This window comes from Lissotriton vulgaris, chromosome 2_1, assembly GCF_964263255.1.
Source record: "Lissotriton vulgaris chromosome 2_1, aLisVul1.2, whole genome shotgun sequence".
Taxonomy (NCBI): Eukaryota; Metazoa; Chordata; class Amphibia; order Caudata; family Salamandridae; genus Lissotriton; species Lissotriton vulgaris.
In genome coordinates, this window is record NC_141687.1 from 371,512,669 (window position 1) to 371,656,847 (window position 144,179).

Consider the following 144,179-nt stretch of genomic DNA (forward strand, 5'->3'; position numbering starts at 1 on the left):
TTTTAAGTTTCTTATGTTTAGGACCACATACCCTAATAAAAGTTTTTGTTTTATTGATTAAAAGTTTCCTGCGAGTGATAAAACTACTGAACTTGTCCATTAATCGTTGTAGACCAACCGGAGTTCTGGACAGAAGAACAGCGTCATCTGCATAAAGCAGAACCGGTATTGGCCTGCCTGCTATTTGGGGTGCATCCGCCTGTACCAACTGGAGTGCTTTATCAACCTCATTTATAAAAAATGTAAAAAGCAGTGCTGCTAAAACGCAGCCTTTGCAGATGCCTCGTTTGACCTCAAAATTTGGGGTACACTCGCCACGTTTCCCATACCGAACTTTGCATGACAAACTCTCGTACAACCTTGCATGGAAAAAATAATGGGTTGAGGGGCTCCAAGGTTAAGTAAAGTTGGCCACAGGACAGCATGGTCGACAAGATCAAAAGCACTACTGAAGTCTGCAAAGCATAAGTACAGACTCCCCTGCTTTTCACTCAAAAACCTACCTATTAAAAGCTCTAAATTAATACATTAGTTATAGAGCCTAAGTTATAATTAGCTCAGGTAACTATAACTGCTGAATTTCAAGGGTTTTGTACGAGTAAAATCTGAACCTAACTATAACGTCCCTGTAACCTTTGTTTTTTTCAGTCAGTATATATATATATTTATTTATATTTATATATATGTATTACCTACTGGCGGTAGTCATAGTTAGGATGTAGTTTCCATATGTGGTTTCCATAGGAAGAATGTTTTTTGTTTTGCCAATAACTTTGGCGTTGTTTGATAAATCGTCGCAAAATTTTCAGAACTAGCTCACTTCAGCTGCTGACTTGAAAGTTTCAGAGTGATTCGTCAAGTGGGGACCAAAAAAAAGAGGGGGCCCACAAACACATTTTTCCCATGTTCATTTCCATAGGAACTTTAGACAAGCCCCAGCCCAAACTGCAGAAATGTAGCGCAGAGACACCCTTGGGTATTTGTGCGCTCTATAAATCTAAAAAATAAATAAATAAATTATATCAAATTTGGCAGAAAGGTAGATGTTGCTTCTAGGAAGTGTCTTTTTTAAAATGGTGTAAATCAGATTAGTATTGCACTGAAACTACCATATGTGGCCAATAGTGAAGTGATCCAGGTAACAGAGCGAGTTTCCAGGGCGTGACCAAAACAGCAAAAGGAGTGACAAATGTAAACTAATCACCAACAAAAACAAAGACATTTAGAAAGGCCCATGAAGGAACAAAAGAGAACAGATGGGCTTGCTAAAAGCCCATACAGTAGATACAGCATGTCTCGAGAGACAGCGCATCCGTTGCCTAGACGAGACCTAATAGCCCTGGATAGAATCAGATAAACCAGAGGTAACCATGTAGCAAAACTACATTTAAGATGTAAGAGACATCCCTCCATAAATATAATTAAAAAATAAATAAGAGAATGATCAAAACTTTGGGGCAGGCCACAAAAGCCGATTGCAGTTTCATGAAGTTTTCATAGCCGATCCAATTTAAAAATAGTGATTGCACTGTCCTTACCCAAAGAAAACAAACAAAAGATCTCGAGAAGCATTGGCAAATCCAGTAGGTCTTGCCTAGGCCCAATCTCTCCTCTCCAGTTACCTGGGACCGGACCAGTTTAAGCCCCCTCGGACCCGATCTTGCCCCTCGAGGCCCCTCCTCACTCCTCCTGCAGCCTCCTCTGTATCGCCTTCTCTCTTGCTCCCCACGTCTGTCTCTTTCCTATCCGCTTTCCAATCTAGTGCCTTCTCTGATTTTTCCTCTTAAGTCTTTTCCCAACTTGTGTGCCTCTTTTTCTGACCATTCTGTGCTTTTTTCACATCTCTGTGTGTCTTTTCTGACCTTCGGTGCCTTTGCCCGAACTCTTTGTGCCGTTTTCTAAACTTTCTGTGCCATTTTCAGAACTCTTTGTGCCTTTTTCCAATTTCTTTTGCCTTGTTCTGAACTTTCACACTCTTGGGCTCTTTTCTTTTTTTTTCTTCTTTTTATTAATATAAACAAAGAAAATAAAAACATATCAGGTGCAATACATTCAGTCACAACAGTTAAATAATTAGTTCAAATATCAGGATAAATGTAGGACGACAAGAGAGGTTACTGAGACACCGACGCCTATAATCACTCGACAATATGCAGCTTAATACAATTTACGATACACCCTAAGCGTTACAGCCCTCAGACCCCGCCCACCCAAAGAATCAGGATAATAAAGCTTGTACTGCCCCCAGATACTAAAACTTAATCAGGATAAATGACGGATATCTATGTATACAATAAAACAAAAAAATAAACATCGCAAAACGCGCACACTCCATCCCCCCTCCCTGCACCCCTGCATGTAGCTTACGCTCTTCCCCAACTAGCAGTGTGCCTGTCGCCCCGAATCTATTCTACAATAACTAAAAATAGTAAATGGAGGAGGACCTTTGGTCAGGTCCCCAGCCCCTCCCCACCCAGCCACATCTCAGCTTCCCTTATGTTTATGAATTCACCGAGTTCAATATTTAAAAACACAAATCAGGGGAATCATTGTTCGCCTTTCCCGCCTCCCGCTACCGATGAAATAAAATTGAGTCCCGCACAGCCACCAAATTTACTAATGTCATCAAACAGTCATTTATTCTCAACCTTAGCCCGCCCGATCAGGCGCATGAATACTTCCCAGCCAGTCCACCGCCACCTCAGGAGAGTCAAAGAACCAGACTTTTGCATTAAGTTCCACCCGGAGGCGAGCCGGAAACACCAAAGCATATTGTATCCCGTTGTCTCCCAATTCCCTTTTCACCGGCAAGAATCTCTGATGTTGTTTTTGAACCCATTGCATAAAATTCAGATAGTAACGGATAAAATCTTCCACGAACTGAGCCGATGTTTGACACTCTGACTTCTCCGGGATTCCCAGTATTCGACCGTTGTTTCGCCGTGCCCGTCCTTCATATTCAGTTAACCTGCTATCCACAAGAGTTCTCGAGGCCTGAAGCTCCCGTATCTCCTGTTTCAAGGAATTAATGCCATCTATTAATTTAGCTGTTCTAAGTTCCAGGACTTTCACTTTTCCATTCGATTTTAAGACATCTGCTCTTATTTGCCCCATCTCAAGTGTAACGGCATCCAGTTTATGGTCTAAGGCTTGCATTCTCTGGCCCAGGGAGGAATGAACCCTACCGATAGCCGCCATTATATCTTCTAGTGTAGGTTCATTCCTGGTCAGCGCCATCTCTTCTCCCCCAGTGGTGTCAGTTTTCGTCTCCACCGGAGACCCTTTGAGCAGGATATATCGTTCCGAATTGTTCATTTGGGCCTTTCTAGTCCCTCTGAAGGAGCGGGTCTGGGTTGTACTCAGGTCGGTTTTGGGCGCCATTTCGTTCACTGTGTCCGCCTTCTGTGCCGACGTCTGTAAGCAAAATCCCGCTCGGATACTCTTTAACGGCCAGCGTACGATCCCACCGATTTTGCGGGACACACCAGGGCTGCCTCCGAGTTACGCCCGCATCAATCAGGCTGAGTTACAGTCAGCATCCGGGCCGTCAACTCTCCGGGTTCCGTCATTCAGGGCGCTCCGATTGCAGCCGCCGTGTTATTTTCATACACCACTGTTGCTGCTATTTGGAATCGAGGTTCACCGTTAAAATTGGGCGAATCTCAACTTCCATCCAGGCTGACCGGTTCTTCCCAACCCCTTGTGGCCGATATTGTTCAATTAGCTGCCGGCCGCTCCATCACTCGAGGCCCCGGCTCCAAAGCTGGTGCAGGCCACAACCTTAATGACAAAGTTTCTCCATTCTCAAAGCTGGTGGATCACTCGGGATCACACGGTCAGGCATCATTTCAACTCATCTATGCGGGGGCAGGGCATAGGCGCAGGATAAATAACAGGATCTTGTGGCAGGAGAAGGAGGTCGACGGAGCCGGGAGCCTAGGCGGCCATCTTGGTCGCCGGCTTGGCTCCTCTCTTGGGCTCTTTTCAATCTTTTATATTCCTTTCATTCTTCCTTCCCCATACTTCTTCAGGGTGGCAAGGTCCCCCTTCCCACACTTCTCCTCTCACCCACTGCTCTTTACCTGCTCACCGTATATTCTTTAGTCTTCCCATGTCTAATTCCTGCCCTTCTTAGCCCTGCCTACCGCACCCTGTGTCCTCCTCCCTTTTCGGACCTATTTAATGGCACCTACTGCATGACCCCATTGAGCAGGGGCCAAGGTCCAAGCTCCCCCTCCACTCTTACCTAAGATTGGTCATCCGACCAGTCTAGGCACTCTTGGACCCGGCCTTGCCCCTCGAGACCCGGCCTCGCTCCTCCTGCAGCCACCTCTCGCCAGGCTGTCTCCTTATCACACCTCTCTTGTGCCCCACTCCCGCCTCTTTCTTCTCCTCTTTGAAATCTTGTGCCTTCTCTGAACATTTTATGCATGTGTCTTTGCTGTACTTTTTGCCCCTTTTTGTCTAACCTTCTGTGTCTTTTTCTGAACTCTTTGTTCCTTTTTCCGATCTCTTTTGCCGCCTTCTGAACATTCACACTTTTGAGTTCTTTTCAATCTTTTTCTTTCTTCCTTTTCTGAGCTCCTTCCGGCCCCGACAGCCCCCTTGCCCATCGGCCTTTTCCTGCTCCCACCTCCCCCGCTACTCCCCCGCTGCTCTCCTGCATCTTTGTGCTTCTTCCCTCTCTTCCTAGCCCTGCCCATCAACCTCCTTTGCTCCTCCTTTCTTCCAAGAACTACTTAATGGCGGCCACTGCATGACTGCATGGTGAGCAATTGCAGCGAGCACCCTTCTGGTGCACAAAAAGCACACCAAAGGCAAGCCTGTCTGCAGCGCCATAACCTCTGGTCAGGTCACCCTCCGCTGCTACTCAGCAGCTTCCCTTTTCATTCTCAACCCCGGTCACCCATCCAGCCACTGCCACAGCACTGAACCACTCAGCACGGTAGGACCTTTCTCCTGCTTCCTTTGCTGCTTCACCTGCAGCAGCACCCCACCCACACTCACCCTATACTCCGACTCCCACGGCACCCGCTCACAACCTCCCCAAACACCACTCCAGACCTTCAACAAACACTCACATGCATGCTCATCAACACATACTCCCAGAAACCTCACAATCTAAATCTGGGATCTCCTTAGCAGCGGCCTACCAGACCTCTTTCTGACAGAAACCTGGATGAACCCCGCCTCATTTCATGACATCGTTGTGGCCATCCCCGCAGGATACAAGATTGCACACCATGATTGCCTTCACAAACCCAGAGGAGGACTCTCCATCACATACAAAGACACCCTCAATTGCTCTACTTCCATGGACCCAGACGTCAGGCTCACCCTTTAGGGCACTCTAGCATACAGACCACCTGGACCACAAAGCACTTTAGCAACCTTATCGCCAACGTCATCGCCTCCTTCACCATCGGCTCTAAAGACTCCTTACTTCTCAACGATTTCAATTTCCATCTGGAAAACCCCTCCAACCACTGCTCTACGAACCTCTTTGAGAGCCTGCACAACAAAGGACTTTCCCAGCTCATCTCAGACCCCACACACTGCACAGGACACACTGTAGTGGCAATCTTCGCCTCCAGGAACAGCATCAGCTAACACTCCACCTCACCGCTCACATGGGCTGACCGACCACTCCATAATTCACTTTAAAATCTCCACGCCACTAGCCAGAAAACTATCGGCACCACCCTCCCCAGCAGGAATTGGGTTAGAATAACAGAAACTGACCTGCGCAGTACACTCGAAACTGACTAACTCATCACGATTGACAACCTAGTTGAGGATATCACCAACTCAGTGGGTTTTCAACTGGGTGATGCTCTTGCACCCATCAAGAACTATAACCTCCACAGAACCAACTAGCAGGCCTTCTGGTACATTGAAGGACTCTGGGACTCCAAGAGGTACTGCAAGCCCCATTGACATGGACAGACCATTCCTTAATCAAGTTCGACTTATCAGTCCCCATTGTCCGGCAGGGTAGACAATAACCCATTCTCTCACCTACCCAGCCTGGAATAAAGTAGATAAAGGTACTCTCCAAACACATTTGGAGAGTACACAACCACTGCTGAATGTTCCCCCTGAGGTAGCTTACACTAAATACACAGACTGGCTCAACAAAGCGATTAAGGTCTCAGTGCCCATTAAGAAAACCTCAGGGAATTGGAGTTCTCCTTCGGCCCCCTGGTTCTCTGACGCTCTGCGTAAGGAAAAACAAAAGTGCCATTGACTGGAAAGACACTGGAGAGTGAACTACGACACAGCTGATCAAGAGGTCTATAAAATTGTGCTAACCCAATACAAAAAACTACTGATAGTTGAGTAAAAGTATTTTTTCACTAGGCAGATTGAGTAAGCTAAAAACTCCTCCAAATAATTATTTGGGGTAGTATACAAGTTGGCCTCTCTACCTAAGAACGTAGGTATTAAGGGCGATCAAAAGTTTTGTGATATGATCGCAGTAGCCTTCAAAACCAAAGTTATAGAGATCTATAACCAGGGACGGACTGGAAACGAAAACCGGCCCTGGCAAAGTGCTCGGCCGCCCCGCCCCTCCTCCCCTCCCCCCTGCCCCCAGGGGAGGGGGAGGGGGGGCTGTTGGGTGTGACAAGCTCTTTGCAGGGGCCGGTTTTTGGCCGATTTTGTTACAGGCCCGATTTTGCAGTCCTGTAACAAAAACGGCCCCCAGGAGCCCAAAACCGGCCCCCACCCTTGCGGCACACCGGGGGATTGCTCGGTGCCCGCAACGTCCAGTCCAGGCCTGTCTATAACGCTTTCGAAGACAAGTCAGCCCACTCCCCCACCAAAGCACTTAAAAGCCCCGAATCCAAGCGAAACACCCTTTATTGTTTCTCCCCCAACATCATCGGAGGCAGTGGAAAAATACATCAGAGAACTAAGTCAGTGTCTCCTTTCGACCCTTGTCCACCTGCTTTTTTGAAAGAGATAGCGGAAGTGGTGAGCTCTGAGCTCACAGAAATCTTCAACTCTATGTTCAGCTCATGTAACTTCCCATGTATATAGAAAGATTCCTCCATCCTCCCATTGTTAAAAAAAACAACCTGGATGTGTCTAACCCGAACAACTATTGTCCCATAGCGTGGCTGCCGCTCTCAGCCAAAATAGACAAAAAAATTATGAATAAACAGCTATTCCAATTCATCCAGGAACACAAATTGCTTGATCAATCTCAGTTTGGCTTCCGTCACGAGCACAGTACGTAAACAACACTCATTAAGGCCACTGAGGAGATCAGGGCTGTGATGGATAGAGGGGGCACAGCCGCCCTTGTCCTCCTCGACTTATCAGCCTCATTTGATACTGTTGATCACAATCTCCTGCAGCAGCGGCTGGAGATGTTGGGGGTTTCTGAATGATAGGAGACTAACAGTGACGTTAGATGGGTATCAATCGGAGCCATATGTCCTCCCTTGCGGAGTTCCTCAGGGATCCTCTCTGAGCCCATTTCTTTTTAATGTCTATCTCTCTGAACTTGTGCCTTTGATCCGAGAATTTGGGTTTAGCTTGACGTCTTATGCTGACGATACTCACATAGTAGTATCAGCATACAGACGTCATGCTTCTCCAGCTCAACAGTTTCAATACTGTATGAGAGAAACAAATAGATAGATGGGAACACATTGTCTTAAACTCAACTCAGAGAAGTCCGAAGTCATAATCTTCGGTAACCTGCAACCCAGTTGGGACAACCTCTGGTGGACGCCGGAGATGGGTGAACCACCAAAACCAGCGCAAAAGGCAACATATTTGGGAGTGTGGATTGATAACAAACTAGCACTCTCATACCAGACTAATGCCATCATCTCTGATTCCCACTTTCTCATAAAGAAATTAAAGAAGAACCTACCTTACATCCCTCTGGACACTAGAAATACGCTGGTAACAACACTAATCCAGTCAAAACTGGATTATTGCAATAGGCTCTACCTGAGCATACAGAAGCAATATCTAAAAAAGCTTCAGACTGTTCAAAACACACCTGCTCGATTGTTGGTAAACATCCCTAAGCACAAATCAGTTACTAAAGAGATCCATAGACTTCACTGGCTCCGGGTAGCACAACAAATTAAATTGAAGTCACTATGTTTAGCATATAAGGCACTGAGCAACACAGGACCTTCTTTTCTCAGAATGTTTTTGTCTGGTACGAACCGGCCAAACACCTACGCTCCACAGGTGCTAGACTCATGAAAGTACCAGGAATTCGATCTGCAGGTTGGGGCAAAACTCTGGAATATGCTGCCAATTGTGCCCAGAAGTGCAAGCTCCCTCACCATCTTCAGGAAAGGGCTACAAACCTGGCTATTCCCAGAATTAGACACCGGGCTGGGCTTGCTGCGTTCATAGCGCCAAGACACCTCCGGGTATTCATGTGCTCAATAAATCTCATTAACATAACATAACAAGCAGATGGAAAGTAAATGGAGAGCCAGCCACGATACCCTCACCAGATCAATCTGCAAAGCCAATCACAGACACTACCACATCCTTCTGAGAGACACCAAGAGAAGTTCCCTCAATGATCGGATCGAAGTCAGCTACAACAACAGCAAAGATGTCTTTGTCATCATCAAGAAATTCTCCACCCCAGAAGCCTCAGCCACCTCTATCACCACCTCTCAGAAACTCTGATACAAGCTCTCCAAGTTTTTTTAAAGCAGAATCAGAATGATCTGCAATAACCGACAAACAACCAAACCCCAAGGACATCATCAGCAACCTGCCCACTTCCCACATGGACACACACCTAACCAGCTGGACAACAGCCACAGAGGAAGATACTGCTTCAATCATAAAAAAACATCTTCTCCAGGGCCCCCACAGACCCCTATCCACATTATATCTACAACTTAGAAGGACCTCTGATCAACAAATTCCTCACCCAAATCATCAACTCCTCTAATGCATCTGCAACATTCCCCTAGGACTGGAAACATGCTGCAGTCTTGGCCCTCTTCAAGAAACAAATTGGCAATCCCCAAAGAGATGAGCAACTTCCACCCGATCTCTTTACTACTGTACCCACCTAAAGTTATAGAGAAGGCAATCAACCATCAACTCACCAACCACCTGAAACTCAGCAAACTTCTCGACCACACCCAATCCGGATTTCCCAGTAGCTATAGCACGGAGACAGCACTCATCACCACCATGGATGAGATCTGCACCTTTCTGGACCGAGGAGAAACAACTGCCCTCGTACTGCTGGTCCTCGCAACTGCATTCGACACCGTAGCACACTCCAGCCCCATCAGAAGACTTCCGGCAGCAGGCATACAAGGTCCAGCCGTTAAATGGATATGCTCCTTCCTCACAGGAAGAACTCAGACAATCAGACTCCACCCCTTCACATCAAAGCCCAAGGAGGTAGTCTGCGGAGTCCATCAATGATCATCTCTCAGCCCAACCCCGTTCAACATTTACATGGCACCACTTGCTGATGTCATCAGATCTCACAGCATTTCCATAATTTCCTATGCTGATGATACCCAGCTCATGCTCTCTATGTCCGACAAGTCCTTCACGACTAAATGCACCAAATGCGTAATCTGTGTAGAGGAATGGATGAACAACAACTGCCTGAAACTCAATTCGGACAAGACGGAAGTGCTGATTTCTGGGAAGAAGACCTCCTCCGAGGACTACGTCTGGTGGCCATCAGAGCCTGGTCCAACACCTATACTCTCTAACCACGCAACAAACCTGTGAATCATCTTAGACAACAGACTAAACATGGCCTCACAGGTAAACACAGTCAGCTCCTTTTGCTTCCACCTGCTCAGGAATGTTCAAATGGTTCCCCACGAACACCAGGCATACCATCACCCAAGCCCTAGTCACTAGCAAACTAGACTACAGCAATGCACTCTATGTCGGAATCTCCAGTCATTCCCTCCACAGACCATCCAGAATGCCACAGCTAAACTCGTCCTGGTCTGCCACTTAGCACATGCATCATGCCACACCTCAGAGAACTCCACTGGCTGCTGATACACAAATGCTACCAATTTCAAACTCATCATGCACGCATAAAAGGCACTGCATAACAAAGATTCAGCATACCTTAACTGCTGCCTTCACTTCCATCAACCCACCAGACTCCTACACTCAGCCTCACACACCCCCTGTATCACAAAAGCAGGAGTAGTCTCCTATCCTTCTCCTACATCGCACCCAGGACATGGAATTATCTGCCTCCATGCATCTGGGCCTCATCCTCGCTTCTTAAGTTCTGCAAGAGGCTGAAGATCTGGATTTTCAACTAACACAACTATCCCCAGAAGACAACCTTCACACCTGCTTTTGCGTCTGGATACCGTTCGGGTAATGAGTTGCGCTACACAGATCCATATAACATAACATTGGCTTTGCCAATGTCTTTTAGCCATTTTGTACAGCAGCGTGGCTGTAGTTCAGCATGGCTAAAGGTTAGGGGTGTGGGTTAAGTAGTATGATGTAGAGGAGAGTGGGGTGGTGTAGAGTGGCATGGAGTGGAGTGGCATAGAGAGGAGTGGCGTACAGTAAAGTTGCGTACAGTGGCATAGAGTAGAGTGGTGTAAAGTACAGTAGAGTGCTGTAGAGTGCTGTAAAGTAGAGTGGCATAGACTGGAGTAGCGTAGAGAGGAGTGTCGTAGAGTAGCATAGAGTGGAGTGGCTTAGAGTGGAGTGGCATACAGTAGAGTGGCATACAGTGCCATAGAGTAGAGTGGCATACATTAGAGTGGCATAGACTGGAGTAGTGTGGAGTGGCGTACAGTTGAGTGGTGTACAGCAGAGTGGCAGAGAGTAGAGTGGTGTACAGTGGAGTGGCATAGAGCGGCATTGTATGGAGTGGTATGGATTGGAGTGACGTGGCTTGGAGTGGCATACAGAAGCGTAGAGTGGTGTATATCGATTGGTATAGAGTCGAGTCGCTTAGAATGGCATAGAGTAGAGTTGCATGGAGTGGCGTAGAGTGGAGTGGCGTATAGTAGAGTGGCATAGTGTGGCTTGGAGTAGAGTACAGTGGCATACAGCAAGGTGGCGTAGAGTGGCAATGTGTGGGTTGGAGTGACTTAGAGTAGAGTGGAGTGGTGCAGAGAAGAGTTGCATAGAGTGCAATGGAGTGGCATAGAGTAGAGTGGCATACAGTGGAGTAAAGTGCTGTGGCAGAGAGTGGCATTGTGTGGAGTGGAGTGGCGTAGAAGAGTGGTGTGGATTGAAGTGACAGAGTAGCGTAGATTATATTGGTATGGAGTTGAGTGGTGTAGGTTAAAATGGTGTAGAGTGGCATAGGTTAGAATGGTGTTGAGTGGCGTAGAGTAGAATGGTGTTGAGTAGCATGGACTAGAGTGGCATAGACTGGTGTAGATTAGATTGGTATAGAGTTGAGTGGCATAGAGTAGAATGGAGTGCCGAGTGACATAGAATCAAGTGGCATAGAGTTGATTGGCGTGGAGTAGTGCGGAGTGGCATGGTGTGGAGTAGATTGGTGTAAAGTAGAGTAGCATTGAGTGGAGTGGCTTAGAGAATAGTGGAGTGGTATAGAGTTGAGTGACATACTGTTGCTTAGAATGGAGAGGTGTAGAGTTCCATAGAGTGGCACTGTGTGGAGGAGATAGGTAAAGAGTTGAGTGTAGAAGAGTGGCGTGTGGTGGATTAGAGTGAAGTAGAGTAGAGTAGAGTGGAGTATAGAAGAGTCAAGTGGCATAGAGTATAATGGCGTAAAGTGGAGTGGCGTAGAGTGGCATTGTGTGAAGTGGAGTGGCGTACAATAGAGTGGTATTGTGCGGAGTGGAATGACGTGGAGTGGCATAGAGTAGAGTGGCATGAACTGGAGTGGTATAGAATGGCGTAGATTAGATTTATTAGAGTCATGTGGCATAGAGTCGTGTAGGGGGGAGTTGTGTACAGAGGTGTAGAATAGATTAGAGTGGCCTAGAGTAGAGTAGCGTGTAGTCACATTGTTTGGAGTAGCTTAGAGTAAAATGGCTTAGAGTTGAATGGTGTGGAGTTGAGTAACATAGTGTACAGAAGAGTGGTGTGGAGTGACATTCTGTAGAGTGGAGTGGCTTACAGTAGAGTGGCATAGAATAGATGGGTGTACAGTAGAGTGGAGTGGGCTGGCGTAGTATAGAGTGGCATAGAGTAAAGTGGCATAGACTGGAGTGGCATACAGTGGCTTAGAAAGGAGAGGCGTACAGTGTAGTGGAGTGGCATAACGTGGTATGAAGAAATACCAAAGGAAATGATGGACGGAGCGTCGACAATACAAGCACTCACCCCCAGTCAACTGATCTGGGTTTAATCCATCACCGCTCTTTAGCCCACTCTGCCACCCCAGTTCAGACATGGAAATATGCAAATCAGTCTGACCCTGTGCCTCATGGGAACAGTCCAGCCCGAACTGCCAAGCCATGCCTTCCCTGGACCGGAAACAAGCTACCGAGGACCGGTTTCTGGCATTTCAGCCGTCTTCAGCCCGGCTTGCTTGAATCCAGTGGCAAAGTGAGCAAGGGACTCACATCTGAGCATACCCTGCCAACTTATGGCGAACAAAGAAAAACCAAAGGAAATGATGGACGGAGCGTTGGCAATACAAGCACTCAACCCCAGTCAACTGATCTGGGTTTAATCCATCACCGTTCTTTAGCCCACTCTGCCACCCCAGTTCAGACATGTAATGCCAGAAACCGGTCCTGGGAAGCTTGATTCCGGTCCAGGGAAGACATGGCTTGGCAGTTCGGACTGGACTGTTCCCATGAGGCACAGGGTCAGACTGATTTGCATATGGCCATGTCTGAACTGGGGTGGCGGAGTGAGCTAAAGAACGGTGATGGATTAAACCCAGATCAGTTGACTGGGGGTGCGTGTTTGTATTGTCAACGCTCCGTCCATCATCACCGTTGGTTTTTCTTTGTTCGCCCTAAGTTGGCAGGGTATGCTCAGACGTGAGTCCCTTGCTCACTTTGCCACTGGAGTCAAGCAAGCCCGGCTGAAGACGGCTGTAATGCCAGAAACCGGTCCTGGGAAGCTTGATTCCGGTCCAGGGAAGACATGGCTTGGCAGTTCGGGCTGGACTGTTCCCATGAGGCACAGGGTCAGACTGATTTGCATATGGCCATGTCTGAACTGGGGTGGCGGAGTGAGCTAAAGAACGGTGATGGATTAAACCCAGATCAGTTGACTGGGGGTGAGTGTTTGTATTGTCAACGCTCCGTCCATCATCACCTTTGGTTTTTCTTTGTTCGCCCTAAGTTGGTAGGGTATGCTCAGACGTGAGTCCCTTCCTTGCTCCCTTTGCCGCTGGAGTCAAGCAAGCCCGGTTGAAGACGGCTGTAATGGCAGAAACAGGTCCTGGGAAGCTTGATTCAGGTCCAGGGAAGACATGGCTTGGCAGTTCGGGCTGGACTGTTCCCACGAGGCACAGGGTCAGACTGATTTGCATATGGCCATGTCTTAACTGGGGTGGCGGAGTGAGCTAAAGAACGGTGATGGATTAAACCCAGATCAGTTGACTGGGGGTGAGTGTTTGTATTGTCAACGCTCCGTCCATCATCACCTTTGGTTTTTCTTTGTTCGCCCTAAGTTGGCAGGGTATGCTCATACGTAAGTCCCTTGCTCACTTTGCCACTGGAGTCAAGCAAGCCCGGCTGAAGACGGCTGTAATGCCAATAACCGGTTCTGGGAAGCCTGATTCCGGTCCAGGGAAGACATGGCTTGGTAGTTCGGGCTGGACTGTTCCCATGAGGCACAGGGTCAGACTGATTTGCATATGGCCATGTCTGAACTGGGGTGGCGGAGTGAGCTAAAGAATGGTGATGGATTAAACCCAGATCAGTTGACTGGGGGTGAGTGTTTGTATCGTCAACGCTCCGTCCATCATCACACTTTGGTTTTTCCATAAAGTGGTATGAAGCAGCGTGGAGGAGTGTGATATATAGCAGAGTGGCTTAGAGTGGAATAGCGGAGTAGAGTAGTGCAGAGTGCCACAGAGGGGCATTTTGTGAAGTGGAGTGGCATAGACTAAAGTGGAGTAAGGTGGATTAGAGTGCTGTGGAGTTGCGTGGCATAGAGTGGGGTGGAGTGGAGTAGAGCAGCATAGAATCAAATGGTGTACAGTAAAGTAGCATAGTGTAGAGCGGTGTGAAGTGGCATACAGTGAAGTAGCATAGATTAGTACAGGTGTGTGTATGGTAAGCATCAATAGAGACAGCAAATAGGGTAAAAGCAACATAAATAAGAAGCTGTATGCCTGTGTTAAAAGTAGGAGAGCACATTGCACATGCAGAAATAATAGTAAAACACTTATAAAATAAAAATATATTGTGTTGCAAAAAAGACGACGGAGAACAAAGACAAGGAAGAACACATGCTTGATCCATGCTCCAGGGATGAGCTAAAATAAAGGAAGGAAAGCCCAAGGGAATTAAGCAATCGAGAGGTCGCAAATGAGAGTGACTACAAAACAACTAATGATATGATGTGGGTGGATTAAAAGCCCACTGAATTGTAAACAATATGTCTCACAGCACATACGCAGAGTAGGCGAGACCTATAAAGGTGCACTGGGCAGGGGGTCAGGGAGACAACGGACCTTCAGTCAATCACCACGGAAACGTGTTTGATGTACCGAGTGTGTTCAGGATTTTACTGCAATGAGAAATCTTAGAACAGTTACAGATCAGCAGACTCTCACCAGAGTCTGTTAGACCCAGTTCCTTCTATCCCAACTGCCACCTAGAAACCTCCATTGAACATCATATTCCATTGCCTCACAAGAAGCACCAGTGAGAAAGCAGAGATGAATAACAAACAGAATATATCAATAAGAATAGAACAAACCAACACATAATAACAAGAATTCAAACTATTACAAACACCCAGCCACCGGATATGTAAACCTATGCACATGGGATGATGTAAAAAAAACTTCAATCAACAATCATGAAGGACCTCATAGTAGTGTGCACAAAGGCACAGCAATATGCACCTTTAACAACAAATAATGTAGACTGCCCTCTCTGCAAGTGTGTCACACTGTACAATATGTACCACATGCCCAATAAAACACTGAGTATGTCCGACAGCTTACAATGTTATTCCACACTTCAACATGTACTCACTTTTCCACTCCTAAAAACCAGACAATCATAACCCAGTCTCTTACACCAGACTCGCGTGCCACACACAGTAGACATTCTACATACTATACTGCCTGTATAAAGACAGAACACAACTAGTGCACACTGGCCAACAAAACAATGTATGCTTCCAACTACCCAGCACTCAGGATGTCGTGCTGGAAAGAGAATCCCCCTACAAAAGCCCCTGGAAACAGCTATATATACACAAAATTACAGTTTTCCTATGATATTGCACAATCTCTTCACCATTTTAGGTTGAAGTCTGCCAGACTGCCCAGCTGTCCGGGTTGTTAAAAACCAATTTGGGGATATTCGCAAAGTGTCCCTGGGAATTAATTTTGCCCATTGATTACCTTCGGCTTTGTGGTTTGTAACTCACATTTGCTTGCTTTCTGTTTGCTGGCTTTATTTGTTTTAGGCTGTCTAGCTTAAGCTCGTCCCTTCCATTGTCCATATTTTATTTACTGTATCCTTCCACCAGTGTTCTATTTCTGTAAATAGGTCTTTACATCTTGTTCTTATTTTGTCACATTTGCTGTGCATTCAAAGTAGAGGTTAAATGTCAGGCTCTGTCTTCCAGGGTGCTCTGTGTTTTCTATTATTTCTCTGACTTCAAATTGAGAGGATTTATATGACAGTCATGTTGGTTTCTGAGAGTGTTCTGGAGAAAGGCTGTGAAGTGTGGTGGAACCCAATATTGTAATATGATCAAAACAAATCAACACACTAGGTGATGACATTTCCACACATTATCGTTTGAGCGCTGTATACTTTTATCAGTGAAACTGTATGTCTTGAAATGTAATGGTCATTTCAATTGAGGATGTGTTGTCTGTAATGACAGTGCGCTACCACATCATACTACTGCACTTACCCCCATTCCACTCTCCTTTGTACAATTTGACTCCATTCCACTACACTCTTCTCAGCACCACTCCACTCTACGCCTCTTTACTCTACTATGCACCACTGCGCTCTTTGCTAATGCACTCTACTCTATAAAACCCCAAACTATGCCAGTGCACTACATGCCAATTCACTCTATGCCACTCTAATCTACTCTGCACTATACACCACTGCACTCCTTGCCATTTCACTCTGCGTGCACCACTGCACTCTGCGTCACTTCACTCTACTCTATACCACTGCAATCTACACTGCACCACTCTACTTTGCGCCCCTGCACTCTACTCTAACCACTGCACTCTAAGCAAATGCACTCTATACCACTTTATTCAAAACCAATACATTCAGCACCAATCTACTGTGCACCATTGCACCGTATGTCACTATACTCTAGGCCACTGCTCTCTACGCCATTATACTCAATGTCACTCTATTCTACTCTACACCACTGTACTCTAAGCCTCTGTTCTCTATGCCACTCTACTCGCAGAACTCTACACCACTTCACTCTACGCCACTTTACTATACACTACTGAACACTACGACAGTCTACTCTGCAACACTGCACTGTCTGCCACTACTCCATGCCGCTGCATTCTATGCCACTGCACTCTAAGCCACTGTGCCACTCTCCGCCACTCTACACCAATGCACTCTGTCACTGAACTCAATGCTACTCTAATCTACTCTGGACCACTGTACTCTGTGTAACTATTCTCTATGCCACTTTACCCTGCCCCACTCTAAGCCACTGCACTCTATGCTACTGCACTCTACTCCACACCACAGCAATCTACAACACTCTGCTCTGCAACACTGCACTCTCTGCCATTCTGCTCTTCATCTCTCTACTCTGCACCACTACTCTGCGTGAATGCATTCTACTCTGCACTCTATGCCATTGCACTTCACGCCACTGCACGTCACACTAATCTACTGTCCACATTTGCACTTTGACACGGTACTCTACTTCACTCTATGCCTCTTTACTCTACTTAGCACCATTCTACTGAATGCTAGTGCACTCTACCCCATTCTGCTATGCACCACTTAATCTTTGCCACTGCACTCTATAGCACTCCAGTCTGGGCCACTCCACTCTACTCTGGGCCACTCCACTCTACTCTGCACCACTCCACTCTATGCTGTTCCACTCTATGCCACTCTACTCTCCAACACTGCACTCTATTACACTCCACTCTATGCCACTACTCTGTGTCACTGCACTTTACCCTGTGCCATGCCACTTCACTCTACTTTGAAACAATCTACTCTATGCCACTGCACTCTGTACCATTGCACGCTACACCACTCCACTCTACACCACTTCAATATGTGCTGCACCACTATATTCTGCACCACTCTACTCGATGCCAGTATGCTCTATGCCACTCTCTTCTAAACCTAACACTTTATGCCAGTGCACATTACACTACTTTACTCTACACCAACTACTCTGCACCACTAAACTCTACACCACTATAATCTACAGTGCAACACTTTACGTCACTGCACGCTTCGCCACTCTACATCATTGCACTTTACGTCAATGCACTCTATGCCACTCTTTTCTAGTCTGTACCACTGTACTCTATGTCACTGCTTGTTGCACCAATCTATGCAAATCCAATCTTCTCTACACCACTGCACTTTAGAACTCTCTACTCTGCAAGGCTGCACTCTCCGCCACTGTACTCTAAACCACTCTACTCTTCACCACTGCACTCCATGCCACTGCACTCTACTCTGCATCACTCCACTCTTCGCCTCTCTACTCTACACCACTCTACTCTACTCTACTCTACACCTCTGCACTCTACCCTGCACCACACCACACCACTGTATTCTACTCTTAAACAATCTACTCTATGACACTGCACTCTACTCCACCCTGCTCTCCACCACTCCACTGTACGCTGTTGCACTCTATGTCACTGCAATGTATGCAGCGCCACTCCACTCTACTCTACTCTGCACCACTCCGCTCTAAGCCACTCTAATCTATGTCACTGCACTCTAGGCCAATGCATTCCACACCACTTTACTCAAAAGCAATGCACTGTAACCTACTGCATTCTATGCTAATCTACTCTGCACCACTGTACTTTATGCCACTTCACTCTAGGCCACTCTGCTCTACTCTACGACACTCCACTCTACGATACTCCACTCTATGATGCTCTACTCCGTTTAAATCCACTCCACTCTGAGACTCTACTCCACTCTACAATAATCTACTCCATTCTGTGCCACTGTACAACACTACTCCACTCTACGACGATTTATGTAACTCCCTCTATGCCACACCTTGCCACTTTACTCCACTCTATTCTACGACACACTACTCTACTGCACTGTTCCAGTGTACACCACTCCAATTCACGCTATGCCACTCCTCTTTACGACACTCTAATCCACGCCACAACACTCTACTCCACTCTATGCCATTCCACTCTACTACACTAATCCACTTGATGCCACTCCGCCCTACGACAATCTACTCCGCTCTACACCACTCTACTCTACAACTCTCTACTCCACACCACTTCATGACTATTCACTTCTCTCCTTCCACTCAACGTCACTCAATTCTTCTCTTCGTCACTCTACTCTACACCACTCCATAACACTCCAGTCTACTCCACGACACTTCACTTCACTCTACTCTGCTTTATGCCGCTGACTTTTAGTCATGCTGAGCACCACAACATGGCTGATATATATTGGCAAAGCCGATAGGTCTTGAGTAGGCGAGATCAATTGGCTCAAACAATGCTTTTATTATAAAGTTGTGTTTTTTTAGCGCCACTGCTTCTTCGGTGCATGCCTACTACGAGCAGTACATGCGGGGCTGTGAGAGGCTCCCTTCCACCCCAAATATGGATGAATTATACTACCTAACAGCGACTGAGGGGTCCATCTTCCTTGCTTGCATTGAGGCCTGTGGCACCCGTGCTGCCTCATTGTCCCCAGCCCACATAAATAGAATGCAGGAGAGCGACTGTCGGCCGTAGCTGCAGAGTTACCCATTGAACTGGTAGTGACAGGAACACAAAACAACCGGCCCTCCCCCTCCGCTCTAGTCTGTGCCCGGCCCGACCGCAGAGTTCTTACACGTAGTGAACTAGTGCGGTCCTGAGCCCTGGCAGAGCCAGGGCCCCGAGCCCAGCAGATGTTTAAGCACCAATCCTCGTCGGGGACTGTTTTAATTTGGAAAACATTATCTGACGTGAGATGTAAAAACGAGCAGCGGAATATGCGCTTTACATACAAAGAGAAACGCGCTTGGCGTGAATGGGCGCTTTACATACAGACCATTTCAATGTACCAACAGTTTACTTAAAGCCTGGCATGTAAAGATTCATGCTCGTCGGCTCGGAGACTGGGTCGGGCTACCGTAAGGTGTTGTGGGGCTACTGTACACATTATTTCGAGGGCTGCTATTGATTCCTTGGTCTTTTCTCCTTTCGGCTCCTTAAATCATTCCGTGATTGCTCCACACCCATTACGCTCTCTCGTGCCCATCTTTGCGTATATGCAGCGGAGCTCACCTTCCTGTCAGTCTTCTCTGCAGTGTCACAGATTCATTGACGAACACTGGACCTAGAGCCAATCACTTATCACTGACGCAGTTTCCAGGAAATGGACTTCGTTCCCTGGAAAAGTCTAGTGACGAATGAAGTAGTTTATTTATAACGCTATCAATGGAGCTAATCAGCCGTGCCCGAACTTCCTACAGATAAATGAGTAATCGTCGCTGGAGAATTCTTTTTTACACAAGCTTTCCTTCACCTAAATCCAAACGAAGCTCATCGCAGTGCTGCACGGCCCTGACATGACACTTAATTTGCGCCACCCCCTTGGGAACAATGTTACTTTTTCCCTATCCTCCAGTCAATTCACTAGCTTATTGGAGCTGGCTCCTGCCAGGCACAGGTGTCCAGCAAGGCGGCATGTCTGGCAAACAAACAGATTTTGCAGAAACACGTTTTCCAACAGTAAGCAGACTGTAGAGTGGTTTTAAACCTTTACCAAGTTTACATCATTTGCAACATATTTTAATGAGTCCAAGACAGAAACAAGTTAGTTACACTGACTAAAACACTTTATTTGATTGAAAGCACGAGTACAAAATGTACTTTCGTTTCTCGACCACGTAAAGTCCCTTCTTCCAATCTAACATGTTGGAACATGAAGATTTGAGAAATCACTGCTCCATCGTTGCACTGGGGCATCTGTGAGTGCAATAAGAAATGCCAGGCTTTGAGTTTCTGGAGGCACACACTATATGTGGAATTTTGACAGAAACACACAGAGCACTGCAATTCTGATCAGAATGTCCAAGGTAAAAAAACAAACAGTAAGGGAGGAAACGCTGTATAAATTAGAAACTTATGTCACAATTTAGGTACATGTTCTTAGAATTATGTAGAAACTTTAAATATATAAATATTAGCACAATATCATATCCTCACATTGTACATAACATAGCTCTGTTCCAAATTAAAATGTCACAGTAGCATAGAAATCAGTTTCCTGTGGTGACTTATAATAACTGCCTTATGATTTTGTCCCTCGATATCAGAGTTACTAAATTCAAATTCCTCAGTTTCAATGGAAGTCAGTTATGCATAATTTAAAAAAAACATTTTATTAATAAAAAGGAGTGGGCCAGCAGTAAGTCTTCCAAATGAGCACTGTTGGGCAACAGTCAGTGCCCAAAATGGATGTGTTGGTGTAAAGTTATCCTTGCAAGCAATCCCTATCTGGTTTTTGTCCTTGCGGGCATTTTTTGCATTATGAGTTGTACATTATTGGTTGCTTTTCATTTTGATGCCCCTTGAATATGTTTTTTTTATTTTTTATTTCAAGAGTTTTTATTAAGAAAATGTTTCCAATACAGTACAGTAGTGGTGCTAGGGCAGTACATTGATTCTTGGCGCCTTCTTGGTTACATTAGGCTTACTGCTGCATAGGCTAGTTTCAGCTGTGGTTATGTAGAGCCCCAAGAAGAGGGTGAGTGGAGGAAAGGGGGTGAGAAGAGAGGAAAGGGGGAAGAGCTGAGGATAAGAGGGACTGAATGGATTCTGAAGTAATTGGTTGTTGGATCATGTGAATATGCATTTTTATGCCTGGCTTCCATTTCCATTGCAGACCTTTACTCCACTTGGTACTTGATCCCACCGATACGGGAGCATGTCTCTGCGTAGCACCTGTACCAATGTAGTGGCTGTTTGTCTGCAATTACAGGTGGCTGTTTGATTGTCTTTCAATATTTTTCTCTGTTGAGCATTTGCTGTCTTTTTGTAACCATATTCAGTTATACCAGTTGTTGGTGGTATGTGATATCAAGAAGTCATGTTCTGTTGTTTTAGTCCATTTGTATTTTAGACGTTTTTTATGGGCATTCGCAGCACACAATCAGATTAGGTGTTAATTGCTGTATAAATGCAGTCCAGAGTAAAGTGAGACTTCCCTTCACCAAAGCGGGTGCAGTGATAAATTATTGGGTGCATGAGGATTGCGGTGCTCTCTGTGTGGTTTAGAAGGAAACCTATCCAGTGCAGACATATATTACTGTATGTGGCTTTTTTGTTCATTGCTATTTAAAATCCTTTTGCCCTCTTGAGTTCGATTTAAGTGGTGTGTTAGTCGAAGAGTATTTGATGCTGCAAGAGTGAACGTTTACAACATTGTAATAAAAATTGTATTAGTTACTGGTCCAACCTGTTCAGATCGTGGTATTTTCGTATTTATTTCAGTGGCAGAACAGTGGAGGGAAGTTCGAGATGAATATTTCATCAAATGTTTTCCCTAGTCTCATGATATTCATATTTACACACGCCAGTTTGTTTCAGTGGCAGCCATTTCATAAGGAAGATGGATTTGTAGTGGACTAAAGTGTAGCACTACAAAACAGGCAATAATATTTTGGCTGACCGAGTAAAAGGCTTACCGAAAAGCTAACCACAAAACCCAGCAATTGTCTCTTTAGCTCATCCAGAGTTCAGTTTCCATTGGGCTATACAGAGCTGCTCAGCATTTGAAGTGACTCCTTGTTGCTGATCTGTCCAAGAGATGGTACTCAGTGCTCAGTTAACAGGGCCACAGTGGCCTGGCCGGGCGTGTGCCAAACCCCCACTTTCCACGATACCAACCTCGACCTCCTCAGGACTCTGCATGTCCCATGTCACACACTTGTTAGGTCTTCGCTTTGCTGGGACAGGGCTTTGTAGCAGGCTCTGCCTCCGGTTCCAATCCACATACTTCTCCAGTTGGAGGTAATCCTGAAGACAAGTGGAAAGGAAACATGTTACTCTGAAAGTGCTATGTATTTGGAGAAAACTACTGAGAGCCGTCTGGTGCGCTGGGCAGAAGTGCAATCAAGAACAATGGTGAACCTCGGCATCACTAGGGCCCTTGGTTTACAAATGTATATTTGACACAACAGTGGCTCCAATTCTGAAATTAGTAAAAACAAATTAAGTAGAATAGCAGTCAATGCTTATTTACTGAATAATTAAAGAACAACAGTCAATACTGAACAGGGTGTGAAGTGCAAAATTAAATCACTTGGAAGAGAATGCCATGCCAGCCAGCATCCTGCAGGGTCAGTCAGGTGGGAGGGATTGGCACAAGGGTCCCACACGCAATTGTGGTCTAGAAGCAGCTCACAAGTCAAGACCACCACCTGATTGACCCTGCAGGCTGCTGGCATGGCGCACTCTTCCAACTGATGGCAATTTTTGGCACCTGCCCTGCTTACTGGCAATGCACTGGATTCCTTCTGTGCTCCTAATTCAGTTTTTTACCGCCTCCGGCCAATCGTTTCCCTTCTATCCTTCAAATGTGAGCTGTTTACTCTGCCTGGCGAGCCAGAATAATTGAAACTTAATTACACTATGTTACCCTTGCTCGGGCCAAGTATATTCTACGTCCTGATGATCCTTTATTCCTATAGGAGTGAAACTCCATCGACTTTTTTCACTCACAAACCTTATTACTATTATTATATTGTTAGGGTCGTTTCTCACTGTGTGTGATGCACCAATTTTGCATCCTTTGTGTGTCACGTATGAGTACTGAGCACCCTTTTTTACCTCAGACCCTGTCCAGTATAAGCTAATTATTCAGGAAATAAGCATTGACTGCTATTCTACTTCATTTGTTTTTGCTAATTTTAGATTAGGTGCCACTGTTGTATAAAATATAGATGTGGACAGCAGAGGCATTGCTTACCGCATCCTCACCCACCATACCCTCCAGAGATTTGGCAATGGCACCAAATGTGGGCCGTTCGCAAGGTCTGTCTGCCCAGCACTGCTCCATGATCTTGAAACTGCAGAGGAAAGGAAAGGTAGGTTAGTAACATTACAGCACCTCAACCACTGGCATCTTGCAGCCCAGCCATTACCACAGAGGAGCCCACCCACAGCCACACTGACATTACCGCAATTACTGATAGGGACCACAATCCACATGCAGTTCAATCACCATTGCAGAGCAGTCCAATTATTAGCACTTTCAAGCCAAATTGCTGATTTGGCTAGCCCAACAACTGCCACATTGCGCATTAAACCCTCTCTAGATTCATCTTACCACATGGCGCGCTACAACACAATCAACACCACACTGCCTCACTGCTTCCCAGCCACTAACCACTGCCGCCCAACCAATTAATGCAATGAGAAGGAACCAGTTGCACCCAACCCACTGCCACACTGCATCGCTACCACCTCACTGGAAAGTTGGCCTCTTACATATCCTCTCTGCATCCATTGGGTTTTCTCATCTTCTGCCCGGCGCAAACAAAGAACACAACCTCTTCAGGGGACTCTAGTTCAGGATACGGGGAGCAGCCTGTCCAAAACAGAAAATGTAAACCGTTATGAACTTGCAACATACATTCTACTAACAGAGAGAGGTTTCCTGGCCAATTTAAGCCATGAATGCTTTTTTGCCATTGAGAGACTACACATCAGGTGATCTTCTGGGACTTGTGCCAGAGTTTCTTTGTGTCAAGATGAGGCAACTTTCAGTCTCTTTCTATTAACCTCTGAAAGAGGATGGCTCCGCAGTTAGTACTAAAGTCACCCTCTTCAATACGAATTATCTGTCAAACAAAAGGTGGACAGAAGCTTCTGAACAAAGAGCAAACAGCTAAGCAGCCAATTGAGCAGGTGACTAATGCACACTAGGACCAGCTGACTGACTTCAGGTCGGTAGCCAAAACAAAGGATGAAGAAAGATACCAGAGCCGCCATACTCCAAACAGACTTACTTCAGGTAAGCAGCCAGAGCCATGGATGAAACAAGAAACCAGAGAAACCGGGAAAGTCCAGACTGACTCACTTCAGGTAGGCACCAAAGTAAAGGATGAAGCAAGATATCAGAGGAGCCAGCATAGTCCAGACAGACTCACTTCAGGTAAGCAGCCAGAGCCATGGATGAAACAAGAAACCAGAGAATCCGGGAAAGTCCAGACTGACTCACTTCAGGTAGGCACCAAAGTAAAGGATGAAGCAAGATATCAGAGGAGCCAGCATAGTCCAGACAGACTCACTTCAGGTAAGCAGCCATAGGCATGGATGAAACAAGTTACCAGAGAATCCGGGAAAGTCCAGACTGACTCTCTTCAGGTAGGCACCAAAGTAAAGGATGAAGCAAGATATTAGAGGAGCCAGCATAGTCCAGACAGACTCACTTCAGGTAAGCAGCCAGAGCCATGGATGAAACAAGAAACCAGAGAATCCGGGAAAGTCCAGACTGACTCTCTTCAGGTAGGCACCAATGTAAAGGATGAAGCAAGATATCAGAGGAGCCAGCATAGTCCAGACAGACTCACTTCAGGTAAGCAGCCATAGGCATGGATGAAACAAGTTACCAGAGAATCCGGGAAAGTCCAGACTGACTCACTTCAGGTAGGCACCAAAGTAAAGGATGAAGCAAGATATCAGAGGAGCCAGCATAGTCCAGACAGACTCACTTCAGGTAAGCAGCCATAGGCATGGATGAAACAAGTTACCAGAGAATCCGGGAAAGTCCAGACTGACTCACTTCAGGTAGGCACCAAAGTAAAGGATGAAGCAAGATACCAGCGGAGCCCTGAAAGTCCAGACTGACTCACTTCAGGTAAGCAGCCATCGGCATGGATAAAACAAGATACCAGAGGAGCCTGTAAAGTCCAGACTGACTCACTTCAGGTAGGCACCAAAGTAAAGTATGAAGCAAGAAACCAGAGAATACGGGAAAGACCAGACTGACTCACTTCAGGTAGGCACCAAAGTAAAGGATGAAGCAAGATATCAGAGGAGCCAGCATAGTCCAGACAGACTCACTTCAGGTAAGCAGCCATAGGCATGGATGAAACAAGATACCAGAGGAGGCGGGAAAGTCCAGAATGACTCCCTTCAGGTAGGCACCAAAGTAAAGGATGAAGCAAGGTATCAGAGGGGCCAGCATAGTCCAGACAGACTCACTTGAGGTGAGCAGCCATAGGCATGGATGAAACAAGATAGCAGAGGAGGCGGGAAAGTCCAGACTGACTCACTTGAGGTAGGCACCAAAGTGAAGGATGAAGCAAGATACCAGGGGATCCGGGAAGGTCCAGACTGACTCACATCAGGTAGGCACCAAAGTAAAGGATGTAGCAAGATATCAGAAGAGCCCTGAAAGTCCAGACTGACTCACTTCAGGTAGGCATCAAAGTAAAGGATGAAGCAAGAGATCAGAGGAGCCCTGAAAGTCCAAACTGACTCACTTCAGGCAGGCACCAAATTAAAGGATGAAGCAAGATATCAGAGGAGCCAGCATAGTCCAGACAGACTCACTTGAGGTGAGCAGCCATAGGCATGGATGAAACAAGATACCAGAGGAGGCGGGAAAGTCCAGACTGACTCACTTCAGGTAGGCACCAAAGTAAAGGATGAAGCAAGTTATCAGAGGGCCCAGCATAGTCCAGACAGACTCACTTGAGGTGAGCAGCCATAGGCATGGATGAAACAAGATACCAGAGGAGGCGGGAAAGTCCAGACTGACTCACTTCAGGTAGGCACCAAAGTAAAGGATGAAGCAAGTTATCAGAGGGCCCAGCATAGTCCAGACAGACTCACTTGAGGTGAGCAGCCATAGGCATGGATGAAACAAGATACCAGAGGAGGCGGGAAAGTCCAGACTGACTCACTTCAGGTAGGCACCAAAGTGAAGGATGAAGCAAGATACCAGGGGATCCGGGAAGGTCCAGACTGACTCACATCAGGTAGGCACCAAAGTAAAGGATGAAGCAAGAGATCAGAGGAGCCCTGAAAGTCCAAACTGACTCACTTCAGGTAGGCACCAAAGTAAAGGATGAAGCAAGATATTAGAGGAGCCAGCATAGTCCAGACAGACTCACTTGAGGTGAGCAGCCATAGGCATGGATGAAACAAGATACCAGAGGAGGCGGGAAAGTCCAGACTGACTCACTCAGGTAGGCACCAAAGTGAAGGATGAAGCAAGATACCAGAGGATCCGGGAAGGTCCAGACTGACTCACATCAGGTAGGCACCAACGTAAAGGATGAAGCAATATACTAAAAGAGCCCGTAAAGTCCAGACTGACTCACTTCAGGTAGGCACCCAAAGCAAATGATGAAGAAAGATACTAGAGGAGCCAGCATAGTACAGAATGACTCACTTCAGGTAGGCATAAAAAGCAAATGATGAAGGAAGACACCAGAGGAGGTGGCATTCTCCAGACTGACTCACTTCAGGTAGGAAACCAAAGCCATGGATTAAGTCTGATACCAGTGGAGCTGGCAAAGTCCAGGCTGACTCACTGCTGTTTAGGTACCCAAAGTAAAGGATGAAACAAGATAATGTCACAGTGCTTCTAATGTAAGTAGTGACAGACAAATATGTGTGTACTGAGATCATATTCAAACATTACATTATTTACAGAAGTTCAAGGAAAATTGCTTTCAGAGTTTGTACTCAGAGAAGTTCCCTTGTATAGACAATACCTACCTAGGAAAGCACAGGGGTATGTTTTTTTAAATCTGGACACATGTGGTATACGTATAATAGGAAGCAGAAGATGAAGGCATGCAAGAGATAATGCACCCACCTAATTCATTTTGACCAGCATAGAGGGTAATTAAGTAGGTACCATCTTTGCTGATAACACAGTAGAGTCATAGCAGAGTCTAGGTGATGGAAACAAACAAAAAGAGAAACCATACCAACATACTCTAGTAATAAATAAATTCGGCATTCAACAGACATCTCAGTGACTACTTTCTCAATGGGGATTCATTTCACCAAGTCTATAGATTCCATTATAAGTGGACAGGTGGTTGGAGGGGTATGTTGGAGTGATGGGGATGGGAGAGAATTGTGTGTGGGATGATAAAGCAGCTGGGAGCTGGACTTATGTGTACTTTGAGTACAAGGAGGTAAATAGAGTGCAGTACTCGTTGAAGTGGTGTGGTGGTAGGGCGGTGTAACCTGAAGAGGATGAGAGCTGGAATGGAAGGAGAAGTACATTGGAGGAGTAAAGGGGTGGAAGGAGATGTCATATGAAGAGTGACAAGGTGGAGAGAATGGGTTTACAAAAAGGATGGCAAGATATAGATCGGTACAGTGAAGGAGACAGTTGGAGGAGAGAGTTATACATAATAGTGGTGAGGAAGTAGACTGCGGAGATGGAGAGGGATATATGAAAGGAATGCGCGGTAAATAAAGGGACAGGGAAGTGGCAGAAAGTGGCATATAAAAGGGACGGAAAAGCAGTATATTGAAGGGATGACTTTGTAGAGGGTATCAAAGAGATGAGGGTATAGTATGAGCTACATAAACATGGTGTGTAGAGCAAGAGCAGGTATACCTCTGCAGATGGTTGTTAAGGTGCTCTTGAAATGTTACTTGTCGATAGGGACTCCTTACCTAGTGTTTCCAGCTCCCAAAGCAATATGCCGAAGGACCACACCTCGCTCTGAAAATAGTATGCTCGATCCCGAAAATATTCCGGTGGGTACCACCGCAGGGGTACTTCAAACTGTTGGAAGAGAGGAAAGACGTGAGTCCTTAACATCTAAGTGTTAGAAACACAAAACCCTAGGGGCATATTACCAAGGAGTGCATTGGAAAACGCACAACGCACATTCGCGTATCGCCGGATTTCATCCCCGTTTTAGCGCGCAATTATCAATGTGCATCAGGTAGGCGAATTGAAATCCGGCGATAGTCGGCGATATAGCACATTAGCGCATGAAAACAAACGTTGTTTTCACGCGCTAATGTGGGCCTTGATAATATGGGGGGGTGGATTCAGCTTTATGATCCACACCCCCATGTTATCAATGCCTAACGCCTGGTCAGAGCAGGCGTTGGGGGACCTGCGATAAACAAGTTTATCTCAGGTCTTTTCTTCCCAACGCCTGCCTTGGTAATAGGGTGTTCCCACCTCCAACCACATTTTTCATGTGGTTGGACATGAGAACGCCCACTTTGCATGTCATTAGCAATGTTTATCGCCGACATGCAAAGTGGGCTTGGGCCAGGCTTTATAATGCCCTTGTTAATAGGGCTCTAGCAGTATCGCCGCTTTCTCGGCACAATTCGCCGAAAAAGCGGCGATACTTGCCCTTGGTAATATGCCCCAAAGAGCAGGAATGGAGCCCGGGTTTAACTTGCGCTCCAAATGTCCCAATGCAATTATATCCCTATGTGATCACAGGAGCTACGCAGTCTCAACCTTTGCTTTTTGCTCCACCGTTGCTTCCCTGTGGATCCCAACTCTTGAGAGGAATTACTTCCTTGAGTGATACCGTCTTCCTCTACGAGCCTCATTGTTCAATCCTTCGCCTAAAACATTCATGAATTGAGAGTAAAATAAATAGATACTAGCTGCTGTAATTGATGATTGGGTCTAGTATGTACTACACTATTTAATTCATTTAAGCATGAAAGTTTAAGTTACTCAGTGTAAAAAGTATTGTACTCCTAAAGCCTGATATACAAACGAGGAGTCTCACACCAGTGCCTTTTTTTTGCACACCAGCTAGACTCAAGCCCACATACATTATGGGATGCAACTGATGTGGAATGCAGCCATACTGTAAATACCCATTCCAAGTGCCTCTCAAAACCCCGTTTGTTTATTTATGAAGAAGGAGTCCTCTGTCAGACACTATGAATGACGGCGAATCGAATGAAGGGATAGTAGACTTTCCTCCTTACATTGGCATTCACTGAATGCCGATATTTCCTAAAACACCCCGTACATTTAAAAGGATAGGGGCTCCTTTCAAAAATAGAATGAATGACTGAAATGGAATTTATATGGGCGCAACTTAACCCGAAGGCATCAAGGCGCATCAGATGGAAAAATAAACAGCTGAGTGGTCGGAGGCAAGTGGAGGGAGCAAATGTTACAGGTAGAATTCTGCAAATAGCCAAGTTTTTAAATTCTTCCGGAAAAGAGCAAGAGATGGCTGGCCCTTAAGGTCAGCGGGAAGAGCGTTCCACAGTTTAGGGGCGAGGGAGAAAAAGGCTCTCCCTCCCCATCTGGCCTTAAGGATCCGGGGGGTCACCAAAAGGTTTTTGTGAGCCGATCTCAGGGCCCTACCCGGGGTGTAGAAGGACACGAGAGATCCAATGTCCTCAGCACCCAGGCCGTGTAAGGCCCGGTAGGTCAAAACCAGAACCTTAAAATTAATTCTGGCCTGGACCGCTAACCAGTGGAGAGCTTTTCTGATTTCTGTAACAGAAGTGCGCCTAGGGGCATTCACCACAAACCTGGCTGCAGCGTTCTGAATGAACTGAAGGCGCTGAATAAGCTTTTTGCAAATGCCAAGATAAAGGGCATTGCAATAGTCCAGGCGATGTGAGATGAGGGCTACTACTACCTGTTTCCGAGCCTCAGGGGAGAGGAAGTGAACAAGTTTCCTGAGGATCCTTAGAACTCCACAGCAGGTCGAAACAGTCTTATTCACTTGCTTATCAAACACCAGTGTGGTGTCAAAGGTGACCCCCAAATTTCTGGCGGCCAGGGACAGCTTGGGACAAGTTCCAAGGGAGGAAGGCCACCAGTCACCCGACCATAGATCTTGTTTGCCACCAAAGATAAGAATCTCAGTCTTTTCCCCGTTAAGCTTGAGGAAGATTGAAGACATCCAACCTGCCACGGCTTCCATGCATTTCTTAAAATTAAGGGCAGTGGACTCCACTGAATGAGATAGGGAGACCATTATCTGGGTGTCATCGGCGTACGAAAGGACTTCCAATCCATAAGATCTGACAAGCCTTGCAAGTGGAGCCACATATATGTTGAACAAAGTAGGGCTCAAAGATGAGCCCTGCGGGACCCCACAATGCAAAGGCTTGGCAGAGGAAAGGAAGTCACCCAGTTTGACCTGTTGGGCACGTTGGTTAAGGAAGGATGTCAGGAGACCGAGAGCTGGTCCTTCAACTTCCATCTCACCGAGCCGCCTAGACAAGATGGAAGGGGACAGGGTGTCAAAAGCGGCTGTAAGGTCGAGCAGGATCAGGATGGTGGAATGACCTGGTCGACCTTAACGCGGATGTTGTTGACCACCACTGTGAGGGCAGACTCGATGCCGTGCGCCTTCGAAAGCCATGCTGTGAAGAATCAAGCAGACTAGCATTGTCAAGAAAGGCGCTGAGGTGGAAGTTGAGGTGGGCCTCAAGCATTTTGGCTGGGGCAGGGAGAAGGGATATAGGGCGAAAGTTTTTAAGAGTACCAGGGTCCAACGTTGTTTTTTTTAATAAAGGTTTTACAATAGCCAGCTTCCATGATGCCGGGAAGATGCCCTTAGAAATTGCCATATTCATTACTTTCAGGTAAGGGGGAAGGAGGACATCCCTGCAGTCTTTCAATATTTTGAGAGGGCAGGGGTCCAAAGGGGAGCCCGATTTAATTATTAAGAACAGCATTCAATTCTTCATGGGATAGGGGGTGAAAATTGAAAAATTGTCCTGGGGATACCGAGGTCAGAGTAGGGCAGGGCGGTGGATCTGACGGCAGGGCAGAGTCATGGGTAGAATTAAGGGCTTCTAAAGCAGAGTGAATATCTACGATCTTGCTGTTAAAGAACGTGGAAATCCGATCACAGAGTTCTTGGAAAGGGACAGTGGGGTCAGGGGAAGGGGTGAGGGATAAAGAGTCCACAATTTTAAAAAGATCTCTAGGTGAGCTGATGGAAGTGGTCAGGTCAGTGAAATAGGATTGTTTAGCCACTAGAATAGCGGCCTTATAGCCTGTTATAAGACTTTTATGTTTGATCCTTTCATCAGGGTCAAGATGAGCTCTCCAGAGTCTTTCTTGTCTCCTACATTCCTGCCTACGTAATCTAAGGGAGTCAGAGAACCAGGGGGCTGACGGGCGTTTCCTGGCGCAGTAATGGGGTTTGACAGGGGCAAGAGTATTGACTGCTACTGAAATGATGTTAATAAGCTCCTGCGCTGCAGTGTCCGTATCAGCTTTGGAAGAAGAAGTGAAGTTGGCAATGAAGGGGCTAAGGGTTACATTGTTAAGGCCTCTAAAGTTCCTTTTGAGGATCCAGGCTTTATGTTCCATTGGAGACGAATCCCGTTGCCCGAGATCAAACTCAAAGGGAACAGCCTTATGATCAGACCATGAGAGGGGAATGGGAATGCCTACATCCAATCTGGGGTCATTGGTGAAGACCCCACCCAACGTATGGCCTGCTGAGTGGGTGGGATATCCCACTTTTTGTAGCAGCCCACAGGAGGATAGGGAATCCACAAGTGAAATGGTATCGGGCAAGTTGGAGCTTTCTAAATGAAAGTTGAAATCCCCAAGGATAGTAAAATTGGGCAGATCAATGTAAGGTTCAAGGACTTCCAGAAGATTGGCGGAGAAGGCCGACCTGGGACCAGGGGGCCTGTAAATTAAAACACCCGTGAAGGACACAGTGGGAGAGGGACTAAGGGTAAAATGAACGGCCTGGAAGGAGTTTTGAGGGGAGGGGAGGCAATCGATACGGCAACTAGACGAGATTTTATGCAGAATGCCGATGCCCCCACCTTTCCTGCCCACTCTATCCTGTCTAACAAGGGCGTAGCCATCGGGAATAGCATCAATCAGGTCAGGACCGGCAGAGTCAGAGCCCCAGGTCTCTGTGACAAAGACCCACGAAGGCATTCTGTCAGAGACGAAGTCACAGAAAGCAACATTATTTTTCACCAAGGAGCGGGCATTTATAAGAAAGGCCGTGTCTCCAGAGTGAAGCGAAGGGGTGTTCGTCTCAACGGGAGTCGAAACGACCGGGGGTATGAGAGAGGAAGTATGTTGCACCTTACTAAAGCACTGACAGTTACATCCCTTAAGCAGATCCTCCGGCCGAAGTTTATAGTGACAGGGTAGCCTCGGAGGGCAGAGTGCTCTTAGGGTGTTGAATAAGTATGCTGGGTGTATAGTGGGGGAGGGACAAAAATCAGCAGTAGGACTGGCGCCTCCTTGGCGCTGACGGGCGCAGACGGGCAGGACTCCGGCACGACTCCGGCACGCGACCGCACGTCCGCTGCTCGCGTCCGCGGAGTCATGGTCTTTCCCTTTTAAAGAAAAACTAGAGCGCGTCACGGCACCAGTTCTATCCCAATATGGCCGCTAATAATCAGAGCGCCCTGCCGAGACCGAACAGCCAATTAGTCGGCTGAAGCGTGGGTCGGGCAGCGAGGCGCAGGAGAAAGGTAGGACAAGCTTAGCAGTCAAGCAATTTAGGCAATGAAATGTAAAATATTTTTAAAAAACGAGTGAGCACAACAAACCAGCTTTGCAATCAAGCCAGTGAGTGAAATGAATGAAATTTAAAAACGAGCAGGCACACAGACCTCCCGGCTTCCGCCTCAGGAGGGAATCGAGCACTCAGTAGTAATACGCGATGTGCGCTGAGGGACCACTTTTAAAGAAAAACTAGAGCGCGTCGCGGCGCCAATTCTATCCCAATATGGCCGCTAATAATCAGAGCGCCCTGCTGAGACCGAACAGCCAATTAGTCGGCTGAAGCGTGGGTCGGGCAGCGAGGCGCAGGAGAAAGGTAGGACAAGCTTAGCAGTCAAGCAATTTAGGCAATAAAATGTAAAATATTTTTTAAAAACCAGTGAGCACAACAAACCAGCTTTGCAATAAAGCCAGTGAGTGAAATGAATGAAATTTAAAAACAAGCAGGCACACAGACCTCCCGGCTTCCACCTCAGGAGGGAATCGAGCACTCAGTAGTAATATGCAATGTGCGCTGAGGGACCTCTTTTAAAGAAAAACTAGAGCGCGTCACAGTGCCAATTTTATCCCAGTATGGCCGCTAATATTCAGAGCGCCCTGCCGAGACCGAACAGCCAATTAGTCGGCAATAGTAGTTGCCATTCAAAGAATGACACCGTGAGTAGCATGCAGTGCCTCCCCGGACCACTATCTGGGACCCTTGATACTAAGCACACACATTCATTGATACTAAGCACACACATTTACAAGATGGAAGCTGTCCCAAGGGGATAGCTTCCACATTTCAAATGTGGTGCCATCCCCTTTAGGGAGCGGATATCAGACGAGTTTGTGATTGCAATTGCAGTTGCAAACCATTGATACATTCCATTGTGGGTTGGCAGAAGAAGTTGGGTGTTCCTTTCATGCATCCTCCTCCTAACAAATCACGTAGGACATTTTGAGAGCCAGAAAGTATTTAGCGACTCACAATTGTCCTGTGTATTTTGCGATTTGAATTCTTGCTGTCCATAGCCATTAATGAAGCAATTTGGAGGGTTTGCATCTTTAATAAATGCTTAGTATATGAGGCCCCTCCTCCAGGTTTGTAGGATACCCTGTCACAGGACACAGGACTGGAGCATTTTTTGCATGGACTGAATCAAGTTAAAAGAGTGCCTGTACACACGCGTGATCACCTCAAGGCTTCTCCTCCTCCATCTTCCATTCCCCAAGAAGCCACTAGTTTGTTATCTGTCAGGACCTTCACCTTCAGCTTTACATTGAACTAGTTCTTCTCTTCTCTTGTAGCCAACACGAACAACGTGGAAAACTATTCTCTTACAGCTGGCATAGTCCCTGGCTAATTAAAAAACACAATCAGCCCGCTTAAAAAACACAACAGCATCACCTCTATGACTGGCCATCTACCAATCTATGCGCGCAGAAATCGCCTGAAAGAGTAATTATAAACCTACAATAGAATGTGGAACAATATGACCTGTTACATGACCTTCAAATCAGAATTCTGAACCTTGAGAAGGATGGATTCTGCCTTTCTTTAGAAGAGCTCCTAATCAGCACTGATGAATGCCAACAAGATGCACTTTTAATTTTTCCTGTTGCTGTGATCTATGACATTGTAGACCATGATATATTTGTTATCCAGACTGAAAGACTGGTTAGATGTATCCTGAAGGGCCCTGTTTTGGATTTATTTTCAACTCTGTGATCATACCTTTCAAGTATGCATTTGATTGACAAATTCCTCCCTTGAATGTCACTCGGATCTTCCTTCATGGCTTCTTTGTTCGGTTATTTTGTTAAATTCAGTTAGTACCAACTCCTTTGTCATGACATCTAAATCTACATCCGCATAGAAAATGATGCCAAGGGCCAGCCATAACACTTTAGACAACATTGGATGGGGAGAACTTACTTTGTCTAAATGGAGGAAAAACTAATACCCTAACTCTAGCAGGGGTAGACACCGCCTCACTTCTTTTTAACTGGACCATTTGTCAAGTGGCTTCCACTGAGTCTCAAAAAGTAAAGACAGCATATCTGAACAACTGCTTCTCATTCCACGTACCCACCGGACAACTTTGCTCCACCTAACTTGCCCTTGCCACCGTGCTACGGATTCACAAGACCAGAACCAGCAGAAGATCCATCTCCAACCTCGCCGCCAAGACCTGGAACACCCTGCTCCTCCACTCCAGGCAATCCCTGTCACTGAGGATCTCAAGACCTGGCTCTGTAACTGAAACTCCATGCCCAGACGGGTCATCAGCCCCCCTCAGCAGCTTGAGACTCTCACATGTGAGTAGCTGCATTATACAAAATCCTGTTTGATTGATTGATTGACTCAGAGGATCATCTTCAACAGCAATTTCTCATTTGCCCCTCTAATCTCTGCACTAGTTAAGAGTCTCAATATGCAGCTCTACATGATCCAAAGAATCTCCAACTCCTGCAAACCAGTTGACTGATCAATATGAAGGGATGTCTTGTCATAGGGTGACTAGACTACTGCAATGTGAGCTACTCCCCACCAGCACCAACGGCAGAGCCAGGCCCTGCGGCTAACCCCACATCATGTACAGCCAATGGCGGGGGGTTGGCTGAATGTGGGGGGTGGAATGGACACAGGGCCTGAGCTGAAGGTCAGGCACTGCCGCCGACCCCACACCAGCATTTTTAAAGGCTGTGTGTGGCGTGGGATAGGTTGTACATATGGTAATATAATATTACTTTACATTAAACTAAAAACTAGAAATTCACTGAAAAAAACAAAGGTTAAAGTGATGTTGTAGTTAGGAATTGTAATTATATCTTACTTTACGTAAAAAAAATTACAACACTGACAACGTGGTCTGTAACAGCATTGATATATTACTGATGACAACTGAACCAACATCATTGATGACAAAACTGTGTAAGTGCATTTGGGATCCCACTACCCTTTTTCTCGACCCAGCTTAATGGATCACCCCAAAACCTTTCATAAAGTAGCTAAACAAAAAGTGGACTTTTTTGGACAGTTTTGGGAACATTAATCATACAACACCAACGGTATTAGCAAGCCAAAAATCAAAGGTTACAGCTATGTAATAGTTAGGCTCAGGTTTTACTCGTACAAAACCAGTGAAATTCAGCAGTTACAGTTAGCTGAGCTAACTATAACTGGCACCCCCCGGAATGCACTGCATGATCTCACATATTACATCACTCATAACATGGTCAGTGGCATCACTGATGACATCTCAAATGACATTACTGGTGACATCATCCAGTGACTGTGGGCATTAAAAAAAAGTTTATCAGTGTTAAATCAGTCAGTTGGTGTCTAAGTGTTTTCAGGACACCCCCGCGCCGCACGGCCCCCAGCTGTGTGTGTGCCCCTCGTGTGCCCCTCGCTGCTGCTCGCAGTCTTGTTCTGCCGTTCTGCCTGTCTCCCTAGCTGCCTGCCTCACTGTACTGTTCCCCAGCTGTTTCGCTGTAAATTTGTGTTAAAGTTGTTGTATTATTGTGCTTAAATTTGTTTAAAGTTGTTGTATTTTGTGCTTTTCCCGTTCTGCCTGCCTGCCCCGCTCTCCGCTTCTCGCCGCCGAACCCCCGCCTGCTGCCGAGCCACCCCGAAACGCACCCACGGACCCTTCACCTGCCAAGCCTGCAAATTCACCTGCCTCTGGACCTGCACCGCACCTGCCAAGCCGTGCACCCACGGCAACCACCTAAAGTGCATCCTGCTCAACACCCGCTCCGTCCACAGACACGCCATCGAACTCTGGAACCTGCTCGACACCACATCACCAGACATCGCCTTCCTCACGGAAACCTGGATGAACGCCTCCTCAGCGCCTGACATCGCCATCGCCATCCCGGACGGATACAAGATCATCCGGAGGGACCGCGTGAACCAGACTGGAGGAGGCATTGCCATCATACACAAGACCACCATCCGCATCACGACCGACTCCAGCGACACCTTCCCCGCCGCCGAGCAACTCCCCTTCCAGATACACACCGACCCAAAGACAACCCTCAGAGGCACCCTCGTCTACAGACCCCCGGGACCACACACACAATTCAGCGAAGACATCACGGACTTAATCAGCCTGCACGCCCTCCCCTCCGCGGACTACATCCTCCTAGGGGACGTCAACTTCCACCTGGAGAACAACAAGGACCGCAAAACCGCCGCCCTGCTGGACAACCTCGCAAACCTCGGACTCAAGCAACTGGTCAACACCCCACTCACTACGCAGGCCACACGCTTGATCCCGTCTTCTCATCCAGCAAGCACATCACCTTCAGCCACTCTACCGGACTTCACTGGACCGACCACAGCTGCGTCCACTTCAGCTTCAGAAGAACAACGACCCACCACCACCCGCAACAGGTTCCTCACAGGAGCTGGAGCAAGATCACCACCGAGCAGCTCACCACCTCCCTCAGCCAGAACCCGCCCGCAAGCATAACGGACCCCAATGAAGCAGCCCGCAACTTCACACAGTGGCTGACCGCCTGCGCAGACGACCTCGCGCCACTGAAGAACCCTCCCAGCAGACCCAGAAGCAAGAAAGCCACCTGGTTCCCCGATGAACTCAAGGACTCCAAGAAGAACTGCCGCACCCTCGAGAAACACTTAAATGAGTTTCATTTGTTTCTCATTAATGCAATTAAATTCGCATATATTGATCATATCAAGAAACAGTGGGAGAGATATATTCAGTCATAAATCAAAGCAGATGTTAATGCACAATATTAATGAAGAACCCAAAACAATTGTTATTGCAATCAAAGTGTACCCACACAATGTATATTCGTTATATCAAAAATTTGAAGTTTTATTTACAGTTATATAAAACAAAACGGTTATCTGAACGGCGCAATAGACTATCAAGTGTATAGTCAGAGAGGAAGGGAAAAGGGTGCTCAAGTGAAAAGAGAAAATTAAAGAGAAAGAACCAAAGTGAATATACAATTGTATTATTTACACAAAGCAAAGCGGGATAGCTTCCGCTATTTCATATGCCTGTCCCCTATGATTGTTGGTTGGGGGATATGGGAAACGGACACTGGGAGGGATACAGGCAGGTCAATGGGTGGGCGTCGACGTTTCGACCCTGATGCTCATGGGAAATTGGGGACCTCGGCTGCTGGTCTTCTTCAGGACATGGGAAGGGAGGGGGGGGGGGGAAGGGGGTTGTAGTTTCAGCAGTAGATTTGCTGGGCCGTTATCCAACGGGTTCGTCTTGAAAAAACACCGATAACAATTGTTTTGGGTTCTTCATTAATATTGTGCATTAACATCTGCTTTGATTTATGACTGAATATATCTCTCCCACTGTTTCTTGATATGATCAATATATGCGAATTTAATTGCATTAATGAGAAACAAATGAAACTCATTTAAGTGTTTATTTAAACTGTAGTCAAGGTCCAGTTTTCTTTATACAATTTATACCCAGGTCCTTTGACTCTGTGGGTGAACCCCATTGATTTAATGCACCCTCGAGAAAGCCTGGCTCCTCAACCAGACCACAGACAACATGACCACCCTCAAACAAGCCACCCGCAAGCACCACCAACTAATCCACACTACCAAGAAGAAAACACTGAAGGAATGACTGGACAAAAACGCCCACGATAGCAAGGAACTCTTCAGCGCCTTGACGCCCAAGGGTATAAGTAGCGCTTTATAAGTGTTAAAAATAAATAAATAAATAAAATTCAGCATCGTCAAGAGTTCTCCAACCCCAGCACCGGCAACAACGACATCACTCCTTCTCAAGACCTCTGCGACTCTCTCGCCTCGTTCTTCCACCGCAAGATCGCCGACATCCACAACAGCTTTGGCGCACCATCCACGCACCTTACCGTCGAACCAACGCCCCCCACCGCCACCCTCCGCACCTGGACCACGGTGACCACCGAAGACACAGCCCGCACGATGAACACCATTCACTCCGGATCTCCAACCGACCCCTGCCCCCACCACGTCTTCAACAAGGCCGACTCCATCATCGCACCCCAACTGCAGGACATCATCAACATCCCCTTCAACAACGCCACCTTCCCGGAGAGCTGGAAGAGCGCCGAGCTCAGCGCCCTACTGAAGAAACCAACAGCGGACCCCACCGACCTCAAGAACTTTCGCCCCATCTCGCTCCTCCCTTTTCCTGCCAAAGTCATTGAGAAGACCGTCAACAGACAGCTTGCCGCCTTCCTCGAGATGAACAGATCCCTTGACCCCTCGCAGTCCGGTTTCCGAGCCAACCACAGCACCGAGACCACCCTCATCGCAGCCATCGACGACATCAGAACCCTGCTCGACAACGGGGAAATAGCGGCCCTCATCCTCCTGGATCTCTCCGCAGCGTTCGACAATGTCTGTCTGCCACCGCACCTTAGTCCAATGCCGCAGCAACACAGGTGTCCAAGAGAAGCCTCTGGAATGGATCATCTCGTTCCTCGCCGGAAGAACACAGAGAGTCCGCCTCCCCCCGTTTCAATCCGAGGCCACCGAAGTCATCTGCGGCGTACCATAAGGATCATCACTCAGCCCCACCCTCTTCAACGTCTGCATGCAGCCATCGAACGCCAACACAACCTCAACATCATCTCCTACGCCAATGACACCCAACTGATCCTCTCCCTCACCAGTGACCCCGCCAACGCCAGAACTACCCTACACGAAGGGATGAAAGACGTCACCGAGTGGATGAAGAACAGCCGCCTGAAACTGAACTCAGACAAGATGGAAGTCCTCATCCTGGGACCATCGCCCTCCGCCTGGGAAGACACCTGGTGGCCCCCGGCCCTAGGCAGCGCACCCAAGCCAACAGACCACGCACGCAACCTGGGCTTCATCCTGGACTCCTCCCTCTCGATGACAAGACAAGTCAACGCCATCTCCTCATCATGCTTCAACACCCTACGCACGCTCCGTAAGATCTTCTGATGGATCCCGTCCGAAACCAGGAAGACGGTCACCCAGGCACTCGTCACAAGCCGACTGGACTACGGAAACACCTTCTACGCTGGAACCACAGCCAAGCTACAGAAAAGACTCCAACGCATTCAGAACGCCTCCGCCCGACTCATCCTGGACATCCCCCGACGCAGCCACATCTCCGGACACCTGAGGGACCTGCACTGGCACACCGTCAGCAAGAGAATCACGTTCAGACTCCTCACCCACGGGCACAAGTCCCTCCACGACCTGGGCCCCAAGTACCTCAACGACCGCTTGACCTTCTACACGCCCACCCGCCAGCTACGTTCGACAAGCCTCGCCCTCGCCGCCGTACCACGCATCCGAAGAGCCACCGCCGGAGGAAGATCCTTCTCCTACCTGGCGGCCAAGACATGGAACTCCCTCCCCACCCACCTCCGGCTGACCCAGGACCATCTCGCCTTCAGGAGACAACTCAAGGCCTGGCTGTTCGAGCAATAGCAGACCCCCCTTCCTTCAAGCGCCTTGAGACCCTCCGGGTGAGTAGTGCACTATACAAATGCTATGATTGATTGATTGATTGATTGGGTGTGTGAGTGGGTACATGGGTGACTGTATTGCTGAGTGATTGGTTGTCTGCATACCTGTATGGTTGTCTGAGTGTCTGTGTGGGTGGGTGAGGGAGTGTGAGACTGCCTGTATGAATAAGTGTCAGTGGCTGCATGGGTTAGTGAGTGCATGATTGAGGGGGCTATATGGGCGAGTCAGTGTGTGCATGGCTGTGTGAGTGCGTAAGTGGATGTGTCAGTGGTATATGGGTGAGTAACTGGTATGTACAAGGCAGTATAGGTGAGTGATGGGGTATATGAGTGACTGTATCGTGAGCAGCTGAATGTGAGAGTGGCTGTATTGGTGAGTGAGTGCTTGTGTCATTTACTGTATTGGTGAGTGAGTACGTGTTGGTATCTGTATGAGTAAGTGAGTGGGTGTGTGTGTGTCTGTATGGGTGAGTTAAGTGGCTGTGTGATTGACTTTATGGGTGAGTGAATAGGTGTGTGAGTAACTCTGTGGGTGACAAGCTCGGTGTGTGAGTGGTTGTATGGATGTATGAGTAGATATGTCAGTGGCTATATTAGTGACTGAGTGATTGTTTGAGTGGCTGTATGGGTTAGTGAGCATATGTGTGTATAGATCTATGAATCAGTGAGTGGCTGTGTAAGTACTGGTATGGGTCTGTAAATGGGTTTGTGAATGGTTGTGTGGTAGTGGGTGTATGAAAGGTTATATGGGGTGAGAGTGGGTGAGTCAGTGATTCTCTGGCTGATGTCATCAGTAATGTCAAATGTCATTTGAGATGTCATCAGTGATGTCACTGATCACGTGATGAGGTAAGTAATATGTGAGGTCATAAGCAGTGCATTGCATGGTGGTGCGAGTTATAGTTAGCTCAGCTAGCTATAACTGCTGAACTTCACTGGTTTGTATGAGTGAAACCTGAGCCTAACTATAATATCCCTTTAACCTTTGTTTTTTTCAGTGAACTTCTAAGTTTTAAAAATTTCATTTCCTAACTATAACATCCCTGTAACCTTTGTTTTTTTGTGTGAATTGCTATGGTTTTCTAAATGCTAACTCCTACCTATACCGTCCCTGTAACCTTTGTTTTTTTCAATGAATTTCTATGTTTTTTTTAAAGTAGTAGTCACGTTTACAGAGTGGGGGAGAAAGGGGGCAAGGCCTCTGACTAGGTCTCAGGAATCCCGCTGTGTAGGACGTACAGGAGGTACCAGGAGGGCTTCTTGGCCCCCAAGGTTCCTCAGGAGTAAAGTAGACTTCATCTCTTAACCAGTAGTGTGCCAGGAGCCGCGTTTGCAGAGTGGTGGGAAAAGGGGGCATGGCCTCCGAAGACCTTTTAGGAATCCCGCTGTGTGGGACTTACTGGAGGTAACAGGAGGGGTAGTTGGCCCCCCCAAGGATGTCTTGAGGGCCAACTACCCCTCCTGTTACCTCCAGCAACTCCTGCACAGCAGGATTGCTGACAGGTTGTCGAAAGTCATGCCCCCTTTCTCCATCATTCTGCGAACGCGTCTCCTGGTGAACTACTATTAGGGGATGAAGTCCCCTTGGCTATTGAGGGTCTTTGGGGGCCAACTACCCCTCCTGCCACCTGCAGTAAGTCATAGACAGTGGGTTTGCTGAGAGGTTTTTGTTGGCTACCTCTTCTTTCTCCACCACTCTGCAAACAGGCCTCCTGGTGCACTACTAGTTGGCAATGTAGTCCCCTAGGCTCCTTAGGGTCCTTGGGGGCCAACCACCCCTCCTGTTACCTCCAGTTAGACTCACACAGCTGGATTACTGAGACGTCATCTGAGGCCATGCCCCTTTTCTCCCCCAATCTGCAAACGTGCCTCCTGTTGCACTATTGGCTGGTGGAAGAAGTCTACTTTAGTCCTGAGGCCCTCAGGAGAAAAGTGGAATTAATTCCTCGACCTACAGTGAGCCAGGGGGCACGTTTGCAGAGTGGTGGAGAAAGGGGACATGGCCTCCAAGTCCTCTCAGCTGTCCCACTGTCTGGGACTTTCTGTTGGTAACAGAAGGGGTTCCTGGATCCCACGGACCCTCAGCATCCAAGAGGACTTCATGCCCCAACCCCACTGTGCCAGGAGGCGCATTTTCAGAGTTGTGGTGCAGGGACCGTATCCCCCCGGAGACTTACCAGTTTTTTTTCTCCTTTTTTTGCTTATATTTTTTTAAGGGATGGTGCCCTTTTTTGCCCCCAAGGACCCCAGGGCCAGGCCTTTTTTCAATGGGTGAGGGGGGACACGTGGCCCTCCTCCCCAGGTCGATTTCGGCGCTAGGGATCCCATTTCACGGGGCCTGGAATTATTTTTATTATAACATTTATAGGGAGCGGCCGAGTGTCCCTGCTCTAAGGCAGATTTTGTCCCCATCCTAGCGGGCCCGGTTTCTTTTTAAGTAGTGGGAGAGCTACCCCGCAGTCTCTCTCCTGGCCCGATTCAGCCCCAGGACCCAATGCCCCCGGGGTGCAGCCTGTAGAGGGGGTCCTTGCCAGCTCCCTGTGGGAGCCAGCATTGCTTTTACACATAATCAGCTACTAACATGCAGCTCCTTGTGTGTAAAAGCAAATTGTACTCCGCTTTGAGCAAGCAAGAGCAAAATGCTCTTGCTTGCTCAAAGAGGAGCACTGTATGCTTAATGCTTGGGGGCAGCGGTGCTCCCATCAAGCCATAGCAAACTGCAATGTCCCGGGATTGGGCACCACAGAACATTGCTGGAGCCAGCCCTGGAGGGGGGCAGTCCCCAGGGCCTTTTAGGGCTCTATGGAGTGGGGGGGGGGGTGATGGGGGGGTCTTGTTAAAATTTTCCCCGGGCAAGGGTTGGTCCAAGGGGGCAGGGGGTCTACAATGCACAGGGCTGCATGGGGGCTAGCGGGTCCCCCGCATTTCTATTAGTGATTGCCACAGGGAGGTGGTGGTCCATGGGGCTGGAGTCCTGCAACAGACCCCTGTGTATATATGATTTGAGACTCGGGGAGGTGGTGGTCCCCAGGACTGTGGTGGAGTCTAGCGGGCCTCCTGCATTGCTATTAGTGATTGCCCCGGGAAGGTCGTGGTCACTGGGGCTGGGGGGGGGCAGCGCGTGCCAATCATGTCTAATGATTGTTTATTGCCCCTGGGAGGTGGCAGTGCTCAAGGCTGCAGGGGGGCCTAGTGAACCCCCTGCATTTCCATTAATGATTGCCCTGGAAAGGTGGCGTCCCCGGGGCTGCAGGGAGGCCATACTGGTCTCCCCCGCATTCATTTTAATCAATAGCCCCAGGGAGATGGCGGTGCCAGGTGCTGTGGACGGCTGTGCAGGACCCCCATATCAGTTTACACATCTTTGCCCTGGTCCCCGGGGCGCAGTGGCTATCATATGGGCAGTCCCCGCATTACCATAAAAACTACACCGGGACCTGGCCCACCCGGTGGTTTATTACTACAGAGGCGCGGGAGCCCGCACTTAATTTTAAAACATTTTCTGGGCAGGATTCGTGGATCCAGTGCAACTCCCGCCAAATTCTCTTTTTAAAAAATGCTCCTTTGCTCCTACAGGTTCCCTGAGGGATTCCTCCAAGAGGACATGGGGGTCAGGGTGTTTCAACCTTGCCCCCCTTTTCTTTTTTAAAATCTTTTTTCCTGTGACTCGGTTCAATTGAATTACAAGATGGCTGTCAACACTTCCTGGTTTGAAGTGTTGGAAGCCAATCAGATCTCAGCATGTAAACTCGACGGGGTTGCGGATCCTCTGCATCCCGAGTTGAATATCATAAAAACCTTAAAATAACTCCACAACTACTAAACGGATTAACACCAACTCACAAAAAGGCACTTCCTTGGACCAATATCTACATTCCTGCCAAATTTGGTGAAATTACATTCAGCAGTAGGGGTTGTAGCCATGTCTAAAGGTCGTATGGCATTTAACAAGGGAAAAGTGCACTTTTAAGCACCCCCTGGTTCTCGCCCCCACTTGAGAGATCACCCAAAACTTTCAATATAGCAGCTGAAGTGAGTGTCTTATCAGTGTTCAAACTTTCGTCAAGATTTGTCAAATGGCACCAGAGTTACTGGCAAATGGAAAAAACGCTCTTCCTGTGGAAATTGGGTCAGAACTATTACTATCTACTGGCAAGCGCCAGTAGGTAATATATATATATATATATATCTATATATATATATCTATATATATATATATATATATATATATATATATATATATATATATATAGATATAGATATATATATCTATATCTATATATATATATATATATATACACACACACACACATACATATATATCATCATCATCAAATACTTTATTCTGTATTTTACAACCATAAAAATACGCAGCAAACATAACAAATATACATAAAACAAAGCATAACTATAGGTATTTCCATGGGGCCTTATAAAACATGTCACAGATTCAAACCAGAGAATGGCCTTTGAAAGGATAAAAAGTCCTTCACTTATAAAGAGTTAAAAAGAGAGGCATATTTAAAAAGGGACAATAGCCTTAAAATCCAATCATATTATCATCTATAAAAATGATCCCTAAAAAAAGTATGATCGTTATATCCAAAACCAATAAAGTTAGAGGGTTTAAAAAGGCAGGCAAAATTCGCCGCATTATCAGATAAAAACACTGGCCTCTATTCTATCCAGAATTTCAGACCAATGCTTTCGTTCTAATGCACCACTTTCAGTATAAGTATTTTGAAACTGCAGAGACAATAGCCTGACTGGATTCCGTACACAGTAGCCGTAGAGCGCCCCGATGCTGCAGCGATCCGAGTTGCATAAATAGTGGGATAATCCAGCCTTTTCTAGGGTGCACATATGATGGACAAGAGAATATAAGGCGTGCTAGAGATTCCTCTGCCTTTTGACATGATGGACATGTAGTAGTCACAGTGACAACTGTGTTACATTTTGCTCGGAGCGTCTGTAGTGGGAGAGTGCAATAGCGAAATTTAAGGTATTGCTCTTAGCAGCTACTGGGGTTATATAATCTAGGAGAGGCCCAAAGGTCATATCAATCTTGAAATCTAAAAATATGTCCCTCAGAGATGTGTCTGATTTCTTCAGCCTATGTATATTCCCAAAAAGTCTTTTTGAGGGATGTCTTTGATAAGTACTTTGAAACAGGGCATAAAGACCAAAATTCACCACAACCTATCTTATGCAGCATATGTTTGACAACAGAGAGCCATTTGATATTGCTAGCCTTATTGAGAGAAGCTACATCCTGAAAAGAAAGGTAGTAGCCCTCCAATGCTGCAGATATTTAAGCCTTCGCCAAAATAGTAAAGTTCTGAGTTGGGCTTTATGACAAATGGACTTGAGGCCCAGGTAACGTCTGAGGGGAATCAATGGGGTATTTTTTGGCCAATGCGTGAGGGCTCTTATAAAGGTATTCTTAGCCATCCCCAATGTGGTCAGATCAGATTTGCCCCACACTGCAGCCCCATAAAATGCACTTCCCCCATAGACTTTCAGAACGGGAGATCGCTGACTATCTTGAGAGGCCTGATACATTTTTAAGATGGATGCTACAGGCTGGATAAGGTACAGACGGCCGGCAAGGCACAGGACATTGATTTAGTGAGATTGATCCCCGGCAAGTAAACTTGCTGGCACCATCTAGTGGTCTGTCCTCCAGAAAAGTACAACTTCTAAAAGACTTATGTGACCATAAATATTAAGAGGTTAAGCAATGCAGACCTCTCTGGGTTTTTGATATTAATAGGGTGTTGTCTGCAAATATCAGGAGAGGAACCTTAGTGCCTGCTAATCAGGGTGCATCATTCATATTATCTTCAAGGTAAAGTGCCACATCATTTAAGTACAGAGAGAATAGGGTTGAGGCAAGGACACATCTCTGACGGACTCCATTATGAATGGGTCTCTGATCCGTGAGTTCCCCACCTCGAATATATATATATATTATTCACAAATATATACTGTAGATAAATATATAAATATGTATATATATATATATATATATATATATATATATATATATATATATATATATATATATATATATATATATATATATATATATATATATATATACATACACACATATATATGTGTACACATATATATATATATATGTTATATCACCTACTGGCGGTCGCCAGTAGGTATGTAGGTATATATAGTTAGGATTTTTTCTCTATGGGATTTTTGAACATTCTATGTCTAATAACTTTGGTGTTTGTGGACGGAATTGGCTGAAATTTTCAGGAAAATGGCACATTTTGTTTCTGAGCAGCCCCTGAAAATTTGGGGGGGGGTCGTCAAGGGGGGGCCGAGAAAAAAGGGGGGTCCCAAAACGCGTTTTTCCCATGTTAATTTCCATAGGGCGGTTGGCCTCACTTTTAGCCCGAACGGCTGAATGGATTTGCACGAAACTTAGCAAAATTGTAGGGACTGTTAGCCCGATGTGCCTTTGCTAGGTCTCAATATATGTCCTCCAGTGGATTTTGATAAATTAACGTTCAAAAAAAGATATATATCTCTGACAGCGCTCCGGGCAGCGCTCCGGTTCGCGTACTTGACGCGTAACGGAACTTCGCGAAGCGAAGCTGATTGGCTCTCTGGTGTCTGTCAACATTCTAAACAGTCCGGAGCGGCCGCCATCTTGTCTCTCGGTAGGATCGAGAGACAAGAGGAGGCCAAAACAAAGGGGGAAATGACCATAAGGGGGCATAGTAGATCCTCCCTGACCCCCTAGGTTTGAAGAGGAGGTTTTAAAAGGGCCCCGCGGGGCAAAAAAAAATTAAATTTATTTTTATTTTTTCGCGTGGGAATTTCCCGGTTCGCGCACCGGAAAGCGGTCCGGGGAGCGTACTATGAGGAAAAAAGAATGATTGACTTTTAACTTATTGTATGTTTATTGATTGTTCGTTTTGTTGTTTTTTTTATTTATTTATTTATTTTGGTTGTACTTCATGAATTAGATATAACAATGAATAATGTCTCAAACAATTTTTAATTATTAAATAAAAATTTATTGGTCAGAATTTTCATTGTTCAATAAAACTTCCAGCATTACTTCATCTGGAATCTCCTCAAACATGCATGTTTCTATGTCTTGTAAGCATTCAATAAATTGTTCATCAAAAGACTGATCAATAAAATCTTCATCTAAAAATTCTTCATTTAAAATCTCTTCAGATGTAATGTCGAAGGAAACATTGATATTTTCGTGCTCCCCTTCCATTTTTTTGCTGTAAATTGCATTAAAAAATAATTATATTAGAAGAGTTAGGGCACTTCTGGGTTTAAGTTCAGACAGGTAGTTCTGTTTTTTTAACAGTGAAGTTAAAGTAAGTAAATTCATAATTATAGCAGAGAAGTGTAAGTCAATCAATAAATATAACAGAGGAGCCTATCTGTAGCTATAACTATAGCAGGGGGACAGTAAATAATTATCAAAAAACGTTTTTACAAATTAATTTAAAGTGCCCCTTACAAATTATCAATTTACTTTACAGGGAAGTGAAAATGCTCTTGAAATGTAGTTCAGGAAGTAGTAGTGAAAATGGCTTTATATATATTCAGGTACATAATCAAATCATATGTCAGGTAAAAAAAAATTGAAAATGAAAGTAACATTTTCATTGGTTGTCAAGTCCAACACTTCAGATGTGTTTTGTGAAGTAATTTACCTCAGGGTATTTAGAGAGGTCTACAGGCTAAATGGCTAAATGTAATTCCAAACAAATTTATGAAAATGGTAGGGATTGGTATGTAGTATGAGGTAATCTATATTTGGTGTAAGTGTTTCCAGTTGTTTTTCTGTAAATTACTTTCCCACCTTTTTTAATGGAGCGCTTCCCGGGGAGCGTCCCGGTTCGCGAACCAGCAGCGTTACGGGAGTCCACCATTTTGTGTTTCAGTCGAATTAAGATACAAGATGGAGGGCAAATAATGTTCAGAATGGGTAGAAGGGGGCACGGTAGACGTATCTTGACCCCCTAGGTTTTCTGAGGGTGGCTGAGGAGGCCCATATGTGCGGGAAAAAAAACATTTTTTTTACAAATTTTGCGCGGTTAGCTTTTGGTTCGCGTACCGGGTAGCGCTCCGGGGAGCGTACTTTGTTGAAAATTAGTGAAAAAAGTTAGAGAAAAATAATAATTGTGAGTGATCAGATGTAGGGTAGCTCTGAGAAGAGCTTTTGGGTTTTTGGTACATTTAGGTACTTATAAGTAGGTACCAATGCACAGTCTTAAATTCAAAATGAAAATTCTGTTGCCCTCATCTGAGAAGTGAACTCCATCTCTTCTGTAGATATCTTGCATGCAGTAACGCAAGTTATTGTTGTACATGGAGCCCATTCCATGGTCTCTCATGTAAGCTGAAACAGATTTGTTTACATGCTTCCTTGACTTCTCAATTTGTGGACAAAATTGGTTCGACCACCTCCATTTCTGTCTTTGGCATATATTTGAATATACCAAGGCAGTTTGAGGAAAAAGTGCCAATAATTGCTCAAAGGTGTCCTTTAAAAGCATTTCCAGACCTACCCCAGTCAAAGTGCCCAAATCATTACCTCCACAGTGCACAATTAACAGGTCAGGTTTTGGCAAATGCAGAAAGGTTTTCACCAATGGTATCAATTGGTGACATTTTAATCCTCTGTGGCCAAACCACTTAATTTCCACATCTTGTAAATTGAGGTTAGGTAAATTTCTGTTCTCAGCATACCTTTGAGCCCAGTAGATGTAACTATGTCCAACAATCCAGACAGTAAACATGGTGAGAGAAGTTTCTGCTGCAGTCAGATGAAGTGTGGTAATGAAATGGCAGATGAAACAGTAGGAGTTTGTAAAGAAAAAAAACTGTGGAGTTTCAGTGCTAATGATTCACTAGCAGTGATTGGTGGATTTCCATTTCTGAAAACAGAAAGTTAGGGTGCATGGATGTGTTCTTTGAAAGATGTAATTTGAATGGTCAAGGAAAAAACATTTAATGAAAGATTGCACTGGATATGCAGGTGCACTGAGAGTTCAGAGTTCAATTGAAACATTGTTGTGTGAACTTGCAAACATCAGAGGTCTTTCAGGAGGTGGTTGCTATGCAAAAAAGGCAGAGAGGGCAGAGGGGGGAAGGGTTTTGATTTGAAAAAAGTGAGGGAAGAGTTTTGATTGGCTAACATGAGAGATATCTGTAATGAATATCTGCATTTCTGTGCTTTCTATAGCTGCAGCCTCTGGAGTGCATACTCTTTGTTCTGCTGAAGACAATTTGGTGTATTTCTGAGACTGTTTTGAAACTCATAAAGAATTTGCTAGGTGAGAAAAGATGTATTTATTTAGATAGACTATAGTATGCTTTAAGGACAAAATTATGAAGAAAGCTGTGTTTTTAAAATGTTGCTTTCTCTAAAGTGTTTTACAAATAGATTTTGTTTCTTTAAGAAATTGTAATTGAAAATAATGTGAAGTATTAGCACTGTCAGGGTGTTTTTGTACATAGGAGCTGTGCACTGTTTTCAAATTATTACTTGAAAATCGTTTTTGAGGAAAAGGAATGCTTTTAAAATTTATCACAAGGAAAAAATGGTGTCTGCTTCTTTATAAGGCATTTGAGTGTCTCTGATGTTATTTTTCCCATTTTAATTGAAGAGCTTTCTCCGTGGGGCAAGTTCCTTGTAAATATGCTCCCACCTGTGCTTGGCAAATTTAGATTTTGATTCTCTGAGTTACATAGCCATGTTAAAAGTGTCCCAAAAAATGGTGCAAGGGCAATCAAAAACCCCTTTCATGTGTCTTAAGGACATTTTAAGTCATTTCCTCTTGAATGTAGGTATACAATTGATTTATATGTTTTGTTTAAAAAATGTTTTTTTAAATCAATTACATTTCTGGATATGTACTGCTAGAGCTTCATAGGTTGTTTGGGGCATATTTATAAGGCATTTAAGTGTCTCTGATGTTATTTTTCCCATTTTAATTTAAGACCTTTCCCTGTGGTGCACGTTCCTTGTAAATATGCTCCCACCTGTGCTTGGTAAATTTAGATTTTGATTATTTGACTTACATTGCCATGTTAAAAGTGATCCAAAAATGGTGCAAAGGCTTTAAAAAAACACTTTCATGAGTCTTGGGGCATTTTAAGTCACTGAGGAAACAAAGGTGATGTGATTGTGCAATGAGGAAAAGAAACTGCACATTTTTCAATTACATCACCTGTGTTTCCTAAGTTTATGAATAACATTGTGCAGATGAAGTTTAGGTCTGTCCACGGACACAAAAGAGGTCTGGCCTTTGTTCAAGAGTCAAGTGGACATGATTTACTTCATTGGTAGGCCTTCACATGTATTATCTCCTCTGTACTCTGGAGCGGCGGTGCAAAAGATTTGCTATGTGGCGACATATTTACAACTTGATGCATCTAGACAGATGTGTCATGCTGTCGTTTTTGAGGAAAAGGAATGCTTTTAAAATTTATCACAAGGAAAAAATGGTGTCTGTTTCTTTATAAGGCATTTGAGTATCTCTGATGTTATTTTTCCCATTTTAAATTGAGAGCTTTCGCCGTGGGGCTTCTTCCTTGTAAATATGCTCCCACCTGTGCTTGGCAAATTTAGATTTTGATTCTCTGAGTTACATAGCCATGTTAAAAGTGTCCCAAAAAATGGTGCAAGGGCAATCAAAAACCCCTTTCATGTGTCTTAAGGACATTTTAAGTCATTTCCTCTTGAATGTAGGTATACAATTGATTTATATGTTCTGTTTAAAAACGTTTGCTTTTAAATCAATTACATTTCTGGATATGTACTGCTAGAGCTTCATAGGTTGTTTGGGGCATATTTATAAGGCATTTAAGTGTCTCTGATGTTATTTTTCCCATTTTAATTTAAGACCTTTCCCCGTGGTGCATGTTTCTTGTAAATATGCTTCCATCTGTGCTTGGCAAATTTAGAATTTGATTATTTGACTTACATAGCCATGTTAAAAGTGATCCAAAAATGGTGCAAAGGCTTTAAAAAAAACACTTTCATGTGTCTTAGGGCATTTTAAGTCACTGAGGAAACACAGGTGATGTGATTGTGCAATGAGGAAAAGAAACTGCACATTTTTCAATTACATCACCTGTGTTTCCTAAGTTTATGAATAACATTGTGCAGATGAAGTTTAGGTCTGTCCACGGACGCAAAAGAGGTCTGGCCTTTGTTCAAGAGTCAAGTGGACATGATTTACTTCATTGGTAGGCCTTCACATGTATTATCTCCTCTGTACTCTGGAGCGGCGGTGCAAAAGATTTGCTATGTGGCGACATATTTACAACTTGATGCATCTAGACAGATGTGTCATGCTGTCGTTTTTGAGGAAAAGGAATGCTTTTAAAATTTATCACAAGGAAAAAATGGTGTCTGTTTCTTTATAAGGCATTTGAGTATCTCTGATGTTATTTTTCCCATTTTAAATTGAGAGCTTTCGCCGTGGGGCTTCTTCCTTGTAAATATGCTCCCACCTGTGCTTGGCAAATTTAGATTTTGATTCTCTGAGTTACATAGCCATGTTAAAAGTGTCCCAAAAAATGGTGCAAGGGCAATCAAAAACCCCTTTCATGTGTCTTAAGGACATTTTAAGTCATTTCCTCTTGAATGTAGGTATACAATTGATTTATATGTTGTGTTTAAAAACGTTTGTTTTTAAATCAATTACATTTCTGGATATGTACTGCTAGAGCTTCATAGGTTGTTTGGGGCATATTTATAAGGCATTTAAGTGTCTCTGATGTTATTTTTCCCATTTTAATTTAAGACCTTTCCCCGTGGTGCATGTTCCTTGTAAATATGCTTCCATCTGTGCTTGGCAAATTTAGAATTTGATTATTTGACTTACATAGCCATGTTAAAAGTGATCCAAAAATGGTGCAAAGGCTTTAAAAAAAACACTTTCATGTGTATTAGGGCATTTTAAGTCACTAAGGAAACACAGGTGATGTGATTGTGCAATGAGGAAAAGAAACTCCACATTTTTCAATTACATCACCTGTGTTTCCTAAGTTTATGAATAACATTGTGCAGATGAAGTTTAGGTCTGTCCACGGACACAAAAGAGGTCTGGCCTTTGTTCAACAGTGAAGTGGACATGACTTACTTCATTGGTAGGCCTTCACATGTATTATCTCCTCTGTACTCTGCAGCGGTGGTGCAAAAGATTTGCTATGTGGCGACATATTTTCAACTTGATGCATCTAGACAGATGTGTCATGCTGTAAAGTCCTGTGCCACATGAAACTTGCGTCAGGTTTCATATAGGTGTTTTGTTGCAGGGTGGGCATTCATTTGCATGAAAGCCCTGTAAAAGTAACACAGTGAAATTTAGAAGATTTCACTGAGTCAGCTTTATAGCATTCCTGAATCAAATCCTTATGGCTGTTTAAAACAGGCATAAGGAGTGAAGCACCATGCAATGTGTGGCTTCCTCCTGTGCATTGCAGTAGACATGTTGTGTTTACGACGTGACTTGTGCAATGTGTTGCTTTTGCGGCACCGATGCATGACGCATCTGTGCTGTTTTTATTCAATGGTGTTACACAATGTAAATGTGCCACACCATGAGTAGCAGAGCAGTGGTGCACATTAACTGGTGCATTCCTGGGGATGTGCCAGTTAATATAAATCTGTCCCTATACATTTAAGTATGTGTAGGGGACACAGAGTCGGTGAGGCTTATCCTAGGTTAAGAAGAGATGAGTCCTGTTTACTGAAGACTTAGACATAGGCCTCACCTCTTCAGCATCGCTGGACATGGCTAAATAATAGCTGCAATATGATTCTCTTGTTAAACAATTTTACTATTCTAGCCTCTGAGATTTGTGTCTTAGTCTCCAACATCTCATTGTTGTTCTCTTTTTTTAAAGATAACGACAACATCAAGCATGAGTGATAATGAGCAATCAGTTGATCTCGATCTTATCGTTGAACTTGTCATTGAAACGTCAGTGGGAGTAGATCCTTTAGATCATTTAAATCCTGAGGATGATGAAGAATATGATGAGAATGCTGATTTGTCAGAATTGTATGATATAGGGTGGGAAGCTGATCTGCTTGAGCCTATGTAGTAAAAATGTAAACCATTTCATTTAAAATTAAACAAAAATTCAAAAATAGTATGTGTGTAGTGTCTTTATTAAAATAATCAAATATGCTCGTAAAATTAGTTCAGATTCACATATAAAACAACACAGGTAAAACAATTAGCAATTGCTACTATTTGTGATTTCTAAATTTGCCAATGCACTAAAAATTATTGTATGTTAAAATAACAAGCAGGGTGTTAAGTTTTTGATGACTGTTATTGATTTACTGTTTGGTAATAGTAATTAATAACATTTTTTATTATATTTTAGCACAGATTCAACTGCAGATTATTTCAAAATTTGAAAATGCCACCTAAGAATCGAATTAGAAAGGCTACAAGACGTCAAAGACAGCAGGTCCATCAATTACTGCAGCAGTCCTCTACAAAAAAAACTTGTCAAGTCACCAAGAAAGCACCGGGTAAGACCACGAAATCATTCATAAGAAAAATTTGTAGTAAAAAAAGTATTTCTACAGAAAATGTTTCAGTCCAGAAAAAGAGAAGCAGTTTAAACCGAAAGGAAGGGCCAATCAAAAATGTTACTGCTAGAGCAAGAGATAACTCTGTGCATGATAGCAGAAGGAAAGAACAGTTTAGGGACATTCGTAAACGAATGTTCCGCAACAGGATAATTGGCAATTTGTTAAAAAATATTAACAAAGGTCAACAGAAAGTGGTTCTTTATAAGAGAAAAAAAAAGTTGAGAAAGTTATTGATCAGGCATTTGAAATTAAACGAAAGTTATTTATTTTGATAATCAACAGAATTAGGAAGGTAAACAAGGTAATTTATGATTTCGAAACAAATAGTAGATGGAAGAGAATAATTAATCGTACTAATTTTTGTGATGTTTTCTCAGGAGACTGGATGCATAGTTCAAGTTCTGAGGCATTTTTTAATGAGGAGAGTTATTTCCAGGATAATGATTTGGTGCATGCAGTTGACACCAGTGGTCGAGCTTATGAAGTGAAAGATGGATGTCCAGTTGAAAAAGAAAAACTTGTGACAACAGAGACAGAAGAGGTGTTAGGTAATGAGGTTTTAGGAAGACGTCCTAAGGGTCCTGTGTACACCTGGAAGTGTAGTAGTATTTGCAGTGTGCGACAGGATTCAATCGATTTGCTTTGTGATTTTGTACGGACATTTAATAAGAAAAGTTTGAAGCAGAAAATGAAGTTGTTGCAAGAATTAGATCCTTGCAGAGTGAGAGAAGTGACAGGTTTGCATGGTCATTCACTGGCTTGTCTTTCCAGGAGAGTATGCCAGAGTGTTTTTCATCATTTTAGGATGCTAGCAGTGCATCATAATAAAGTGAGGAAATTAGTTAGAATGTTGTATTATGCTAAGAGTCCAGCAATTATGCTTAAACAATTATGTGCTGCTCTTTTCCATGGTTCTGAAATAGATGTGAAGAATATTTGTGAAGAAATTGAGTTTTGTTACTTTGGAAGTAAAGAGGAGAATGTTCAAATTGACCCAGAAGAAGAGGGTAATGTTGAAGATAATGTACAGGTTTCCAGTACAGATAATTTTCAGAAGGAAATTGCCACGTTTCAGGTGAAATCAAGTGAGAGGCCTAATTTCACTTGTGTGTGTTGTCGACGCACTTATTATATGAATCAGACTAAGTTAGTGGATTTATATGCAAAAAGTGAAAGGGAAAATAATAGTGAATGGAAGGATTTCGCAACATACTTGATGGTAGAAAATTGTTTTGATTTGGGATCGGATCAACGTGTGTGTACTTATTGTTGTAACAAATTAAACCAAAACCAGATGCCAGCTAGGGTGGTTCATAATAATCTGGAATTGGTAGAGATTCCTTCTGAATTGAAGGATTTAAATACTTATGAATCTATTTTGATTCAAAGTATCCATCCCTTTCAGGCTATTGTAAGAATGGAGCCAAAGACAGGGAAGTTGCCTCCATCAGATTTACAGAGAGGATTAAAGGGAAGAGTTGTTTATTTGCCTCTAGATTTGAACAACAACATTAACACAATTGGAGTAGAGAAAGTGGAAGAGGAACCTCTAGTTATCATAGTTAATGGTGTTCTGACAAAGAGTAAGAAAATATGGCACGATTTAGTGGATGTTAGGAAAGTCAAAAAGGCAACCTTGTATTTAAAAAATAATAATAAGTACTATAAGAATGTATATGTTGCAGAAGAGGAAGTAAGTGAGGAAGAGGATAGCGATTTGTGTCCTGGTCAAATTTAAAAAGTAGAAGCCTCTAAAAAGGAAGAAATTTATGAACATTATAGTGTTCATCCTTTGCATTCCAAGGAAGCTATGGGGAATGCTATTGAGTTGTTTCAAATGAAACAAGCCAAAGGGAGTCCCGTTAGTGTTTGGGAGGAAAGTTTGGAAGCTTGGTGTTTCCCACAGCTATTTCCCACAGGTCGAGGAGGACGATATGATGAGCGACCTGTTCAAATTCCTGCTTCAGAATACCGGACTTTACGATTGTATGCAGAAGATGCTAGGTTTCGACAATGCATTCCCTATTTGTTTCATCTCCTGTTTGAAAGCGATCTGTCAGGACTGTCATATGCAGTGAACCACATCTTGAAAAGTGGTATACAGATGCGAAACATCTCAGCAAGGGACTTTATGGATAAAGTCAATGTCCAAGACAGTATTTTGGATTCTCACCTAATTAATCTCATGGCGTGTCAGCGTGGTACTAATGAGTACTGGTACCGTCGTCATGGTGATTTAAAATGTATGCTGAGGAACTTAGGAACTCCGACTTGGTTCCTCACTCTGAGCTGTGCCGAGTATAGCTGGGAAGACTTACTTGAATTTCTACGAGAGACAAATGGAAACATTGAAAATATTGAATTCAAGACACCCGGAGAACTGTGCTCTTTGGATCCAGTCAATGTATGCAAGTACTTCAATCATAGATTTGCAGCTATGATGTCTTTCATCATGAATAAGAAGAATCCACCTCTTGGAGAGGTGTTGGATTTCTTCTGGAGAAAGGAGTACCAAGCAAGAGGTGCTCCTCATATACATATGCTGCTGTGGATCAAGGATGCACCTAAATTTGGAACAGATCCGGATGACTTAGTGATGAATTTCATAGAACAGTATTCTACATGTGCTGTTCCAAACGCAAAGGAGAAGAAAAGCCTAAGAGAACAAGTTCTACGTTTCCAAAGCCATCGTTGTGGAAAGTACTGTCGTCGTAAATTTTGAAACAAGGACAAGTTCTACACCAAATGTCGTTTCAACTTTCCACGACCGGTGATTTGTAAAGGAAGAGTAAACAGTTTGATGTCTTCGCTGCGACATAATGTGACGAGGAAATCACCCAAAAACACATACAATTTGAAAAGAAACGAAGAGTCCAAATACATCAACGACTACAACCCTGTGATTTTGTCCATGTGGAATGCTAACATGGATATACAGTTTGTGGCTGACAACTGTATGGCTGTGGCTCGGTATGTGACATCTTACATCACCAAAAAAGAAAAGACAGAATTGAAGGATATGTGGGAGGATATTTCCCATGAAAAGAGCCTCAGCAAGAAGTTGTACAGTTTCAGTTTGAAGATGTTGTCGCATCGAGAAATCGGAGCTTACGAATGTTCTGACCGGTTGTCTTCAGCAAGTCTCTATGCCAAATCCAGGAGTATCGTTTGGGCCAGTCTTGGTCTTGCTGCAACTCGAAATCGAGTTCTAAAACCTGTCCAGGAAATTGAGCGGAAAAGGAGCCAAACAGTACTGACATTTTGAAGACCAACATGTTGGATACATATTATCCAAATCAGAGCAGTCACCTTGAGGATGTTTGTCTATATGAGGTTCTACAAAATTACATATTCAAGAGGAACATCAAAGAAGATATTGAGAAAGGAGTGTATGCTGTAATTGGAAGTGAGGGATGTCTGGTCAAGCAAAGAAAATGCCACTTGGTAAACCATCGAAAATTGAGTGGCGAATCTCCAGAAAAAAAAGAGTTTTTCTATTTAGCACTCTTGCAACTTTTCAAGCCTTGGCGTGCAGAAGAAGAACTGCTTGGAGAATTTCTTTGTTACGAAGACTCTTTCAATGCCGCCAAGGAGACCATAGAATGTTCTGCTTTTCCCAAATATCTAGAAATGTTGACTTTGGAAATCGAGCAGGAAGCAACGATTGCAGCCGAGATTGCTAGAGACAGTTCTCAGGACAGTCAGAGTTCTGTTTCAATGAGTCAGGATCCACTAGGAGGACCTGTTATCGAAAATGAAGCCGCCACTGCTATGAATGAAGTAGAAAGAGCCATGGCACATGCTCAGGAGGATGCGGTTAACTTAGAAGACTTGGAAAGACAACTCAACGTTGAGCAGAGGAAAATATATGACGAAGTTACCAAGCAAATTGAGCATGGATTAAGTCATGAGAAGAAAGAGTGCTCATGTACGTCGTTGAAGCCTGTCCGATTGTACGTGAGTGGAGAAGCGGGAACTGGAAAAAGTTTCCTCATTAAAGCAATTTCTTGTTATTTGCAGGAAAGGACTGAGTCATCGCTGTCTTGTGTTGTCACCGCTCCAACTGGATTGGCAGCACATAACATTAAAGGAATTACTTTGCATCGTCTACTGATGTTGCCAGTGGAGCATGACAACAAATTACAATACCACAAGTTATCTGGAGATGCTTGTTGTGAAGTATCAAGAGTCTTGAGGAAAATGAAACTTCTTATCATTGACGAAGTAAGCATGGTTTCAAATCTCATGCTTGCCTTTGTGCATTTGAGAATGCAAGAAGTTCTTAAAACAGAGTATGATGTGTTATTTGGTGGCAAACACATCATTGTTTTCGGAGATCTTCTGCAGCTAACACCAGTGAATGGACAACCTGTGTTCAAAATACTCACGCATGAAGATACCAGGAAGTGCCTAGGGAGCATTGGCAATGTCAATATATGGTTAAACTTCAATTATGCTGAACTGCATGAAAATATGCGTCAGGCGAAGGATGAAGATTACAAGAATATTTTACAAGATGTTAGAATTGGAAAAGTGACCGAGCATGCGAAAGAAGCTTTACATGCACGATTACTGTCAAATTTATATCTAGAACAAGACATTGTGCCTGAGAATATTTTTAAGAAAATTACTGAGAAGAAATCTGGAATATGTTTGATGCCAACTCTTGCAGAATGTGCCATCTTCGACAACAAAATGTTGAATTTAGAAAAACAAGAGATTGTGAAACTTGAAGCTATTGACAAAATAGAGCATATGGGAGCAACAATTATTTTGTCTGAGAATTTGAAATCTAAATTGGATTCATTAGAGAAGACTATATCTAAAACTGCGGATTTTGAAAAGACTTTGAATGTGTGCTTAAATTGCCGAATCATTTTGAGAAGGAATTTACATGTTGAAAGAGGTCTGGTAAATGGATCAATGGGTAATGTTGTTGATTTTGAAAAATACAGAAATAGAGATGGTATTGAATTTTTAAAAATTAAATTTGATGGCATTGAGGAAGTACAGCTAATTGGTCGTTCTTCTGCTAGATTTTTGCTTGTAAAAGACTTATATGTGCGCCGTAAGCAGTTTCCTGTTTGCTTGGCATATGCGGTGACAATCCATAAATCGCAAGGTTTAAGTGTAGATAGTGCTTTAGTGAATATTGGCAGTTCTGTGTTCAAGGAGGGTATGGCATATGTGGCATTGTCACGAGTTAAAACTTTATCGGGATTGTACTTGATTGACTGTGATGTCACAAACATTTGTGCAGATCTAGATTGTGTTAAGGAATACAATAGGTTAAGAAGAGAGTATGCACCACATTTGCCTCAATATCCTTTGTTTGAGAAACGTGTGGTAGGCCGGAAACGAAGAAATGTGACCAATAGTAGGGAGGTTATAGCAAAAAGACGAAAAGTTGATGAACCTGAAATTATAAGCAGAAAGAAAATGGATTCTGTTGAAGATGTTGTTGGTTTTAAATTTGAAAATAGTTCTGGTGTCAACTGCTATGCTAATGTAGTGGTTAATGTTCTCTTTTCACTAGAGACTTTCAAAGAACAGATTGTGATCAATTCGGAATAAAGTTTATGCTGTTTGTTGAATTCTGTGTTAGCGAAATGTAGTGCTGATAAAACGAGAGTAGAAAGTGTGTCTGAAATTCGTTTTCTGTTAGACGAATGTTCAGGTCAAACAGAATTCTCTGAAAATATTCAGCAGGATTGTCAGGAGTTTTTAATGTATATGCTTGATGTATTGCAAGATGAGGGTGTAGATGTAGATTATCTATTTGGCCTTTCTTATCAATGGCAGCATGACTGCGAGAATTGTAGGCTATCAAGTACTACTAGTGTAGATTCTGAAAGATTTAAATATTTAACTTTGCCAGACAGTAAATCAGTGTCCTTTCATAAGCTAGTAAAAGCAGCTGATCACAACATGGAGTGTAGCCAATGTAAATCTGAAATGATGTCAACATTATTTTTACGAAGATATGGCCTGTATGTCATTTTAATGTTCCAACGATGTAGGACTGATGGAACAAAATTGACAACTTTAATAAAAAATGTTGTTGCTTCGCAGTTGTCACTATCAGGAAGGACTTTTGTAACTGCAGCAATTATATTTCATGACGGTCCTACAACAACATCAGGACATTACACAACTTATTTAAAGTCCAGAAACGGCTGGTCATTCTGCAACGATTCTGCTTTAACTTTCAAAAAGAAATTGCCTTTTGACCTTAAAAATTCTTACCTTGTGTTTTTAAAACCAAAATTTTAGGGACAGAATCTCGGGATTTGTTCTGAGGAATTTCAAGAGGTTCGTGGAGTAGAGGGAATGTAAGTCTGCAATGCTGTCTAGATTATTTATCCAAACGTTCCCTCAGCCGCACTCCTCCCACACCTTTGAAGTGAAGATTAGCTTCACTTCAAAGGCCCCGGCTGCTTTACACCCTCATTCTGCTCTCCCCGCTCCGTCCCCTCCCCTATCCGCCATGTGCATTTCTCGTTCCCCCCCTCCCCACAGTAACGCCACTCACACACGCAACGCCACTCACACACGCAACGCCACTCACACACGCAACGCCACTCACACACACAACGCCACTCACACACGCAACTCATCCACGCAACGCCACTCACACACGCAACGCCACTCACACACACAACGCCACTCACACACGCAACTCATCCACGCAACGCCACTAATCCACGCAACGCCACTCATCCACGCAACGCCAATCATCCACGCAATGCCAATCATCCACGCAATGCCACTCATCCACGCAACGCCACTCATCCATTTGCAAAACCAAAAGGACAAACTCTTCTATTGTGTGACCTATTGCATTTTCAATGCTTGATTCTTTCACTTCCTTATCTATTTTGTTTTCCACAATTATATCCTCTTCCATCTTTTCTTCGGTAAATAAATCTATTAAACAGCATCTCTGGTTTAGTCCCTATAGCTGTCTTTCTTTTAACATTACTCTCTGTTTACTTCCCTTGTACTTACTCCTTTATTTATTTATTTTTTAAATTTGGGGTTAGCTCCCGGTTCGCGTACCGGCGAGCGAACCGGAAAGCGAACTAAAAAAAAAAACAGCTTGCCAGAGTGTTACACTTTCTAGCAATTTTTGTATAAAGGGAAGGTAGTTCTGAAAAGAACTTTTTTTTATGTTTTTGTTGTTTTATATTTTTTTTTCTTTTTTGAACATTATTTGTTTTTTTTGTATTTTTTGAACAATTTTATGTTTTTTTGTTTTTTTTGAAAGGGAAAGAACAAAAAACAGGCATTGAAAAGGTCTCAAGAAGAGAATTTTTTTTTATTTCTTGTGGCGTTTAGGGCATTGGTGTTTTTCAAATGCTAAATTAACTAACTTAACACTCATATTCGCACATGAAAATAAGGCGCCACAATATAAACAAACAATCTTCATATGCACAAAATTTTTCTGGATGTTTGGCACTGTTTCTCGATCCTCTGCAATCGACAGAGATATTTCTGCTGATGTCCTGGCCACAGAAGTTGGAGGGTTATCTTGCAGGTCACGCATCTCTGCCCGGCTATAATTTAGAGGATGCCACCTCTGCATGTGACGGTGCATAGTGTGGTTCCCATAACTATACTTCTTTTCAGTGCCTCTAGATAACTCATCCTTGCATATCAGGCACGCCACATAGCGTGCATTAACTTTTTCTTTCCTGCTGGAATTGAAAAAACCTGCCAAATAAAACTATTTCCCGGGGCAACTCTTTTAAAAATTGTGGTGCCTGTTCTTCCTCTTCTTCTTGTTCTTCATCCTCTTCCTCCTCTGGGTTTGCCAGGAACTGTGGAGGTGGTCCTCTCTTCTTTTCAGGAGGTGGTGGTGGTGGTGGTGGGGATCCAGCAGCTGAAGCTACTAGTGAAGCCATTTTCCAAAATAGGTCTTCCTTTCTCAAAGTTGAAAGTCAGAGTGAGAAAAAAGGTGGGGGCTTTCATCATTTGGGAAAAAAAATAGTTCTAAACCAATGAAAAGTCTTATTTTTAGGTCACATGACCTAGTCTTACATCATTAGGAAACCAAAAGTGAAATGAACCAATGAAAAGTTTTATTAACAAGTCACATGACCTGTTCCGCTTACGTTACGCGCTGCGCGCTGCGCTCCGGTTCGCTTCCGGAAAGCTGCGTTTCGCGCCTCGTTCGCGGTCCGGAGCACTTCCGGGTGCGCTAACGCGGCGCGTCATAAGACGCATTATGCGGCAACGTGATATGTTGCACTTCCGCGACGCGTCACGATGTTGATTTCTAACGCGGCAGTTACGCAAACGGAACGTTTACCGGTTAGCGGACCGGGTCGCGGCATCAAATTGAGCTAACGGAAAGCTTCCTGGTTCGCGAACCGGGAGCGAAAAAAAAAATATTTAAAAAAAATTAATCATAAACATATAAAATATATTTTTGGATTTAAAGAAAAATACATTTTACAGCTACAGATATTAGCTTTTAAAAAACCAATGAAATTCACTGAAAAAACCATAGGTTATAGACCATATATAGTTAGAAATTAGCATTTACAAAACCATATTTTACTCACACAAAACCATTGAAATTCGCATATATAGTTAGATGCACTAACTATATATCGCGCACCCGCAATCTACTGCTGATCATGTCACATATTACATCATTCATGACATGGCCAGTGACATCACTGATGACATCACTGATGACATCACTGATGACATCTCAAATGACATCACTGATGACATCACTGATGACATCTCAAATGACATCACTGATCACATCACTGATGACATCATTCATGTGATAATACGATGAACCTCTTCAGACTCTAATAAAACCTTAGATACACTCAGTGTAACCAGTCACAGACTGTCACTCATCCATGGAGTTACTCACACACCTAGTCAGTCATGAAAAGAATCAATCACACCTCCATTTCCTCATCTAAACAGTTATACACACCTTACTTATTCAAACATATAGTAACACATATTTACTCTCTTATACAATCCCTGATACAAGTTTACAATGATCCATACAGCCACTCACACATTCTTATGCACAGTTATTTATATATGTCAACTCTCACATGCACTGTGTTTTACATATGTACTTACTTGGACATGTAGCACTGAGATATCCATTCACTCACCAATACACTCATGCATACAGTCAACTGCCCATACAGATGTTTCCACATGCACTTTTAAACCCATACATCTAGTGAATCCACCGCTCACACATCTATGCACAGAGTCACACACCTCACAGCCACCCACACACACACTCACTCTCTCAAACAAATACTTGGGCAACCTTTCATTAACCAATATACATAATCATAAAGCAAATGATCAACATAAGCAGCAGTTTACAGAACAACAGACATAATGATGCACAAATTAAGACAGTTTAGTCACTAACCCATGCACTCAGTGAGACATATTTAATCATTCTCTCATACAGTCAGTCATGCACCTACTAAATCCTTCATCCAGAGACTTATACATTCACTCATTCTTCAATATGTAAGACATATTTTGACTTTTCATAAACATGCAGTCACTGGATGTTGTCACCAGTGATGTCATCAGTGATGTCATTTGAGATGTCATCAGTGATGTCATCAGTGATGTCATCAGTGATGTCACTGACCATGTCATGAATGATGTAATATGTGACATGATCAGCAGTAGATTGCGGGTGCGCGATATATAGTTAGTGCATCTAACTATATATGCGAATTTCAATGGTTTTGTGTGAGTAAAATATGGTTTTGTAAATGCTAATTCCTAACTATATATGGTCTATAACCTATGGTTTTTTCAGTGAATATATATATATATAAAATCCACTTCTCCGATATCCATAAAAAAAGAGGGATGCACTCGACTGCAAGCCGAGTTGATTTGCCTGCTACTCCCATGTGTAAGGTCAGGAGACAGAAACGCGCCAGGAAGGCATTCTTTGTGTCATGTCCTGGCGAAAAAAAATTATTGGATGCTTGCAGTTAAGTGCATCCCTCTTTCTCTATGGGAATAGGATAAGTGGATTATGTAATTGACGGTGTAGCCCAGCGCTGGTAAGGGACTGCACCTCGCAAAGGTTAGCACTGTGCCTCCTGGAGGATTATAGACTATAAGTGCTGCCGCAGATTCTACAGCGTAGAGGGCCAGTGTTTGCCTTTGGAGTTGGGCTATACATCGGACAGCAAGCAAAGTGAATGTTAAATGGAAATGACTAAAGTGAACCTATTGAAAGGTTTGGATAATTGCAAGAATTGTGACATTTATACCTAAAGATATGTTCCTAGTTTGATTGCCCATTACGGGAATATGATTTTGTTGATTGCCTATTTAGACCATAATGCATCGTTTGTTACTCAGATTGGCTAGCTTATCACAAGTGTCTTTGGTATAAAGGACATCAGTCACAAGACAAGTTGATTTGCCTGCTATACCCATGAGTAAGGTCAGGAGACCAAAACGCATCGTGGAGGCTCGCTTTGTGTCATGTTCTGGTGAAATAAAATGTGTTGGATGCTTGAAGTCGAGTGCAATCCTCTTTTCTAAGGATATTGTAGAAGTGGATTGTATATATATATATATGAACATCCTGTTTTGCCGTTTCATTATTTGTGACCAAAAGTCCTCAAAAATATTGAATGGACAGATAACTTGACTCTAATAACATTGGACAAAGAGTCACTTTATACCAGTATTGAACACACAATGGGTATAATTGCTGTTAAGCATTTTTTAGAGTCAAGGTCTTGTGAGTATTACCAACATAACAAAATGTTAATTGCCCTTATTACATGGTGTCTGAACAATAACTTCTTTTTATTTGGTAAAGATGCCTATCGGCACATACAGGGTGTTGCCATGGGGGCCTGCTTCTCCCCTAGCTACGGGTGTTTGCACGTGGGCTATTGGGAGGAGCGGGTCCTCAGGGCACAACACCATGAGATCTTCTCAAACAAAATTGTTAATTGGTTACGCTACATCGATGATGTTTTTATTGTATGGAATGACGGTGTTGAAAGTGCTGAAGAGTTTGTGAACTTGCACTTTACATCACACATCAGTCAGACCAGGATAGAATTTTTAGATGTAAGCATTTTTATCAATGAAGGGAGATTGGCTACCACTGCTTATAGAAAACCAACAGCAGGAAATGCAACACTACATGCAACAAGTGCACACCCAAAGCACTTAATTAGTAGTATCCCATATGGGGAAATCCTTAGACTGAAGCAAAGTTGCAGCACGTTAGATGAGTTTGAAAGCTGCAAAAAGGAGACTCTGATTAGATTGAGAAAAAGAGGATACACTAATAAGATGCTGGCAGAGGCTATGAAGAAATCTGACAAGAGATCAGGAGAGTCATTGCTGCCACAGAGAGATGAGAGTGAGGCAATTCCTGAAGATACCATTGTTAATACACCAAGACCAATAACATCGTATAATCTCCAAGAGAGAAAAATAAGGTCCATAATTAATAAAAAATTGGCCCATTGTCCTTACTGACTGTTTTGAATAGTAGACTCCCATCCAAACCAACAATCACGTTTAGAAAAACATAATGTATGGGAGCCAAACTAACACGAAACAGTCCAGAGCTAGGTGTGAGTGGAACCTGGCTGAAACCAAGACAAGGCTTCTTTAAAAGCACATCTTGTCGGCCGTGTAAATTTGGAGTGAACACAACAAAGTATAGGACTCCATTCAGAGAGAATGATTAAAGGCAATTACAACTGCCGAACGGATCACGCAGTGCATGTTCTCACGTGCACTTGTGGGCTTAGATACGTGGGAAGTACTAAGCTACAGACGCACGTGAGAATATTACAACATCTGCGCACAATCATTAATAGTGATCCGGCCTATCAGGTCGCTCGACACTTTAAAGAGGCACATAACAATGACATCAAATGTTTATCATATTTTGTTATCGATTCTGTTCCAGCTCCTGGTAGAGGTGGCAATCAGGAAAAATTGCTAAGACAAAGAGAAACAAAGTTTATTTGAGAGCGAGATAGCAAATTCCCAAACGGACTTAACAATACAGAAGACACGCATACTTTTTTTTACAAAACTAGGTCTTTTTGTTATGGATTGATTTTAGGTGAAATTTTAAGATATTTTAAGCAAGCGAGGACAGTGCAATCTTGGGATGTCTTTATCACATATTGTTATCCATGGATTGATTATATATAATGGGTATGTCTAAATATGATCACGATGTTTACATTAAATATACCCAACATGCTTGTTGGGTAAATTAATACTTTCAGATAGTAATCTCGCCCGCTGTCAACTGTGAATCAAATGGGCATTGACACCATGCCTCTTCTTTTAAACACCTTTCAAATGATTTTTTAATGAAATAACATTATATTTCTTAAATTTATGGTTATTTATTTATTTTTATAGGATGCACTATGCACTTTAGGTTATAAATAACACAGAACAATAATTTTTCGCACAGTCTTTTTTAAACACAGACGTACATATAGATTACGTAGGTAACTAAGCAATGCATTTTGAAATTAATTGTAAATACATTGCATTTGATTTTCCAATAGGAGCTATATGAGCATTCATGCGGTTATTTAACAATGTAATGGAAAATCAATACTGTATTTAGCAGCTAATAATCAGCCACGATTTACATGGCTAGAAAGCATTTAAGCAGAAAGATGTTCATTGCAAATTTGCAATTTTTTTGATATTTAAATCAATATTTATTGTTGTGTGATAATGTGTATATTTTAAATTATTTATACATATTTATTCCGTTTTAAATAATGAATGTACCTAATGTATTTATTTATTTTGAAACACACAATATCTAAAACATTCTGAAATGGTCATTCAGATTAAGCCATTAATAAAATAAAAAAAAAACGATGTTTCAAGTCTTAAAAGGTGCAACAAATAGCAAATCAAGTACCAAAAACTTGATCCAAGAAAGAAGCATTCCAGGAAACGTTTATTTGCCTCCTTTTGCTGTGTACGCAAAGATGATACATCTCAAAATAGTTTTGCCAACGATTCAAATGCGAAAATTCTGCAAGAGAGCGTGCATGTTTATTTTCGTCTAACCCGTTTCCACAGACTTTGTCATTTCCCCACATTCAAACTGCAGAAAGTCGAGCACCGATACCCCCCTCGGCTGCACATATTGTCCTACTGTGATGCTATGTTCCAGCAGAAAGGACTGTGCCAGCATCCTGGTCTCAGCATCTCCCCCAGGCTCATCTTCTAAAGTCCCAATATTGAGAGGAGTCATCCCCACCACATGCTGGCACAGCGTGCGCCCCAACTCCGGCTTCAGATTCGGATCTGCGGTTTCACATACAGCAAGAGCCCCGTATTTTCCAAACACCATGTTGGACAATTAAGTGTTTTCAACAGACAGTGCACTGCACCGTGCACATACGAGCCGATGTAGAGGTTGTGGGGCACAGCGATCCAAGCAGCTCTCCTCAGGGTCATGTTCTCTCCAAGCGTTCCTATTGCTAATGCAACCTGAGCGCTAAGCGCCGATTCTCCGGACCCTGTTTTGAGCTTGGACATTTCATCTGCTTCAAGAAATCTCTTTACATAAGTGGAATGTTGCTCTTGCTCGCGCTGGTAGTGCATCATGGTGCCCAAGGCCGCTTGCCGGACCAGCTGTTGAAACTTTACATTTCTGGCCACAGAATCTGTTTCACAGTTCCCCTCCACCATCACTGCGCAGTGCCCGTCTTGCAGAACTCCAATAAGCCCTTCTTTGGTCTTGCGTCCCTGGAGCTTGGAGGCTTTGCTCCAGCCTTCCTTTTGAGGCTGCTCATGGAGCCATGCTTCTGCTGGCTTAGAATCATTGCTGAACTTGTCTAGTGCTTTTTTACAGTTCACGAAAGAGTAGCCGGTTCTTTTTCTCCGTTTCACCAGGAAGTCTTTATCTGCTGCCAGAAGTCCGATGCCCATGTGAAACAAAGCAGCTGACTGACTGCCATGGCTCCCACTTGCGGTCGGTGTTGTTTAGCTGCGCTCCTCTGTTGCAATAATATTTCGTAAATTATAATACTAATCAAAGTCGGACATCTTTCAGCAGTATCATGAACGAGCATTAACTGCACAAGGCAAACTGATACTTTCAATCACGATATAATTAAGATGAAGCTTTAAAATGAAGGAAGAATGAGAGATGTCACTCACCTTCACACCAAGCACACGGCACAGCATTCCATAAATGCAGTTGCAAAACATTCAAATTTTACCACCTACTTTAAGTAGGTGGTAATCCATTCGCGAATGGGAAGGGGTCCCACGGACCACTGCCTGCTCTTAAAAAATGAAAAGAAATCTTTTCATTTTGTAAAGCATCTCGTTTTCCTTAACGGAAAAAGGGCTGCTTTCCCCAAACAAAAAAGATTGCTTAATTTAAAAGCAATCACAGACATGGTGGTCTGCTGATCTCAGCAGGCCACCATCCCTGTTATTTTTGCGATTCCAAGGGGGTCGCAAATTGCGATCTGCCTCATTAATATTCATGAGGTCGGTCATTTGCGACCCATGATGAATCGCAGAAAGTGTACTACACACTTTTATGCATGCTGTTTTGCGATTGCAAAGATTTGCAATTAGGGAATCGCAAAACATTTTTTTTATACATCTGGCCCATAGTCACATCTCTCTCTCTATGGCTCTCTCGCTTCAGAACAGTTCTATTAAGTTCCATAACTTTGCTCACCTTTAGATCTTTTGAGGTACTCTGATTACTGGACAAGTCTCTGGCCAATCCAAATTCTGTGACTTTGCATTCGTAAGGGAATGAGCTAACAACAATATTGCGAAGTGCCAGATCCCGGTGCAGCACCTGTGAGAGAAAGAGTTTAGCTTCACTTGGTAGTCTCTTGAAGAAAAGTACTATTATAATCTCGGTGGCCCTGCACTTCCTGATCCATTTCTATCAGCATTTTTCTTGCAATTTGTGGACAGTCCTAAGTTTCCAGGCCACACATCTGAGAGTATGCGAATAAAAGTACTTCTAGACTTACAACTTTTGAACTTGCAAATCTACAACTACAGACCAGTAATCTCACAGTAGCTAAAAGAGAAAATTGTGACTCTTTGTTCAAGTGAACTGGCTCCCATGAACTTTGCAGATCTATGACGATACTTTGTTTTCCTGGCTTTTAAAGAATATATGGGACACATGCACACCTTTTACAGGTTGGCAATAGTGGATGGCATGGTCAGACCAATGGGCAACATCACCCACTGACTGGGACATGCACAATTTCAGTAGTCAGAGAATGTCACCCACTGTCTGGGACTTGAGCAGTTTCAGTAGTCACAGACTGTCAACCATGTCTGGGTTTTGAGCAGTTTAGGTAGTCACTTGATGTTCTATGTGCCGGCGGGGGAGGGACAATGTCAGTTCAATGTTGAGCATTGGCAACACACTTTGGGCTTGTTCCTTTTGGCAGTCACCCTGGAATGTTACCATTCTGGATGCGATGTGCTCCATGGCGAGCGCAAGGTGATAGGCTGCAATGGTGAGCTGGCTTTGTAGGTTTTCACTGCTGGTCAATTGACTTCGATTGGCATGGAAAAAATGTTTCAGGGTTCCGTAGCAGACGTTTTCTAAAATCAACATGTAGGGTTCTAGAAAAAAAAGAAATTCACATTTCATGAAAACACCACTCCTACAGAGGGAGAATGTTAACTGAACAAAGTCAGGGAAACACCAAGGAGCATGGGATGGAATGTGACCACAGGAAAAGGATGAAGAATGAAACTAAAAAGGAGACCATAGAGCAAGCGATGGAGAGGACAAGATACAAGAACAGCTGGATGAAGGGAAAGGCCTACAAGCCAATGGGATGGGCGTTATGGGAGAAGTGGAAGAGGACACAGGTTTAAGGAGGGCTAAGATGGTAAAGAAAGAGAATGAGTGGTGAGTAAGAGGCTGGGGAGTTAGGATGAGCTCCGGGTGCACTGGGTGGAGAACCAAATGGGGTGGATAGCGAGCCAATGGGTGGGTGGTGTGTTTGTTGCATTACTGAGCTGGGTATAGCTATGGTTGGAGAATACACAGAGCTTAGTGAGCACTTGAGTATATGAGGTACGAAACCTCTAAGTGGGCGAACTAGATGCCGTCTAAGAGGTGACCTGAATATACAAGATAATGCTATGAGAGTGTCAAATATGAATGGTGTAAGAGGCATCCAGAATACATCTACTGTATTCTCAGCCCACGATTTCTCCAGAGGTACCATCGTTGAGACTGAGAGAAAAGGACAGAGGTCAGACGGGATCCCACAGGTCTATAGTTAAAGATGGCTTGGCAAAGAAGACAATAGAAAGTGGAGCAAACTGTGGAGGTTTGGTGACTTTTGCACTCACCCAGAGATGTGTTACAGTCCAGAAACTGAAGGATGTGTTTATGATACCCCACCTTCCTCAAGATCAGGGCCTCTGACTCCAGCCTTGTTGTCGATAACCCTGTAGATAAAGACCATCTTCATTGCATAGTTGTTTGAGACTAAAATTGTAATCGCTGGTTCAAAACACTGGTGGGTGGGGTACAATGTAACTTAAAGTAGCATTCTGTTAGAACCACAACCCTATCCCACAGCACCAAGGTAAGGAAAAGTGACCACAGAACCACTGTAAGAGCAAGGATGACTGGTGTGCTAGCTGTAGTGCAGACCCCACTGGTGCATGACTTACACTCAGCTAAGACTCCAGGACCCACCTTCTCTGAAGACCTTGCATGTGACAAGTTTGTGTCCCTTGCAGGTGCCGTGATTCAGCCGAGCCCTGTAGAAGCGCCCATGCTTCCCATCCTTTATCATCTCCAGGAGGGTCATGTCCTGCGCTATGTACGAAGTGTTCTGGGAAAGAAGCAAACGGTGTCAAGACAGCAGCAGGCAAGGTATTACAACGAGTCAATGCAGCAGTATTATTCCACATGATTACATGTTCTTCCGTATGCAGTTTTGTCACAGACGGAAATACCATGTAAAAGCCAGTATCATAGTATGCATTGACACTGTATGTGGAACAAAATAAAGACAGACTACAATGCTGCCCATATGCAGGGAATTATCACGCAGTGTGTCCTCCAACTCAGAACAGGTGGTAAATGTAACAGATTGTAACCAAGCAAATGCTAATGTGAAATGCCACGAGACACTACTGTGCACATAGCACCACCTTATGAAACTACAGGAAGTACTGCATTTCTATGCCACTGGTGGATTCCAGGTTCCTTTCTCAAATCTGCCGGCCATGTATCGACTCACTTTCTGGAAGGTGCTGAAACTGTCATTAATGCCCTTCTTCTGTTTGCCTGTAGTCTTATTTTTCCTGCAGAAACTCAGCCAGTGAATACTGTCAAAGCAAAGATCTGTGCTAATCGAGGTTTCCCTCACACAATAATGCTGATAGACTGCACATGTGGCACTTGTTCCTTTCAGAGCTGCTCAGCCAATCTGTACCAACAGGAAAATGCAACAGAATAAGCAAATGGTGTAGGCTGCAGACCTGGTGATCCCGTATTGCTACGTTCGAGTTCCTTGATCCACTCACAACTCCCTGATCCTAAGACATAGCGGAATCCAAATGCCACCCACTCAGGACCTGCCCACTAGGTGAGCACCTCTCATATACTCACACACCCACCTCACAATATTGTACAAAAATGTAACTTTCTCATGAAGTAAGGTCGAACACACAGTAACCAGAAAAATTGACAAATGTGTAGTACTTGGGTGGGAACTCTAACACACACCACTGAAACACTCATTGAAAGTAAAAACAAATTTGTGAAAACTGTTTCAACAAAGACTTGTCATCCAAACATGTTTCTGCAAGTTTCTTTTTGACCGGGAGCCTTGATTTCAGCAAGTGACTAGTATGTAAGTAGTATGTAAGCTCATAGCAAAAATAAGACTTTAAAAAACCTATTTCTGAGAAACCAAATAATTGAAAATAAATTTAGGAGAAACACAAATTAATAAAGTCACAATTTGGCAAAAAATGTCCAAAAAAAAATAATAGTTCCAAATAATAGAATTAATTGACTTTAAAAAAAACTATTTAGAAGGAAAAAAATGTTGGACCATAGTGAATCTCGGACAAGGAATTTAGGGCCAAATGTACGAACATGACAATTTGCGACTTGCAAATTGCGCTTGATTGCGAGTCGCAAAATGCCATGTACAACAGTGTCTGAGACACTGTTTTTGATTCTCAATGGGATCGCAAATTGCATACCTCATCAATATTCATGAGGCACTCGCAATTTGCGACCCCATTGGGAATGGCTAGCCCTCCCAGGGATGGTGGCCTGCTGGGCTTAGCAGGCCTCCACGTCAGGGACTGCTTTTAAATAAAGCATTTTTTTCTTTAAATGCAACTCGTTTTTCATTAAGGAAAACGGGCTGCATTATAAAAAACAATGAAACGTGTTTGTTTCATTTTTTAAGGGCAGGTAGTGGTACCTGGGACCAGTGTCTGCCCCTAAAAAATATTTTCCCCAGCATTTGCAAAGGGAAAGGGGTCCCCTAGGGACCCCATTCCCATTTGCAAGTGCATTACCACCCTCTTGAAGATGGCGGTAAATTGCGAGTGTTTTGCAACCGCAATTGCGGTCGTAAAACATTCATACATGGGGTAGAGAGTCGCTATTAAGAAGGGACGCCCTTGAAACGCCTCCTTCTAATAGCAAGCCGCAATTCCTATTTGGCAAGTCACAAAAAAATTGTGACTCGCTAAATAGGAATTGTACATGGCCCTTTTTGTTTTTTTCATGCGCAAATGGATCGCTAACCCGTTTGCGCATGCAATTTAGGGTCGTACATCTCGCCCATAGTTTTAATATTAACCGCATGCGTGCTAGCGGGTTTTCCCGCTGTGCGCTGATTTTTGAAAATCGCGCGGTTCATGACAAAGCCAGCTCGTCATCCGCGTAGCGCAGGTAACGCCCATGACGAGCTGGCTTTGTCATTAGCGTCGAAGGGGTTAAAATAGAAACAAGAAAGGTAAGGTATCAATGGTAGACAGAGGTGCGGGCAGGAAAGAGTTAAGAAGCAGAATGAGAGGAAAAAACGAATCTCTGCCAAAAAATATAGCAAAAAGGAGAAATAAGTGAGGACAGGGAAGTTAAGTTAATTAGTAGACAAAGTGAAAGTGGGAGACTGGACATGTTCACCCCATAAATGTAATGGGATAAGAGTAAGGTGGGAGAAAGAACGCAAGAAGAAGCAGTGGAAAGAGACAGGGACATTTTTGGGAGTATTCCTCTTGAACAGCAATCGGGAGTATTTCTCTTGAACAGCAATCAGGTAAAATAAAGTGAAACATCACCCAGTGACAGGTCATAAAGTGGAATGGGGAGGAGGAAGGATCTATGCAAACTTTATAGAAAAAAGCAACAGAATACATTTTCAAGTTTAAAGGACTGTACACCTTAAAAAATATGTAAAGGTCATTTAAAATGAAAAAAAAAGACATTCTGAATTTGGTTTATGCCAAAATGTAAATGCCATTCAGCTTGAAAATTTTTATTAAACAGTATTGGTTACATGGTCTCTTGGAATTGGCATTCTGTCATTTGGGGTTTCTGTCAAATCACATACAACCAAACACCATGAATGAATGATAAAGATTGGTAAGAGTGCATAATAGTGTAATTTCTCACCAGTTACTGCACATATCTGATATATTTGCAGAACAAGCTGAGAATGAAATTACACTCATATGGGTCTACTGAAGATGACAGTAGACAAATGTGTTACAGGGCAGAAGAATTTGTGAGTGATATTTGCATGGCAGCAGTGAGGGATGACCACGTTATTACAGTGAATACCTGTAGGCCTCGGTTCTGCCTCCAGTTCCTCATGGAGGAGCGCATCTCACTGAAGGGGTGAATTCTGGATGGGCTCTCGTGCTTAGGACGTACCGGTGTCTTCAGTTTTGGTTGACTTTGGATTTCCGGATCTTGTTCTTGACGCCTGCTGTCCTGCACCCACTGGGAAGACTGGGACTGCTGGCTGCATCTGAAAGACAGCACAAATCAGGACATCTGCTCTCTTTGGCAGAGAGTCCTCACGAATGAAGTACCTAATGTCTGAAAATACTGTTGCGTCTGAGGTCACTGCAGGGTGGAAAGGTCAAACATTGGGAAGCGAGGTTGAAAGAGTGGTATTTGGAAATGAGCTGAGTTTAGATGTCAAGTGATAGATCAGGTTTAATGTCAGATTTGTTCTGATCAGAGAACAATAATGAGGCCAGAGATCAGACCTAGACCAACGAGAAAGTATCGAAAATGATAAATGGGGTCAGATGTTGGCTGATCGGAGGGATAAGATGAGGCCAAACATTCGATGTAATGCAATGGAAAGAAGGTAGAATGTCAGGTGTCGGTTGGCAGCAGAATGAATGAATGAATGAGGAAGCATTTGTAAAGCGCCTGGTTACCCAAAGGCACCCCAGCACTAAGGAGTACGCTAAACCAGATTCATAACATATCAGGGAAAGAGAAAGGTTTTTAACTGTTTACGTAAGTGCTGGTAATTAGATTAAGAGTGGATGTGAAGGGGGGGTAATATTCCAAAACTCGGCAATACTATTTGAAAATAGGCGGCCTCCACTTCTTGTTCGTTTGATTTTTGGGACTGTTAAAAAATATTTACCCTCTGATCTTAGGACTCTTTTTGGCTGGTAGGGAAGAATCATAGCCTGAATCAAAGGGGATCCTTTTCCTGCCAGGGCTTTATGTGCAATGCACATAGCTTTAAATTGAATCCTCTCCTGGGTTGGAAGCCAGTGTAATGAGGCTAAAGCAGGTTTGGCTGAAAATCATTTAGGAACATTTAAAAGCAGCCGAGCTGCACAATTTTGGACTGTTTGTAGTAGTTTTGCGGTGGACAGTGGAGCACCAAGATAAATAGCATTTGAATAATCCAGTCTCAACAGGATTAATGCTTGCACTAACAGTCTTCTGGCCAAAAAAGGTAGAAGGGGAAGAATGTTCCTGATCATCCGCAGAAGGCCATTGCAGGTATCTGCCACTTTCCGTGCCTGTTCCTTAAAATCTAGATTGGCTTCTAGTACGACTCCTAATCTTTTTATAGACTTTTTCGGAGTTGGGGGGAGGCCTAGCCTGTTGAGCCACCAGGAGTCTATATTGAGGGGGCCAGAATTGCCAAGAAGCATAATTTCTGTGTTAGCTCCATTGAGCTTCAAATATGAGGTGTCCATTTAGCTGGCCACTTTTTCTAGACAAGATGTGAGTGCTCCTCCTAAGTTATCATTTTTGTTCAGTAAGATGACTAGCTGAGTATCGTCTGCATGGATGACGATCTGCACCCCAAAAGGGGTGACTATATGTGCCAGAGATCTCAGGTAGACAATGAACAGGGTGGGGCTTAATGCCGATCCCTGGGGAACCCCGCAGGTAAGGGGTACTTGTTTGGATATAGTGTTTTCTTCAAAAACTGAAAAAACTCGGTCTTCTAAAAAAGACTGCAGCCATTTCAGTGCCATTCCTTTAACTCCAACATCTCGAAGTCTGCTAATCAGGAGTGAATGGTTGACTGTATCGAAGGCTGCGCTTAGATCTAATAAAATAATTGCAGCGCAGCCTCCGTTGTCAAGGATTTTCCTGGTTTCCTCCACTTCCAACAGGAGAGCAGTCTCAGTGCCCTGCAGTGATCTAAAACTGGGGGGAGTGGGGCGAGTCATTATTTTCCAAGAAGCCCGATAGGGAAGAATTTACATGCTTCTCGTCAATTTTACTTATGCCAGGAAGCAGGGAGATAGGTCAGTAGTTTGCCCAATCTTCTGGATCTAAGTTGGGCTTCTTTAGTAGACCCTTGACCATTGCCCGTTTCCACAAGGGAGACACAATTCCTGTGAGAAAGGAGGCATTAATCAGGTCAACTAAGACTGAAGAATTGGTCTTACTGAAGGTTTGAAGGTTTTATTGAATTAGCGCAGTTAATTAAAACCATAGCTATAAAATATCAACATTAGCACAGTTATCATGTTTAGAAAGCAAAAGCTGAAAAAGACAATCGAAATTTAAAATCCTGTACATGTTAAAAACAATCCTGTAGGTGCCAGTATAATCACAAAACAGAGCAGGGCCTAAAGTAAAATAGATTGATGCAGGAGTACTAAATAAGGGGGCAGAAAAAGTCTGTGATGAGTTTTTGGGGGGAGAGCTGGAAGCACAGGGACCATGGAGGGTAAAAATAGGTTGTCCAAAAGTCTCACAAATTTTCCAATCCTTGCAAGCACTTGAGTGTCTGAGGAAGTAAAGCACAGGGCCGATGCTTCCCAACACGACCTGATGCCCCGTTTTAAAGATAAAGGTTTTAGGAGAAGTCTTCTGGGGGCGCCCAGGACAGGACAGCAGCACAGGAGATGCAGCCATGATTCAGTCTGATAATTGCACAGTCTGCATGCCCCCTCCTCACTTGTTGGAACCCATCGGTTAAAGGCGATTGAACGCAGACCTAGGAGACGCATGAACATTATGTTTTTACGAGCCACTGCATTTAAATTTTCCAGGAGGTAGGATTGAGGTGCCCCAAGGACGTATGAGTTGTTCAGGGGGAGCAAGACTGTTGATGTTTTAAAAGCCTTGGAGTCCATCCAATGGGAGATTTGTTTGACCTGCTTATTGATAGCCTTTTTCCAGACTGTGTATGGAATAGTGTCTGAGGTTAGTAATGAATTATCGATCTCCAGCGATTTTATAGCCTTTGTAACTTGTCGATTCTATGGATTTCCAGGACTAGCAAAAGTTTCTTTTAGCCGGGCTTTTAAAGTGTTATCTGCGGCTTTTAATGTCCTTATAAAGTATTTCAGGGTGTCAGCCTCGCAATAAATAGATTGTCTTTGAAGGCCCAGCTCGAGTCGTAGTCTTGCCCTATGAATGAAGTTTGGAAGATGAAAGATTTTTTTCTAAATGGAAACTTGGGCAAGGTCAAGACTAGCCGAGCATGCGCCAGGGAAGGCCTGATGCCCATAGTTTAAGGCGGGGAGAAGAGTGGCTTTAATCACCTTCAGAATGGGTTCTGCAGTAGGACTACTCAGGGACTGATTGAGTCGGTTCAAGGAGTATGTTATAGCGCCTGCTCTCTTTTTCAAGGTGGCTAGGTGGGCTGCTGGTCTAGAGGACTCGCTAAGCCAGACCCCCAGGTAATTATATTTTGTCATTGTCTTGATCTTTGCAGGCCCAATGTACCACCTTAAACTTTTCTTGTTCTTGCAGCCGCCGAATATCAAAACCTTAGTCTTTTCCTGATTAATTATTAAGGTATTGGCGGTGTTATATTTGTGGAGCCTACTTAATGCTCTTTGGAGGCCCGATTTTGCCTGGTCCATTATTACAATATCGTCGGCATATTGTAGAATGTGCAAGTTCCCTTTTGCGGAGCCCAATTTTGGCGGGAGAAGATTACTTTTCTCCAAGGATGTTCCCAAATCGGCTGTGTAAAGATTGAACCAAAGGGGGGCAAGAACGCAGCCTTGTTTTAGTCCGTCTCTGGTAACAATTTTTGCAGAGACTGTCTTTGGGCCAGTTTTAATTCGCACACATGTGTTCTTTTGCAAGGAGATATGAGCTCCTAGCAGGCCTTGAGGAATCCCCCAGTTATCCAGTTTCCTCCATAAAGTTTTGCGCAACACTTTATCGAAGGCAGCGCTGTAGTCTATAAAGCAGCAGTAGAGAGGAAGATGATTTTTTTGTGCTGCTTGTTGGCTCAGAATAGCTAGAGTCGTGATGTTATCTATTGTGGAGGCCGAGGATCGGAACCCTGTTTGGAAATATGGTAGAATGTTGTTTTCTGCTACCCATTTCTCTAGTGACCTAAGAAGACACCGGGCATATACCTTGGCCTCAAGATCTAATAAGGCAATGAGTCGGTAATTAGCTAGTAGCGAGGGATCTCCTTTCTTAAAAATTGGGCATAAGATCGAGCCCAGCCACGAGTCTGGTAACCTATGGGTCGTAAACACGATGTTACATAGGGGGAACAAAAGCTTGGCCCACTCTTCCAGGGCACATTTAAATACCACTGCTGGAAGGCCGTTGGGCCCGGGAACACCGTCGTTTTTCATGGCTTTCAAGTACTTGAAGACCTCAGCTGAGGTAGTCAGCTCTCGAGTTTCTATCTGGATGGTATCGGCACGATCTCTTAATTCAATCGCCACAGGATCTGGGATGTCATAGTAGTATAGATGAGTCACATGCAGGGCTAAATCATCTTCACGAACCGCGTTCCATCTGCTCTCATTGGAGGAGCGGAGCTTATTCATGTGGTTCCAGAATTGGGACAGATTTTTTTCCTTTAGCAAGGCGAATATTTTTAGCCACTCATTCTGTTCTTTTTGTCTCTTGTCATCCCATGATGATTTTTTAAAGGCTTTGCGCAGTAAAGCCATATTATTGGCAGAGAGCGCGGTACCTTTCAATTTGTGCAGGCGCACGGCCCTCCTTAGGGCTCTTCTTTGGCTGGCTAACTCTGGGTCAAGGGTCAGCTTCGGACGTGGCCCATGGGGTCTGTATTGAGCTTCAGGGCCTGTTAGGAGGACTCGTAATTTGGCAATGGCGTTGTCCCACCGGTGATGAAAGTCTGTGGGGGCATTGTGCGTGGAGTTTAGACTTTCTCCCTCAAGCCAGGTGCCCACCTTGACAGAGCGCGAGGCGTCCCATTTGATTCTTCTGACTAAAGTGTGGAGTTCGGCCTGCATTGAGTGCCCCACTTCAGTTATTTCGGCAGCGGTAGGTGCTTGCAGTTGCATTATTGCAGTTAGGGGATTGTGGTCGCTCTCATGGCGAGTGGAAATTTCCATCCTGATTAATTTATTCGCCTGAGATGGTGATAAGAAGATGTAATCAATGGTCGAAATATTCTTAAATGTTGGCGGAAAATAAAGACCCTGATTCTGTTCCAATATGATTTGCGTTGCAGAGCGTTGGTTATAATTAGTTAGGAAAGTAATCATGGTTTCTTGCTCTTTAGATTTGATGACTGAAAAGGCGTTGGTTGCCAGGTCTCTAATGTTAAAGTCTCCTAGTAACAGTACCTCTGTTGAGGCGAATTCCAGTAAAAGTTCTTCCAAATGTTTAATCAGTAGAGCTGTTGCCTTTGATTTTAAAGTCTTAGCTGTATTGTGGTAGCAGTTAATTAAGAGCATTGAGAAAGCCTTACCTAAAGATAAGAGACCGGTAATTAGCACAGTCTGCCCTGCCGTTAAGTTCCGAGAGATGGGAGTAGCCACAATCCTACACCCATGTTTGATAAAAATGGAAAGGCCCCCAGAGGGTCTTCCAAAGGAATGGGGCTGGGTAGCTGATTGAAAAAGTTCATAATAGCCGTGGAGAGGCGATGGAGATAGGGACCAAGTCTCCTGAAAACAGATGATATCACTTTTTTTTCAGGAATTCCACGGCTAATTTAGATGAAAAGGTTGACTTTAACCCGGCCATATTCCAAGACGTAATGGTCAGTTTAGTATCTGACCAGTTGGATTCCCCGTTAGGGAGACTGCTGCTGGGAGCGTGTGGTTGAAAGCTCTTGGTCGGAATGCCCATAGCGGCTGTCAGTAGCTTGGGAGACAAGATGGCTGGGTTTACAGCTTACCAAGCATTGGTTATTAGTACATGCAATGTTTATAAGGTTATCCACTTTCGAAGCTTCTGGGAGCCAGACATGAGTTGCACCCGGGTCCCCTTCAGAACACTGATGTGAGGCCTCACGGGGTCTACCTGAAGAAGAACATGGGGATATTTGTGTTGTATGGGTACCCACAGTTCTATGCCCCAGTTTTCAAATTTGCTGGCTGCCCCGAGGATTGCATACCTTAGGGATTCACGGGACCACGCTGTGACAGTTGCTTCTGAGCCCCCTTTGCCTGATAACGAGGCAAACTTGACCGATTTGAGATCTGAGGAGGTGACCCCGGAAAGCGCCGGGACGTGACTGAATAGGCGGATAAGGTTGTTTCTATTGAGAATGTTTGTGGGCCCTTATGATCGTAATGTGGAAAAAAACAAGTTCTGCGTCATTTTCCAGACTTTGATAGTTCTGTCTCCTAGCTATTTCGATTTGAGGTGCAGGTGTCTTGAGATGTTGGGGTCGTACTTCAAGTAAGTAATTATTCCCCCTGGTTGACTTTTCCCTCTCGGAAAGTGTATCAATTGGGACTGAAAAGACCTCTGCATTTGTGTAGAGTGATCCAGATGGAGTTCGCTTGGGACACCTGACGAATGGCCCATGTAACGGCCCGTTGCTTCACCTTCTGTTGTCGTTTGGGACTCTGCATTCGTTCGTTGTACCTTTCCCGGGCCTTTGATCGGGCTATTCCGTATGTTTGGTACTTCCGTTGGGGGCTGTGCTTTGTTATTTTGGCGAGTTTGCAAAAACAACAGGTGATGGACCGAATGAGGATCAATGTCACACATTCAACCCAGTCAAAAGATCTGGGACCTAATCCATCGGTTTTTTGCACTCCACACCACCCTGGGTTAGACAATGGCGATATGCAAATCAGCTCTGACCCTGTGCCCCATGGGAACAGTCCAGTCCGAACTACAAAAGCCATGTCCTTCCCAGAACGGAATCAAGCATCCGAGGACCGGACCGGTTTCGAGGTAACACCTCTCATCAGCCCGGCTAGCTTGACTCCAGTGGTGTGGAGTGCCTGGGACCCACGTCTGGGCATCCCCAGTACACTTATAGCGAGTTTGCAAAAACAACAGGTGATGGACCGAATGAGGATCAATGTCACACATTCAACCCAGTCAAAAGATCTGGGACCTAATCCACTGGAGTCAAGCTAGCCGGGCTGATGAGAGGTGTTACCTCGAAACCGGTCCGGTCCTCGGATGCTTGATTCCGTTCTGGGAAGGACATGGCTTTTGTAGTTCGGACTGGACTGTTCCCATGGGGCACAGGGTCAGAGCTGATTTGCATATCGCCATTGTCTAACCCAGGGTGGTGTGGAGTGCAAAAAAACGATGGATTTGGGCCCAGATCTTTGGACTGGGGTGAGTGTGTGACATTGATCCACATTCGGTCCATCACCTGTTGTTTTTGCATATTCCGCCCTAAGTGCGCTGGGGATGCCCAGACGTGGGTCCCAGGCACTCCACACCACTGGAGTCAAGCTAGCCGGGCTGATGAGAGGTGTTACCTCGAAACCGGTCCGGTCCTCGGATGCTTGATTCCGTTCTGGGAAGGACATGGCTTTTGTAGTTCGGACTAGACTGTTCCCATGGGGCACAGGGTCAGAGCTGATTTGCATATCGCCATTGTCTAACCCAGGGTGGTGTGGAGTGCAAAAAAACGATGGATTTGGGCCCAGATCTTTGGACTGGGGTGAGTGTGTGATATTGATCCACATTCGGTCCATCACCTGTTGTTTTTGCATATTCCGCCCTAAGTGCGCTGGGGATGCCCAGACGTGGGTCCCAGGCACTCCACACCACTGGAGTCAAGCTAGCCGGGCTGATGAGAGGTGTTACCTCGAAACCGGTCCGGTCCTCGGATGCTTGATTCCGTTCTGGGAAGGACATGGCTTTTGTAGTTCGGACTGGACTGTTCCCATGGGGCACAGGGTCAGAGCTGATTTGCATATCGCCATTGTCTAACCCAGGGTGGTGTGGAGTGCAAAAAAACGATGGATTTGGGCCCAGATCTTTGGACTGGGGTGAGTGTGTGACATTGATCCACATTCGGTCCATCACCTGTTGTTTTTGTTATTTTGGCAGCCTAGGCTTTGGTCATGAATTGCTGTTCCTTTAGTTTTAATTGCCAGAGATCCATACGTTGTCATATTAGAGTATAATTCGGTCACTCTGGGAGCCAGGGGCGTACTCTTGGGTACTTCCCGAGTCAATGGCCCGAGATTTGCAGGGGAGTCATTATTGACCACAGGAGTCATTCTTGTCTCGGTGATTTTTGATTTAGGTTTTATGGCCAGGTTGAAAATGGGAAAGTAGGAAAGCCCCCTTGCTTTGGTAACTGGCGTACTAGGTGCCCTTGACCCATCATAACCCACTCTTCTTTTCGCAAGACGTTGTTTTTTGGATTATTTTTTAAGTTTCTTTCTCGCCCTCCTGGACAGTGGAGGTTTCATGGGAGAGTTGGGTGACGGGAGAACCGTATTTATGTGGACTGTGTCAGGAGATCAGGCTGCAAATTCGCTAATGGGGTGGGCTTTAGGCTGCTGCTGTTAGTGCTCTCTGAGCCTGCTTTGAGCTTGCCTGAGCTGGTCCCCAAGGACAAACAAACCGAAATTACTGTTCTTGTAAGGAATAGTAGGCGGAGCTGGGTCAGAAGGTGAACCCGATTTAGGATGGGCTAAAATTTCTACTAAGGAATTCTGATTCAGTAGGGGAAATTCCTTCAGTAGGACCTGTTCCTTTATTGGATCAGTTTGAGGTACCAGCTGCTTGTCACTTTCCAGAGGGAAGGACTTATAGATAGTTTGTATCATCCCTGAGAAGAATTCCGCTAGCTGATTACAACGGGATTGAGGGTTCTCTGCGATCAGTGAGGGGACAGAAGGAGTCAGAAGTGATTTAGCAATCAAGAAGATTTCGCGCGGAGAATTTACCGGTGATGATTTTATTTCTAAAGTATAATGTTTAATAGCTTCTCTATATTTGGCTTTATTACTAGATGAGAAGTCTTTTCTCCACTTCCTTTCCAATATTTTACATTCTTGCTTAAGCTTCCAGAGTCCCAAGGAGTACCAGGGATTTCTCTTAGTACAAGTTTTTATCTTTTATCTGTATCTCTTTTTCTGGGAGAATACTGTTAAGCGAGGACTCTAAACAACTATTGAAAGTATCATTGGCAGTTATAGGATAAGGAAGGGGTATAGGTCTTGTGATTTCCAGTTCATTCTCCCATGCGTTCCATGGAAGTGTAGACCAGGTCCGAATAAGTTTATTTATTTCCTTAGCCAGAGGACTTATTTCCTGCCTAGCCCACGTGAATGGGAGCAGGAGGTGATCGGATCAGGGTAATGGAATAGGTTGAAAGGCCGTCAAAGATTGAATATTTAAGAAAGAATGGGGTCCAATAGATGATTTTTATTATGTGTTGGCCCTGGGACTTTTTGATTGAACTGAAGGCCACTAGCCCCTCAACAAAGTCTGCTATTTGGGGGAGTTGAGCATTATCAAAGTGTATGTTAAAATCTCGCAATACCGTAAAATTAGGCAGGGAACTTGCCAAATTAGCTACGATTTCAGGCATAGCCTGACAAAATAGACTAGCGGGGCCTGGGGGTAAAGTAAAATGCCCAAAAGGGTAGTAACATGAGATACCCAGATGGAAAACAGGATACTTTCACAGTTAGGAATGGAATTAATCGAAATGCGGCATTTAAAAACAACCTTATAAATAATAGGGATGCCCCCTCCCCGACCGACATCTCGGTCTTGCCTCTGTATCGTAAAGTGAGGTGGGAGTGTTTGAATAATATCTTTGTCTAACCAAGTTTCCGTGAGGAATAGGATATCAGGGTTTTCCTCTTCCAGTAGGATGTGGATCTCTACAGCCTGTTTGGGGAGGAAGCGACAATTAAGTAAGAACATTTTGAGTTCCCTTTCCTCCACTAAGAGGTCAGACCTATGTAGAGGAGAGCAGATTCTATAATCACAGCTAGGACATTGTAAAGGATAGTGCTCACAACTTATAGAGTGTTTGCACTTACTTTTGGGTTCTTCTTTGAGGTATATGAGCTGTTTGTGTGTGTAGCAGAGCCTTAAATTATTTGAACCAGCAGGGCCCCTGGTCCCGGTCGGGCGCGGACGGGCGCAGACGGGCACAGATGGGCGCAGACGGGCTTGCCTTAGGCCTTCAGTGCGCCAGCGCCGCTGTCGTGTCATCGGCTCCTACTGAGGCCGAGTGGGCGTGATGACGTGAGGAGGCTGTAGCGCTTTTGTGGCTGCACGCTAGAGCATTAACCTAAGAAGCAATAGCCAGCCCTAGGAGCATTGAACAAAGCTCTGAAATCTAACAGGTAGGTGTGACAATGTTAAAAACGAATTTAAAATCAGTTTCTCAGCAGATTAGAAAATCAATTTTTACATGCAATCCCCTCTCAGCGCTTGCCGCTATATACTAAATCCCAACAATGTTACTATCAGAAAAAGCGCTCCTGCGCGGTTGCGTCATCGGCTCCTAATGAGGCCGAGTGAGCGTGATGGCGTGGGGAGGCTCTAGCGAGTTTGTGGCTGCAAGCTAGAGCATTAACCTAGGCGGAAATAGCCAGCCTTAGGAGCATTGAACACAGCTCCGAAATGTAACAGGTAGGTGTGACAATGTTAAAAACAAATTTAAAAGCAGTTTCTCAGCGAGTTAGAAAATCAATTTTTACATGCAATCCCCTCTCAGCGCTTGCCGCTATATACTAAATCCCAACAACGTTACTATCAGAAAAAGCGCTCCAGCACTGATGCGTCGTTGGCTCCTAATGAGTCAGAGTGAGCGTGATGACGTGGGGAGGCTCTAGCGCGCTTGTGGCTGCAAGCTAGAGCGTTAACCTAAGCGGAAATAGCCAGCCCTAGGAGCATTGAACACAGCTCTGAAATCTGACAGGTAGGTATGACAATGTTAAAAACAAATTTAAAAAGCAATTTCTCAGCAGGTTAGAAAATCAATTTTTAAATTTAACCCCTTCTTAACGCTTGCCGCTATATACTAAATCCCAACAACGTTACTGTTAGAATTGGGGGACTCTGGTTGGCGCAGGTATGTACTTGCAACAAGCAGGGACCCTCTCCTCTAAGTCAGGGCAAAGGACTAATCTTAGGAATAACCCCTGCTCACCCTTTAGGTAGTGTGGCGCAAGCAGTCAAGGCTAGTCTCTAGAGTACATGTAGCTAAGCATTTGAAATATCATACACAATAAGTACCAACCCACCACACAGAGACACAAGACTGTTGATCTGTAAAAATATATGTCTTTTATATAAACTTTCAAGGAGCTTCAATTACAGTCTTCAATGCTTTACAATTGGTTCCAGTTACTTTCAGTATGCCACAGTTCTTAAAATGCAATGTTCTGTCTTACAAAAGGGTTAAATACCTCCACAAACCCCTTCTCTGATGTTCAGGTACTATCTTTAGGGGCTAGGTACTGTACTTTCAAACGTCTGGGCCCTCTGGAACGCTCCTGTGCGCTCCATACGATTACCGGCAAAGGCCCTACTAACTCTCACGCATCCAGCGTGAGACGAGTACACCCTCTGCAATGTTAAACAGTGTTACGAGCCATACCAGACTTATGCGGCTCGTACTTCGGTACGATTTCAGAGCACGGGGCAAATTTAACAGCGAGCGTGGTGCGAGTCGTTGGTTGCAAGCGCACTTCGCTGGCGCACAGTTCGAGGCGCTCTGGGCACAGTACCTTGAATTTTGTAGGGGGTTCGTGGTGGACAGATACGGGGCCAACCTCCTCACGTCATGACGTCTTCTTGGGCGGCAGCTACGGCTCGAGGCTCTTGTAGATGCGGTGTAGTTGACGGTACGTTGTAAAAGGGGGCAGGTGAACCCACAGCGTGCGCTTCTACCCTGGAGGGGGAGCGGCTGCAGGCGGTGCGGGTGGCGGTACAGTCAACAGGACGCGACGTACCAGCCGCTCTACACCCCGCAGCGATTCACCTAAACAGCTGTGGAGTGCGTTTCTCAGTGCACGGGTCAAGGGGAGCACAATCAACAAGCAGAGTCCGACGTTACGGTGCAGCCTACGACGCGGAGATCAGTAGTATGCGATATTCGGACCGGACAGGTCCCTCTTCACGATGCGAGCTACAGCTCGGATCGGGTGCAGTTGCGGTGCTTGTACCAGCGGAGGGCCGGTCTTTGCTTTGCGGCTGGCGACGCGATCAGGCCACAGTTGCGTTGCTCAGAGGGCACGGGGGCACAGATTGGTAGAGGGCGCGGCGAGGGTGCACAACGCTCTCAGCTCTCCTTTACTCAGTGCTGTAGAGATAAACAGCACACGCCACAGCTTCTTCCTTCAGGGGGGGTTAGCGCCCACTATTCCTGGGGCGCAGTTCAGGGGGCAAGTTCACCAGCAAGCCCTTGGAGATTTGTGCACAGCAGAGGCACAAGTTGAAATAAAAAGTCTTTCTCAGTCTTCTCTCCTTCTTGCAGCAAGGCACCCACTACAGGCCAGTCTCTCAGGATTAGAGACAGTAGTCCTCCATGCAGCTTTCCCAGGTCCTTCTCTTCAGGCAGAGTTTCTTCTTGGCGTAAACAGGATCTGATTTGTTAGGAGCAGGGCTCCTACTTTTATAGGACATTTCTTTTGTTCTTTCAGGCCAGGGGGGCTTTGCCTAATCCAGTCAGTCTCTGAGCACTTTGTTTTGCAGGCTCTGGTTTCTCCTTTCAGTGTGCAGGGCAGGGACATCAGATGCTCCGCAGGAGGTGGAGCCAGCATTGTGATGACAAGTACAGTCCAGGAGCACTCTGTTGACAGTCTTCCCTCTTCCTGGGTCAGGTGCAGGGCAGAGTCATCAGTCGCTCCCCCGGGGGTGGAGCCAGCATTGTGGTGGCAGAGCACAGCCCTATTCAGAGTCAAGGGGCACTCCCTCCACCCATCCTGGTGTAATCCCTCTATTCACCACCTGTCATCCCTAGCCCTGTCACTCACAGAACCCAGACAGCAGATACACATCAAAGCAGAGGCGGGCTGAAATGGTCAGGCATGCAAATGCTAACTTTCTAAAAGTAGCATTTGCAAACACAGGAGATTAAAAAAAAAACTTTACTAAAAGAAGTATTTTATTATTCTGAGTTCAGGCATACTAAACTTGTACCATGTTCCCTGAGTCTGCTGGGATTATAGAGTGTAATTATTCCAGCAGCCCATTCTGGCCTATGAGAACAGGTAGCCTTACAATAGTGAAAAACGAAATTGGCTGTAATTCACTATTAGGACATGCCACACACATCAGGGCTTGTCCAACCTTATGCTTACAATGCACCCTGCCCTTGGGCCTACCATAGGGGTGACTAATATGAAATTAAGGGAAGGTTCAGGGACTGGCAAGTAGGTGTACTTGTGCAGTTAGCATGACAGTACCAGACTGCACGCAGGTCTGGCAATGGCAGACCCTTAGGCACATTTTACTAGGCCGCTTCTGTGGGTGGCACAACCAGTGCTGCAAGCCCACCAGCAGCATTTGTATTTACAAGCCCTGGCCCTCCTGGTGCACTTTACTGGGGACTGACAGTAAACCAAATAAGTCAATCATGGACACCAATCACATATACACTTTTCAGTAGGGAGAGCATATGCACTTTAGCTCTGGTCAGCAGTGGTAAAGTGCCCAGAGTCATTAAACCAACAAAAACAAGACAGAGAGAATATTGGAGGAAGGCAAAAAGTTCAGGGATGACCCTGCCAAGAGAGCCAAGTCCTACAGTTACTATCAGAAAAAGTGCTCATGCACGGGCGCGTCGTTGGCTCCTAATGAGGCCGAGTGAGCGTGATGACGTGGGGAGGCTCTGGCGCGTTTGTGGCTGCAAGCTAGAGCGTTAACCTAAGCGGAAATAGCCAGCACTAGGAGCATTGAACACAGCTCTGAAATCTAACAGGTAGGTGTGAAAATGTTAAAAACAAATTTTAAAGCGGTTTCTCTGCAGGTTATAAAATCTATTTTTACATTTAATCCCTTCTTAACGCTTGCCACTATATACTAAATCCCAACAACGTTACTATCAGAAAAAGCGCTCCTGCGTGGACGCGTCGTTGGCTCCTAATGAGGCCGAGTGAGCGTGATGACGTGGGGAGGCTCTAGCTCGTTTGTGGCTGCAAGCTAGAGCGTTAACCTAAGCGGAAATAGCCAGCACTAGGAGCATTGAACTCAGCTCTGAAATCTAACAGGTAGGTGTGACAATGTTAAAAACAAATTTAAAAGCAGTTTCTCAGCAGGTTAGAAAATCAATTTTTACATGTTATCCCCTCTTAACGCTTGCCTCTATATACTAAATTCCAACAACGTTACTATCAGAAAAAGCGCTCCTGAGCGGATGCGTCATTGGCTTCTAATGAGGCCGAGTGAGCGTGATGAAGTGGCGAGGGTCTAGCGCGTTTGTGGCTGTAAGCTAGAGAGTAAACCTAAGCGGAAATAGCCAGCCCTAGGAGTATTGAACACAGCTCTGAAATCTAACAGGTAGGTGTGACAATGTTAAAAACAAATTTAAAAAGCAGTTTCTCAGCCGGTTAGAAAATCAATTTTTACATGTAACCCCTTCTTAACGCTTGCCGCTATATACTAAATCCCAACAACGTTACTATCAGAAAAAGCGCTCCTGCGCGGACGCGTCGTTGGCTCCTAATGAGGCCGAGTGAGCGTGATGACGTGGGGAGGCTCTAGCTCGTTTGTGGCTGCAAGCTAGAGCGTTAACCTAAGCGGAAATAGCCAGCACTAGGAGCATTGAACTCAGCTCTGAAATCTAACAGGTAGGTGTGACAATGTTAAAAACAAATTTAAAAGCAGTTTCTCAGCAGGTTAGAAAATCAATTTTTACATGTTATCCCCTCTTAACGCTTGCCGCTATATACTAAATCCCAACAACGTTACTATCAGATAAAGCGCTCCTGCACGGTCGCGTCGTCAGCTCCTAATGAGGCCAAGTGAGCGTGATGACGTGGCGGGTTTCTCTACCGTGTTTGTGGCTGCAAGCTAGAGCGTTAACCTAAGCGGAAATAGCCAGCCTCGGAGCATTGAGCACAGCTCCAAAATCGAACAGGTAGGTGTGACAATGTTAAAAACAAATTTAAAAGCAATTTCTCAGTAGGTTAGAAAATCAATTTTGACATGCAATCCCCTCTTAGCGCTTGCCGCTATATACTAAATCCCAACAACGTTACTATCAGAAAAAGCGATAAGGTGAGAGTTGTGGTGGTCAGAGTGCAGTATTGATCAGATCTGAGATACAGTAAGGAGGAGGACAGCACCTGTAAGGTTTTTTGGGTGGTAGGAGAGGAGTAGTGGCCAGAGGACAGCCTTTTGGATATGAACGTGATGCAGTTAGGGAGATGTCAGAGATGACATTTGGGATTTACAGTGAGGAGTGATTGTAGTAGGCAGTGAGATGTGTTACCTTTTCCAGAGAGCGAGGGTTAGGAGGATTGAGATGATCATTCCCAGAGGAAGAAGAAAGAACAGCCACTGGAATGGTAGATCGGTGAAGTGGTCACCTAAGAAAAGAAACGGCATCAAAGTGAGTCACAGATTTAAACTCAGCATCCTTTAGTACGCATACAAGAGTCGCATCCCTTAGTACTCATACAAGAGTCGCGTCCCTTAGTATGCAAACAAGAGTCGCATCCCTTTGTACGCATACAAGAGTCGCATCCCTTTGTACGCATACAAGAGTCGCATCCCTTAGTACGCATACAAGAGTCGTATCCCTTTGTCGCATACAACTGTTGGCTATCACTAACCCATGGTAGACAGGTCCAAAGAGATGCAGAAGCTGAGAGATCAAGGTGGCCTCCTTACAGAATAAAAGCTGATCACATAACACAGGCTATCTAGAGATACAGACTGACTGCAAAATACAAGAAGACCTGGATAAACAGGGAGTCAAGGCTGACAACATACTACAGGCTCTGAGCTGACTGCAGAATACAGTTCAATAGTAGACAGGTGGCCATTTGACACAAGCTGCCTACAAAATACAGACTGACACCATGAGATAGCCTGACCCGGATTGACCTTAGGGGACATTACAACTTGACACGGACTGACACCAGGTTGCAGCAGGACCATACAGTAGGAGCTAACATACCCCCAGATTCATCGAAGTCATGTTTTGCGAGTCCTTAATAGCGAATTTTAAGGAATCGCTATTAAAGACTCGCAAAACGGGATGCATATAGAAATCGTAATATTTTTATCGATTTCTACTGCTTCCTTATTTGCGATTCGCTAATTGCGAATCACAAATAAGGAATGGCTTTCCCATTCATTCCTATGGGCCTAAAGGCCTAAAGGCCTATAGGAATGAATGGGGAGTAATTCCTTATTTGCGATTAGCAATTAGCGACTCGCAAATAAGGAAGCAATTTCAAGGGTGTCAGGGTGTCCAAAGGACACCTTGTTGCACCCCTGAAATGGTAACGTACTCTGGTGTTGCGCACACACATGTCCCAAGGATATGTGTGTGTGTAACATACAACTCAGTAAAATGCACTAAAGTGCATTTTTCTAAGTTTTTGCTATTTACCACGTAGTTAGACTTCGTGGTAAATAGCGGCCCCAGATTGCGAATTTGCAATTTTGAAATGGTTCATGCATTGCATTTAAGGAATCTCAAATTGAGATTCCTTAAATGCAAATAATCGCAATGTGGCGATTTCTAAAATTGCGATTTTTGCATTTGGGATGATGCATCCCAAATGCAAAAATACCGCTAGCAAAGGGCCAGATTCTCAGAATCTGGCCCTTTGCGAGCGGATTTTGGTTTGATGAATCTGGCTGATAAGGAGTAAAACTGACGGTTGTTTTCTGCGTGTTACGGCCCAGCCTAAAAGCGCAGCGTGCAGAAATGAAACAGACGGACACTCTCTCGGTGGTATTTCTCTGACCACGAGGTCAGGGCCCCCGGTTCTTTTGTTTTCTTGCCCCGCATGTCACGAGCTTAAACAATTCAGCTTGTGTGTGGCTGGGTTGCCTAATAAACACCCCCTATCTCTCTGAGCTATGTGGGATGTTCCACATCCCCAACATAACATTCCTCCTTTACACAAATGAAACAGAAACATATGAACAAAATAAAACCAAACAGTGATGCTCAGTCTTGCAATCAAGTAACAAACATCAAATACGCTAAAAACTCCCACAGGTGATTTAGCCACCAACAGCTAAAATAACAAAAACACATCATCAGATACAGTATCATTATGTGACGTAACCGCTTCACTTAACCACAAAGCAAAATGTTTCAACCTCTGGGAGACAACGGGTCTAGGGTGCAGATCATATCTTCCAATCTCTTGTCGACTGGGACCAATGCCCCTGCCTTCCTGATCAACATGAGAAGGAGAAAAAAAACTGAGAATGATCTACACCACTAGGGCTTCTTCCCCCACCCTCCTTGGACTCAGCAGAATCTGTCGGTCTGGCATGGCGGTCAAAATCACACTCATGGCAGAAGAGAGGAGGAAACACCACAAAACCGGAGTCTCTTCATCATCCTCGTATCCACATTCAACTGCGGGAGAAGCACCTTCAGGGCTCTCTGGACTTGACTCTGGCTTCTTGTACAGTTTGAAGTGGGACACATTCCTTGCACCAGCCTCCGCTCGCCTCCGGCCAGTGACCATGACTTTAACAGCGCTCACTCTCCACGGCTCGATCTCAAACGGCAACCGAAACTTGCTGCCCGGACATGGGTTCTTGACAAGCACCCTGTCACTAATTTGAAACTGCCGCATTTTGGCTCATCTGTTCCTTGACATATTGTCATTCTGCTCATGGCGCAGCTGCAAGGCTTCTGCAGCCTTCTCTTGGAGTGCAGATGGTTCACCAACGTGAGAAATGGTGTCTCACACCATCTGATTCATGAACAGAGCAGGATCTCTGTAGTAAAAATCCTAGCCAGTGGAAGCGGTGTGGACAACCCATTAGCAAATACTTGTGTGGTTGTGAGGTGCAGGACAGGCTGTGTTGGGAGTGTTTTCAGGATGGACTGTGCATGAATGTTTATGGACACTTCTGTGTCAATAAGGGCCGGGAGTTGGTGGCCCGACAAAAGGACTGTGCATTTTGGTATGCACCATCGGGGACATTCTACGGCCAGCATGGCATGTATTGTATTGTAATTGTATTGTAATTGCATTTATATAGCGCTTACTACCCTTGACGAGGCGTCGAAGCGCTTTTTCGGCGGGTAGCACTCTACTCCGGGACCCACACAGGATTAGTTTTGAATTAGTATAGTGAAACATGCAAGTACATTTTAAGTGGTGGATAGGTTAGTCAGTTATTTGGATTTGGAATGATAGCAGAAGGATAGAGTAGGACAAAGGTTAGTATTTATTTATCGCTCGCTTGTTGACGCATGCTATTCAGGGAGCCTATGAAGGATTAGTGGTGAATTAATATGGTAAAATATGAGGTAATTTCAGTGGTGGATATTAGTCTGTTACTTGGAGTGAGAAGGATAGCGGATGGATAAAAGGGGAAGAAAGATTTGCATTCATATAGCACTTGTTACCCCTGATGGGTGTTGAAGCGCTTTTTTGGCGAGTAGCACGCCACTCCGGAACCCATAAAGGATTAGTGTTGAAAATTAGTATAGTATAAATATGAAGTAATTTGAGTAGTAGATATGTTATTCAGTTATTTGGGCAGTATATTAGTATAGTTGAATATGGAACATGGAATTTGAGAAGTGAACATGTTAGTCTGTTAATTTTGATAGAAAAAGGATAGTGGAGGGATAAAAGAGTGAAGGATTTTGTTTTTCAGGAGAATAGGGCAGCATTTCTGGCCCTAGTCCCGACCAGTCTCGAACAGGCCCAAACAGGCAACTACCCTTGTCCTCTCCACCCTTAACAGGCCCAAACAGGCAACTACCCTTGTACTCTCCACCCTTAACAGGCCCAAACAGGCAACTACCCTTGTCCTCTCCACCCTTATCCTCGACGCCCGGGCTGAGACACCCTAAGCCGGGCCCTTTTTGTAGCCCTAGTAATCAGGTGACCCCTTCAGCCAATGGGAACCCTAGCCCTAACACTATCCAATCACAACACTAGCCCTAACATCAAAAACTAATAGGAGACCAGGACCTTGCAGCCAATCTTAACCCTAGTCCAAGCACCCAATCAGTTCAAAAACCCTGATCTCTACGTCCAATAAAGGCCTTAGTCCTACCACTAGTCCCAACACAAGTCCAAGCAGCCAATGGAACAGGTAGCCCTAGCCCCTACTTCCAATAGAAAGCCTAACCCTACTCTTAGTCCCACAACTGGTCCAACAACCAATCACGCCAGAAGCACTAAATAGCTACTTCCAATTAAAGGTCTAACCCTAGCCCTAGTCCCACCCTACTCCCAACAACCAATAACATAGGAAGCCCTAGTCCCTACTTCCTATAGAAATCCGAACCCTAGCCCTAGTCCCAACCCTGCAATGATTGAATCACAGACCGAGAAACCAATCAGAACCCTCAATACCCAACCAATGAGGACATTAACCCTAACCCAATAGAAACACCAGATACAACCACCAATCAGTGTACACATGTGCCAACCATCAGCACACCATATAAGGTCCCAGCAACCTCAGACAAGGTTTGCTGGCCAGGGAGTTGGAAGCTGCTTGCTCCTGTTCAGAATCTCCTAGGAGACAGACAGGCTCAATCCACAACTTTGGACTTCAGCAGGTAAAGGCTTCACTAACTCGAAATCTAACAATACTGTTTGAATAAAGCTTTACTCCCCCTGCTGGCCAAAAAACGAAGTGCACAGGCCCCAGTAAATACAGTTTCAACAGCTCACAGAAGCGCCCTCTGATGTAGAAAATCCCTGTTGCTGCGGGGGGGGGGGCGGGCAGGGGGGCTGGCCTCACTGGCTTGTGAACACAAAATGGTGGCTGGGGGTGCACTGTTTTAGCACACAGGCCTAAGCACAGAGCAAAGGAGAAATTTGGAGGGAAAACGATGTGTCATCAAGGAATGAGAGGGACAAACTACAGAAGTTGGACTGCAAATCCCACAATTCAACACGCTAAATGAAGGCAATCATGGGCAGGGAAAACCACACATTTAAAACGCAACACAGGTGATAAAATATGCAATTACAGGCGGGCTAAAACTACAATTTTTAACTGTAACAACCACAGGCATAGACAGTAAACACAGAAAGTGAAAATCGTTTTTTAAACAACTTTTTGTCTTGGGAAGACCAAGCACTAGTCTGTCTCCTTACCACTTCCTGGACTCTGCTCAAAGCAATCTGGGGCACATGTGGGCTGCAACTCACAAGATTGAGGAGAATGGTTTGGGGTGCACCCAGCAAGGCCTTCAGGGGCCTGGGCAGGTGTGAGAGGAGGGCTCAGACTTGCCTGGTAGCTGAATAGCCAATGGTCCGCTGGCCTGGGAGTGGGGTCTGGGAAGCTGCTTGCTCCTGTTCAGAATCTCCTAGGAGACAGACAGGCTCAATCCACAACTTTGTACTTCAGCAGGTAAAGGCTTCACTAACTCGAAATCTAACAATACTGTTTGAATAAAGCTTTACTCCCCTGCTGGCCAAAAAACGAAGTGCACAGGCCCCAGTAAATACAGTTTCAACAGCTCACAGAAGCACCCTCTGATGTAGAAAATGCCTGTTGCTGGGTGGGGGGGGGGGGTGGCAGGGGGGCTGGCCTCACTGGCTTGTGAACACAAAATGGTGGCTGGGGGTGCACTGTTTCAGCACACAGAGCAAAGGGCTCTGTTTTTACTTTTCACTGTAGAGATGCTCCCATGTCCGCTGCACGTACCTTTGACAATTCGTTTGATCGCCCTGTCGTGAGCATATCCACCATGGACATACCTAGAATCTTGAAAATATTTTCCCTCAGTTTCAAAGATCATACAGTCCTGCATAAACTGGGCACACATTTTATCATCTACGTCAGGCACTTGCAAGTTCTTTTAGGCGAGCATAGAAAGTGTCTACTGACTCTTAGGGGAGCTGTCTGGCCTAGTGTAGGAGTAACTGCTCATAGGAATCGCAAGAGGTTCAAAATACGCAGTGAGGGCTCATTTCAGATTAGTATATGTAAATTGTGATAATGTGCTAACTCAGCGATGTAATCCAGCGATAGCCGGTGATGGAGCGAGCTTCAGAAATTATTTTATTCTGACTCGTGAAATCCAGTCCCTGTAACATGAATTAATCTATTAATTAATTGTTGCATGATTTGTTTAATTAATTCAACTTAGTATAAGATTGCACCACACACTCGAACACGCGGGAACTAATGATATGTGCTCTTGTTGCATTTGCGAGTTTGTCAGGTAACACATGATTAATATTGTTTTGTTTGTCTTTTTCGTCCTATTGTCTTTGTCACTATTAATATGCGGCTGATCATTTTATGGCATGTGCTTTTATTATATGTGCTTATATGTTTGTCCTATGCTGTGATTGTCTGTCTGTGAATCATTTAATCATCTTTTTACTCTTTCAGAAACTTAAAACTGGACTATTTGAAGAATGGTAGATATTTTGCGGTGCTGCTTTATTTGTTTGTTTCTGCTAGATGTCATTTATTAATGGGTTGTTTATTAGCAATGGTTGGGTAGGTAACAGAAGGGTTTATTTTACCTGAATTAATCATTCTTTTGTGTTTGTTTAAATACTAGCCCGAGAGAAAGGCTTGAGGCCTAATACTAGTACTGGAGAATATTGGTTGGCCTGTATGTGAGCAGAGTCAGAGCCAAGCGCAGTCAGATTGGAACTTTTCCATGGAAAGCTATACCTTTGAATGGACTGTGGCTCAGACAAAAGAGACTTGTGCACGGACTGCTCTGGATGTTATTTCTACAAGGCCAAGGAAGTGACAGAGATGATTTTGCCGAGCTCTGGAGGAAATCAGTGAAACAACTTTTAAAATTGTTGCGAATCTTCGGAAGCCGGTGTCGCCTCATGTCAAAGAACAATGATGTGGTGACGTTCTCTCTCTGGAAGAGGTGGTTTTGGTGGTCTGACATTCAGCAACCAATCAGGGTGCTGCAGTTTTATAAAACATAACATTTAGTTAGATTAGCGAGCAAGAAAGGTATAAAAATTGGGCCTCTTGAGGGGAACGGGGCTGACTGTTTCCTGAGGGCGAAGTGCTGTCCGTTTTCCTATGGACACTTAAGGACTCAACTGTTTATTAAAATGTATTTTCCTTTTCAGGTCAGAAAGCTAACTTAGGGAAGAGGGTTGATGTTTTCTTTAATTCATTATTTTATGCAATGTTGAAGTGTCAGACCTTTTTGAGCCAATGATCTAATGAATAAAACTGAATTAATAAAATTAAATGTTTGTTATTAATAAAGCTAATAAAGTTTATGAAATTTGAGAATTTTAAAATAAAAGACTTTAAACGTCAAGCTGGTCTTGATTTTTGAGTTGTTACCATTAGTTTAAATCCGTTGGCCTCAGTGGTCTAATTAAATGTTTCTTTGATAATTCATGAATAAAAATGTTATACTGCAGTTGTAAATATGTACAGATGAGTTTAGTAGTGTAGAGAATTAGGCCACATGATTCAGCTTCATGATTTTCTGTCTTAGTGCATGGGCCTGGTTATTGATTAGTTTGGTGAGTATTAGGTAGTGAATGGTGACGCATGTGAGACAGAATTTCTATAGTGACGCTGGATCAATTCTTTTGGTAGCAGATTCCGGTTACTATGGTAACATACATGTTACATGCGAATTACATAGTATACATGTCTAAAAATTGTTGTTAAGTTTGTTCACTTGTTGTATGTAGTCGTAAGGATTTTTCCAGCAGTGTGAAAAATTCCTCGTTATTTGCCGGCAAAGGGTAGTGTGACTAGAAGAGTTACACAGTGCATTTGTTCTGTTTCAAAATTGTGGTATAGAATATATCACGTGTTGTGGACGTACAACACAAGTTTAGGGACATTAGATGTGACTGGTTGAATGTAATAGTGAGGATTGCCTATGAAATCGTAGCATTAAGCATAGGGACTTGTTGCCCGTTTTAAAACTTTTTGTGAAAAGAGTAATAGGATTTATCTAAGCTTGAGAGAAGGGTAAGATAGCGTCGTCTATTCTTATTAACGTTTGACGTTTTCTGTGGTTGGTTCAAGTCCTGCCAAGATCTCGTGTGTGTATGATTAGGGTTTTTGTATGTATGCGTGAATAAATGATCGTATAGAAATAGCGTCGTCTATTTTATGCGAAGAGTGAGTTCTGTATGTTTGAAAAACTATCATCCTGTTAGCGAAACAGACAAGTGGTTTGTTTATTTGTAGTTACTAATTAAAGTTCATTGGAAAGTTTTGCTTAAAATGGCGTCGTGAGAAAGTTTTGTGAAGGAGGGGTGAGTTTACGGAGTAACACGCAGAGAAGCTGCAGCGGCAGCATACGTCATTTCGGTTCGCGCTGTGATTGGCTAACATACGTCACAGAAAGCGCACTGATTGGCTCACATGACAGTGACGAGCTGGTACCAGATTGGTCAGTTCTGAACACTGTATTTCTATTGGTGGAGCAAGGTGGTGACGTGGCTTAACCTGATTGGCTTGTTGGTGTCTTTCATGCACGGATTGGTTGGAATAGCGGAACGAATAGCGGAACACCAAGAGAACATTTCGAAGCTTTTCAGAATAAACGATTTTGATTTAAAACATGAGTTATTGGAACGATAGTGAGAAAAAGAAGCCTTCATGGTTTCAGAAGGTGAAAAATTATTTTAAACCTGACAAGAAAATTGAAACGCGTGGTGGTAAATTACTTCATAAGTACAGAAAACCCGCAGCCGATATGGAAGGCAAATATGGCTATCATATTGTAATTTGGTTTGATAATTGGATGCATTATACCAGAAATGATGGCGTATTAGCATGGCCAGAAGATGGGTCATTTAGTATGAAAGTTTTGAGAAACCTGAGAGGAAAAATGATGGATCTTGTGCCGAAGCCAAGACCTACACAATTTGAGGCATTGGTTGAATGGGAGGTTGAGATGATGGAACTTGAGCGTGAAAGCAAATGCCTAGCACCTAGAAATTCAAAATATATTTTAAATAGAGAAACACATGAAGACAAGGTGAGACGCTGGAGAAAGGCAGACATGTATGATGGTCTGTATCCAGTGAGAATAATGATTACTGAAGATTTAGAACAAAAGAAAGCTGGAAGGAGAATTGATGAGGAATTAGATGATGCAGTTTTAGAAGACATTTATGCTACTAAACGCAAACCGCCACCTTATCAAGCAGGTTCTCAATCTACCCCGAGAGTTTCTACAGGAACTTCTCCAAGTGCACCTCCTAGAGAAGCTGAAGAAGGTTCTCCCAGATTTTTAAAATTACCTGAAAGAGTAGGGTCAGTAAATAATTGTAGTACACCTAGAGAAAATAGATTTCCCCAACAAGAAAATAATTTTGTAAGAAATCAAGAAAGAATACCTGCTGACATTCCAGAAATTTCTAGTTACAAAAAAGCAAAGGAAGATTTAATTCAACAATTGACAAAAGGCATGGAAGCAGTGACAGTACCAGTAACTATTGGTCCTGTTGTACCGGTTTTTGATCAAGGAAACAATAGACATTCATCTTTCACAGTTCCATTAAATGCAGAAATTCAAAAAGTCGCTGAGAGATTTTATTCAGAACTTTCAGAGATTCATAGAGAAAAATCTATGATGCCAAATTTAACATTAAATGGAAGTTTGTCAGGTTCGCAAACACCATCAGTGGCAGATTCAGATTCAGGTCTGTCGGAGAAAAGTTTAAATAGAATAGAATTATCCCAAAATGGATTGTCCCCTGAAGCTCCTGATTTAAAAAGCTTGATGTTGCTAAATTAAAGGCTGATTTGGAGGAATTAATCATTGGCACAATTGGTACTGACAATTTAAAATTGTATCAGGATGATGAATTGCTGTTTATCTGTAAAAGTATTCAGTGGAAAACTAAAAACAGGTATGAACAACTGGAAGAAATGGCTGCTGAATTAGAAATTGATTTGAGTAAACAGAAACATTTGCAGAAACATTACAGAGTGGATTTTTCTGAAAGAGACATTGACAATTTAAATGCTGCTGGAAGAATGACTCATATAAGAGAATTAATAAGTTTTCTCAGAAAATTAGGTGAATTAGGTAAATGGAGAATAAAATGGTCAAAGAAAGAACAGGATAAAAGATTGAGAAACGATGTAGTTTCAGAATTTCCAATGAGGGAAATAGCTGGAGGAGGGTATGTGCATGTTCCTTGGTCTAGACAGGATATTCTCCTGTTTACTAATGATTTCCCACGTTTGAGAGAGAAGCCAGTTGAGTGGTATCGACAGGTAGACAGATTTATAAAAGTGTCAAAAGTTCTGTGGATTGATCTAGATGGATTCTTTGACATTGTTGTCCCATCAGATCTTTGGACAGAATGCAAAATTTCTGTGGATTGGCCAAAAGAAGAACCTCCCCGAGACCCGGTTACAGGTGCCCCAGCAAAAGATGTCATGGATATTTATTATAAAGTAATTTACTGGCTGAAAGGGAAAATTCCCCAAAAAGAAGTGGACTGGGTTAAAATTGACAGAACAAACTAGGAACCAGAAGAATCAGTTCACTCATTTTATGAAAGGTTACTGTTAGTCTTTAAACAGTACAGTGGCTATGAAAAATTAAGTGAAAAGGACATGAGCCACTTTATATACAGATTTGTATATGGCCTGAGACCTGAAATTGGTGACATGATTAGAAATGGAATTGTCTGCTGGCAAGCACTTTCAGTTGATGACATTTTGAGAAAGGCAAAATATTGTAGCGATGAGATAGATTCAAAACAAAAGAATCTCAAGGAAAAGGCGATGTGGGCACAAGTGAAGGTAGCAGAGCAACAACAACAACAGTTAGCTTCTATGCAGCAGCAGAATCAGGGAAAGTTTAAGAATAATTTCAATAATAATAATAAGCCAAAATTTAATGTGAATGTTGAAGAGCTGATACAAAAGCTCCCATGTTTTAATTGCGGAGAGATTGGACACTGGAAACGCGAGTGTAAAAACCCGCCCAGAAATTTTAAAAATAATTCATTGAATCCACAGGTGCAGTGTGAGGTAAATCCGCAGCAACAGCAACAGCTACAGCAACAGTTAAACGAGTTAAGTCGACAGCTACAGCGACAGGTAGCAAATCAGCAAAGCCAGATACAGCAAAGCCAGTTTCAGCAGAACCAGATACAGCAGAGTCAAATTCAGCAGAGTCAGGTACCTCAAGCACCATTCCCTAATAGTGCTAACACACAGAGATTTTCTCCCGAAACAGGTTTCTGTGGAGGTAATTTGGTAAATAATGTGTCAAAAGTTAATATGTCAAATGCTTCTCAATTTTGGTTAAAAGACAAAGAAGAGAGTGATTCTGCAGAAGATTACTCATGACGGTGCCTGAGAGAGGAAGAAGAGTGTGTGCTTGGACCCACTCTTGAGGTAGATCAGTCTGGTCCATTTGTGAATGGTAAAGTAAATGATGTTGATGTTACTTTCCTTGTGGATACAGGTGCTACCTGTTCTACTGTTAGATCAGCAGAAATAGAAAACCTTCCTCTCTCTGGTGAGTCCATCCAAGTTGTAGGTGTAGCTAATCAGCAAATTAAAACACGTTTAACAGAACCAGTAAAAGTGGAAATAGGGAACTACAAAGATAAACACAGATTTCTAGTTTGTGACAGTAGTCCTGTGAATCTGTTGGGTCGTGATATATTATGCACAATGAATTGCAGAATATATTGCTCACCAGATGGCATTGAAATGCAAACAGCAGAAGAAGATGGGCTTTATAAATTGACTATGTTAATGGTTGATGAAGAGTAAACATCACTGTTTCCTGTGTTTGATAAAAATGATTTGCCAGAAGAGCTCAAAAAGCCAGTTAATCCAGCAATCTGGGATTTAACAGGAAATGATATGGGTCTTATGAAAAATATAGATCCAGTAAAGATCACTGTAAAGCAGGAAATAGATTTTCCAAATGTTCCTCAATACAAAATGAAAGCTGAGACAATTGAAGGTGTCATTCCAGTTATTGAAAAATTCATAAGTCAAGGTGTGCTAAAAGAAATTGAGAGAAGCCCATGTAATTCACCGATTATGGGTATTAAAAAGCCAAACGGAACATATAGAATTGTTCAGGACCTCAGAAAAATTAACCAGATTGTTGTTCCTTGTTGCCCAATTGTTCCAAACCCTGCAGTAATTCTTTACCAAATTCCGCATGATGCAGAATGGGACACGTTCATTGACCTGTGCAATGCCTTCTTTACAGTTCCATTACATCCAGAAAGCCAGCAAATTTTCGCTTTCAGGTTCCAAAATAGGATCGTAGCATGGTGTTGTATCCCTCAAGGGTATACTGAGAGTCCATCTATCTTTAATCAATTGCTAAAGAAATCTCTGGAAGATCTGATATTGCCTGGTAATTCCACACTGGTGCAGTACATTGATGATTTGCTTGTGGCAGCAAAGACACAAGAAAATTGTGTTACTGATACCATTACTCTTTTAAATCGTTTGGCAGATGAGGGACACAAGGTGTCACCTGCAAAATTGCAGTTTTGTAAACAAGAAGTAAAATATCTTGGTCACAGAATTGCGAAGGGAACAAGAAAAGTGACAATTGAGAGAATTAAAATGATTTGAGCAATTCAGCCACCGACAACACAAAGACAGGTGAGAATGTTTCTGGGTATGGTTGGTTACTGTCGACAATGGATTAGTGGGTTTTCAGTAATTGCAAAACCACTTCAGAGACTAACAAAAGCAGACATAAAAGATCCAATCAGTTTGTCAAAAATTGAATTGGAAGCTTTTGAACAATTAAAAAAGAGTCTATGTGAAGCTCCAGCCCTGGGTATGCCAGACTATGAAAAGCAATTTGAACTCTACTGCAGCGAAAGAGAAGGTTGTGCATTGTCTGTGCTGATTCAGAGACATGGAAAGTTGAGAAAACCAATTGCATATTTCTCCGCTGTTTTGGATCCCGTTGCAAAAACTTTGCCAGGTTGCTTAAAAGCAGTGGCTGCAACAAGTGTAAGTCTTGAACAAAGTGAGGGTATCATTATGGGATTTCCTGTAAAAGTATATGTACCTCATTCAGTTGAAATTCTTCTTACCAGAAGTAAAACGCAACATTTAACAAGTAGCAGATTGACAAAATATGAGAAAACAATTCTGGGATCAGATAATGTATCAATTGCGAGATGTGTGAATCTAAATCCTTCCACACTGTTACCATATGGAGTCGTTACTGAGGTAAATAATGAAAATGACATTGATCATGAATGCCTAGATGTTGTAGATTACTGTACGAAACCACAACAGGACATAAAAGATGTTCCTTTGCCTGAATCAGACATAGTCTACTTTGTGGATGGGTCTTGCTTGAGAAATGATGAAGGGATTCTGAGAGCAGCATATTCAGTGTGCACAGTTTCAGATGTTGTTGAAGGTTCACCTCTTGAAGGAATTCATTCTGCTCAAATTGCAGAGTTAATTGGTCTAATTTGAGCTCGTGAAAAAGCAACTGGCAAAAGGGTAACCATAGTGACTGATAGTCAATATGGTTATGGCGTAGTTCATGACTATGGACAGCTATGGTCTCAAAGGGGTTATTTAACCTCTGCAGGTACGCCAATCAGAAATGCAAAATTGATCAAGAGATTGATTGATGGAATTCAGTTACCAGAGCAAATTGCTGTGGTCAAATGTGCAGCTCACAAGAAAGGTGATGATTACATCACTAAAGGGAATGCATATGCAGATGAAATTGCTAAGTACTGCGCCAAAAACAATTATTCAATCAATCGGGAAAAAGACAAAAGTCACACAATGAATTCTCTCATGCTAATCTCTGTAACATGGCAGGAAGTAAAAGATTTACAAGATGAAGCAGATGAGGAAGAGAAAAACACATGGTTAAAAAATGAGTGCAGACAAAGAGAGGAAGATGGAATTTGGAATTACAAAGATGGAAGGCCTGTAATGCCAAACTGCATAATTGCTGATATGGCACGAATGTACCATGGTCCAGGACATCTAGGGAGAGATTCTATGATTAGATTATTCAGAGAAACAAGGTACAATACAAAAGTCAGAATAATTGCAGAATCACTTTGCCAAAGATGTTTGACCTGCCAACAGATGAATCCAAATAGGAAGACTGTTGGAAGTTTGGGAACCATAGGACGGGAGGGTGGTCCTTTTACCAGATTACAAATGGATTTCATTGAGACGCCGATGCATAACAGCCTAAAATATGTATTAGTATTTGTTTGTCTGTTTTCAAGATGGGTAGAAGCTTTCCCAACTTGTCATAATGACTCAGTCACTGTGGCAAAATTGCTTCTGAGGGAGATCATACCTAGGTACGGATTTCCAGTAACGATTGAAAGTGATTGTGGAACTCATTTTGAAAACAGATTGATGAAACTGATTTGTGAAGCTTTGAAAATTCAGCAGAAGCTTCACTGTGCTAACAGACCAGAAGCATCAGGTGTTGTTGAACAAGTAAATGGAACTATCAAGAATAGAATTTCAAAAATGTGTCTAGCCACAGGAGTGAAGTGGACGGATGCACTTCCACTTGTTCTAATGTCAATGAGAAGTACTCCTGAGAAAAAGACAGGTCTTAGCCCCCATGACATCGTAATGGGTAGAATAATGAGGCAAGCATTTGTTCCAGTTGGCAAATTAATGAGTATTAATGATAGTGCAATCATTGAATATTGCCAGAACCTGTCTGATGTAGTAAATTCTATATTTCATCAGGTGGGAACAGATGTAATCTCAAAGGAGAAAGTGCAAGCCCATGATTTATTACCCGGAGACTGGGTAAGGACCAAAGTTCATCGAAGAAGAAACGTTTAGTTCCAAGGTGGCAGAAGGCAAGACAAGTGATTTTGGTCACAACAAATGCAGTTAAATGCAAAGGGCAGAAAAGGTGGGTTCACGCAAGTCATACAATTCGTGTACCACCTCCTGAAAATCCTGATGAAGAGAGTGAGACAACAATTGATTCAGATTCAGAAGGAGACCCAGAAGATCCTGAGTCTGATGATCAACAAGAAAATCAACATCAAGAAAATCTAGATGGGAATCAGAACTTGAATGAAGAAGATCTGAATATCGAAGCTGGAGATCGAGGTGTTGATGAAGATCTGCTTGAAAAGGAGTCTCTAAAGGAAAAAGGAGATTCAGAAGAAGCAGAAAATTCTGAGGGAGACGAAAATCTGAGCCAAAATATTGAAAGGCAAAAGAGTAACTCTGTGTTTAGGAGCAAAAAGCCTGAGACTGGGAAGCTGAAGGTGATTCCTGAAGAAGAGAAGAATTACCAAGTACCAGTAAAGATATTGTTCCGAATGGAGTGAAGCTGCCGAGTAAAGAAATTCCTAGGTACAGATTTGAAGTCTCAGATACAGACACTGATGAAAGTGATGAAGAATCTGGAATAAGAAAATACAGAAAAAGAGCTTGGAAAGCTGAATGTAACGAAAGTGAGCCAAAGAAAAAGATCTTGATAAAAGGAGATATTTGGCCTGAAGATAATTTGAAATTCAAACTAGTGAAGAAAACAAAAGATCAAATCAACGAGGTATCTAGTCAGGGAGGTGATTCTGAAAAGAAAAGGGAAAACAAGAAAATAGAAGTAATCACTCGAAAGACAAAAAGAGTAGTAAAGCCAAATCAGAAATATAAATCCCCAGAGTGGACTTATATAATTATCCCACCAATTGTAGAGGTTGAGAGCAGTAGTCAGGAAGACTTAGAAGAACTCAGTGACAAAGATTGAAATTGTTTAGATATTTTGATAAGGGTTTTGTTTCCTGGCATAAGGCTGAAGAAAATTTGTTAGGTGACTTTCGGTCGAAGAAATTGTGTTTAGTTGGAAAGCACATATTTATGTGACACAAGGTCGAAAAAAAGCTGTTTAGGGTTTTATTCTAAAAAAAAAAAATTGAAAAGGAGGGATATAGTTTATAGTTTACTCACATTTTAAATTTTTGTTTACATTTTTGTTTTTTCAAATTTCTAGAATGCCTAGATCAGATACTTCTAGGTGTTCGATTTTTAAAAGATGTTGCAAAATGACTTCAATTTGTGTGATATTATTAATCCTAGTTTGGTTAATATTAGCTGTGGTTTATCCTTTTGATGTTAATAAGCAAAAACTTAAGACTAATATAACAAGTAAGGTAGAGCCTAAACATGAGAAACATGCTGGCAAGTCTAGCAGAGTTATTGAGCATGATCCAGAGATTCATCAAGATAGATCTGTTGGAGATTTCTCAAGCAATTCATTTTCAAGGCTTCTGTCTGAATATGTTAAAGTAATGAATGTTAAGGACTGCTATGTTTGTGTGAAACTGCCTGCTTCTGTTTCAGAGGGGGTGACTTATAATATGTTACCACTCACTTACGGCATTACTTGCAGTGTAATTGCTAGCCTGTTTTATCAAACTGGGCGCCTGGAATATTATTATTCAGACTTTGATGAGGTTTTTGCAAATCTCAAAGTTGTAAATAGCTTAAACAAAGTTAGGCCTGTGAAACAGATGAGGGAATTATTTTTAGTTACTAATGAGCTCAATTATGAGTATGCATATAGAAATAATTTAACATGCAAAATGAGAGCAGAAGAGAAGACTTTCCTGAACATGGTTGAGGAGAGAAGGGCTGTTTACAAGAGAAATGAGATGTTAAAGCATGCCAAGTCAAAGTACTGGCAAATGGAGGATGCTAAATTAAATGGTGTTAACACAAATGCTGCAATTCACATAGATGAACCAGTTAGTGGTAAATTTTGCATTAGAAGAGATAACACATTATATGATAATTATTTTGTGGGTGCTAGTCAATGTGAAGATACTTATCGTATTGTAGGGGGATGGGGATTTAAAGGTGAGAAAGATCCAATTTTTCCTGGAATTTATTTTATTTGTGGGAATAAAGCATATTTTAGCCTCCCAGGCCATTGGTATGGGACATGCTATCTTGGCTTGGTTTTCCCAAAACATTTTCATGTTGACAGAAATGAAAAGGGTACCTTTGAATTTGGTGAACATCTGAATCTAAATAGGTACAAAAGAGAAAGTTTTACAGAAGTTCTGGGAGACCTTTTTGGTGCTGTTATTCCTATGGTGGGAATTACTATGAATTCAATCAAAATCAGAAAGGTTTCCACAATTGTAGATAGATTATCAACAGATACTGCAAGTGGTTTCCAATTAGTCAGCACAGAACTTGTTGCTACCAGAAGCATGGTTATGCAGAATCGTCTTGCATTGGACATTCTGTTTTCAAAAGAGGGAAGAGTGTGTGGGGTCTTACATGTCCAGCATTGCTGTACTTATATACCTGACAAAAGTCGGGATATAGAGTTGCTTGTTAAGAACATTACACAATTTCATGAAGAGATAGAACCCATGGAAGCAGAAAGATTCACTGAACGAATTGGGAAAAGAATAGAGGCTATAAAAGAATGGTTTTCTGAAGTTGGAAGCTCCATCATTGGCAAAGTGCTCTATCCAGTAATTGTCATTATTATAGTGATAATGCTGCTAAAAATTAGCTGTTTGATTCACAAAAGGAAGAAGCATCAGAAAGAGAAGAGAAGGATTTTTAAACTTAGAAAAGAACAAGAGAAGATATATGAGTTAGAGGAGATGCAAAGGGCTCAGTTTGAAAGAGATGACCAGACAGCAGAAACAGGGGTTTAGGGAGACTAATATCGAGAGAATCCAACATGTGACGTCTCCAATTTGGGTGAAAAATGTTCTGAAATTTTTGGGAGTTGTTTGGTGATTTTTAAATCACCAGATGAGGGAGTTGATGGAGCGAGCTTCAGAAATTATTTTATTCTGACTCGTGAAATCCATTCCCTGTAACATAAATTAATCTATTAATTAATTGTTGCATGATTTGTTTAATTAATTCAACTTAGTATAAGATTGCACCACACACTCGAACACGCGGGAACTAATGATATGTGCTCTTGTTGCATTTGCGAGTTTGTCAGGTAACACATGATTAATATTGTTTTGTTTGTCTTGTTCGTCCTAATGTTTTTGTCACTATTAATATGTGGCTTATCATTTTATGGCATGTGCTTTTATTATATGTGCTTATATGTTTGTCCTATGCTGTGATTGTCTGTCTGTGAATCATTTAATCATCTTTTTACTCTTTCAGAAACTTAAAACTGGACTATATGAAGAATGGTAGATATTTTACGTGCTGCTTTATTTGTTTGCTTCTGCTAGATGTCATTTATTAATGGGTTGTTTATTAGCAATGGTTGGGTAGGTAACAGAAGGGTTTATTTTACCTGAATTAATCATTCTTTTGTGTTTGTTTAAATACTAGCCCGAGAGAAAGGCTTGAGGCCTAATACTAGTACTGGAGAATATTGGTTGGCCTGTATGTGAGCAGAGTCAGAGCCAAGCACAGTCAGATTGGAACTTTTCCATGGAAAGCTATACCTTTGAATGGACTGTGGCTCAGACAAAAGAGACTTGTGCACGGACTGCTCTGGATGTTATTTCTACAAGGCCAAGGAAGTGACAGAGATGATTTTGCCGAGCTCTGGAGGAAACCAGTGAAACAACTTTTAAAATTGTTGCGAATCTTCGGAAGCCGGTGTCGCGTCATGTCAAAGAACAATGATGTGCTGACGTTCTCTCTCTGGAAGGGGTGGTTTTGGTGGTCTGACAGTCAGCAACCAATCAGGGTGCTGCAGTTTTATAAAACATAACATTTAGTTAGATTAGCGAGCAAGAAAGGTATAAAAATTGGGCCTCTTGAGGGGAACTGGGCTGACTGTTTCCTGAGGGCGAAGTGCTGTCCGTTTTCCTATGGACACCTAAGGACTCAACTGTTTATTAAAATGTATTTTCCTTTTCAGGTCAGAAAGCTAACTTAGGGAATAGGGTTGATGTTTTCTTTAATTCATTATTTTATGCAATGTTGAAGTGTCAGACCTTTTTGAGCCAATGATCTAATGAATAAAACTGAATTAATAAAATTAAATGTTTGTTATTAATAAAGCTAATAAAGTTTATGAAATTTGAGAATTTTAAAATAAAAGACTTTAAACGTCAAGCTGGTCTTGATTTTTGAGTTGTTCCCATTAGTTTAAATCCGTTGGCCTCAGAGGTCTAATTAAATGTTTCTTTGATAATTCATGAATAAAAATGTTATACTGCAGTTGTAAATATGTACAGATGAGTTTAGTAGTGTAGAGAATTAGGCCACATGATTCAGCTTCATGATTTTCTGTCTTAGTGCATGGGCCTGGTTATTGATTAGTTTGGTGAGTATTAGGTAGTGAATGGTGACGCATGTGAGACAGAATTTCTATAGTGACGCTGGATCAATTCTTTTGGTAGCAGATTCCGGTTACTATGGTAACATACATGTTACATGCGAATTACATAGTATACATGTCTAAAAATTGTTGTTAAGTTTGTTCACTTGTTGTATGTAGTCGTAAGGATTTTTCCAGCAGTGTGAAAAATTCCTCGTTATTTGCCGGCAAAGGGTAGTGTGACTAGAAGAGTTACACAGTGCATTTGTTCTGTTTCAAAATTGTGGTATAGAATATATCACGTGTTGTGGACGTACAACACAAGTTTAGGGACATTAGATGTGACTGGTTGAATGTAATAGTGAGGATTGCCTATGAAATCGTAGCATTAAGCATAGGGACTTGTTGCCCGTTTTAAAACTTTTTGTGAAAAGAGTAATAGGATTTATCTAAGCTTGAGAGAAGGGTAAGATAGCGTCGTCTATTCTTATTAACGTTTGACGTTTTCTGTGGTTGGTTCAAGTCCTGCCAAGATCTCGTGTGTGTATGATTAGGGTTTTTGTATGTATGCGTGAATAAATGATCGTATAGAAATAGCGTCGTCTATTTTATGCGAAGAGTGAGTTCTGTATGTTTGAAAAACTATCATCCTGTTAGCGAAACAGACAAGTGGTTTGTTTATTTGTAGTTACTAATTAAAGTTCATTGGAAAGTTTTGCTTAAAATGGCGTCGTGAGAAAGTTTTGTGAAGGAGGGGTGAGTTTACGGAGTAACACGCAGAGAAGCTGCAGCGGCAGCATACGTCATTTCGGTTCGCGCTGTGATTGGCTAACATACGTCACAGAAAGCGCACTGATTGGCTCACATGACAGTGACGAGCTGGTACCAGATTGGTCAGTTCTGAACACTGTATTTCTATTGGTGGAGCAAGGTGGTGACGTGGCTTAACCTGATTGGCTTGTTGGTGTCTTTCATGCACGGATTGGTTGGAATAGCGGAACGAATAGCGGAACACCAAGAGAACATTTCGAAGCTTTTCAGAATAAACGATTTTGATTTAAAACATGAGTTATTGGAACGATAGTGAGAAAAAGAAGCCTTCATGGTTTCAGAAGGTGAAAAATTATTTTAAACCTGACAAGAAAATTGAAACGCGTGGTGGTAAATTACTTCATAAGTACAGAAAACCCGCAGCCGATATGGAAGGCAAATATGGCTATCATATTGTAATTTGGTTTGATAATTGGATGCATTATACCAGAAATGATGGCGTATTAGCATGGCCAGAAGATGGGTCATTTAGTATGAAAGTTTTGAGAAACCTGAGAGGAAAAATGATGGATCTTGTGCCGAAGCCAAGACCTACACAATTTGAGGCATTGGTTGAATGGGAGGTTGAGATGATGGAACTTGAGCGTGAAAGCAAATGCCTAGCACCTAGAAATTCAAAATATATTTTAAATAGAGAAACACATGAAGACAAGGTGAGACGCTGGAGAAAGGCAGACATGTATGATGGTCTGTATCCAGTGAGAATAATGATTACTGAAGATTTAGAACAAAAGAAAGCTGGAAGGAGAATTGATGAGGAATTAGATGATGCAGTTTTAGAAGACATTTATGCTACTAAACGCAAACCGCCACCTTATCAAGCAGGTTCTCAATCTACCCCGAGAGTTTCTACAGGAACTTCTCCAAGTGCACCTCCTAGAGAAGCTGAAGAAGGTTCTCCCAGATTTTTAAAATTACCTGAAAGAGTAGGGTCAGTAAATAATTGTAGTACACCTAGAGAAAATAGATTTCCCCAACAAGAAAATAATTTTGTAAGAAATCAAGATGAGTTTAGTAGTGTAGAGAATTAGGCCACATGATTCAGCTTCATGATTTTCTGTCTTAGTGCATGGGCCTGGTTATTGATTAGTTTGGTGAGTATTAGGTAGTGAATGGTGACGCATGTGAGACAGAATTTCTATAGTGACGCTGGATCACCGGCGATATTTAAAATCGCGCTTAGCGATAATTATCACAGCCTGTTGATAATATGCCCCATAGTCTATAGTTGTCAAGAACAACTGCAGCAAAATAGTTCTCAAGTCTCTCAACCAAGTCTTTCCAGCGCACTGCCTGCGCAGATGGGTAACCCTCCACAACAAAAGGGCCAAGTACTAGTATTGAACGCCATTGCAAACACAGCTATTAAAGAAACAAAAGAAGAACAGCGCAGAAACCTCACCAGTCCGATCAAACTGCGACAAGAAGGCGAGCGGCTCGATGCTGGGAGCACCACCATGTTACGCCTCCTCTGCAGTAGATGGGTGGAGCAGCCCACAGAAGGACAGTCTTCTCTCACCTCGGAAGCAGGCAGCAGAGGGCCCACAAGAAAGCAGTCAACATCCTGGGTGCCCCAGGGCCACATTGAGTAAGACAGTCACGACCAAAAGAGTGACATGCATGTCCTTGAAAATGAATCACCATGAAGGAAGGTAGGAAAACCAGAAGGAACCGTCACCTCTGTTGACCCCTCAGCACAGAGTACTTTGTAGTCATGTAGGTACTGGTACTGTGCTTGCAGGAATGCTAGCCCCGCCCTCTGATGGTCACAGGGAGGTTCAGCAGCCCGCCTGACTAGGCATGAGCAGCTGCACAAACCCAGGCTGCAGAGAGAAACCAACAGGTGGGAGCTGCCGGGCAGGCATATTAACACCTTGGCTGCTAGGTGTTTTCCCCTCCTATGCTGACTTATCGTTAGGTCCATTGTTCATGACGAGCTCAGCTCATCATCAGCACAGCTCAACCGTGCATCATGACGAGCTGAGCTTGTCATGAGCATGGAAAGGGTTAAAAAGACCAGGACATTCCTCTCACTAACCCAGCAGCACGGTGGACAACCCGCCACACAGGCACGAGCAACTGTCAGGCCGCGGGAGCCGCAATCACCCGGTGCAGCAGAAAACTTCCCAGCAGCTCACAGGCGTCACCGTGGCACTCTCCGACGAGGTGCAGCCAGGAGCAGAGAACGAGGTAGGCGCAGGATGCACGGGTGGGGAAAACACACCTCCCGCTCGTCACCAGTCTGTTGTGTCTGCTTGTTACGGCCCCGCCTAAAAGCGATGCACGCAGAAATAAAACACACGTCTCTGTGGTATTTCTCTGACCATGAGGTCCGGGACCCCGCGTCTTTTATTTTCTTGCCCCACACGTCACAAGCTTAAACCATTCAGCTTGTGCGTGACAGGGTAGCCCAATAAACTTCCCTCTCTTACTGAACTATGAGGGATGTTCCACATCCCCAACATAACACTGACCGCAGAATACAGGCTAACAACAGGATACCTGTGTTTCTGTTTGAGCCAGGAAAATGTGACAACAGTATGCAGGCTGATCACACTACATAGGATTACGGTAGTAAACATTGTGATCCAGAGTGAGAAAAGGCTTGCCAGTGGATTCAATAGGAGAAAGGCCCATCAGAAGCCCCCAAGTCCATTAATGCCCAGACCCTCTGCTTCTTCAGAGCCCTGCACTCCTTCTGCAGTATTTATAGATCTTAAAGCAAGCCTGCTCTGTGTGCTAATGTTGAGGCATCTAAAATAGTTAGTAATAGTATATTGTATCAGATGACTGGCTGCTGTGAGTTTGCTAACCTGAGCCCCAGAAAAGCGTCAGACATGCATGACAGGATAAGGCATGTGATTTAGAAAGTAGATAGGTGTATACATACATTGTTTTTTGCCCTAGACTAAAGTCTTAGGTTTCAGGAGGTGGTGTGAAAAGGGGCTGCCCATGAGGTACTTTGGCATTGTGGAATTGCTGCTTTTTGCCTATACTTTAAATGGTAAAAGGGGAAGTGGCTTACTCTGTATTTCTGTTTCCAAGAGAGATCATAAAGTAGCACTTTGCTTATGGGATGGTCATTAGAACAACTTGGGTGGCAAGTCTCTGGATTTCCCCATTTGTGAAAGGAGAGGGCCTCAGCTTCTCGGGATATCAGGTGAGTTAGCAGATAGATTATTTTCCACCAAAACCGAGTGTTGGACCTGGCTCTTTTTGGAGGGTCACCCCAAACTTTTTACCTTCCTCCAACATTTTGATGAAATCTTTATGTTGACTTTAGGACTCTGCGCAGTTTACCACTGCTAACCAGTGCTAAAGTGCTTATGCTCTCTCCGTAAAACATGGTGGAATTGGCTTATAACCAATTTGCATTGTTTATTGAATTTTAAGTCCCTAATAAAGTGGCACAAATTGTGCCCAGGGCCTGTGAAATGAATGCTACTAGTGGACCTACAGCACTAGTAGTGCCACCCACTTAAGTAGCCATTTAAACATGTCTCAGGCCTGTCATTTCTTGGCCTATGTCTCCAGTTTAAACTGACATTTTAACTTGGCAAATTAAACCTTTTGTCAAGCCCAAACCTTCCTTTTTAATACATACAAGTCACCACTAGGGTAGGCCCTGTCTAGAAGTGTCTCCCACCTTCCACAACCAGGGCACCAGTGTATAAAAATGAGACCTCAGACACCAACTCTGCTGTACACATCGGGACCAGTGGATACTCTGCCAGGAAGATGGAATGATGTGCTGCTACAAGGACTGCCACTCTACTGGGCTGCTGCTCTAAAGGAACTGCTCCCCTGTTCTGCTGACATGCCGCCCTCTTGCCCTTATATTTCTTTTTTAATGCATTGTTTATAAACTGACATGTACTTCTCAATAAAAATATACAATTTTTTTTTTTATCTGAGAAAGCAGCACTAGAGCCATACAGGAGCGGCTTTTTTCAAGTGTGCTTGCAGGTAAACTCTTTAAAGAGATCTCACTTCATCTGCTGTATGGAAGATGTTTTGTTATGCAGTGGGGCACTGCTGATTGATCCTCAAAAAAGGATTTCATAACAGAAATGTTTAAAGCCTCCTGTGATTGTAATAGAAAATAATGTCTTCTTGTGATTATTTTCAAGGAAACGATGACTAGTAGTCCATTGCAGTGGAGACATGAAGGAGCCACATTATGAGTTTACATATACTTTTTATTCTCACTGCAGAATTGAAACCTTGTTTTTCGAAACTGTGTGGGTTTGTTATATGTATATTATGATGTGAAATATTATTTGCATTTCTTCTTTTCTCTCAATGTACTGTCCTTTTGGAATTTATGTATGTTATAGTTTTGGGGTTCTGGAATGTTGTGATTTGTGGGGCATTGAAGGCTGGGAGTTGGATAGAGATTTCATGGGTCTTTGGCTTGGATTAAATCATCATTTGAAACGACTTAATTGGGCTTCTGAAACTTCACTACTGGTGTGCTTTCAACATTTTGCCATATCATTCATGGCATGATATAGTTGAAAAAAGACCAAACATAGTTAATGATAAAGCTCTCCATCTACATCCAAAATCTCCTTTCTGTTTCCTCAGACTGCTCTTTTTATTATTTCATATCTCCTACATTTTACAATTTGACCATTTTAGAAGACAAAGAATGAGTTTTCAATCTCCCTTTTAATGAAGTAGAATTTTGAGACGGGTAGGAAGCTAATTTCCTCTGTCTAAAATGTTTTTCTTTGCACATCCAACTGATGCTTCTGCAGGTAACGCATACTTTTTCAAGACCGTTTAACACTTTCAGGAGATGATGATGATGATGTGTGTGTGGGGCTTACAGGCTTCCATCGAGGACATCCAGGACGTTACGAATACAAAGGGCAGAAGCATCCTTGCCACCCTCGGGGACCCAAGACTCAGAGATGCAGGCTTGTGGCAGCCGTCAGAAACACATTTCAAATGGAGGGAAAACACATTTTCCTTTTTCTTGACCTTAATGCGCTGATACTACAGAAGAGACAACAACTGCAGAAGATCTGTAAGGACCTTTCCGAGATGGACATAAAAGCAACAATATGGTTTCCTTTAAGACTGAGAGTATGCATCAGTAAGGCTTACATGGTTTTGCGTGTGCTGGTAGCACAGCCCTTTCGCGTGTGCTGGTAGCACAGCCCTTTCGCGTGTGCTGGTAGCACAGGCCTTCCCAGGAGGACTGATGTCAAACACTTGAAAGCAGATGGTTGAATCAGTTTAAGATTCTGGCAAGTGTTATAAATATAGGTGTCCACCACGCAAAACTCCCCACTGTCAGTATGTTGATGGCACGAGGTTGGGGAGTAAACTGTTGGGGGTAACTGTCACAAACAATAAATGGTTGAAAGAGGTCACTTATCCCCCCCTCCCTTCCTCATATTTTACCATGTTCTTATTCACTCTTTTCGCCGGTAATGGTGGGATGGAGAGAAAGAAATTGTGAGCTTGTGCAAGTGAAATCAGCACAAGAACAAGTTGTTTATTAATCCAGGTCAGTTTGTCTTATTGAGTTATTTTTTTCTCTAAAGAAGGTGTTTAATGTCCTTATTATGAGTTTGGGGGTGCAGGAGCAGGACCACCTGCTCCCGCACCACCAAACCTGTGTGATCACCGCCCACCAGGTTTTGATGTATTGCGTCAGTAGCGGGCAGTTCTGTGGCGATCCTACTGCGGTGCCTATAAAGAACGCACCACAATGGGAACGCCAAAGGAAGTTCCTGCAAGGCATGGACTGTCAAGTCCATGCCCTACAGGGACTGGGGGTACATGCATACAGGGGGCACACCAAGGAGCCCCCTGCATGTATCCCCAGGCCCTGAGGCACAAGGGGGCCCTGCAGGGGCCCCTTTGCAGGGCCCCTTTGTTTCCTCACCGCCAAACTTTTCACGACGGGCTCACCTGCCGTGAAAAGTAAGCCAGGAGCCCTGCCAAGCATATTGTGTCCTCAAGACCACTGCAAGACCACCTGGTTGTGGAACCCTGGTGGCAGCAGTGGCCCCATTGCGGTCCGCCCGCCTTACTTGTAATAGGGCGGTCGGACCACTGGTGCGGCGGCAGTTGCACTACCATCTAGAGTTTGGCGGTTTATCGGACCGCCAAACTCATGATGAGGCCCGAAGTCTTGAAAAAGCTGTGCTGGGTCTGTCGCATCAGGACAAAAGTGCAAGGAGGCAGCAGCGGATGTAGCAAGTTTAAAAAGCCAACATATGCTTATCTGGACATTGAGGCAGGTATTTTAAAACATGATGAAAACTTATGGTTCACTCACTTTGAAGCAAGTTTGAAGGACTGAAAACACTTTAAATATGTACAACTAATTATTGGAAAGCAGATGGTTTTACAGCGGTTTCCCCCGCACAATCTCTTCAGTGTTGAAACAGTATGTTAAGTAGATTTGCTCTCTAGTTATTTATTAACACACTGATCCTAACAAACACATTTTATCGAAACAAGACATAATTACATGTGAGTTGTGGCTGTAATGGGACTTGTCTCAGAGTCTTGAAGTCAGTCTTGATGTTAGATATTTATTAGCTAAAGCCAATGACAATGCAGCATTTTGGTATGATACACCTATATATTTACAGTTGTAAGTAATTCAACAAGCACAAGGACCGCCTTAAGGACCCACTGTTTACCATACTAAAGGAATAGAAGGTGACTGAAGGACATTCATATGGTCTCCATCTGATCCTGGCTTTGTTCACTTGCATGACTAAGGTCAGTGCCAATGTAAAGCATGCAGCCTGGCGGTATCGCTACGGCTAAAGCCAGGGTGCCAGTATGGAATACTTACCCAGGACTTTGGTCACTGCCATGGCTGATGTCCTGGTGTCTTTGCGTGCTGTGTTAGGCACAGAGGTTGTGGTTATTGCTCTTGGGGTACTCTTCGCAGTGTTGCTCCTGTCCGCCATTACTGTCCAGTTCCAGATGTCACAACACCTCACTGAACCTGTTGCAGTCTAACCCTGCAATGGCAGAAGGATATGGAAACAGCAATCAATGTGCATGCCTCTCATGTTCATCTCACGCTTATCGAGGTGTAATTGGTGAAGAATCAAGAGAGGGGTGCAGGGGTTGAAGGGATAATAAACCGCCTAAGATTACTATTGGATGTCCATCAGCAGTAGTGTGTCACTGACCTATACAAACTAACATTACACCAGTGGTACAGCATGTAGACCTCATATTCACCTATACGCACCTGACCTCACCTCATACTGCAGGCTCTGGTTCTACACTGACTGACACCTGACTGATCCAACCCCTTACTACAGGTTCTGGGACCACAAACACCTTGCAGAGCTCTTACAAGTACTACAGCCTAATGAGCTCGCCTCTGACACCGAGCGCTGCTCTCCGGATGGAGTTCCTACTCATCATTTCCAACCTCCTCCATCCAGAACTCTTGGTGCGCTCTGACAGGTCTTGAGATCCCACTAACCACAGAAAATAATGTAAATTTACTAGGTTTTCTCATGGACAGCATCAGCAGCTTAACCCTCAGATAGACAATGTGGTGAGGCACATAAACATCTCACCCCAGGCACAGATGTACTCTTAATGGTTAAAACCCTGGTCAACTCTAGACGTGGTTACTGTTTAATGATATAAGGTGAGGCATTTCTACCAGACATGAAGTACACTGTAACAAACACAGGTCAATGCAATCTATATCAGTTGATCGTGATACTCACGTGTGTATGATGGACATGCATATGACAGGCATTGAAGACAGCAGGCAAAGCACCTTTGGAACCCGACAGCCTTGATGCCAAATAAATATCCTCATATTGCTGAATGAAATAATATATCTAGAGCCCAATCCACTGGCCGAAGCTCTTCCACCAGTAGAATAGAACAGCGTAAATGAAATAGGCATTTCCTGCAGGCGCTTAGAGCATAATGCAAATGGTATACAGTTCCAATACCGAGCCAGTATAATTTCTGCAAAGGTGGTTTTTTGCAACAAGAGGACAGTGTTCTCTGTCAGGTGAGGTGCATTTTCAGGGCCATGATGAAGTCAGATGGAGCTTATTTCCAGGAGAATATCGGGGCGTCAGATCCGGTGCAGGGGAGCAGGGAGGGTTAACATTGGTGCAGGAGAGTTCAGCTTTAGATAATAGGTGGCCGTCTTCTAAGTGCAAATTGCGGAAAGGCATGCAGTGAGAACACAGGGTAAGATATATTGTGGCAGCCCCGCATATGGTCTTCAACTCTATAGTGAGCTTCTTTAATCAAACCTTGTTTTTTAGTCAAGCGCGTGCTAACCTGAAGCTAGATGCAGGAAATGGCAGCTCGTCTGTGAACGTAAAAGGTGGTTTGTGTGGCAAAGTAGATGCCTTTATACAAAGATGGAAAGGGAAACCGAGGTACCGGACCAAAAAGCTATTGCTAATTACTAAGCTCTGATTAAGGAATTGACGGACAAAAAAGGGGAAGATTTTTTACCGTTTAGTATCAGGTATCACTCTGTCGTGGCAGGGGAATGGTCATACTTGGGTTAAATAAAATTGTGTAGGAGAATAGTGCAAGGATATAATGTGGGCGATAAAGGAACCCAGATGTTAAATATATGGTTGTCAAGTGGAAACAGTATGGGGTCAGCTTAGAGGGTGGTGCTGTAGTAATGGTGAAACCGATTACTCCACTTTTGGTTCAGTTCGAAATGAGTGAAAAGAGAGACAAGCAGTAGCCTGCCACTGTCTGGCCCTCCAAAATGCAGGGCAAACGATAGGTATGCACATGCACTTACCCATACTTGCATGCATATGCAACTAAGTTACGATTCAAGCTAGCCAAGTGAATGTGACCATCATGAATCAATCTAGTTGCCCAAAATGTGGAATGGAGTACATTTAATTCTGTTCCTTCTAAGCATCATTTCTTCACACATTCAAAGTCCATCATATTCCATATTTTCTATATCATCACTGCCCCTCATATATATTCTACTATATGCACACGTTTCATCATGCCTGATCAGTGCATCAAAATGGTTTCAATAAAACCTGAAATGGGTCCTTAAACACAACCTGCATTACACTAAACCCTAGAATGTGAATACTGATCCTGGCCTTATGGCCAAACACATTACGATCATAACATACGTATTTGTAAAGCACACATTAGGGATCTTGATGCTGAATAACAGATGTTCATTGTTACCCAATAGTAGGTTTTTTCAAACTTCAGAAGCATGAAAGACTTGGTGGAGTCACTGGGATTTGACCATGTGACCATAAGGTCAAACACAGACTCCTGTAGTGGACGCATTATTCCACTGAGCCACCAGATCCAGATCCTATCAGCCTCTGCAGGTTAAATGTTATCTGAGTACCATAAGTCACTCTCTTCATGCATCTGACAGTACTATTAAACTCATGGGTCTCATTCTAACTTTCACTTTGTACAAATGAGTAACTCATTTCCTCAGTAAGTCCATACCAAAGGAACACATGCAAGCCTACTTCTGTAATCAAACTGCAAGGCACTATTTCATTCCAAAATCATTATCTTTAATGTTTTTTTTACTTTGTAATGATTAGTAACTGCATGTTACACAATTAAATGCTTAAAGAGCATTCATGATATCACACAGTCATAGCTACTATAGCTAGGAGTGTGTCACACTTTTTTAAGTTTGAAGAAACTTAAGGTTCCAGGTGAACCTACTCCAACAAATCGGAGGTTGATGCATTTGCGGTGCCCTTTTCGCATCAAGTGAAATAGACACCCTTGAGTAGGTCTGACCCTCAAGTGGTGGCCATGTGTTCATCGTGCATCTCCAAGACGGTTGTGCTGAGTTGGTGTATTTAAGCGGGTCCACTACTGACTTAGTGTCCATTGGACCTACCTGGTGGTGAACTTGTGCATTTAGAGACTGCTGTGGTGAATCTCCATTAGTAGATGTAGATGCATTCTGACTTATGTTTCCATGCATTCCGGTGGGTGTCAGTGAGTGTTTGTGGTGGTCTCTTGTTTTTGGTTGGATAGGAACAACAGCAAAGTGTCCCATTTGTGGATTTTAACCCTCCCTTCACTTTGTCACTGCAAGTTAGTGTTTACCTTCAGTTGTTTTCCTCCTTTTTTGGAGCCTCGTTCCTTCTGTGCCTTGGCACCTGGTGCCTTCCACGCTACGGCTATCCTCCTCTTGGCCAGGACATAGCCAAAGTTAGTGTTTGTGGGTCTATACTTTTGTTTTGCTGTGGGCAGAAGAGGCAGAATGGCAAGAGGCATGGCACTGGTGTGCACCTTAGACTTCTTTCCACGTCTCAGACCCTAGAGATACCAGTTTCCCTGGTATTCCACTATTTGGGGGCACTCTCACACCTTATGTGGCTCACATCTCAGGAAGTAATCTCCAGTACTAGGGTACATTTTGCCTATATATTTAGGAGAAAGGTATGGTTGGCTTAAGTAATTAAATTGGGTGAACTTAAATCTAGGGTTCCTAGGCACTTTTTGGGGATGTAAGCCAGTATGTCCCATTCCTTGTTAGCCAGCTGTGTACCCAATGTTGTACCCCAACTCTAACCTTTAGAATCTTAGTTTGCATTTTCAAAGTTAGTCATGGGTCCGTCTATCATCAGAGTTTTCTATCTCTCTTTCTCACTTCCTCTCTACAAACCTACCACTTTTCAGCTCATAACATCACTACCACGCATCTCGCCAAAATATGTTACCACGGTATAACTCTCATCCACATTTTTAATTGCATTCATGTGTTCCAATATTCTTATTTCAATGATCATATTACACTGCCTATGTACATCAAATCACACAGGCAGAGAAGAGCACAAACGGCATAAAATCATTTGGCAATTAATCTTGGTCCTAATTCAAACCTCTTCTCCTGATGTATATTTCTGGATATCTTACATTTGTTTAACCCAAAAGCACATATTTTATATTTCTTTTTTGATAAACAAATTTTTATTGAATTTAACAAAAATACAAGCCAATCATCAAGATGCCATGATAACCAAAGGATGTATGCGATGATCTGGACAATCCAAAGGTAAATTACATGCAGGGTCAAAAGGACGACTTCTGGAGTATCCCCCCACAAAACTAAACCAAGCCCCCCAACACTTCCCCCAAATCCTACGAAAATTCTTGGGGCAACCAAGCGCCGCATACATGTTTACTCCTGCGTGACGCACCAGTCGACCCTGGCCCACCATTTCCCCACAGGGGGAGAGTCAGGACAGAAGCTATATCCCTCTTGGCCACCACCATTGCTGTAGTATAAAATTAATGTTCATTTCTGGACCCATCCAACTTGTCGGTGATGCCCAAGATCGCATCGGGTCGTGAGAGATCTCCCACCCCAGTACCTCATTGAGTTCCTCCTCAATGTCTCTCCAGAATTGCGCCAAGCGTGGGCATGACTACACCATATGGAGAAAGTCAGCTGGCTCGTGACCACACCTCGTGCAGGCGGGGGTCAGCTGGAATCCCGCGCGATGCAGACGTGCTGGTGTCAGATAGGCAGCATGTAAGAAGTAAAGCTGTATCATACGCAATCTGGCAGAGGCCGTGACTGTCCTGCGTGCCATAAGGGCATCGCACCAGTCTTCCTCCTCCAGGGAGCCCACCCATTCTTCCATGGGTCCGCAGCCGATCAAGTGAGGTAGGGGTATTGTTAATGAGCGTCCGGTAGATGCGGGAGATGCCCCCCCTTCCCAGGTCCCACAGCATGATTTGTGCCTCAGGCGGGCTGTGGTCCGGGAGACGTGTACCAGTCAAGAGTTACCCATGAAGAGCGTGGCGCAGCTGTAAGTATCGTTAAAACTGTGAGAGATGTAGGGAATATCTAGTCTGAAGTTCCTGAAAGGAGAGATCACCCACCCAAACGTCGCCCAGCTGTGAAATACCTATTAGGTCCCACAACTGGAAGCCCTGTAGCCCATTGACTTCCCTGAGCCAGACACCCTGCCACAACGGTGTGCATTGGGTCAGTGTGCAGGCTCCATTTTGTGTGGCGGAGTGCGGCCCGCCAGGCCTGGAGCACCCAACGAGTCACTTCCGGCAAACGAGACGGGACAGGTGCCCCATACATCGCCGATTGGAGGTTGGACAAGCCCAACTCACTCAGTTCCAATCTGTATGCCGGATCAGACCATCCCCCGTTAAACCAGTCATGCAGCGCGAGCAAGCGCGTAGCCAGGTAATATAGGTATAAATGGGTCATCCCTAAAACCCCATCAAAGGAAGGGAGTTGACAGACGTCCAGGGCCAATCAAGACCTGCCCCTCCCCCAAAGGAACTTGGAAGCCAGGCTGTCAAGCTCCAGGATCCACGCTCTCGGAAAATGAAGCATGTATAGGAATCTGGGAAGAATCATCATATTAAAAAGCACAACTGTTCCCATGAAATTCAGAGACAGTGGCTTCAATTTCAACAGATCTGCCTTAGCCCGCTTCACCTGGGAAGTGACATTAAGAGCCCAGCTGAGTTCTGGGAGTAAAGTCACCCATATTCCTAAATACTTAAATGACTGGCGGCGGAGCGGTATGGTGGACTGCCACTCAAAGCACTCTCTAAAGATGTGGGGGGGACCAAGACCGATTTATCTCGATTAAGCCAGAGGCGGGAGGCTTGCTCAAGAGACCGGAGGATCTGGAGGGAGTGGGGGCCCAAACTCACGGGTCCGCCAGATAAATCAGGACGTCGTCCACGTAGAGGGCGATTTTTTCTGCTTATGTATTGGGCCACTCCCAGCCCGCACCTGTTCACTAGAGCGTATCAGGACCACCAGGGGCTCCATCACCAGCGCAAAGAGCAGGGGAGAGAGGGGGCAGCCCTGCCTCGTCCCCCTGCAGATCTGGAAGGGCTCAGATAGAACCCCGTTCACCAGGACGCGAGCGCTCGGACGAGCATACAGTATGCAGACGAGACCACAAAAGCGGGGCCCGAAACCCATCTCTGCCAGGACATCGTCCAAAAACCCCCAGTCTACTGAATTAAAGGTTTTCTCAAAATCTACCAGGAGGAGTGTGAGGTAGGGGGTGAGCAAATTGCGGTGGGCCAGGGCTGAGTGAAGCCTCCGCAAACAGTGTCAGGTACCACATGATGGCATGAACCCGCATTGGTCAGGATGGACCAGCGCATGTAAATGGGGTTTGAGGTGCTGAGCGAGTATCGTGGCATACAGTTTTAGCTCTTTGTTAATAAGTGAGATAGGACGATAGTCCGCGCACCGAGGTGAGGGTGGCTGGGATTTAGGAAGGACCACAATGGTGGCCACATCAGTCTCCGGCGGAAAGGAACCGTACTCCACTGCCTCATTGAATAGCTGGGCAAGGTGTGGAGTCAACGTCTCACGGACACAAAACAGAGCGTAGTATTTTTTGGGGAGGCCGTCCGGACCCGGCGTCTTGCTGGACGAGACAGGGGCAATCCCCTCCCCAATCTCTTCACTGGTGATGGGACGGTCCAGGTCCACCTAAACTGCCAAATCCAGGTGGGGGAGTTGACTGTCTCCAGCTCGCAAAAATGTCTGAGAAAGACAGGGAGGGAGTCCGGGCCGTATAGAGCTGGCGATAATACAGAGCAAAGACCAGGGCCATGTCGGCTGAGGAATTACATATTGAGCCATCCTGATCTATGATTTCGGGGATTATACGGTTCGCTCTGGTGTATGTGGCCAGTCTGTTGAGGAGGGAGCCGTTCTTATCTCCCCATCCGTACACCCTAGCGATAGAGGAGTGCCAGAGGAGTTTAGCCGCATCAATCAACAATTGTCTAATCTCTTCGCGTATGTGGGCAAGGAGTCTCACGTCTGAGGCATCGGGTTCAGGGCATTGGACTGTTCAAGGCGTAAGGCCTGTGCCTCGCGTGAAGTGAACTGGCCCAGCTGCACACGCTGCTGTGTTTTGAGTATCCCCTTGGCAACTCCACGGATCGTGGCCTTGCCAGCCTCCCACAGGGCACAAGGCGAAAACACCGACCCCTCATTGGTCTGGAAGTAATGTTGGAGTTCACGTCCTACCACTTTCTGGAATTCCTTGTCCTGGAGGAACCACGCATTCAACCTCCAAGTCTGACGCATTGAGGCAGGAGGGGCGCCCACAGTGAGCATCACCGGAGAATGGTCGGATATACCCTGCGGGAGGATTGCGACATCCTGGAGCCTAAGGCAGTTGGTCGAGGGAATGTAAATGATTTCTATATGCGCGTGTGTGGTGTGGGGCTGAAGTGTGAGTGAATTGCCAGGATCACGGGTGTCACGTACGCCATGCATCACAAAAACCTAGGGATTCCGCCCAGCTCGTTAGATGCTTTGCATGCGCCAGTCTGCCGTGGGAGGGGATCTCAGTTGTGTCCAGATCCAGGGAAGGGACTGCGTTGAAGTCACCCCCAGGAAGGTGGAGCCCGGGGGCAGAGAGGCCAGGAACTTGACGGCAGCACCAAGGGTCACAACCAGCTGTGCTGGAGGGGAGTATAATGATTCAGAAAAGGGGGTGGTGATGAACAGAGTGTCTGAATTAAGCAGACCACTCTTACCCAGTCCAAAGATCAGGTCTTGATCCATCACCGTTTTTTAGCTCACTGCACCATCCCAGCTCAGAACTTGGCTATATGCAAATTAGTCTGACCCTGGCCCAGTGCATGATGGGAACAGGGCAGACCAAACTACCAAGCCAATTCTTATACTGGGAAGGAAACAAGCTACCGGGGACCGGTTTCTGGAATTTCAGCCGTCTTCGGCCCGGCTTGCTTGAATCCTGATGGTGCAATGAGCTAGGGACTCACATCTGAGTATACCCTTCCACGCTTGTGGTGGACAAAAATGATTCAGAAAAGGGGGTGGTGATGAACAGAGTGTCTGAATTAAGCAGACCACTCTTACCCAGTCCAAAGATCAGGGCTTGATCCATCACCGTTTTTTAGCTCACTGCACCATCCCAGCTCAGAACTTGGCTATATGCAAATTAGTCTGACCCTGGTCTAGTGCATGATGGGAACAGGGCAGACCAAACTACCAAGCCAATTCTTATACTGGGAAGGAAACAAGCTACCGGGGACCGGTTTCTGGCATTTCAGCCGTCTTCGGCCCGGCTTGCTTGAATCCTGATGGTGCAATGAGCTAGGGACTCACATCTGAGTATACCCTTCCACGCTTGTGGTGGACAAAAATGATTCAGAAAAGGGGGTGGTGATGAACAGAGTGTCTGAATTAAGCAGACCACTCTTACCCAGTCCAAAGATCAGGGCTTGATCCATCACCGTTTTTTAGCTCACTGCACCATCCCAGCTCAGAACTTGGCTATATGCAAATTAGTCTGACCCTGGCCCAGTGCATGATGGGAACAGGGCAGACCAAACTACCAAGCCAATTCTTATACTGGGAAGGAAACAAGCTACCGGGGACCGGTTTCTGGCATTTCAGCCGTCTTCGGCCCGGCTTGCTTGAATCCTGATGGTGCAATGAGCTAGGGACTCACATCTGAGTATACCCTTCCACACTTGTGGTGGACAAAAATGATTCAGAAAAGGGGGTGGTGATGAACAGAGTGTCTGAATTAAGCAGACCACTCTTACCCAGTCCAAAGATCAGGGCTTGATCCATCACCGTTTTTTAGCTCACTGCACCACCCCAGCTCAGAACTTGGCTATATGCAAATTAGTCTGACCTGGCCCAGTGCATGATGGGAACAGGGCAGACCAAACTACCAAGCCAATTCTTATACTGGGAAGGAAACAAGCTACCGGGGACCGGTTTCTGGCATTTCAGCCGTCTTCGGCCCGGCTTGCTTGAATCCTGATGGTGCAATGAGCTAGGGACTCACATCTGAGTATACCCTTCCACGCTTGTGGTGGACAAAAATGATTCAGAAAAGGGGGTGGTGATGAACAGAGTGTCTGAATTAAGCAGACCACTCTTACCCAGTCCAAAGATCAGGGCTTGATCCATCACCGTTTTTTAGCTCACTGCACCATCCCAGCTCAGAACTTGGCTATATGCAAATTAGTCTGACCCTGGCCCAGTGCATGATGGGAACAGGGCAGACCAAACTACCAAGCCAATTCTTATACTGGGAAGGAAACAAGCTACCGGGGACCGGTTTCTGGCATTTCAGCCGTCTTCGGCCCGGCTTGCTTGAATCCTGATGGTGCAATGAGCTAGGGACTCACATCTGAGTATACCCTTCCACGCTTGTGGTGGACAAAAATGATTCAGAAAAGGGGGTGGTGATGAACAGAGTGTCTGAATTAAGCAGACCACTCTTACCCAGTCCAAAGATCAGGGCTTGATCTATCACCGTTTTTTAGCTCACTGCACCATCCCAGCTCAGAACTTGGCTATATGCAAATTAGTCTGACCCTGGCCCAGTGCATGATGGGAACAGGGCAGACCAAACTACCAAGCCAATTCTTATACTGGGAAGGAAACAAGGTACCGGGGACCGGTTTCTGGCATTTCAGCCGTCTTCGGCCCGGCTTGCTTGAATCCTGAGGTGGAGGCGACAGCCCCTGTAAAGCCCTCTGCGTTGCCCAGCCGGCCAGCAAAGGCAGGGCCAAGGAGCCATTGCGGGCCACCGAAGAGGGAGATACACACGGCCCCTGGGAATAGTTAAATAAGTCTGGGGATGGGGGGACTCAGGATGAAAGCCCCTCACGCAGGAGGTGGGAGCCGCCCGAGGAGGAGGTGGAGGCAACAGCCCCTCCAAGGCCCCCCGCTGCTCAATTGATGCGGCCGATACAGCGGTGCCTAGTCGGCCAGCAAAGGAAGGGCCAGGGAAACAATGCGAGCCGCCAAAGAGGGTGATACACACGGCCCCCCGGGAATAGTTAAGAGTAAGTGTGTGTGGGGACTCAGGATGGAAGCCCCCCATGCCTCTCGATGAGCGCGGCTGAATCCCCCTATCCCCGTGCCTCAACCCAGAAGGCAGAGCTGGCAGGTCCACTCACATGGGTGGGCCAAGAGTTTGTGGGCCCAATGAGACCAGGGCCACCACACAACGAGCAGGGAGAATGCTGCCCCACGGGAGTCCCCTCCGCCGCCTGACAATGCGGCTGACACCACCACACCACCTCCGAGGTCCCGCCTTGTAGCTGTGTTCTCTCATAATGCCCAGAGAGCCTGAAGGAGGATTGTGAGGCTTCAGAAGGATCCCCTTGCGATTGGCCACCCGTGTGAGCAGGGGGGCCCCTTCCCACTGCTGGGACTTACCGCCGCAGAAGCCTTGCAGCGCCCATCCTCCAAACAACCAGCCTCTCCTCTAATGTCAGGCATAGGCGTCGGCCCCTCGGGCCGCAGCCAGACATTCAGCAGCCTGCACCTCTCGATATAGCGGTCAAAGACGTCTCTCCACCGCAGGGCACCCGGAAGTGACTGTGGGTATTTACAGTGGGAAGGGGCCCGCTAAGCAGCTCCGCGCCAACTGCAGCCCTCTGGCCGGGCTTATACATGTCCTTGACAGCTGTATTCCTGCTAAACTGAGCTATAGAAACAGAGGGCTGTCTAACCCCTGCTTCAATGAGTCTTTGACCCATGAAAAAAGAAATTGCAAGCAACTGGAGCGTGCTTGGAGATGCTCGTATGACCTAGAGGCCAAAAACCAGTATCGCGCATCCATCAAGGTATACCACAAGTTGTTTTAGAAAGTCTGGGCTGAGTATATTGCCTCTAAATTTAAAGAGAGTAATAATCCCTTAAATTTTCGATACCTTCCTATAGTATGCTCGCCTTTTCTCTACCGCTATAGCACCTAGTCTGCCTCTTAAATAGGCCTTGTATCCATCCCAGTTAATCCCAATCGCAGCTGAGCCCTGGTTTCTCTCGAGAAATTCCATGGGGTCCTCTCTTAGGATCTCAACAGTCTCAGTTTCCAATAAAATTGTGCAGTCTAACATCCATCTTGAACTTACAATTCCCTCTCCTAACCTCATATGAAGGAGGATAGCTGAGTGATTTGGAAGGTGTACACCTATATGCTCAACCTCCAAAACAGAATCCTTTCGATCCCTGTCTCACAGAAAATAGTCAATCCGTGATTTATGTTTATGTTTTTTGTTATAATATGTAAAACCTGTTTGCGACCCAGCCTTACATCTCCATATATCGTAAAGTCTCCACTGGGCCATCAACAGTCGCACCCTATCCAACATCTTGGGATTAACTGCAGCTCTGCTATTCAGGGATCTATCCAATTTATGGTCCAAAACTGTCTTAATATCTCCTGCCATGATAATCTGATCCCGGAAGCCCAAAAGCTTATTAACTAATTCATCCAGAGGACCTGTATCATCCTGGTCCGGGCCATAATAGCCCACCAAAGGAAAGTTCTGCCCAAAATTTATCAGCTTTGCTAAAAGCCATCTTCCTGCAATATTAGAAACACTTCCTACTTTCCCCTCCCGTAAGATGTGTCTCTTGTATGATAATAATTTGTGCAGGGCAGTCCTTCAAATATTTCCTTATCTTATTTCTCCTACCCTTCACCCGGAGACCATTCACATTCCACAATAACATTTTTTATCTTGTTTGCTCTATTCCCAATCATCCCCTAGATAATCTCGCATTAATCACTAGATTGGCGAAAAACAAGACATTTGAGGTATTTTTTATATTTTTTACCCATATGCTCCCCACCCTGTGCTCCCTACACCCCCCCCCCCCACCACCACCACCACCCTTGGAAAACCCTGCCCAACTTCCCATGGCAAAGCCCTATGGGAAATCCATAGGCGTGGAACTCAACAAGTGCATAATAAACCGTGAACCGAGCAGTATTAGCTTAACTCTTAAACTAACACACAGCAAAAACCAATTTACCTGCATCTAAGTGGTAACTTTTTAGTAACCCCCAATTGGAGCTCCTCAAAAAACTTATCCACCTCCTCAACAAAGTGGTAAGAGTGCATTTTATTGTTTAACATCACTTTGAGTAGAGCTGGGAATTTTAATTGGACCGAAGCACCTAACTTTCTTAGACTTTCCATTCTTTTCCCAAGCTCACTTTGCCTGTTAGATGTTACTACTGATAAGCCTGATCTTATTTCAATTCTTGCTTGGTCCAATTCTAGTGTTTTGTCCTTCATAGCTTTAGCTAAAATCTTTTCTTTCGAGTTTAAGTGAGGAAATTAACTAAAATTCTCCTTGGTTTAGTTCTATTTGTATTTAACCTGAAAGGATCTCTGTGGATCCTTTGAATGTCTCTAATAATTTCATCCTCTGTTTCCTCCAGCTGAAGCTTTCTTTTTAAACACCTGGACCACATAGCTTTTAATATCGACTCCTTCCTTCCCCTCGGGGACTTTTAGAATCTTTAAATTGTTTCTCCTTTGAAAATTCTCCAACCGTTCCACTCTTTCATCTTGCTCTCTCTCCCTTTGTCTGAGACCTTCTATCTCTTTCCTATTAACCTGCACTTCCTCCTTGAGGTCTCTTACTTCGGCTTCTAATGCCAGTGTTCTGCCACTAAGGATGTCCATCTTTTTTTCTATAACTTCACAAGCGGACCTAATTTTTCTCTGGTTAATCGCTGAAGTTTCAAATCTATTTCGAATCTCTGTTATGAGAGTAGTAAGCAAAACACTAATAGAGGGGTCCCCACTCTCTGGGTTTATAGCACCATTACCCGTTTCTTTCTGCCCAACACTGATATCTCTCCCCGACACTGACTCACTCTGCCCCCCTTTAGAGTTTAAGGATTTCCCCTGTGAATCAGGAGGTGACTGATCCAAAGGCCCCGTACTAACATTTGGAGATACTTCCCCCACGGAAGAGTCAGCTATGTCCCCCGCCTCCAAAGATAACCCATGAAATCGATTTGGGCTCAGATGTGTGGACCAGTCCCCCAAATTTGGAGCACCTTTGGTACTCCCTTCTCCTACCAGATGGTCATATTGGTTATTTTGGTTATGTTGATTGTGTTGGTTATGCTGGAAGGGACTCAACTACCTCCATTGCCGGGTTTCCCCTTAAGACCAGGGTTTTTGCTAGAACTTTGAAATAAGTCCTGAGAGAAGGGATCACCTTTATCTTATGCTTCGCAATACCCCCTCTTACAACTTTTTTGTGTACTGTGTTCTCCTTACTCGATAGTCCCCCCTAGACTTTGCCTCCTTCCTATTCACCCCGTGCTCCTTTTCACATTTAGGTAGACAGTCCAGCAGCTCAGGGAATTCCACCCTACTCCCTTTTCCCACACTTCTCAAAGTGTATCTCGAGATTCCACTTGAGCTGGCTCCAACACTCGCATCAACACTGCTCCCCCTCTCAGCCCTTTCAGCTCCTTTTTTATTTTTACTTTTTTCTTTCCGCTTGCTCTTACCGTTAGCTTTCTGCTCCTGAGCCAAGCAAGATAGTGGCAGCGGCTGTGCCTGTGCCTCTACTGTGTCCAAATTCAAGCACTGCTGCAAAATCTTCTTGCTGGCGTTTTCCCCACTACCCTCAGTCTTCCTGCTGCCTGCTCCTCCTCCTCCTCCGCTCCCCTGGAAGAGAACTCTAGCAGAAGCGCGGCGCCCCCAGCGTTATTCCTGCTAAACTGAGCTACAGAAAAAGAGCGCAGTATGACCCCTGGTTCAATGAGTCTTTGACCCATGAAAAAAAATAATTGCAAGCAACTTGAGCGTCATAGAGGCCAAAAACCAGTATTGCGCATCCATCAAGGTCTACCACAAGTTGTTTCGGAAAGCCAGGACCGAGTATATTGCCTCTAAAATTAAAAAGAATAATAATCCCTCAAAAAAACAATCTTCTCCCTTCTCAAGGCTATGCAGAGTTCAAATTCGGAAACAGAATCGCCCATCACCTCGATTAATCAGTGTGATGAGTTGGCCAGATACTTTATGAACAAGGTCAAGAAGATCTACAATAATTTTCCAACTGTAAATGTCACATAGATTATATGGGAGGGCAAAGGGACAGCAGAAACCATGTTGAAAGAACATTGTTCTCCTTTCCTCTACTATCCCTCTCTGAGGTTGAGTCCCTCTACAGTAAAATTAAATCTGTCTCCGCAGCCGACACTATGAAGCCAGATCAACTCTAAAAATTTCAGAAACACATTCTACCAGTATGTAGGGTACTGATTAATGTATCCCTGACCTCGGCACCTGTACCACTCACATACAAGCATGCTAAAGTAACACCGCTATTAAAAAAACCTTCTTTGGAACCATCCAAGCCGGAAAACAATCTCCCTATATCTCGTCTCGGCTCCCTCTCCTGACCAAAGCCACTGAATCTCATGTGAATGCTATCCTCACAGAGTTTATAGAGCTCAATGAGATACTGGACAACTCACAAAACTGTTTTAGGTCACGCAGCGGTACCAAATTCGCCCTGTTGGCAGTGACGGAGCAACTTCGGAGCAGTATGGATGAAGGAAACTCAGCTGCTCTAATTCTCCTTGACCTAAGCACCGCTTTTGATACGGTATCCCATGAGATCCTATTACGCCGCCTGCAGGGAAAAGGTATCGGGGGTGCAGCCTTTGCCTGGTTCAGATCTTTTCTGGATGGTACAACTGTCACTGTATTACCCCACTGTTCGCAGGAGTGCGCCATCTATTACGGAGTGCCGCAGGGATCAATATTGAGCCCCACGCTCTTTAATATCTACCTACAACCCCTTGCAGTGGTATCAAAAAGGACTGTCATTAGTGTTTTACGCTGATTACACCCAACTGGTTATTTCCTTTCCATAAAATGCAAAAATAACCTCTTTAAAATTAAGAAGGACATGCTGGCTATTGCAGACTGGATGACAGCAAACTGCCTGCAGTTAAATGCCAGCAAATCCGAATTCTACTGCTTGGGAGAGACAGTAATTTGTGGTCTGAGCAATGGTGGACAGATGAGTTGAAGCCTGCACCCCTGCCTAAGGAGGCAGTGAAAAATCTGGGAATATGGGTTGACAGTGGGCTATCCTTCGAAACCCAAAAAAAGCAGTCACAGAGGGTTGTTTTGGGCTTTTGCGAGGACTGAAGCCCCTTTTAGGTTTCTTTGGCTCGGAAACTCGCCAACCATTATCCAAGCCACAATTTTATCCAGGCTGGATTACTGCAATTTCCTTTATCTAGGCACTAATAAGTCTGGGATCCAGCGCCTACAAAGGGTTCAAAATGCAGCAACTCGCACTCTTTTTGCTCTCCCAAAATCTTGCTCAGTGTCAAAAGCTCTTATCTAAGCCACACTGGTTGCCTGTTGATAAAAGAATTCAGTTTAAGACATTGTGCCTGGCTCACAAAATTCTGATCCAACAAGTGCCGCATGTCTAAGTGGATCTGCTTGCGCCGTATTTACTGTGACGTATATTGCGCTCAGCTGGTCAGTATTTAGCTTGCACCCCCGAGTCTTACGAGCAAGAGTCGCTCTTTTAAGGCATTGGCGTCCGGGCTCTAGAATTCTCTTCCTGTGTCCATCAGAGGTACACAGAACCATCTAGCTTTTAGAAAAGCCATAAAAACCTGGTTTTCCCAGCTTAACCTCACTCCCTCTGCTTGTCATTCTGCAACGTGTACCTGGGTATCGCTGGGACGCCCCATTGCTGGGGCAGCCATGTGCTGTATGAATCTTTTTAAGATTAACATTAACATTTCTTTCCATTGTACTTCTGTTCTTCTAGAACATAACCCTTCCCAAGGGGAAGTATCTAAAATGACTGCCATCAGGCTCCCATTTGAGGAGTTCTAAGTCTCATCAAAGATACAGATATATGGAAATACGAAACCACACCTCATCCTGATCTTGAAACAGTAAGTAAGTAAGTAAGTACAGCTTCCCCTTCTGGTGTGGGCAGACAAAGTCAGACACTTTTCCAGATGAAAAGGATTTTGTCACTTGGGCTTCCTTACAGAATCTTCAAATTAAAAAAGAGGCTGTTTCTCTGGGGGTTTGTTATACTATGTGTTATGCCCCCTCCCAAATGGTTAATTCAGGTAAGTGTTTACCCAGTAATGGTCTACTTGCCTTTAGAAATTGTTGTATTTTTTCCCAGCAGCACAATTTCACACCTAATTGGAATACCAATTACTGCCAGGGGATGAAGGGAAATACAGCAGAACTGACTGGTTTAACTCTGGCATCCCTATTATACACAGTAGGCTATTAGGACTAATATGTATGGGTTATACCTGCTGCTCAGCCAGTGTGAGTGTGGTAAGGAATGTTGGTGCATGGAATGTTTCGATGTCTGTGAGAGTCAGTTGGAGTATGGGTGAGCAGCAGGAGGGCTGCTCCTGGTGGGGCTCTTCATCATAACTACTCAATAAACCATTTCACCTAATCTACACCTAGACTACTGGACTTCTTTTATATTACAACATTTTGGCGATAAGACAGTGGTGCCTCCTTTATGATTTAGTGCTCTTATGTGTATAAGTTGCACGTTTTATCTTCAGTGATTTTACAGGTTTTATCTCTTATTTAGTGATATTACATGCATGGCCTTTTATGTATTACATCTAATTTGCTTCCATGCATTCTTGATCAGATAGCGATATGTCCATTTGTCATTCCCTTGATTATCATTCTTTCATTGGTTGCATCTAACATGTTGCTTTACTCCCATTGTATCATTGTGAGATATTCATGGGGCAGTCGCAATGTTGATTGTGTTTCCTTTAAAGAAGTGAGATGTGCTATACCTGTCGCCCAGCCAGTGTGAGTGTGGAGTTGAATGTGTGTGTGGGGTGACTGTGATGGCGTAAGTCACCTGGATTTTGTTTCAGTGTGAGGGTTATTTGTTTGGCGATTGAGTTTGTTAGTAATATGATGGTGTATGTGCTTTGTTTATTTTGTCTGCCATGCCCATTATGTGTTGGGTTTCTGTGTTGTGCTGCATAGCATGCTAGCCCGGCCAGCTGGTGTGTTTTGCGGTGTAACAGGAGCGGCATGTGTTCCCAGTGTGTGCTTGCGTGAGTGGTGTGTGCATTGTGATGTTTGTGGTATGCTCCTGTGCAAGGTGTATGTGTGTTGTGTGTGTGGAGGGGATATATGGTATTAAAATGGTTCCTTTCTATTTTAAAAGATGTTCTATCACCATTGCTTCTATTTTTAGCCCTTCATTTCAAATTTCTTTTAATCTAAATGTATATGCATTCTTTTCTTCCTATGTTTTTGAAAAGGGGGAAGATGTGGGTTACCTTGCATTTCTTGTTTTTCCATGCGTGGTCTATTTATGCAATGCAATGTTTCCATCTAGAATTCGAAATATTACATCGAATATTTTTTATGCATGTTCCAATTTGGTTTTTTATTTATGTAATGGGATGTTCCCATCTAGTATTCGCAATATTACTTCTAATATTTTGAATTAATTTTCCTATTTAGTTTTATATTTATGTAATGGGATGTTTCCATCTAGTATTCACAATACTAGCGCTTAGAGACCAATCGGTGATAATGCGCAATACAAATGTAATAAATAAATAAAATATTACTTCTAATATTTTGTATGTATGTTCCTTTATGTAATCCAATGTTTCCATCTAGTATTCACAATATTACTTCTAATATTTTGTATGTATGTTCCTTTATGTAATCCAATGTTTCCATCTAGTATTCGCAATATTGTTGTGTGTTTGATAGAGGGGGGAAGATGTGTTATATCTGGGTTTGAACTAAGCATCTTCTCTGGTGCTCTTGTCCTTGCTGCTCAGCCAGTATGAATGTGTTGTGTGGAATGTTGGTGTGCATGGTGATATCATGGAATGCTAGGATGCCTGTGAGGTTGAGAGTGTCAGTTGGACTATGGGCTGAGCAGCAGGGAGGCTGCTCCTGGTGGGGCTTACTATATGGTTTACTGCAAGACTAACCTAAGGACTAAGATATATATACTTACCTGCAAATGAGATCAATAAATCATCATCTAGAACTTACACCTTGGCCAATGGACTTTTATTTACAGCAGTATAATCATTTGTCTGTAACCATCTATTATGCTAAATGTTAAACTAGCAGGCAGAAGTTGTATTTGTTAGTATGAATGAGAGTCCGGTCTCCCTCTGTGATTTTGTATACCACCTTGACTCTGTGATTTTGGTTTCTCTTTTGTAAACAAATGTTATTCACTTGAGTGGTTGATAGGGTAGTGTCGCGATCACCCTACAGGAACAGGTAGGAAAGGTAGGTAAACTCTCTCCTCACTCTGGGTACTACATGTCCCAGAAGCCTTTGGGAAGCATCCAGAGAAGAAAGAGCCGTCTTCTAAAACTGATTGAACACTTTCTGCTGTTCCCTCTCAGTAGTCAAAATGATCAAATTACTACATGGTCACACACTTCCCACAACTGCCCCACCCATTTCAAAGTTGACCTCACTATTTCTATCCATGATAATGGCAAAAACAAAGTGTAAGCCTGTGACAAATATTTAATGCTGTTTGACCCTCATAGCCAGATTTATCAAAATGTCATGCAATGCAGCAAGACAATTTGCTGCGTTGTGTGACAGGTAGAGAGCAGGAAACTGCCATATCTACTAAGATATGTGATGTGTTCCTGCTCTCTTCCCATGTTGGCGCACTGAGTGCTGCCTATCACCAACGCAGGCACCGTAGCACCAAGGTGCAAGGGTACCTGCATTGCAGGCTGTATTGTTTTGGTGCAGGAAGAGAAACCTTCCTGCACAAAAAATCCTTAGAGGAAATAATGAGGAGAAATAAATATATTTCTCCTTGTTACGCCTCTGTTGGGAAGGCGTACCATTTTGATGTAATCCCTGGATTACTAGCTTTAGTAAATCTGGGATTGTGTCATAATCCATGGGTGGATCTATGGAAAAGCGCATGCTCCATCCATGGAACGCTTTCCCAATGCAGCAGAAATGTGCTACCATGCATTATTCTCCATTTACTAAGCCACGCAGAGCCACGAAAGGTGGCTTTGCATGGCTTAATCAATCTCACTTAAGCCCCTGCGTTGCCTTGCATTGCCTTGCGTGATGCAAGGTCTTACTAAATCTGGCTCTCCGTGTCCTTCTCAGAAAAACTCAAAACGTAGGTTTCCTCTTTATCCCATAGAGGTGCCCCTTGACTACTTCTGGTATCTTCCATGAACTATCACCTCTTCTCTTTCACTCCTTCATCATTGTCCAACAGACCCCTCTCTCTCTTTCTAGTCGCTTCTGCCTCCCCCATTCTCTAACCACCTCTTGTGCCCGTCCCAGTCCTCTTGCAATGAGCCCTCTTCAATGAATACATCAGCTATACCTGACATTTTTTAAATGTCTTGTTCCGAAATACGTTTTCCTAGTACTTCTTGGTCCGGCCTCACTGCTTGTCAAAATTGGATCGTTCACCTGACCGACTTTTTATCTCTTCCTTTTATGACAGTTCCAAAAACATGCACTATGCACTAAAATGTTACTTTTTGTATAGCTAGCGCAATAGAAATACAATATATATATATATATATATTTTTTATATATATATTTTTTATATATATATATATATATATATATATTCCAAACAATCCGATCCGTTAAAGCACGAGAGCGCTCACCAGTGTGTGCTCGACCCGAGGGCAGGATCACAGCCCCAAATTCAATTTTGTACAAGGAGGGCGGCACAACCGAATACTTTTTCAAAGTTACTTTATTTCACCAACACTCCACCGACGCGTTTCAGCCTCACGGCTTTTCTCACGGTCAGTGAGTCCTTTTTTGCTTTTTCATTATATACTGCCCCACTTGAACCATTAAGTGGCATTGTGGGATATGTAGTTTTTAAGCAAAATGTTCAAAAAAATAAAAAACAGACAAAAGGACTGGTGTGTTTACATTACTAGTATAGTACTAGCGTCCCAAGTTATGTTCACTCAGGGAATGCAGTATGTTCATTCCATTTAAGTCATTTAGAGTTTCAGTGTGATGGGTATAGTACCCCAGTACATAGTTGATTTGGCTGAGTTCATGCTCACTCCAGATGTATGTGGAGATCTTCTCCGAAGTTCATGCCTTTAGGCTGTTTCGTTCGGAAACGGACAATGAAGCGAGATTCCATTTGTCGCAAGAGACGGACAGTGTCTCCTCCTCTCTCTGTTTTTGTCAGCATTTTCAGTCCATAAAAATTCATGGCTCTCCAATCCCCATTTTGACAGGTGTTCAGATGTTTTGCGGTTGCATACAACATGTTCTGATTTTTCACTGCTCGTATATGCTCCAGTATTCTTTTTTTCAGCATACATGTGGTCGACCCTATGTACTTCATTCCACATTTGCACTCTATCACATACACAACATTTTTTGATGTGCATGTGATGTACTGCTTGATGGGCATGTCTTTTCCATCTGGTTCCCGCACTGTCTTTGTCTTTTTGCCTATTTTGCAAGCTTTGCACGTTGTGCATGGCTTAAAGCCTACATTCTGTTCCATCCACCATTTGGGTTGTTCTTTGGTTTGGAAGAAGCTTTTTACTAGCATGTTTTGCAAAGACGTGTTTTTTTTGTACGTAATGGACGGGTGTTTGCCCGCCAAGGGTCCCACATCTGGGTCGCTGCTAATCAGATGCCAATATTTATTCATTTTCTTGGCAATGATCCCACTCTCCTTGTTGTATGTCGTTACAAATCTTGGTGGATCCTTATCCTGTGGGGGTTTTTGTTTTTCAATAAGCGTTTCCGCTCTGCTGATTTTGTCTGCCTTTTTTTTGCAGTCTTTTAGTACATAGTCCTTGTACCCTCTTGCTTGGAATCTTACTTTGCTTTCGCATATCTTTTTTTCGGCTTCTTCCGGTCTTGAGCAGTTTCTTTTCAATCTTATGTACTCTCCATACGGAATACTTTTGAGTAGTGATTTGGGGTGGAAACTATTGCCATGGAGTACACTGTTGGTTGCCGTCTTTTTTCTGAACAGTGTGGTTTCCAGTTTCCCTTCGGAGACATAGACTTTGGTGTCTAGAAAGTCAATTTCATCACTACTTGTTGAACAGGTGAACTGGAGACCTTCCTCATTCTGATTTAAGGTTGTAAAGAACTTTTGGAATTGTTCGTCAGTGCCATTCCAAATCAGAAAGAGGTCATCGATATATCTGACCCATAAGATGATCCGGTCCAGTTCTTCTTGGTCAGTTGTATTCCAGGCTATCATTTTCTCCCAATATCCCATGGTGACATTTGCATAATTGGGAGAAAAAGAAATCCCCATGGCTGTTCCGCACTCTTGCCTGTATAAAGTGTTATTGAAAAGAAAGACATTGTTCGTGAGACATAGATGTATCATTTGTAGGAGCATTGAGGTGTGTTCTATTTCTTTAATGCTACGTTGTTGTAAGAAATATTTGCATGCTTTTAATCCTACATCATGTCTTATGGATGTGTATAGAGATACAACATCTATTGTCACCAAAAGATAGCCTGGGTTCCACGAAATGTCCATGAGAATTCTCAGAAAATCACCAGTGTCCTTCAGATAGGATGGCATACTCTGGGCAATGGGTGCGAGAAAGGTGTCCATATATCTAGATACTTTTTCATACAACGAATCACAGGAGGACACGATAGGTCTGCCGGGCGGACTGATCAGGGTTTTATGGATCTTCGGCAGGAAGTATATGCACGGGGTGATTGGAAATTCCGTGATCATATATTTCATTTCTTCCTCATTGATCAATCCTTTCGTGTGCCAGGTCTTTAGGTTTCCGTGTAATTCAGACATCATTTTCATCATTGGATTCGATGTTAATTTGCTGTAATTTTGAGGCATATTCAGCTGGCGTTCTGCCTCCAGTATATAATCACTTGTGTCTTGGATAACAATATTGCCCCCCTTATCAGCGGGTTTTATTATTATGCTGGTGTTGTTCACAAGATTTTGTATGGCTTTTCTTTCCTTTGTCGAGATGTTTTGTCGTTTGTTATCTTTTACTTTTATCAATTTGTCAATTTCTTCTGACATTGCCTCTGCGAACAAATCAATTTTGTTGCCTGGTGATAGGACTGGGCAGTAGCGGGATTTTTTCTTTAATCCAGTGCTTCTGCTTAGATTTGTTTGAATATCCATTTGTTGTAACATTTGTGTGTCCGTTACATCGTCACTTCCAGGATTATACATTGTATCAAATATTTCTCTTAAATCAGAGAGTTGGTCGATAGTGGTTCCCACTTGCATTTCCATCGCTTGCTGTGTTGTCTCCGTGGCATTATTGGATATCACTTTGTTGGCATGGATTTTGGCCAATTTAAGTTTTCTTACAAATTTGTATAAATCTATTTTGGTTTGTGGGTAGTCGAAATGTGCTTCTGGACAGAATGATAGACCCTTGTTGAGAACTTTTTGTTCATCATCTGTCAGTTGATAATTCGATAAGTTCACAATTAGATTTGCTACTTCCTGCTCCGTAGGGGATATTGCCTTCTTTCGCTGCTTGGACCTGCGGGTTTTTCTGGTGCTGGTGAGGGATTTGGTGGGTTTTGCATGCTTCTTCCCCTTCCCCTTCTCTGGAAGGGCATTCTCCCTCTGCCTCCTCTGGTGATATCTTTTTCTAAATTCACCATTTTTACCTCCTCTAAAATGTTGAAGTTTTTTGACTGCTCGCTCGTCAATTCCGCCAAGCTGGCATCCGATTCACTGCCGCTTGATGCTGGTGTGTTGAGAGGAAAGTTTTTTTTCAAATTGTCGTAGCGCTTTGCGAAAGTAAGAATACGTCCATGTAGATAATCTAGTTCATCCCTTCTGAACTTTCGTTCTTTGCGTTCCTGAATTTCATTTTCATATATGTCCAGTCGTGCTTCCATTTCAGACCTTAGTTTTGTGATTTCATCTTGCTTTGTATCTTTTGAAATTATGTCCTCCAACTCTTTGATTTTGATTGTGATATCATCAATGTCAATTTTAGCATGCTTAATGAGAATGCGCATCATATTTAGAGAACAGTCTGTGTTATTGTCAAGCCATTCCATGATAAGATCTTCCTTTGTATCTGGGTGTGTTGGCATGGTAAAAATCCTCAATCCCCTCGGGATTCTCTTAACTTCCACATAATTCTCAAGTGCTGTGATCTCCCAGCTTTTGTTTATTTCTTTTTTGTATAAGCGCTCAAGTGTGTTCATTTGCTGCTTTAAAGTGACATTTTCACTCTCTGTTGTTTTCGTTTTCTTTGTCACTTCAACTGTTGTTGCCCCTGGTTTGAACATAGTCGACGCTTTTGTTGCACGTTTGGCAACTCGTGCTTCCATTGTTCAACAGCGCTTTTATGTAAACACACCTCACTTTAAGAGCGTTCTTCGTGAGCAATTTAGTTAACTTTTATTTTCTCCGGTCTGCCTTATATTTCCTGCCTTGCGTTGTGTAAACGCTTAGACCACTCGCCGAAATACAAGCGCAGCCACTTCGATAACCCGCTGCTGAAAATGCACAGTGATTTGGATCGCTCACCTCGTTGTGGTGTCTTTACAGTGTGACATTACAACCCAACATAGCATTTCATCGTGGACACCAATGTATTCAACACATATCGACCCATTTTCGGACTAGTATAGAGCATTGAAATGACTGTGTTACAAATTGATAATAATGCTGCCTGCTTTTTTGATTAAGGAAAATCCTACCTCATCATTCTCCTTATTTGCCCTCTTTTCTTGGCCACACGGTCCTCCTCCATACACTTCAGAGCAGCTTTGGACGAGGAGGCCAAGTGCAAAGAGGGTTATCCACTTGTCTTAACAATCGCTCCCAACTTGTAAAGTGAAATGACTCTTGATCACACCTCACACAGATTCCTGTAGTCCTAGCTATTCCCCTTACATGTGTAGCTTTTTAGGGAGCTACTGCATGAATATAGCATGACCTACCATCAAATGGCTGACAGCAATCAGATATATCTAAATTATCTTTGAGTCTGTCTTCATTCTGCTCACCCAACCATGCTTGCATTAAAATTCAAAAGATGCTTTCCGCTTCTTCAAACAGAATACACAAAAGATTCAAGTTCATCAGCCCAGGCAAGGCTGACCTCCCCCACCCACACTGTTCAGCTGTGCTCAAACTAGCATTGATAAGGATAATCTTTTGGGCTTTATTTTTGACAGTATATTACCCTAGGACCCACACATGCACAGTATGGCCAACAATGCTCCGTTTCAGCTCAGAATATTGAACAGCATCACAAACCCCATATTGGTAGACATAATTGCCAACTTAAGTTTAAAACAAAATTAAAAGACTTACCTGGTGCTGCCGGCTATCTCACTATCCGCAGCTTCCAGTTCCTTATCCCAGCAGTCCCTGGGGCAGCACCACAGACTTCCCTTCCAATCCACACACTGCTCTCAAGCATGAAAGCAGCGTGAGGATTGGCCTGAGTGGGCGGATTTATCGCTCGCTCATGCACAGGGAGTCTGTGCTGGTTCTCCAACCCGGCTGTGTAATACAGCTGAGTTGGAGAAACCTACGTGCGCATGTCGGTTTGGCTGGCCTAAGACGGCCGGCCAAACTGACATGAGCACTTAAAAGTGCACCTATCACTCCTCCCCCCAATGGCCTAGCCCCGCCCCTCCCTGCACATGCTGGCTCAGCCAGGAGCTGTAAAATAAAACTATAATAAAATATTGTTTTACTTTTCAGCTGCTGGCTCTGAGCCAGTGGGACAACGCTCCTCCACCATTGAGGAGGAGCAGCTGCTGCCTGTTCCAACTCCACCTCCTGGCTAAACTCTGGCATGCCATTTCGATTCTGGACATTACTTTGAACTACATGCATTTTTCTTGAGAATCCTTCAAGAACCTTGTCCTTGTGGATTCTGTTTTGCTTTATCGTGCACTGATGCTGCATCAATGCATATTAGATATGCGCATTCAGAGAATCCTTTGATCTCCCAGTATCTGTATATTTCTCAAGGTATATTTTGATTAGCCTGCAGATCTATGCTTTGTTTTCAGGGTTACCACTCCTTGTACAGTACCAAATTATTTAAAGCAATAATTACTTTTTTTTAGGTTTGGCGCTGAACCACGGAGGTTTTAACACCAACTATTATGAAGATATTTTCTGAAAGCAAATGTTAGGTAGTGGATCAACTGTGCAGGGTTATTTCTAAAGAAAACAATATGTTGCTGCTTGATCAGGATTTATCGCCAACCAGAGGAGGTGCTGGAAGGGAACCTTCTACGGGCAATAGCCACCATCAAGTTGCAGATAGCCTTCCGGCAAAGCCTCCTCAAAAGTTATGGGTCGCATAGCCCTACTTAGGATGGTAGCCCTGCCATGGCTCTTGTACTTCTTCACTAACCTGCTGCTTTATATTCGGCCCCCAATCTTTCACTCACTTGAGCGTACCATGCAGGAGTTTATCTGGCATGGTTCATGGTGCCGGGTTGCACTACCCAAGCTATACTTACCCACCGGTCAAGGGGGGCTTGTTGTGCCCAACATAGAATATTATTAACTGGCGTTGCAGCTCCACTGGATTGCTAGGTGGGCCAGCAGGCTATACCTAGAAGACATGGCCACACACTTACCAACATAGACACACTCATCATTCGAAGGGTTATTTCACCCCGGAAGGAGGGGACCAATACCCACCCAACTGATGCTAGAGGTGGCCTATAGATGATTCCTCCATAGCTTACGCCTTATGGGCGATGGCACAATACCATACTCACCTTCCTTGCCCAGAGGACAGCTTGCCACTACCAGGGCAAAACTCTTCACCTGGGGGGAGGTGGGACTGCAGACGATGGGATACATATCTCTTGACGGACAGATGGCACCCTTGGATGTACTAGCGGATGAGGATGGCCTACCACAAGGTCAATTTCTTAATACATATCTTGCTGATCACTGTGGTGTGAGCAATGTGGGGGGACATATCACAAGAACAAACAACACGCCTCACCATCCAATATATGCATGTGATGGGCACCGGGAGGCACCTCACAAAGTGGTTAGCTGACTCACAACGAACAGATGGAACGCAACTGCTGACCTCCCTCGGGCACCACTGGGACACAGATCTCTACTGACCATGTACAGACCGAGAGTGGGCCACCACATTAGAAGGACCCACACATATTATCAGGAATGCCAGATTTCACCCCATTTAATATTATATTATACACAGGACATACCTGACACCAGCCAAAGCAAATAAATACTTCCAGCGCACTGCCGCCCACTGCCCCAGGTGCAATCAGGTGGGTGCTATGGAGCTGTACTGCTCTCACCTCTTATTGAGAGTCTGTTGTCACTCACCTATCGCGCTGCACCGGACACACAGTGGAGGGCACCTGGGAAGTATGCCTCCTGGGTCTCTATCACAGATCCAAAAACCACAAAGTAGCATCTAGGTTTATAGACCTAGGGTTACTTGCAACTAAACCCTTGATTACTAGATGCTAGAAGCAATCGGAGCCCCCGCCCACAATAGCATGGTTTCGCTCGTTGACGATCTGGGCGCAGGCGGAGAGCAGAGCCCTACATCGTGAGGACACCGAAGGGCTTTGCAGACTCCCAATGGCAACCGCATGGGATACAGTCCTCCTGGACCTCAGCAATGCCGAGCAAACAAATGAGGTACTCCATGCGCCTGCCACAAGCACTGATGAAGCACCGGTAACGACATGCGGTGAAGCCTATAGGGCCCAATAGCTGGGCTGCCAGAAGGCCCATTATCCTAGAACCTCACACACGTAGCCAGGACTCATAACATCTGATGGGAAAGGTGAATATCACCGCAGATTAAAACTGTAGGTGGAGCGGAAGCACTGGTCTACGATAGAGAGCTAAGTTGGGCAAAAGTTTATAAAGTTCATACCCTGACCCCATTTTTCCCCTCCCCATCCCCTACCTGCCACGCATGCCCTTCCTCGCCTACACCTAACATGTTGCATGCAGACATGGGAACTAACATATAGAGCAAGAGAAGATTCCTCCAATGTAACTGTCAGTTACATTGGAGGAGTCTTCTGCATAAATAGATAAATAGATTAAGGACTCTTGGTGCATAAATTGATATATGAGGGAGAGAGAACTGTCTACCTCAAAGTTGTGCCTCGTATAGACTTCTCCTATACTTGACTGTGGAAATTACAAAACACAGCCACTTTTTGATTAATTAACAGGAAGAGAAGTAAAAGTAATAATATTTCTATGGCACATGTTTATGTATGATCAAAGTCAAGTATATGTATATGTATTTTTTTGTGTTTTTTCCATGTATATAAATGTTATGTTCGACACGAAGTAAAATCTAAAAATTATGTGGAAGGAGTTAAGTGTAACCCTGTGTGGAATTTTCTAAATAAATATGCTAAAAGTATGTGAAAGCACCTATAATTAATTAATGTCTAAGAGGTTACATTCTTTGAGAAATGTGTTCCTTCATCACTATACACACTGTTGTTCTATATGTATTTAGCCCAAGTGATGTGGGATCAATAGGACTAACCCCTATATAGACTGTGACATGGGAACTGACAGCACTGCCAGCAAGACACAATTCTTGTTGATCACGTTACCCAGCAGTAGAATTTACGATAAGGTTGACTCCAGAAACTATTAGTGAATGTGAATGTGTAATAATGCTTAATTGACTTTGAACTAGAATGTCTATTTTGATTGATGCACATATGTAATACCTCTTCTTAAACCAAAAAATTTATAAAATAAATTTAAACAAAAAAATGAAGTCAGCCAGTGGCTGAAGTGGGCTGATGCATTGCCCCTTAATGCATCTTAGAGTGGGTGGAAGAAATATGTGATTGACACCAACCACAGACTAATGGATGAAGTCTGGCTGAAACCCCTATAAGTAAGTATGGTATACACATAATTTTAGTAAAACTTAAAGTTTTACCTAACACATACCTAAAAAGAAAGTAGGAAGAAAGAAACAAAAGAAAGAAAAACAAAAATGAGAGAAGGTAAAAAGGAACAAGAAAGAGAAAAAAAGAAGGAAAGGGAAAGAAAGAAAGAAAGAATAAAAAGAAAGAAGGAGAGAATGAAAAAAAAATAAAAAGAGGATAGATTAATACAGAATAGTTTCAAATGGACACAATATGGAATGCTGTCAAATAGCAGCAGCCATAAATTCAAAACACTCCAAAAGCAATTTACAACAGCATTGGCAGGAGATGGGATCCGATAAAGATGAAATGTGCATCAGAGGTGTTCTGCTATCACATCAGGCACTAAACACAAAGGCCACAAGACGCCTATGGGCATTCGCGCGCTTTACAAATGCATAAATCAAATCAAATCAAATCACACTAAAGTAATTCTAAAGTAAAAACGAAACACCAACACAGAAGAAAATTAGCTTATGTGTGGTTGTGCTCCTTGTGAGAGAGCAAAATGCAGTCACTCAAAGTGAAGTTAACCAGCGGTTTAAGTAGGCTGGCCCACTGACCCATGCTGTATGCCATAGTGGGTGGAGGCAGAAA

General features: G+C 43.9%; 1 protein-coding gene and 1 pseudogene across 2 annotated transcripts; both read right to left on the reverse strand.

Annotated features, from left to right (window-relative positions):
• Positions 1 to 20,736: 20,736 nt before the first annotated feature.
• On the reverse strand, positions 20,737 to 115,804 carry LOC147730378 (fibroblast growth factor receptor homolog 2-like). Its single transcript, XM_086955185.1, has 11 exons — positions 115,639 to 115,804; positions 89,055 to 89,151; positions 73,778 to 73,967; positions 70,661 to 70,799; positions 70,309 to 70,407; positions 69,407 to 69,567; positions 68,651 to 68,776; positions 27,992 to 28,103; positions 23,831 to 23,930; positions 23,310 to 23,409; positions 20,737 to 22,357 (listed from the first exon to the last, which is right to left on the reverse strand). The coding sequence occupies exons 1-11, from the start codon at positions 115,754 to 115,756 to the stop codon at positions 22,163 to 22,165; spliced, it is 1,437 nt and encodes a 478-aa protein (XP_086811311.1). The 5' UTR covers positions 115,757 to 115,804; the 3' UTR covers positions 20,737 to 22,162.
• On the reverse strand, positions 66,877 to 67,899 carry LOC147730379 (elongation factor Ts, mitochondrial pseudogene; annotated as a pseudogene). The gene has a single exon (XR_015308575.1). The product of XR_015308575.1 is annotated as an elongation factor Ts, mitochondrial pseudogene (transcript).
• Positions 115,805 to 144,179: the final 28,375 nt, after the last annotated feature.

Bases quoted from the DNA above. Each gene is read 5' to 3' on its own strand.
- LOC147730378 (XM_086955185.1), bottom strand. From the start codon at position 115,756: ATGGCGGACAGGAGCAACACTGCGAAGAGTACCCCAAGAGCAATAACC. The intron at 70,800-73,777 runs GTATTCACTGTA...CTTCTTTCCCAG, and splicing joins GGCAGAACCGAGGCCTACAG to AACACTTCGTACATAGCGCA. The intron at 23,410-23,830 runs GTAAGAGGCCAA...TTTCCTCTGCAG, and splicing joins AATGGATGCAGAGAGGATAT to TTTCAAGATCATGGAGCAGT.